Source organism: Schistocerca americana, chromosome 5 (genome assembly GCF_021461395.2).
Source record: "Schistocerca americana isolate TAMUIC-IGC-003095 chromosome 5, iqSchAmer2.1, whole genome shotgun sequence".
NCBI lineage: Eukaryota > Metazoa > Arthropoda > Insecta > Orthoptera > Acrididae > Schistocerca > Schistocerca americana.
The window spans coordinates 282,229,023-282,370,354 of NC_060123.1; the positions used below are offsets into that span (position 1 = coordinate 282,229,023).

The 141,332-nt window shown below is 39.3% G+C and overlaps 1 protein-coding gene across 4 annotated transcripts; it reads left to right on the forward strand.

The window, feature by feature from the left end:
- The first annotated feature begins 10,489 nt into the window (after positions 1–10,489).
- On the forward strand, positions 10,490–113,845 carry LOC124615423 (GPI ethanolamine phosphate transferase 3). 4 transcript variants are annotated; one of them, XR_006979790.1, is made up of 5 exons: positions 10,490–11,388; positions 11,519–11,589; positions 54,020–55,795; positions 92,603–92,954; positions 94,890–95,027. XR_006979790.1 is itself a non-coding variant. In XM_047143296.1 (5 exons), the coding sequence occupies exons 1-5, from the start codon at positions 10,574–10,576 to the stop codon at positions 113,741–113,743; spliced, it is 3,255 nt and encodes a 1,084-aa protein (XP_046999252.1). In that variant the 5' UTR covers positions 10,490–10,573; the 3' UTR covers positions 113,744–113,845. The 4 variants fall into 4 exon arrangements, 2 of the variants coding, with proteins under 2 accessions (XP_046999252.1, XP_046999253.1); XR_006979791.1 differs by having other exon boundaries at positions 92,603–92,841; positions 94,890–94,962; XM_047143296.1 differs by lacking the exon at positions 92,603–92,954 and adding an exon at positions 113,546–113,845 and having other exon boundaries at positions 94,890–95,284.
- Positions 113,846–141,332: the final 27,487 nt, after the last annotated feature.

Below are 141,332 nucleotides of genomic sequence, written 5' to 3' on the forward strand. Positions count from 1 at the left end.
GAGTCAAAAATTCATTCCAGTTGACGATTACCCACATCTCCAGAAGAATAGAAACGTTAGCGTGCCTTACCTTTATTATTGGTCCCTCTCTCTAGGCTATCATCAACATACCTCTTTTGCTACGTGTCTCACCTTGGGTGTACTCTTTCTCTGCACTGAGATGCAATATGCCCCTTCTTCTGACATCCATAGCACCTCACTGAACTCTTCCCTCTCTCTCTCTCTCTCTCTCTCTCTCTTTCTTTTTCCAATACGTGACAGCTTGAAGTACTCTCTGCATCACGTAGGATTGCACTTTAAATTGTCGCCCCTGATCGGTATACCTGAGCTTTCCAGCCCCATAATCATAGGCACTTACCTTTCAGGCAGTCCTGCCAACACTAGTGTCCTATGCATTCGTCAGCGATCGCAAACCCAGTGTTTCTCAGTCGGTTCGACGTGGCTATTATTTTGTTGACGTATTCGTCTATACTCTTGCATTTGTCCAGCTGAGTGGTAATTAGCTCGCGTAGTAATCCTACCTTCCTTGTAAGACCTCCATCCTCAAATGCACTAAGTAATTTGTCCCAGAGTTCTTTCGCTGTCGCAGCTTTTTCAACGTGAACATAATTCACTGGGTCACCTAGTAATATCAATTTTGATTTTGCTTTCCTATCCTTACTTGAATAATTCTGATCTGTGGATTTCATTATCCCATCCACCACATCCAATAGGTCGTCCAAACGTAAATACTCTTTTACTGCAAATTTCCGGGCTGTATAGTTTTCGCGATCCATAACTCTTTCAATCTGCGGAATTTGTGCCGCGCTCATTTTAATGGTAACTTTGATCTTTCTTGACGTATAGAATAATACCGAAGAATCATACAAAAGAGTTGCGTTCGTCTTGTACGGATACTTCGCGCAAGTGCACTACTTGGAACTTTTCCAAAACTTTCTCACTATCATATTATGTATACACTTATTTCAAATGCATCACTAGGCCCATAACCTGTTAGAGTCGACACGCTGAATAAGAGTGAGTAAAAGACGTTTAGTGCCAGTAACTATATTTGCACTTCCAGCTAAAATACATCGAACATAACAACCAAGGAACATCACAAAAAAATGGTTCAAATGGCTCTGAGCACTATGGGACTTAACATCTATGGTCATCAGTCCCCTAGAACTTAGAACTACTTAAACCTAACTAACCTAAGGACAGCACACAACACCCAGCCATCACGAGGCAGAGAAAATCCCTGACCCCGCCGGGAATCGAACCCGGGAACCCGGGCGTGGGAAGCGAGAACGCTACCGCACGACCACGAGGTGCGGGCAAGGAACATCACATTTTACACATAAAACTCAGAGCGCACAATAGCATCAGAGAGGTCTATTATATTCCACATGATGCTTTTTGCCGCCGTCTCACACGAAATATGTTGTTCACATAGGTCCAACAACTACGTCCCATAAATCATCCAAGTGTAAGTATGCTTCCTCAGCAAATTTCCATGTAGCGTAGTTCTCGTGACCTACAAGTGTCTCTATTTGCGGTATTTGTGCCCCATTCATTTTCACAATTAATTTTACTGGTAGTAAAGACAATATTAAACTACGTCGCAATCAGCTCGTTTCACTATACGCTTCCGGGACTATTCCGACTATATTTCCTTCTTTATATGAGAATACTTATTGCAACACATTCGTTGGTGCCTGGGCCCTTAAACTCTTCGGACTATCGCAGCAAAATAAGTAATTCTAAATATGGAAAATCCAGGAGTAAGGCAAGCTATATTTTAACATCCATTACATAGAACAGCATATTTACAATCGGTAAATGAGGCAATGCACAGAGTATACAGGGCAGTCATAGAGGTCTGTTACACTCAGTGTACTACACTTTGCCGTATACACACTCACACACGAAATTACTGTCCATATATTCCCAACAAATTAACACTTACGTTCACATCATGTAATAACATTTCACAGGGTGTTTCAAATGGTAGCATTCACTCAGGCCATCAACATCATGTTACGTCATTTCATGTAACATCATGTCACCGTCAAGGCTTCTCGGGAAAAAAACGTTTTACCGGTGACATTGGTGGGAGAGGAGAACTGTGCCATCGTCTGCTGTTATACTGTAGTTGGCTACTATACATCATGCTCTTTTATCTTCTTAATTTTTATTTTATTATTTTGCCTTGTTTTCAAGACAAACTGCAATTGTTCCTTGGCGGCTCTGATGTTTTCTCCATTGAGCTTTCTTTCATAATTGAGGACAGACATCTGAAAGTGAAAAATGAATTATATTTTACAATAACAGACGTAATGAATGCGCTTTGTATAAAGAAGAATTTGCTATGAAGGAAAAGGAATATAGTGAATAAGGGAAAGAGGCTCTGAGTGTTCCCTTATAAAGATCGGTTGATGTGTTAGTGTGTATATGTTTTCGCTAGGAAATAAATGTCGGTGTTATAAAATGACGTTTCAGTTCCAGAATGACATTTTCACTCTGCAGCAGAGTGTGTGCTGATATGAAACTTCCTGGCAGATTAAAACTGCGTGCCAGACCGAGACTCGAACTCGGGATTTTTGCCTTTAGCAGGCAAGTGCTCTACCTTTTTTTTTTTTTAGGAGAAACAGAAACCTTTATTATTCACAATATAAACATAGTACGTCTTTACACATTATAACTGTTCTGCAAGGAACCTCGTTGCCATCCTACCATGCAGCGTGAAATAACAAAGTCAAAGTGGGGCCACCTCCGGTACCCTAAAGAATAGTATTTATAGATATGAAAACAAAATTTGAAGTACATCCCATTGCCAACTGTGCAAGTATTAGTTTTTCCTAGGTCGCATACTCGCATAGTTGTCCTTAGCTAATCACTTTACTTGGTCAGTTTCACAACGACAGCACTGCCGCTCATCTTTGCGCACCTGGCACACCCCAGGTATATGGCGGGTCTACAAAAACCGTTACTAAGAAATTGGCATATCAATCCTTGTACTTTTGTAGCCATAAGAGTTTTGTGTGTCCATCTTGCAAGTATTGCCAGTAATCCAGAACGCTCATTACGTTCATATGTGTGTCTCTGTAGATGTAATGGACAGTCGTACCTGTGATCGACGCCACTGCATTCGTCTTATGATGCGGAAAATACGTTTCCTCTGGAAAAAATACTATGTCAGGAGAGACTGTTGCATAGATAATGCGTCGCATGAACGCTATTGTCTTCCTTGCGATAGTCCAGTCAGCCAATGCCTCTCCGCAGACCAGCCGATGGTCGTCCGTACCCAGCACGCCGCATTGCTGACATATGAGCGAATCCGCCACATGTATTGCGTACGTTTTATCATTCGTAGGGTATTTTCGGTTCACTGCAATGTACCATGTTGATCTGACTGTTGTAGGTAGGTGGGGGTGGTGTACAGTGCGCCACGCCACGTGCCAAGTAACGGCCGGATGTTTCCATTCCACCTTATTCCGGGAGATCTTTCGAAGAAGCAGATGGTACACGTCCTTCGATGTCGACTGGTGGGACGTCGGTAAACGCTCTCAAACGTAACTGTGTTCCACGGTGAACGTGCGTACATACGTTAACGGGGGCGATATATGGACGACACTGACTGGAGGAAGATGCGATGTTGGTACTAGTTCTTCGATGATCGTCCCCATAAGCGAGTGATTCTTGTTGCGCCACCGTTTGAGCATAGTATTAATACACATGGCACGCGCCTTCTCGTGCACTTTCACTAAACCAACGCCCCCCTCTCGCGCTGGGAGGGTAAGTGTGTTGTACTGTACCTTAAAGAGCTGTCCCAGGCTTACATAGTACCTAAAAGACGCCTGAATCCTCATAGCCGTTGTGCGCGTCAAGGGGACAAGGTGTGTCAGGTGACACATCATGGGCGCGAGATAAAGGTTGACGAGTAGCACTCGCTGCAGCATATCCATCGACCAGGGGCGTTTAGTCGTACTGCCGTGCGGACTCTGAGTAACAGCCTTCGGTAGTTGTCTGCAGCTGTGATGCGGCTGTTGCATGGCGCCAGATCAGCGATGGTGATCAACGGATGGAGAACTGAGTATTTTAAGATCTTAAGATCAGTCAGCCAGGGTTGCCCTCGATCCTCCTATATGCAATCGCCTCAGAACCATGCCTCGCAGGCCTTCACCGCCGCCTTACCGGAAACTCCTTACGGCATCTACATTCAAATGCAGAGCATACGTGGAAGACATTGTGTTCCTCATACGGAATGGGGAGACTTAATCAGCACTGGATTGGCTACAGATGTATGGGATGGCAGCTGGCAGTGAGGTCAGATTCCGAAAATCACAATTCATGCATGTGGGCCTGGACTAGAACCAGGGACAGAAGGACCCTTACCTGTGGTGCAAACCCTCCGCTGTTTGGGTATGCCTGCGAGGCACGGTTCTAAGGCGATTGCATATAGGAGGATCGAGGGCAACCCTGGCTGATTGATCTTAAGATCTTAAAATACTCAGTTACCCCTCTGTTGTTCACCATCGCTGATCTGGCGCCGTGCAACAGCCGCATCACAGCAATGGTCAACAATGGCGAGACACCCATCCTGTTCATCACCGCCGCGAGGTACACACGATTCACGCGATCAAAAGCAAGGGCGACGACGTCAAGATAGTCTCCCAAGGTTGTGTGGATATTACTGATGCCGCCAAGACAAGTCTGATCGGCATGTATTCGATTCTCCAGCGACGTTTTGATACGACTGCCCAGTATGCGCATGAAGATCTTATGGTCACTATTAAGGAGGGTCAAAGGGCGATAACCACAAGGCCGTTTGCCACCACAGGGCTTGGGTATTGGTATCATGAGCCCTTCCATGAATTTAATGTGAACCGATACATCTTCCCATCTGGACCTGGGGACTTGTTGCAGGCACCTCGTGCAATCGCTTCCTCCAGCTCTTCACACGTAATTTCAGATAACCCGTCCGCTTCCCCATTCACACTCGTCGCGTCTGGGATCTCTTCCAGGACGTTCCCCAGCTCCCTCTGACCATCCCCTTTGCTCACATAGAATCTACTAAAATGAGCCGTGAACGCCTGTGCTACGCCCGCCCCTTTGTGTTGTAAAACGATGGCCATCGCCGAGATCGATCTCATATATTAACGTCCTTCATCTTCTTCATCTTTCCTTTATCACATAATCCATCGAGGGAACCTCGTTGGGTAGGCAATCCTGCGATCTCGCGTGTATCATCGTTCCCGCCATCCTCAGCGTCGCAAGTTGTACCAGCTTCGCCTTGACTTGACGGATGGACGTCCGGCGTTCTGGTGTAGGTAGTTGAGCTAACAGTTCCCGAAGAGCCATAAGGTAAAACTCAGTGGTCGTGCGCTGCCATTGAGAAACCTCCTTCCCATAACCTATAAGGCAGCCATGCCACGAGTCCTCCACCATGCGTCGGCATTCTGCAACACGCAGGTGAGAGACGTTCATCTTCCAATTACCTCTCCGTCTCCATACCTGCTGTCTAGCAAGGTTAACCGTACAAATATATGCCTCGTGGTCTGTAAACGCTGTCAGCCATATTTCTGCGTTCAACATCGACAATGCCGACGCCCTTGAAACATAGATCCGATCCAAACGGCTCGTGGAGTGGCTAGTAAAAAATGTATATCCTGGTTGGTTGCGATACTTCAGGTCCCATGTATCGACTAATTCCATCCCGTTGACCAGCTCCCTAAGTTCTTGGCTAGGAGTATAGTTAGGATGTTGGTCCTTTCTGTCGAGTAGACAATTAAAATCTCCTTCGAGTATGCAAGCATCGTATCGTCCCTGGAACAACGGTGTAACCTCATGGGCGTAAAAATCTGCTCTGACCCTTCTCTTATCTGAGCCTGACGGTGCGTATATATTGATCAAATGTATTACACCTATGGTCATGGCTGTACGATGGGCAGAAGGCAAATACTCTACTTCATCTGCACATATCCCTTCCTTTAATGCTATCACTATCCGCCTCCGGTAGCTGAGTGGTCAGCGCAAATGTCAACCCTAAGGACCTCTTGGGACACCAGAAAACAAATAGATGCGGAAAATTAGCATTACATGTCGAAGTTTTTGATGCACATGAACTATTATTACTTTCTGGAACAACAGCTCACAAAATACAGAAAACTCTTTCTACATAACAACTGGTGTATCACTGAGTGGAATAATCATATACGCACAAAGAAGAACTCAAACACTGAAAATTTTAAATGAGTAATTTGTTTCCTGGTCACAACATTCACTCACTGGATTATTTCAAACGTAAAAATTTCAGTAAAATACACAATGTACAGACAGCTGCTGTTACAACAGCTTTCAACAACAAAGGAAAACAAGTGTAACATAAAATAAATTTATTCACCATTTGGATTTGCAGCTCCTTATGTTTACCATGTCTGCAATTAAAATTTTTGAATGTAGTGTCCGCCAGTTATGCAAAACACTGTTTTTTCCAAGCTCCCATATATATTTCAGCACCTTTGTACCATCATCAGTGGGGTTCTGTTTTATTTAATGTGTAATTTGAACATTTTTACCAAATGATTACAAATTACTTGAATATTTAGTTCAAACAACAATTTGTTTCTTTTAGTTAATACCTTTGAACTCGGTTTGCATGGTTTTTCAGGACCACTTGTGTTTTATTTATTGCAGGTAGCTTGTCATCTGAAAGCAAGTGATGTTGATGAGGAATGTGTTTGGGAGTTAACCTATCATTTTATGCTTTAAACATCATTTAGTTTGTCACGATATTTCGTGCCTATATTCGTTTTTATTTACGTTTTTATGTGGTAAGTCCTTTTCTCTCAGCATCATGATGAGATGTTATGAACCACACGTAAATATAACACATGTTTTCACAAATATGGTCATGAAAACACTTTGCGCTTCACCAAAACACTCTGTAATTGTGGTTGTTGTGTGACCCAGCCCAGTCAGTGTTCACTGAAAGGTATTAGCTAAAAGAAAAAAAAATGTTGTTTGAACTAAATCTTCCCGTAATTTTGTAATCATTTACTAAAAATGTTCACATTACAGATTAAATAAAACAGAAACCCACTGATGATGGCACAGAGATGCTGAAACATGTTTTGGAACATGGAAAAAACCGTTTTGCATAACTGGCGGACCTTACATCCAATAAAATAAATTTGTATCGTGAGTCTTATTTCTACTACCTACAGGCACACTTAACTGAAGTAACATTACTGTGAGACATTCTTCTGCAATAAGGATAGAAGCAATGAATTAAAATTTGTGCCATAGACAGGTTTTTAACTCAGGTGTCCTGCTTGCCACATAGATGCGCCATTATACTAATGTAACTACAGCTGAATAGCACATCTGTCTAGTAAGCAGGGGACCTGGGTTCAATTCCTGCCTATGGCAATAATTTAATTCATTCTTTTATCTTTATCCTTATTGAAGAGAAAGTTGAGCATTGTATGTCTGTGGGCTAATACAATTCCATTAAATTCTTCTGCAAATACCAATATTTATGGAAATGATTAGAACTATAAAAATATTTAGCTTCTTGTTTATACTTTACGCCTATTAAATTACTGTTAGCTTGTAAAGTGAGTATATGATTCCAGAACATTGATGCTGCAAAAGTAAATCATTCAAGACCTCTCGATTATCTGTAGTACATATATGTTATATGAAAATTAACTTGGAGTCTATGAATTAAAGTACTGCACCTTTTGTAAATGTTTTTGGTGGGGGAGAAAATCTTATGTCACAGAATCTTCTCTAAGAAAAATTGTTGAAAGCGACGTTCAGTTCATTTTCTTCTCGAAAATGCTGGGTACTTTTAGTGCACAGTTTAGACGCTCACGATTTCTTTCTCCTTGCGGCATACTCCTAAAGAGCCTTCTGGCCTTCACCTTTTGGAAAACTATAATACTTGTGACACCAGGGCCTCTCAGTTTATTTTATGCCTCCATGGTTCCGGTACTGTAATCCTACTTTCGTGTCACTATTGGTATCTCACAAACTCACTTGTACCATTCGGCGCTAGGCTAAGTGAATTGACGTGATGTGACAGCCAGTGTGAATACACCTTGCAGTAGTAATGATGTAATGGTCCATTGATGTTTTAGTGTGAATCAGCCGTTAAATGCTTTAAATGAAGCGAAACATTTGTGGTCTGAATAAATACTTTTATTAGAATCGCAGAAGAGGAAATATATCCCATATTACTTGTGAAACTGCGGTTGTAGAAAAGAGGCCAGAAAAACAAAAAAGACAACGTGTCAGCATTTCATTTCCACTTGAAGGCAAATTCACACTAGCTGTCATGTCACAACATTCCACAATGTACAGGGTGATTCAAAAAGAATACCACAACTTTAAAAATGTGTATTTAATGAAAGAAACATAATATAACCTTCTGTTATACATCATTACAAAGAGTATTTAAAAAGGTTTTTTTTCACTCAAAAACAATTTCAGAGATGTTCAATATGGCCCCCTCCAGACACTCGAGCAATATCAACCCGATACTCCAACTCGTTCCACACTCTCTGTAGCATATCAGGCGTAACAGTTTGGATAGCTGCTGTTATTTCTCATTTCAAATCATCAATGGTGGCTGGGAGAGGTGGCCGAAACACCATATCCTTAACATACCCCCCATAAGAAAAAATCGCAGGGGGTAAGATCAGGGCTTCTTGGAGGCCAGTGATGAAGTGCTCCGTCACGGGCTGCCTGGCGGCCGATCCGTCGCCTCGGGTAGTTGACGTTCTGGTAGTTACGAAGTGCCAATGTGGACTCTCCATACAGTTGATTGTGGAATTTGCAGCTCTCTGTTAGCTCTGCGAGTCGATTTTCCTGGGCTGCGAACAAATGCTTGCTGGCTGCGTGCTACATTTTCATCACTCGTTCTCGGCCGTCCAGAACTTTTCCCTTTGCACAAACACCCATTCTCTGTAAACTGTTTATACCAACGTTTAATACACCACCTATCAAGAGGTTTAATACCATACTTCGTTCGAAATGCACGCTGAACAACTGTCGTCGATTCACTTCTGCCGTACTCAATAACACAAAAAGCTTTCTGTTGAGCGGTCGCCATCTTAGCATCAACTGACGCTGACGCCTAGTCAACAGCGCCTCAAGCGAACAAATGTACAACTAAATGAAACTTAATAGCTCCCTTAATTCGCCGACAGATAGTGCTTAGCTCTGCCTTTTGTCGTTGCAGAGTTTTAAATTCCTAAAGTTGTGGTATTCTTTTTGAATCACCCTGTATATCAAATGGCACTATTCAACAGGCCGTCACGTCACGTCATGTCATGGTTTCTCGGGAAGTAAGTTTTGGCGGTCTCGTTGTCTTCTAACATCAAAAGTTAACTTATGTTCACCACGCCTATTTATTTTATGGTAGTGGATCTTGTACATATGTGTTTTCTTAATATTAATTTTACTATTAAGTTTCTTTTCGTGGCAAGTTGCAAATGTTCCATGACGAGCTGGATATTTTTCCCATCAAATGTTCTTCCACAAGCTAGGTCAGATATCAGAAAGAGAAAAAGTATGTATGTTTGACAATTACAGAACACAGCTGATGCCCCACACTAAATGTAAATAAGAACGTAAGTTGAAGCAGTTCGAATTAAATAAGATTTTAAGTGAAAAAGTCAACTTTAATGAAGGAGAAAATTGCAGGTGTTCATGAAGTTATTAGTTATATGAGAGAAAAACACGATGGACAAGATAAACAGAATCTATTTATCCCTTATAAATATTGTTCGATGTGTTTATTTTCGCTAGCAACTAAATGCTAATGTTCTGAAATGTTGTTTCACATCTGTGTATTTAACCACACAATACCGATTAACGACCATGAATGAAATGCGTCTCCATGTCCGCAAAATACGTTATGAAATTTGCTTTGGCCATTAATAAACTTTATCTTTGTCAGTTTCTGAATTCCCGAATTCAAATTCTACACTCCGACTTTTTGTATCGTGGTTCACTGTTCGGTAGTAGGCTAAACAAATTGCGTGACGTGACGGCGAGTGTGAATTGGCCTAGACAACCTCTCTTCTTTAGTGGAGTAGTTTTCGGCAGATGTTAAATAAAAATATACATTATGTAAGCAAAGTAACGGGTATAAAATTTCTGTGAAACAATTATTATACCAAGTAGCCAACATAAAATAATAAAACTTTACAATTATGGTGTTTAGTCGGACATTGAATTGGAAAACTCATCACTATTCCAAACTTCTCAGATCAACTACGAACATTTACTTAAAAGCTTTTTACATATGTTGGAGTCTGCTGTTCATTTGTTATAACAATATGGTATTATAGTGGTTATACTTCAGAGCATCTGAATTAGGAAGTCCTTGTTTATATTCCCAACTTACCGTTTCATCTCTGAATATAGCTTCTTTCCGGGAAGATGCGCTTACGTTGCCTGCCCTGATGTAAATATAAATATACCCCACCTCCCCGAATGTTTACGCCGTAAGGCAAGGTAGTGAATGGTGTGTGGATGATGGCTTGAAGAGTGATTGTGTGTAAATGGGGTGACCGGCAGCATGGAAAGGGCGTGGAAGTATTTTATTTTGTTAATTTGGTTTTCATATTTACTAGTAACAGGAATTTTGCTTTTCGGTCGCGGTTTTCTTCTTACCAGGGAATCATTATTTCGGAATGATAGCACTAAACCTAGTACAATTTGTGATTTATACGTTACAAAAGACAGAGTCGACAGTTTAAGTCACTCAAGCAATGAGGAGACATTCACGGACCAATGCACTGCACAATACGAATCTATTTCAGCAGTAAATAGCTTTAAAGTTATACTGATTGTAATCGACGCTTTAAAATTTGATTTCGTATCCTACGATGAGAACGCCCAGGAAACACCGTTTAAAAATAAGCTGACTGTAATACGTGATTTATTGAAGGAAAAACCTGAAAGAACCAGATTGTACAAATTTATTGCTGATCCACCGACAACAACAATGCAGCGCCTTAAAGGGATGACAACAGGCAGTTTGCCGACTTTCATTGACATAGGCTCTAATTTTGCTACTCCAGAAATCAATGAGGACAATATCATAGACCAACTGAAAAGGCACAATAGGAGCATCGTTTTCATGGGAGATGACACATGGTCTGGGTTGTATCCTGGCCGCTTCTTAAGAGAATATGCGTATCCGTCATTCAATGTATGGGATCTGGATACGGTTGACAGCGGTATTCAGACACATCTTTTGCCAGAAATTAGAAAACAAGATTGGCATTTGATAATATCGCATTTCCTGGGTGTAGATCATTGTGGCCACAGATATGGACCACACCATCCAGAAATGGCAAGAAAGCTCAAGGAAATGAATCATGTAATAAGGTAAATAGCCCCCATTATTCCATTTGCTTGTATATGATAAGAATAACCAACTTAGTGCAGTGTGGATGCAATTACCAAAGAAATTACGCTTCTTCTTTATAATTGTGGTATGTCTGTATTTTAATTTCAGTGATGTTGTTAACACTATGGATAATAATACAATACTGCTTGTTGTTGGAGACCATGGAATGACAAATACAGGTATGTGCCGGAACATAACCTGGGATTTTCATCTTAATATTGTAATCTACTCTACAAGCTGCATGGGAAAAGATTGGGAGCAAATGAATAAATGGGCAGCAAAAAAGACATAAGAATTGAGCCTTTTGTAATAAAAACATTCGTAGGTTCCTAAATTTTGACACCCCCTGTCCCCGCCAGTTTAAGCTGCTATAAATTAGCAAATGATTGGAAGTATCATTTTCACCTTCCCCCATCTATCTCTGTCTTTATGCTTCTGTGATTTCTCAATGCTTCAGGTTTGTTGTGTCAATCAAGGCAACTTTGCCATTTTTCTTCTCACCGTTTTAATTCTGTACCACCATGTTAGGCCGAAATTATTCTCTTTGTTTGAACTATTTGTTGACCATGTGTATCTTGATATTACCTGTCTGGACTGACTCACCATCCCTGTGTAACGATTGAAATGGTTCACTCAGAAAAAGGATACATCTCATAGCTCTAGGAGTAATCTTTTTTTTTCCAGAGAAAGGAAAGAGAAATGTAAAAATACAGTGTGAAGGGGTTACATGGAATGTTGATTGTTTTATTATTATTATTATTATTTATTTGTGTTACATTTTTTTACCAAACCCATTCTCTGTGAATCTAAGTAATCCTTTAATGTACAGAATATATCACTTAACAACCTCTTTAAACAAGTTTGCTTTAGAATTTTTTTTAATCTCCTGTGGTAATTTATTGTACAGTTCCTGGTCAGAAAATGCTGTTTTGAGTTTTATGTTTCCTATTGATAAATAAATAAAAGTTCAGTCTAGTTCTTTTTTGTGGTTGTGGACAGAGTTGTTTGTACAATAATTATCAGTGTTATTTCTGATGTGTACAACTGGTTGGTAAATATACTCACCGTGTACAGTTAAAATCCTGTGTTTTGAACAATCTTTACAATGAGCTCTACGACTATGTTTGTTTATTATTTTTTATGGAAATTTTCTGCAGTTGGAAAATAGTGTTCATATTTTGTGCATCTCTCCCCCAGAAAAGAATGCGGTAGCTAAGGATTGCATGTACGTATGAGTAGTATGTAGGCTAACTAAAAGACACTGACCGTGTGTTTTACGCTAATGATGGGACTCTAAGTCCAGTAAAATGCCTAAGGCATTTTGCTTTGAAGTATCTGTGTGTTGATAAGACTGTAACTGAGAATTGATATTCATTCCTTTGCATCTCTTACAACCTATAGAGATGTCAACTACATTTAATTTAACAGTGCCATTTCCCCCTATTCAAACTGAAATGCATGGCACTTGTTTTCTTGATGTTCAGTGTTAGTTTATTGCCTGCATGCAGGTGTACTTGCGTATGAGTTTTGTTATGATGTGGTGGTGAGTAAGTAAACTGTTGTATATCCAATAGCATCAGCTGCCTTCACTTGTCTGCCTATTTGGGTAAGTGGTGCATGCTTAGGGGCATGGGCATCTGTGCACTGTACAACATGTACATTAAACAAGAAATGTGTTAGTATTTTAAAATTATTTGTGGTCATTGATGGAAAAAAAAAAAAAAAAAACCACAAAGTTAAATTCCTTACTGCAACCTATTAGGTATAATTTTTTACAGTAGAGTATGTTTTTCCTCAGGGTTCAAGCTGTCTCCATACAAAATTACCTAGAAATTGGTTCAGCAGGTTATTCATTAATAGCAAGTCAATTACTTTGATTTACTGATACTAATGTGGAAGTATGGATTTAACACTTTCAGGATTGTGTAATCATTGTATACATTGCATATGTGTGGCCTCTTGGTGCAAATCCTTATATTTGAAGGCAGTTCAGAAGTTCAGATGATGAAGAAATGGCGACGATGACGACGACAACACCACCACCACACGCGTGTAGTCCTGAGGAGAGAGAATCCGATCCGACCCGGCCCAGAATCCAACACAGGACCCTGTGATTGAGTGTCAGCAATGCTAACCGCTTGTTTTTTCTCTCTCAACCTATATTCTTCAACATTCTTTACTTCCTCTTCTTTTTCATTATTTTATCTTACTTCTGTAAATTAAAACTCTTCACATTGAAAATGGAAAAAATTAAAAAATAAAGAAGTCCCTCCCTTGAGATTCTGATACTCATTCTGGTCCATTAGAAACCATTAGCATTCCCAGGGCATCATATGTCTGCACTGAATTCCAACTTGTGTACTTCAGTGCAAATCAAGAGAGATGTTTAAAAACTTTTAGGCCCACACAACGTATTTTCTGCAGCATCTTTGCTAGTGTATTGTGTCCGGAGTAGCTGTGGTAATTTAGAAGTGAGTGAAATGAGCCATGTACCGACAATATGACCAGTGTTTTGTTCCCAGGATGTGCCAGTCCCGTTGGAAAATGATATTAAACTTGATGGTGGTAGAGCCCGTTCTGGTAATTGAAGCCAATGTTTTCCTTGCCCATGCCCAAATCCCATTTTGAGCTGAACAAATGAATCTGTGTGCCAAAGTATCCCATAACTGACACTTTTTGCAGAAAGGATTTGGTGGTACATTGAAGTTGTGAAAGTTCACTTTAGTTGGAACATCCCCGTAGATTACATCCATTCAAGTGGATATGACATCTGAATATAGGAATTTTTGATGAGCATTTTGCTGATCTCTTCTCCAGTTTGCCAATGGGTAACTCCTGTACAGTGGTTGTACTAGTTGATGTTAAAATGCTTGATGGTATATATTAAAAAAAAAAAAAACTGTGGAGTGATGGAGGGATTCCTCCCTCATGTAACTAGACATAATGAAGTATGACTGCACATGGCACATTGGGGATTCTGCGTTAGGCGTGACTATTAGTAGTGACACATTAACTGGACCACAAGACTGAGCTGTCAGTTTATATCAGTGGTGTTGATGGTGACAGTGCTAAAGTGAAATCTGGAGTTATTAAAGTAATTAAATAGCATTAAACTGATGAAGAAAGAAAATAGATAGTTTGTAATTTTGTGCAGCCCAAATTTTATAATAGATGTACTTGTAATAACATCAACTGCCCTCATAAGTCTGCCTGTTGCCTGCTGCTGTGCTCGCATATCATAATGAAATGTGGCCCCACTAAAGCTTCGCACATTCTACAGGTAAAGGCATGATGTTTCTCTATTTGTTGTACAGCATTTAAATAATGCCGTTGTTATCAGTCTTAAAGCGTCTCAGAAGCTGTAAGACACACTTGACGTTCAGTGGCTAAAATGTATCAGGTTTGAGACTGATATTAGTATGCGAAGTGTGGACTAAACATACTGAGGATTGTGTAAGAATTCTGTTCTTTATGTTGAATCGTGTTATGCAGAACATTGTCACAAATATGGTAAAGTTTGGAAGTGAAAGAGTAAATAGCTATTTCAAAGAGTAATCGCGTCTCAGTAGTTCATGTTATATTCTCCAAATCAGTAAATAACTTGTACTGCACACTTTCTAACATAGCCTATGATAATGCTCAATGTGAAAGTTATCTCCATACCAAATTTCATAGCAATTGTTTCAGTGGTTTAGTTGTGAAAGTGTAACAGAGAGAGTTACTTTTGGATTTATAGTATTAGTGTGGGTTGATAACTTGTAAACTTCCTGAGGGTTTCATTTGCTTTGCTTCAAAGAGTTCTCTCTTTTCTCAGTGACAGTAATAGTGCTGTTACCAGCAAAGAGATATAGCGACTCTTATATTAATGTATTGTGGTTCTGATAAGTGTTTTACTAAAAGTTTGGATTTATACGAGGTATGTGTTACCTCTTCTCTTTGTACCCTACCTGCTACATATGATCGGAACCAGTCATTAGCTATCCCCCATGTTCCTAGTGCTTCCAGCTTATTCAGTAGAATCTTAGCAGACACATAACTTTTGCCTGTTTGAAATATACTGGGAATATTCCTGATGTGAAGCAACTATTCATTATGTTTTGTCAACCTCCAAGCAGGTTTCAGTACACACATTGGTTCTTAATGTAAGTGTACTGACGTTTTTTGACTTTACACTCTGTGGTTGGTAGAAAAATCATTCTACATAGTGCATGAATGTTTACAGAGGTTACATTTGCTTTTGGGAATTATTGGTGCCTGCATTTTTTTTAAAGATGCTCATTCACATAGTTTGTTTGGAGGTGTGGCTCATTTATTACTTTATCTCCCTCCCTTACCAGTAAGTTGTTATGCCTTTCTTTGTCTCTCCTTGTGTCTTTTTTTTTTATGACATCCCAGACTGCGTTGCTTTTGTTCTCTGCACTGTATATTATTTTGTCATTAAATGACTTTTTTGCAACAGCCAGCACCTTCCTATAAATCATTCTGTACCTATGATAGAAATTTAAGAATCCTGGCTCATTATAACTCTTTCCTTATGAAACTGAGGTACTTAGGAGTTTGGGAGGAGCTATTAATAGCTCCTGTTACCCATATGTTTTTGTGAGACATTGATACTGATGTGGGTACTTGTGGAAATCTCTTTTCGAAGTTAAATTTAAATAATGTTGAGAATTTCACTTTTACATTGGTTTCGCTGTACACTTTGTCCCAGCTTTGGTTTGCTAGTCCCTTTGAAAAATCTTGTATTTTGATTTATGATAAGTGTAATTTGTATGCTTTCAGTTTTGGAAATATTTCCATACCTGATTTTACTGTTATTATTTGGCAGAAATGGTCTGATAGGTCAAGATCCTTTATAGCTACATCACACATTTGTGGCCACAAGTTTAGTTACTGACACAATCATTGTAGTAGCCCTTGTTGCACTCTTGACCAGCAGGGACATGATAAAACTCTGAAAGATATTTATGACAGTGAGCTATTAGTTTCATTTATCATATTTGTGTGTGTGTGTGTGTTCCAACACAAAATTATATTGACTTTCATGCTTGTAACTTTATTTGGAACTTCAAATTTTTTGAAAAAAAAAAAAAAACAAAAAAAAAAGTCTACACTACCTCTGGAAGCTGGATAGATACATAAAATGATTAATTTCTTGGTGTTACCAAGCCCCATTAATTCAATAGCTGATATCTTTAAGTGTTGGTCTTTACTTAATGTAGTAAAGTCAACAGACTTGAACAGTGTTCCTTTTCTGATGGGAAATGCATGATCCTCCACCCTTCGAAGTAGCCCTAAAGTAAGTTGGCCCTTTGACATAATGACAATTATATAGTAGAGATGCTGTATGAAGATCCTTGACAGCTCACAATGCAGTTGCCAGCTTTCAGCTGTGAGATGCTAATGTCTGCAGAAGAAACAGTAGCTGACTATAGAACTGTGACAACACTAAAGCATTGTTGTAAAGACATTTACAAACTCTGATTACATTATTGGTTGACATAAGCCTGTGAAGCTGTTGTATCAACTCCTCCGAACTGTCGGGGATCTACTTGTGCCGACTCAATTCTACATGGCAGATTTCTGTACCTGTGCACCAGTGCTCAGCTACACAAACTACTGTGCAATTCAGAGCCTCTAATTGTGGTATTTTATTTTTTTATTTATTGCTTGTTTTGGTGGATTGTTAAGTCTGTAAAATGTCTCCTGTTACTTTTCCCAATGGTTTCATTTTCTTTGACATATAGTATGTGTCACTACATTATATATATTTTATACTACTAGAGATACTCTTAAGGCACTGGAGCCTGTTGACCGGATTTATCCTGAAAAAAGACTTGCTTGTCCTATCGTGACAAGATGTTGATACTGTAGTGACCGTGAACACAAGATTAGACTACTTATGTGACATGCAGAGGGATTTTAGGAGGCATTATTTGTGCACTCCATACATTATTGGAATGGGAAGAAACCTTTGTGTGTGTGTGTGTGTGTGTGTGTGTGTGTGTGTGTGTGTGTGTGTGTGTGTGTTTGTTTTATTTATTGTTGTCTCATGTTCTGTGGATAATGTTGCATGATAAATCATAATGACGTGAAATGAGTCACTTGACATTCACTTTGCAAATTAATTTGTAAATATTACTACATGCTGACATTTATAAGGTTATTTTATTAATATACATGTGTGAATTAACATCTCCTACCCACCACCTTATGCCATAGGAGGAGTTGTCATGGAAAAACTTTTTCATTTTGTTTTCAAATTTTACTTTGCTGTCTGTCAGACTTTTGTATCAGTGGTTAAGTGGTCAAAAATTTTAGCTGCAGCAATGTGCATCCCTTTATATGCCAAAAACAACCTTGACGTAGAATAGAGAATGTGATTTTTCATCCTGGTATTGTAATTGTATACAGCTTTGTTTCTTTTGAAGTTTAGTGAAGTGTAGTAGGGAATAAATATACTGTGAAGCAGTAGTTAGAATGCACAACTCCTTAAACAGAGGTTTAATAGATAACAATAGGTGAACATCACATACCATTCTTTCAGCATGTTTTTGAGCAATAAAGAATTACTTTCTTAAAGATGAGTTACACTAGAACATTATTCCATATGACATTAATGAATGAAAATGTGCACAGTATGTCAACTTATTGATTTACCCCCCCCCCCCCCCCCCCCCCCAGATTTTCAATGATGCATAGTGAAAATGTGACTGAACTAAGTTCTTTTAGGCTTTCCAATATGTGCTCTTTCCAGTTTGAATTCTCATCAATATGGACACTTAAGAGTTTTGAAGTTTCCACCCTATTTATTATTTCCTCACCATGTGTTGACTTACCCTTGGTGTAGTTCCCTACATGTGCAGAGCTGAATATGCTGTGTCTTTTTAAAACTGAGGGTGAGACCATTTTCAAAAAAAACAGTCAGTTATATGTGTAAGAACATTGTTTACCATTTCTTCTGTTTCTGTACCTGTGCTTGGATTGATTACAATACTAGTGGCATCTGCAAAAAGAACTACTTCTGTGTTTTGTAAGACGGAAGATGGTTCACAGATCGTTCACATATGAGGAACACTAGTGGACATAAGATTGAGCCTTGGGGAATGCCATACATGATTTCTCCTCAGTTAGAATTGTGTGTAGTACTTACTGTTTATCTTTTTGAGGACAGAATAAAGGTTTTTGCAGCACTGTTTGTACTACAGTTTGCAGTGACAGTTAGTCACATGAATTGAATAAAAATTCTCTCGTTCTGGCTCATGATACCGTCTTTCCAAATGCTAACAAAATTTTGTTTCCATTTATTTTTCAGTTTACCTTCTGTCTAGATTAAAAGTACTAAAGGGCTGTGGAATCAAAACTAAAGAGGTTAAATATGTGCAGAATAGTATCAAGAAGGAATTCGACATTTTATTTATATTTTCTGCTAATCTCTTCCCATATTTCTCCCAGTAAATTTCCTGTTGTATTATGTCCGAATTCACAGAATCAGTCTCGTCCAGACTGATATCAAAGTTAAACTCCCATAAAGCCTTGTCCAAGAAAGTTACATTCTAAAAAACAATCTGTTGTTGAGGTTTGAAGTGCTTTGTCTTGTTTTGTCTCTGTCTTTAAGAGTAATAAACAATTGATATAGATCTCTGTAAGTGAACTTTGAAAGTTTTATGCTATGTATCCATGGTAGTTACAAGAATTAAGTAAAATTAGTGCACAATACTTTGATGACGACTTTAATTTTAGACTGATTTTAGGTAAGCTTAATGCATTAAGAAAAATTATTTTCCATAGTGTCTTACCATAAACAATTTTCTGCATTGTTATCAGTGCAGCTACAATAACAACGTAGAACAAGTTAAACACTGGTACAATGAAGTGATTGCTATTATTATTAACACAGTAAAAGTGCCACCAGTCTGCCAAGATGGTCTTGTGCTATGGTTCAGTTAGAGATCTTTATTAACTCTGATAATAAAAGTAGAGATGTAAAGTTGCAAAGAATAAATAGCTACCAAAGTTAGACTTTTTATCTATATTGGCAAGCATGAATAAGTGTAATATCACTAAGCATGCTCTCATTAGCAACTTTTCACAGCCTGAATTATGAACAAAACACACACAACACTGGTGTAATATTGTACAATATTTATTATTTGTTACCAGCCAATTATCAACACCCAGTGACCCATAAACATGCTGCCTTTCATTCAGTGATGCATTACCTAATATTCATCCCTATGAGTGAAGATAACTTCCATATGGAATAAAATGCAATCAAACAAACAGCATCAAACAGTGGCTATCCTTCTTCCTTAGTGGACCTCATAATCCACAAAAACTAGAAACAACTGTTGTATTTACCCTGTCCTTAAGCCACACCTCAAGAACATAATAAATGGTGCACAATTCCATACTTAGGAAACGTTTCACTATATGTAGCCAGAAAGCTTGAATCCAGGGGAGTAAAAACATCATTTTATGTGCACAACACTGATGGACTCTTATTTGCCCATGATAAAGACAATACCTCCAGCTTTGGCAAAGAGTGGAATATGTAAAATTATAAGTAATTGTGGCAAATTCAATATAGGTCAGTCTGGCAGGGCAATAAATATCCACTTGAAGGAACACTGCAGAAGTTGGAAACTAAGAAGAGGAGACTATACTTTTGCATACCATAAGCTTGAAGAAGACCATAGTTACAAGTTGAAACATGAAGTATTATCACATCCATACATAAAGGAAGCTGAACTATGTTGAAACATTGGAAACTGATAAACACCCATCCATCAACTCAAGATTAATACTGAATGACCAATACAGTTTCCTTATGGAGCACTTTGAACTGCAAATACTGCTCATAATCCCATCCAGGCCATGTTGTAAATTACCCCTCTTACTCACATATCCCATTTTCCTTTACTTCAGTTACTGTAATTTCTCTCGGCGTGTTAAAAAGTTTCACTTTGTATAATCACAGCTGCTTCACTCGCATGCATAATGTCATTATTGTATCTTGTCTGCTTTTAATTTAGGACCTATTAAACATGAGATTATTTTGTTCAGCCACATCTTTGGAATATATCACCAAAGTTTATTTTAATTTTTTTCTTTTATGTACAGCTGGTGTAATTTTCTATAGTTCATTAGTTAATGTGCCACGTATTTTATCTTAGTTAAACAGCACTACATCACACAATGTAGGCTTTCACGGCCGGTGTTGTCTTCAGTTGAAACTTCTGGGCTGAGAGGCCGTGGTCGATGTATAAAATTTCCACCTAACGTTTCATCTCCATCTGCGGGGAGACATCTTCTGAGGTCGTCCGGCTACTGCCACTGAGGCTCCAGGTACTCTCGCATTTATAGAGCGCCCCACCATTCGTCACGTGATGACGACGGTATGCCTATCTTTGGAAGGCGTCATTATTCTCGATTAAGAGTAATCGATTGTCATTCTGCTGGTGCAACGTCTACATCCATATTTTGTCTAATTTTAAAACTTCCTCTTTTCTATTAAAATTGTTATGGTGTTTGTGAATCTCTATTGCTTCTCTGTACATGCGCGCAAGATAATGGGATGTTTGTGCTAGAATGCGTGTCTCATTAAATTTAATTTAATTTAAATTCGTTCCCATAGCATTGTTAGTTCCATGCAGTTGAATTCATCAGACGCGTCGAGAACTAGTGGAAACTAGCAGTAAGCTGTTATATCTCCATTTATATATCAGTAACATAATGCAGTGTTATGACTGGAATAAGGTGGACTGCCTAACGTTCAGGACCATGGAGCTCAGTGCAGAAATGGCAACTAATAGGCAGAAGAAGAAATTTGATGGCCTACAGAAAGGTAGAAGTGAAACATTAGTCACTGGAAACTCTCGAACTGTGATTAACAAGTCTGCGAGAGAATTAACAAAGAGGAACATTCAGTTCTATCGAAAGGAGGCAGCTTTGCAGTCACGCCACTAAAGGTTCCTATGGAAGACATTATAGCGAATGTGGAGGCAGAAATCCGTTTGTTATCATTGCATTCTGCGGATGAAATCAGGACTGAAACGGCCAGAATATTACGCAAGCGAAACCACGTACCAGCAATTTGTCTCAAGCGGAACGGAGAGCACTGAGGGAGATCAATGCGGATAAGAGCATTATTGTACTTGCAGCTGATAAAGGAAATGCTACGGTTTTTGCTTAACACCAAAGATTAGCGACCTTTCGGACCCCACTACGTATAAAAAGCTTCAGAAGGATCCTACAGCCAAAATTTTGAGAAATACCAATTAACTGTTAAAACAATCTTCTCTTTCTTCGGATGGTATATAACAACTCTGCAAAACGGAAGCTTATCCACTCAGACTATATGGACTCTCCCAAAGGTACATAAACAACAGGTCCCATTAAGACCAATTGTGAGTGCCATAGGATCTCCAACACAAGAGGTGGCCAGATATCTCGCCTGCTTGCTGCAACCATACTTTGGCAGAATGGACCGATACATTAAAAACTCGGCACATTTTATTGAAAAACTGAGGGAGATTAACATCAGCTCAAGTGATATTCTTGTGAGCTTCGATGTAGTCTCTTTGTTTACCATGGTGCCTGTAAACAAAGCTATTTCATATATAGCAAATATTTTTCCGACTGACATGTGACTTTATTTAACACTGCCTGACGACAACTTTTTTCCAGTACCACGACGCCCGACACCCCCTAGCAACACCTGGGGTATACAAAATTCCATGCAGTTGTGGACAAGTATGTATTGGAACAACGAAAAGAAGTGTAAACACCTGCTTAGCCAAACATAAAAGAAATTGTCGCTTAGGACTCATCGAAAAATCGGCTGTAGCTGAGCATATTTTCCGAGATGGGAGCCACAAAATTAAATAAAATGAGACAAGCATTCTAGCACGAACATCCCATTATTATGCACGCATGTACAGAGAAGCAATAGAGATTCACAAACACCATAACAATTTTAATAGAAAAGAGGAAGTTTTCAAGTTAGACAAAATATGGATGTCGACATTGCGCCAGCAGAATGACAATCGATTACTCTTAATTGAGAATGATGATGCCTTCCAAAGATAGGCATACCATCAGCATCACGTGATGAATGGTGGGGCCCTCTATGCGTTCTATAAATGTGAGAGTACCTGGAGTCTCAGTGGCAGTAGCCAGACAACCTCAGAAGATGTCTCCTGCTAATGGAAATGAAACATTAGGTGGAAATTTTATACATCGACCATGGCCTCTCTGCCTGGAAATTTCAACTGAAGAGCACTACATTACATTTACAATTAAATAATCCCCGTTGTTTTATTCCTAATTCTAACATCAACATTTTTCATCTCAGGAAATGGAGATATTCTGTAGATGCACTAGTTTAAAAGCTTTGACCCAACACAATTTCATTGCACCACATTGTACCTGATGATGGTGTAACAGTCGAAAACCGGTTCCTGTAACAAATAATAAATATTGTAGAATATTATACTAGTGTTGTGTGTGTTTCATTCACAATGTATAAAATATTCTATCAAGAACCAGTGGAACAGTCAGTCAATATAAAATACCTTAAATCACGAGAATCATTGTAATCACATACCATGACAGTTGTTACATCACATGGCTGTCATTCTTACCAGTTAATAAAAGAAGTTTTTTACATATTGTGCTTGAGGCCTTGACACTCTTGCTCAATAAGCATGTCACATTACTGCGAAATACTTTTCCGTAAGTGTCATTTCTGTATCTGGTGAAGTCAGTAATGTCATACCAGCCCTTCATTAGCAGATTATTTCAATTGAAAATCAAACAGCTCTGACCTCCAGATATAGCTGCTCACTGACCTTTCACCAAGACAGTGTTCCAAGAGTAAAATCTGATATCGTTAAGCAAGAAACAAATAAAATCCGTGAGTTGAATTACCTACAATAGACTATAATTGTTCTGTCAGAAATGATGACACTGTGAAACCAGTCACCATCAATTTCAGTGCTTACCTACTCACAGTGGCAGAGAACATTGAACCTAGTAAGGAATCTAAAGAAACTGCAATAGATCTACTCTAGAAGGTGCTGATATACCACCAACAGCAGTAGTAGTAGTAGTTGTTGTTGTTGTTGTTGAGTAGTCTTCACACAGAAGCCACATTCATTGTATCTTTCCACAATGGTCTCTCCTGTGCCAGCCTCTTTAGCTCCGCATAACTACTACATCCTACTTCTACTTGAAACTGCTAACTTTAGTCAAACCTTGGCCTTCCACTACAATTTTGCCCATTACCAAATTCTGTCACTCCCTTGATTCCACCGGTCCAACCTATGCACAAAACTGTTTTTGCTTCAGTGTTATGCAGCACCACTTCATTAGTTACTTGATTTACCCTCATAATCTTCGCTCTTCGTGTGGAACACTACATTTCAAAAACTGCTATGCTTATCTTGTTTATGGTGTTTATTGTCAACACTTTACTTCAATGTAAAACTTCACTCTAGACAGTTATTTTCAGAAAAGACTTCTTAACACTTAATTCTATATTGAATGCTAATAAATTTCTCTTTTTCAGAAATACTTTTCTTGCAATTGTCAGTCTGCATTTTATATTCTTTCCAATTTGGCCATCATCAATTATTTTACTCCCAAATGTCAGAACTCATCAACTACTTTTAGTGCCTTGTTTCCTAATGAAATTCCCTTAGCATTACCTGATTTAATTAGCTACATTCCATTACTTTTGTTGATATTCATCTTGTAAGCTGTTTTCAAGATGCTGTCCATTCCTCTCAAATGTTAGTTGTATGCCATCTCTGACAGAATTGCAGCATCATTTGCAAACCTTAGCTTTTATTTCTTATTTCTGGATTTCAATTCCATTTCAGACTTTTTCCCCATGTTCTTTTACTGCTTGTACTGTGTACAAATTGAATAATGTGCGGCACGGGCTACAACCCTGTCTCTTTAACTTCTCATTTACATTTGTTTGCATGACCATGATGCACAGCAGCTGTTATAATCAGTTACCATTTTTTTTTTTTTTTTTCATTTTAAGCTTACACAAGTTAAAGAGGTTTTTTCCCTTTTATTTATAAAACACTTTTTGTAGTCATTCTGGAAATTTAGGTAGATTATGTTTTACCACATTTTGATTCTGTAGATTAAAAACAGTATTTCCTTGTAAGATATTTGCACTATTTACTTACTTGGTCTCTGCCTCATTTTTACATATTCTGTTTGTGTAAGTAAATGTTATGCCAATTTTGTAAGGAAATACTTTTTTAATCTATAAATAACAAAATGCGGGGACATATTAAGTATCCATATTTCCAGAGTGACTGAAGAAAGTGCTTAACAAACAAAAACAAAAAAAGTCTGGCAAGAAATTACAGAAAGGTTAAGACAGAAAAGCCAATAAATAAGCGAGTGTCGAAGATTTACAAATATCTACAGTTGCTGTAAATGTCAGTTTGCCTTTCTTGAATCTGTCTTCTGAGGTAAGTTGTGGGACTAGTGATTGCTTTGCTTGTTACTATATTTCTCCAAACTGGTGTTTCCCAGTGCGGTGTTGGCAACCATGACTTATTAAACTGTGGTTTGGTAATACATCTGTCAGCAACTGCTGTCTTTGATACTGGACTTATTATATTTGACTAGAAGGGTATTACATCTGTGTCATATCTTCCACAGAACAGATGGCACAGTTCTTTCAGGATTGATCTTCTGAAGGATTGTAATATTTCTGAGGGTATGTGATCTGCTTCATGTGCCGTGTTCCGACTTCGGTTTTTCAGTGCTTCTCAAATTCTTCTCACAGTATTCCATCCCCCATCTCATCTTTGTCCAAATCCTGTCCATTTGCATAATGTTACCTTCATGTTTTTACCTTTTATATAGCCCTTCACTACATATATGGCTTTCATATTTCAGCCTCCCCTTCTTTGCTTAGTACAGGCTTGTTGTCTGAACTCTTGATGTTTTTATAACTACTACTCTTTACTCCACAAGTTTCTTGACTTTCCTATAAGCAGCATGTATATTTCATATAATTGTCTGTCCTTCTACAGCTTAACATTTCCTCTTTGGTCATTCATACGTTCCATTTTTGCACTTCTCATTTTACTAGTGATCTGTATTCCCTTTTGGCTGCTCCATTTGCTAATTTTCTATTTCTCCTTTCATCAAGTAAATTAAATATCTTGTGTGATATCTAAGGTGAATAATGGCCACTGATTTTATCTCATAACTTTACAGAGAAAATAAATCTGGGGGTGTGGAATATTAGATCCCAAGATAATTTAACTGTTTGTTGCTCCTCTCTCCATCTCTTCTATATACTTATCTATCTTCTACTGCATTTTTAATCTATTTCAGCCATTGCCTAAATCTCTCTTTGAAACTCTCAGCGACCTCTGGGTATATCAACTTCCCAAGCACCTATCTCCTGAATTTCCTTCCTTACTGCAGCTTCTTCGGCTTTAATGTGCATTTCATAACTAATACATTTTAGTTAGCATCCATGGTTGCTTGTGGATGGTTTTTGCAGTGCATAAGATGGTTTCTGAGTCTCTTGTGTTATCAAACCAGGGAAACACTTGAATGTCTCTAGAACTTTTCTAAGCATACAGCATTCTTTCTTGATTCCTAAACCAGGTTTTAGCAATGATTAAGTTATGTGGAGTGTGAATTTCTGACTACCTGGTTATGATAACCTGTTCACTATGTTGTTCTTAGTAGTTTAACCACACTTTTATTTTCTTTTGTCATTGTTATACCTACTCTTGTGTTATGGTTGCTATACCTACTCTTGTGCTACGGTTGCTTAATTTTGTGCTGACGTCCCTGTACTCAGCTGATTAGAAATCTTGTTCTTTCTACCACCACATTTCATTAATTCCCATAATATATATCTTAAACATACCTAAGCTATCTTGGGATCTAATATTCCACACTCCCAGATTTATTTTCTCTGGAAGTTATGAGATAAAATCGGTGCCCATTATTCAACTTCAAAAGGCAAAATTCTTAGTTCTTTCAATAGAAAGAGCTAAAGTGCAAGAAATTAATCTAGTTTTGGAACCTGTTGTGAGGACAAGGAGCCAAAGATCATGGCTTTCAACAACCCACAGTACCAACATCACAAGGCCATGATCGCTGAGACTACAAGGCCAGAACAGTAAATCATGTAGACTGTTACCCCTCTAACTATTGGAAAAGGTTGCTGCCACTTTTCAGAAATCGTGTGTTAATTCGGTCTCTACACAGATAACCCTCTGATGTGAATGTAGAAAGCATGTCTGTCTGTCTGTCTGTCTGTCTGTCTGTCTGTCTGTATCATTGAAACATGCAAACCACACCTCTGTGGCAAGAGCCATGGTCGACGAGGTCTACAAACGATAGTTTAAAAAAGGTCATAAAGTGAGTCCACAACTCATTAGACCATAAAAAGTTGCCTCTGATAGCAGTTGTGTTTATAGTACAGAATTGGAATTATAATCATATGTAATTGGATAGATAAAATATCTGCTGCCAAGTGCCTGTACGAAAAAAAAAAATGTTTGTGTGTACAGCCTATTGGAGTCAGAAGGGTTGAGGGGGAAGGAAAAGGACTGGAGAGGTTTAACGGAAAAGTTGCCCAGAAACCTGTGTCTGGGGAGAGTTCCTGGCCATGATAAGAAGGAAAGCGTCTCCCTATATAATAATATATATAAATATAATAGAGGGAAACATCCCACGTGGGAAAAATTTATCAAAAAACAAAGATGATGTGACTTACCAAACGAAAGCGCTGGCAGGTCGAAAGACACACACACAAAAAATTCAAGCTTTCGCAACAAACTGTTGCCTCATCAGGAAAGAGGGAAGGAGAGGGAAAGACGAAAGGATGTGGGTTTTAAGGGAGAGGGTAAGGAGTCATTCCAATCCCGGGAGCGGAAAGACTTACCTTAGGGGGAGAAAGGACGGGTATACACTCGCGCACACACACACATATCCATCCACACATATACAGACACCATCATATGTCTGCTGGTGTCTGTGTATGTGTGGATGGATATGTGTGTGTGTGCGAGTGTATATCTGTCCTTTTTCCCCCTAAGGTAAGTCTTTCCGCTCCCGGGATTGGAATGACTCCTTACCCTCTCCCTTAAAACCCACATCCTTTCGTCTTTCCCTCTCCTTCCCTCTTTCCTGATGAGGCAACAGTTTGTTGCAAAAGCTTGAATCTTGTGTGTATGTTTGTGTTTGTTTGTGTGTCTTTCGACCTGCCAGCGCTTTCGTTTGGTAAGTCACATCATCTTTGTTTTTTGATAAATATATATAAATAGTAACACTAGGCATATTTTTAAGCTTAAATAAATATTACAGGAGTATTGGAGAAAATCTAATGTTGACTGATGGCATGAGCGTATTAAAAGGAGACATAAACTTGTCCATACTACTGTACAGGTGTTTATTTTATTTAGCATAAGGCTACATCACAAATACTATTACAATTATCTCAAACTCCAACTAATATCCAACCCACAAACATGGTGTATTGGCCCCTCCCTCATCACTAGGAACTCTGCTGGATCGCAGGGGAAAGCTCTCAGAGGCAAATTCTCGAATTACGTGGCGAGCAGCCTGTTTTCAGTGCTTCAGTCACAACTGGGTGAATTATTTTCTTCCACTTGTGCAAAAGGTCGGTGCGCCTCCCAGTGTTGGTTGTTATTTGGTTAAGAACGACCACTCCACACCACATCTATTTGGAAATGGAACAGCTATGAAGTCAGCAGTATTCTGTTCTGATGTAAAGTATTTTCGCTCATTTAGGCTAAGATACGATGATTAATGTAATTGAAAATCACTGGACATTTTGTTGTTTTTGTAACTATTCCAACAGTACTTGATATATTATGAAATTCAGTTATGTATGGTACTACACATGGAACATGTTAAGCACACATTATTAGTTAATTTTTTGACTATTACTAATCATTGCTTTTAGAACAACAGTTTTTGTTACTAACTGATTTTGTGTAGGTTTCCAAGGCTATTGGACAAAAGAAATACTTAAGTACCAAGCTGTACGTTCACCCATTCATTCACTAATGTTCTGTAAATCCCATCTTGTTGAAGGAACACCTTTAGTAATGGCATGGAACAAGTAAGGTGTACTTCAATAAAAAGAAGCAGCTGGTAGAAACTGTTATTGTTATACTGACATAAAATATTTGTGCTTATACACGCTAAATGTAATATACTAGTAAAATTAGCAGAAAGCACAGCAGATAGAGGACAATACTGCTTCCTCGTCCATGAGAAATACCTGATGTTTATCTCTTGCTACTAGCTTAATATTGCCCATAATCACATTTATGTTTCGTAAAAATCAACAAGAAGTAAGGTGAGGTGGCACAATGATTAAAGCACTGGATTTACATCTACATCAAAACACATTGCACACTGGACAGTATAGTGGATTGCCTATAAGCTTCTGTACAAGCCCTGATATCACTTATTTTCTCTTTAGAATCCTTACACTAGATGAACTGTGCGTGTAGTAGAATTGTCCTGGAGTCTGTCACAAATGCCGTGACTCTAAAACTTCTTCAGTAGTGTTTATGTAAATATCACCTTCTTCCCTCCAAGATTTACATCTAAGCTCATGAAGCAGCTCTTTTTTTCTGTAACACTCTCGTGCTTGTTGAACTGATCAGTAATAAAACTAGCTGCACATGCTGCAATGCCTTCCTTGAATCTTAGCTTTTGGAAATCCCAAATATTCAGCCAGTATTTACAAATGCATCATGCAAGCATTCTGCACGCAGCCTCGTTAGCCCTTTGCCTTACGATTTAAGTTCTGTTAGCGTGAGCCGTAAATGGCTGCAAGGTACGGATGCACCTTATGATTCCCGGCGCTTACACACGCTAAGGCTGCGGTGCACTACGCCTGGTGGCGTCTGAAGCCGTGCAGATGCCCTCAGGATTTGTAATTACATGTGTGAGATACCAGTAACGTGACGTTTCTACAGGTATCATAAACAATGACAATTAGTTGCCCATTGGAAAAGAAACATTCACTGTCTCAAACGCAACGATATATTCACAAACATTTTATTTCCCTTTATAAGCAAACATACATTGATGAAATACGTCTTAATAATAATATTCACTACAATGCAATGATCTAAGACTGTATGATATTTTGTTCAAAACATTCTGGGACCTGTTACGTTAGTACGTTGGCAAACATATTTTCAAACGCAATGTCTTCACAATGACATGCAGACGAATTTAATAGTCTTCGATTGTATGGTATCGTTCAAAACAATCTGGCACATGTAATGCAACCCTGCACTTTTTGCATTCCCACGTTGTTTCTCTGCATCGTTTATGCTTTCTGCACACATCACAAGCTCTTGCAGGATTTACTTTTGGTGATGTTGGATCAATATGTTTGGGAAAATGTGCCCAATGTTGCGCGTGCAGTCTTTGTAGTATTATGCCGGATGCTAATCGTCCCTTCCGATTATACTCCGGTAAAGGTGTAGTTTTCAACAATGATTCTGCAATGTGAATCCTATATTCTGCCTAGCTCTGTCATTTGCCGCAATGTATTTTGTAATACAAAATGTACGTGTTAAATAAAGCAACATCAAATAGCTAAAATAATATCTTGCGGTATCCTTTCATATATTTTCTCATCACAGGGAAGCATGTGAGCACCTGATCTTGGCGATCAATTCCAGTCATGCCTCTATTGTATTCGACGCCACATTTTGGTTTCCATGACGCATTGCGGAGAGGTGTGTCTGTGGCAATCATTTCTGCTGTTGAATGTTTTGTGGAATGCATGTAAACGTCTCGTTTATCTTTCCATTTTAGTGCCAATATTCCATTACAACTCCACACTGTATAGTCTCCCTTCTTTAATTTTGCCTTCAGGAAGTCTGTGGGCATATTTTTTCTGTTTGAGTGCACTGTTCCAATCACTTTAGTTTTATTGGTGAGGAGAGTTTTGAGGTTTCGGTGAAAAAAACCAGTTATCTAAGTATAGACTACACCCTTTGTGTAATACTGACTGTGATAGTTCTAGAACTACACTTTCAGAGGCTCTACCACAAGCATCACGTTTGTCATTACCCGTGTATATCTTAGAATCGTAGCAGTATCCTGAACTTGACCCACACAATTTATAAATTTTAATACCAAACCTTGCCCTTTTTGATGGGTTAAATTGTTTGTAGGATAAGTGCCCCTTAAATTTCATGAATGATTCATCAATGGCAATATTCTCTTGCATTGTGTACACTTACTTAAATTTTTGATTGAACATATCTATGACTGGCCTTAGTTTGTACAGCTTATCTGTGTTGTTGGCTGAACTTTTATTCGCTAGATGCAGAAATCTACTTACGCGCAGAAATCTCCTGAATGGTATCATCTTCCTAAATATTGGCGTTTCTATAATGGTCCTCCTAGACCAATACATCTGAATCGACAGTGTCCTCACTTCAGCCATGATTATACATAGCGCAATGTATATTTTTATTTCATTACAGCCAATAGGAGACCACTTTTGGTCTGTTTTTCGTCTCTTCTGTTCATTGTTGAGTACGTCTTGTGTATATCTATTCATCTCAGTTACGATGTTTTCCCAAAATGTGCTATTAAATATTACTTATAAAATGTCTAATTCTCTTATACTTGTACTCACGTACTGTAAAGCTGCTTCCTGTATTCTGGGAATTTCCGTATATGTCCAGATTGTTGTTTCCATTGTCTTCTTTTTGCCACATACATGACTCTGATTGTTGCTGGAAGGTTTGCTCTTCTTCGTTAGTATCATCATCAATCACCAGCCACTTACACCATTTTCGTACAGTTATTTTCTTGATCTAGAAGTATTCTAAAGTGCAATTTTCATGGTTAAAAAATGAAGTTCGCAACATTTTCTCAGACCTCAACTGGCATCAAGTGGCTACACACTTACTAGGCTATTACAGAGTGCTCCTCTCCCATTGCTCACCCATTGCCAAGTGCTGGCTCACTGAAATGTGGTTGTTGGCCTCGTCGTTATACACTGAAGAGCCAAAGAAACTGGTACACCTGTCTATCATGTAGGCCCCCCGTGAGCACATACAAGTGCTGCAGGATGATGTGGCATGGACTCGACTAATGTCTGAAGTAGTGCTGGAGGGAATTGACACCATGAATCCTGCAGGGCTGTCTGTAGGTCTGTAAGCTCAGTAATGTTCATGTCTGAGGAGTTTGGGGCCAGCAGAAGTGGATAAACTCAGAGTGTTCCTGGAGCCACTCTGTACCCGTTCTGGACATGTGGGGTGTCGGATTGGCCTGCTGAAATTTCCCAAGTCCATCAAAGTGCACAACATACATGAATGGATGCAGGTCATCAGACAGGATGCTTATGTATGTGTCACCTGTAAGAGTCTTGTCTAGGTGTGTCAGGGGTCCCATATCACTCCAACTGCACATGCCTCACACCATTGCAGAGCCTCCACCAGATTGAACAGTCCCCTACTGATGTGCAGGGTCCATGGATTGATGAGGTTGTCTCCATACCTGTACACGTCCATCCACGCGATACAATTTGAAACAAGACTCATTCAACGAGGCATGTTCCCAGTCATCAACAGCCCAATGTCAGTGTTGACGCAGCCAGGCGAGGCGTAAGACTTTGTGTCATGCTGTCATCAAAGGTACAGGAGTGGGCCTTCACATTCTGAAAGCTCGTATCGATGATGTTTAATAGAACAGTTTGCACAGTGTCACTTTTTGATGGCCCAGCATTTAAATCTGCAGCAATTTGTGGAAGGGTTGCACTTTCGTCACACTGAACAAATATCTTTAGTCATTGTTGGTCCCATTCTTGCAGGATCTTTTTCCAGCCACAGTGATGTCAGAGATTCAGTTTTACCGGATTCCTGATATTCACAGTACACTCGTGAAATGGTCATACAGGAAAAGCCCCACTTCATCACAACCATGGAGATGCTGTGCCCTATCACTAGTGCGCCAACTGTAACACCACGTTCAAACTCGCTTAAATCTTGGTAATAGCACTAACCGATCTAACAACTGCACCTGACACTTGTTGTCTTGCATACAGGCATTGCTGATCGCAGTGCTTTATTCTGCCTGTTAACATATATCTGTATTTGAAAATGCACGCCTGTACCAGTTTCTGTGGCACTTCAGTGTATAACTGGTGGTACCAGTCGCTTGTCTTTCAAAACCGAGGCAGTTCTGTCCAGTTAAAGCTGTTGACAAGAGACGCCTTGAGCTCTCTGCTGAAACTGTTAGCGAATTTACGCTTTTGGTTTTAGCCAATAGCATGCGCGGGATACCGATCAAGTGTGTGGGCGCTGGAGTGTTCTGTGGTGCAGAACAGTTGCTTCTCTCTTTTGTAATCCAGACTTCGAGCAGAACAGACGTCTCCTTGGAAAGCAGAGCCTCTGGCTCTGCTTTTCACACCTGGCCACCAATGTAAGTTAACATGAACCACTTCCCCTTCCGTTGTCCATTTCGATTAATTGTTCCACCTTCTAGACTGGCCTAAACCTGGTAACTTCCGACCCCAGGCGCGCCCCTCGTACACCGTACATTGAAATACATCCTCTTTATTGCACCTAATTTCCTGTTTTGTCATTTAACGGCAGCCCTGGATGCCCACTCTCTAATCCTGACCACTCGACCTCCTGCACCCTGTTGTACAAGGCATATGTAACAACTGCCTCCCCCCTTTCCCAAACCCTGTATACATTTGCAATTGGTGTCAGAAGTGCCCGTATACTCTACAGCATACAAGATGCTAGTGTCACCAGTTCTACAGTTTTGTTCCAGCATTTGAAGTCCTTATTGAGGAATCCTAATAATAGACACCAGACAAACTCGTAGACATGTTGCTAGGATCATAACAGGATGGTATACTCATTATGGAAGTGTAACAGAAATGTTCATTGAACTTAAGTGTTAATCTTCAGAACAAAGATGACATAGTTCTCATAAAACACTGTTGGATAAATCTAGAGCAACTATATTTGAAGAAGAGTGTTTGCCCATTCTGCTACCACCTTTGTATATCTTGCACAGAGGTCGTGAGAACAAGATAGGTTACTTACAGAGGCATACAGGCAGCCATTTTTCTTTTGGTCAGTTCACAAATGGAATATGACTGGGTATCATTAATATTAGTAGGAGCTACCCTCTACCATGATTGTACAGTGACTTGTAGAATATGTATGTAGATTTACCGAGGATCATTTGCTACTACCAACAATACTGTATTGCAACTCCATTCATTTCTTCCTGACAGTAATTATCCACCTCTCAACAAACATTTGTCTTGTTTCATGGTTCTATATATAGCCCAATTTTGAGCATGTTTGTACCAAAACTTCGGAAAATTATTTACATTGGTCTGCTTCATACATTTTATGGTAACCCTTTGCATTCCGTAATGCAGACGCAAGACTTCTGTGCATGCTCTTATTTAAATCGCCACCGCCCGAGTGACAAATGTACCACAGAGAATTGTGCGAGTCTCTTTGTGGAACCAATGGGACCGTAGACCAACAGTTAAGGTCTACATTAAAACAAAAATTGTGCTTTCATTCAAATATATTTACATAATCATTACAATCCAGAACTTTCCAGTGGGTGGTATTCTTTGAAACTCTTCAGTGTAGACTGTTTCTATTGTCATTTCACTAGAATTCTTTACAGATGAATGAATGTCATCATCAAAATCATTGTCATCAAAATCACTGTCACTCTCATTTTCGCACAGCCATTCCTTAAAAAGTTGTAAAATTTTCTTTCGGAAAGGGCTGTGCATGAAGAATTAGCCTGTTGTTATTTCCTATCTTGAAAGTAATAATTACAGCATTTCTCTCAACACAAAAGCTACACTTTGACATCTAGTGAACACAAGCTTCACTAGATGGCACGAGTACACAATATTGACACCTAGTACAGTCACATTAAGAGTTATGGAAAATTGTGTCAAATTAGGCTCGACATTGGAATAGAAATCAAAATTCGCAATGTTGAGTGCCACTAGCCGTTGGAATGGAAATGATTAATGTAATTTTAGTTACACACATAATTAATACTTATTTCCTTGTTCCTCAAAGTAATTCATACACAATTTCAAAAATTATACCTTTTTAGTAATATTCATAGATAATATTAGCCCTAAAATCTTTTAAATTAGAATAGCTTAAAAGTTATTGCCTATTAGGTAAAATTGAACACATTTCTTCAATTAGTAATGTTGTTGTTGTTGTTGTGGTCTACAGTCCCTCCACACAGCCTTCCATGATACTCTATCCTGCACAAGCTGCCTCATCTCCAAGTAACTACAGCAACCTACATCCTTCTGAATCTCCTTAGTGTAGTCATCTCTTGGTTTCCCTCTATGATTCCCCCCCCCCCCCCCCCCCCACACACACACACACACTCACACACACACACACACACACACTGCCCTCCAGTACTGAATTGGTGATCCCTTGATGCCTCAGAACATGTTCTACCAACCGATCCCTTCATCTAGTCAAGTTGTGCCACAAATTCCTCTTCTTCCCAATTCGATTCAGTACCTTCTCATTCCTTATGTCATCTACCCATCTAATCTTCAGCATTCTTCTGTAGCACCCCATTTCAAAAGCTTCTATTCTCTTCTTGTCTAAACTATTTATCGTCCCCGTTTCACTTCCATACATGGCTACACTCCATACAAATACTTTTATAAATGACTTCCTGACACTTAAATCTATAGTCGATGTTAACAAATTTCTCTTCTTCAGGAAGGCTTTCCTTGCCATTGCCAGTCTAAATTTTATATCCTCTCTACTTCGACCATCATCAGTTATTTTGCTCCCCAAACAGCAAAACTCATTTACTACTTTAAGTGTCTCATTTCCTAATCTAGTTCCCTCAGCATCACTTGATTTAATTCAACTACATTCCATTAGTCTCATTTTGCTTTTGTTGATGTTCATCTTATATCCTCCTTTCAAGACACTGTCCATTCCTTTCAATTGCTTTTCCAGATCCTTTGCAGTCTCTGACAGAACCGCAATGTCATCGGTGAATCTCAAAGTTTTTATTTCTTCTCCATAGATTTTAATTCCTTCTGAAAATTTTTCTTTTGTTTGCTTTTTCTGTTTGCTCAATATACAGATGTCCGTCCCCAGTAGCTGAGTGGTCAGCTCGACCGATTGTCAATCCTAATGGCCCGGGTTCGATTCCCGGCTGAGTCGGAGATTTTCTCTGCACAGGGACTGGGTGTTGTGTCATAAAATCAAACAACTTGCACCCGGTGAATGGTCTACCCGACGGGAGGCCCTAGTCATGTGACATCACAATATACAGATTGAATAATATTGGGGATAGGCTACAACTTTGTATTACTCCCTTCCCAACCACTGCTTCCTTTCATGCCCCTCAACTCTTATTACTGCCATCTGGTTACTGTACAAATTGTAAATATCCTTTCGCTCCCTGTGTTTGACCTCTTCGATCTTCAGAATTTGAAAGAGTGTATTCCAGTCAACAATCTCAAAAGTGTTCCCCAAGTGTACAGATGCTAGAAACGTAGGTTTGCCTTGTCAGGAAATGTAGGTTTGTCTTTCCTTAATCTAGCTTCTAAGATAAGTCATAGGGTCAGTATTGCCTCACGCATTCCAACATTTCTGCGGAATCCAAACTGATCTTCTTCGAGGTCGACATCTACCAGTTTTTCCATTTGTCTGTAAAGAATTCGTGTTAGTATTTTGCAGCCGCAGCATATTAAACCGAGTTCGGTAATTTTCATACCTGTCAATACCTGCTTTCTTTGGGGTTGGGGTTATTAAATTCTTGAATTCTGAGAGTATTTTGCCTGTCTCATACATCTTGCTCATGAGATGGTAGAGTTTTGTCAGGGCTGGCTCTCCCAAGGCTATCAGTAGTTATAATGGAATGCTGTCTACTCCCGGGGCCTTCTTAAGACTTTCGTCTTTCAGTATTCTGACGAATTCTTCACGCAGTAGTGTCTCCCATTTCATCTTCATCTACGTCCTCGTCCATTTCCATAATATTGCCCTCAAGTACATCGCCCTTGTATAGACCCTCTACATATTCCATCCACCTTTCTATTTTCCCTTCTTTGCTTAGAACTGGTTTTCCATCCTTGTATAGACCCTCTACTTGTTCCAACCACCTTCCTGCTTTCCCTTCTTTGCTTAGAATTAGTTTTCCATCAGAGCTCTTGATATATGCCTCTACATCCTTACATTTGTCGCCTGGCCATTCCTGCTTAGTTATTTTGCACTTCCTGTCAATTTCATTTTTGATATGTTTGTATTCGTTTTTCCCTACTTCATTTACTGCATTTTTATATTTTCTCCTTTCATCAATTAAGTTCAATATCTCCGCTGTCACCCAAGGATTTCTACTATCCCTCATCTTTTTACCTACTTGATCCTCTGCTGCCTTTACTATTTCATCTCTCAAAGCTATCCATTCTTCTTCTACTGTATTTCTTTCCCCCGTTCTTATGAGTCGTTCCATAATGCTCTCTCTGAAACTCTCTACAACACTCTATAACCTCTGGTTCTTTCAGTTTATCCAGATCCCATCTCCTTAAATTCCCACCTTTTCACAGTTTCTTCAGTTTTAATCTACAGTTCATAACATGTAGATTGTGGTCAGAGTCCACATCTGCCGCTGGAAATGTCTTACAATTTAAAACCTGCTTCCTAAATCTCTGTCTTACCATTATGCAGGGTGATTCAAAAAGAATACCACAACTTTAGGAATTTAAAACTCTGCAACGACAAAAGGCAGAACTAAGCACTATCTGTCGGCGAATTAAGGGAGCTATAAAGTTTCATTTAGTTGTACATTTGTTCGCTTGAGGCGCTGTTGACTAGGCATCAGCATCAGTTGATGCTAAGATGGCGACCGCTCAACAGAAAGCTTTTTGTGTTATTGAGTACGGCAGAAGTGAATCGACAACAGTTGTTCAGCGTGCATTTCGAACGAAGTATGGTGTTAAACCTCCTGATAGGTGGTGTATTAAACGTTGGTATAAACAGTTTACAGAGAATGGGTGTTTGTGCAAAGGGAAAAGTTCTGGACGACCGAGAACGAGTGATGAAAATGTAGCACACATCCAGCAAGCATTTGTTCGCAGCCCAGGAAAATCGACTCGCAGAGCTAGCAGAGAGCTGCAAATTCCACAATCAACTGTATGGAGGGTCCTACGAAAAAGGTTAGTTATGAAACCTTATTGTCTGAAATTGGTTCAAGCACTGTATGCAGCTGATAAGATTAAAAAAAATGGAAACACATGAATCTTTCGTTTCAAAGATTGTGTTTAGTGATGAAGCAACTTTCCACACTAACGGGAAAGTCAACCATCACAATGTCTGTATATGGGGCACTGAGAATCCGCGGGAAACAACTCAGTATGAACGTGACTCGCCTAAGGTGAACGTTTTCTGTGCCATTTCAGCCAATAAAGTTTTTGGTCCCTTTTTCTTCGAAGGTGCTACTGTAACTGGACTACAGTATCTGGAGATGTTAGAGAATTGGCTGTTCCCTCAGCTCGAACAAGAAGCACAACAATTCATATTTCAGCAGGATGGAGCGCCACCACATTGGCACTTATCTGTCCGTAACTACCTGAACGTCAACTACCCGAGGTGATATATCGGCTGCCAGGCAGCCCGTGACAGAGCACTTCATCACTGGCCTCCAAGAAGCCCTGATCTTACCCCTGCGATTTTTTCTTATGGGGGTATGTTAAGGATATGGTGTTTCGGCCACCTCTCCCAGCCACCATTGATGATTTGAAACTAGAAATAACAGCAGCTATCCAAACTGTTACGCCTGATATGCTACAGAGAGTGTGGAACGAGTTGGAGTATCGGGTTGATATTGCTCGTGTGTCTGGAGGGAGCCATATTGAACATCTCTGAACTTGTTTTTGAGTGAAAAAAAAAACCTTTTTAAATACTCTTTGTAATGATGTATAACAGAAGGTTATATTATGTTTCTTTCATTAAATACACATTTTTAAAGTTGCGGTATTCTTTTTGAATCACCCTGTATAATCTATCTGATACCTTCCCGTGTCTCCAGGCCTCTTCCACATATACATCCTCCTTTCATGATTTTTAATCTTAAGTGTTAGCTATGATTAAGCTATGCTCTGTGACAAGGGCTAGTAAAAATCCTTGGATAACAGAAGATATATTAAATTTAATTGATGAAAGGAGAAAATATAAAAAATACAGTAAATGAAGCAGGCATAAAGGAATACAATCGTCTCAAAAATGAGATCGACATGAAGTGCAAAATGGCTAAGCAGAGATGGCTAGAGGACAAATGTAAGGATGTAGAGGCATATATCACTAGGGGTAAGATAGATACTGCCTAAAGGAAAATTAAAGATACATTTGGAGAAAAGAGAGCCACTTGTATGAATATCAAGAGCTCAGATTGAAACCCAGTTCTAGGCAAAGAAGGGAAAGCAGAAAGGTGGAAGGAGTATATAGAGCGTCTATACAAGGGCGATGTACTTGAGGACAATATTATGGAAATGGAAGAGGATGTAGATGAAGATGAAATGGGAGACATGATATTGTGCGAAGAGTTTGACAGAGCACTGAAAGACCTAAGTCGAAACAAGGCCCCAGTAGTAGACAACATTCCATTAGAACTGCTGATAGCCTTCGAAGAGCCAGCCCCGACAAGACTGTACCATCTGGTGAGCAAGATGCATGACACAGGTGAAATACCCTCAGACTTCAAGAAGAATATAATAATTCCAGTCCCAAAGAAAGCAGGTGTTGATGTGAAAATAACCAAACGATCAGTTTAATAAGTCACGGGTGCAAAATACTAACACGAATTCTTTACAGATGAATGGAAAAACTGACAGAAGCTGACCTCGGGGAACGTCAGTTTTGATTCGACAGAAATGTTGGAACACGTGAGGCAATACTGACCCTACAGCTTACCTTAGAAGTTAGATTAAGGAAAGGCAAACCTACATTTCTAGCATTTGTAGACATAGATAAAGCTTTTGACAATGTTGACTGGAATACTCTCTTTCAAATTCTGAAGGTGGCAGGGGTAAAATACAGGGGGCAAAAGACTATTTACAATTTGTACAGAAACCAGATGGCAGTTATAAGAGTCGAGGGACATGAAAGGGAAGCAGTGGTTGGGAATGGAGTGAGACAGGGTTGTAGCCTATCCCCGATGTTATTCAATATGTAATTTGAGCAAGCAGTAAAGGAAAGGAAAGAAAAACTCGGAGTTGGAATTTAAATCCATGGAGAAAAAATAAAGACTTGGAGGTTCGCTGATTACATAATTCTGTCAGACACATCAAAGGACCTGGAAGAGCAGTTGAACGGAATGGACAATGTCTTGAAAGAAGGATGTAAGATGAACATCAACAAAAGCAAAATGAAGATAATGGATTGTAGTCTAATTAAGTCGGGTGATGCTGAGGGAATTAGATTAGGAAATGAGACACTTAAAGTAGTAAATGAGTTTTGCTGTTTGGGGAGCAAAATAACTGATTATGGTCGAAGTAGAGAGGATATAAAATGTAGACTGGCAATGACAAGGAAAGCCTTACTGAAGAAGAGAAATTTGTTAACATCGACTATAGATTTAAGTGTCAGGAAGTCATTTATAAAAGTATTTGTATGGAAGTGAAATGAGGACAATAAATAGTTTAGACAAGAAGAGAATAGAAGCTTTTGAAATGGGGTGCTACGGAAGAATGCTGAAGATTAGATGGGTAGATCACATAACTAATGAGGAGGTATTGAGTAGAATTGGGGAGAAGAGAAATTTGTGGCACAACTTGACTAGAAGATGGGATTGGTCGGTAGGACAAGTTCTGAGGTATCAAGGGATCACCAATTTAGTATTGGAGGGCAGCGTGGAGGGTGAAAATCGTAGAGGGAGACTAAGAGATGAATACACTAAGCGGATTCAGAAGGATGTAGGTTGCAGTAGGTAGTGGGAGATGATGAAGCTGGCATAGGATAGAGTAGCATGGAGAGCTGCATCAAACCAGTCTCTGGACTGAAGACTGCAACAGCAACAGTAGCTTGAATATCAATAGTGGAAGGTCATAATTTTTAGAGGCAACAGTACTTTGAAATATCAGGATTTTTTGTAAAATAAAGATGCTTCGGTAATAAAATGACACATGAATCAGAAAAACATAATTTACTCTCTGGATAACAAGAATTTAGAATACATGGTTCGTGATGTAATTTTGTTATTTACTAGTTCTCAGTCAAGATGTAAATTAGCTCAGAATTTTAGTTATAAATTATGTTTTTCTCAATAAGTAACTGAGGTATTTTGTAATCCATAGAAGGCTAGGAGCAGGAAACTTAACTTGTAAGTTGTACATGTGTATTGAAGAATTCAAAGGCGATGACAATTGTTGATCATTGTAACTCATTCTTGTTTGCTGTAGATGTCCTAGGTTTGTTACTTTCTTGATTATGTTTCATTCTTTAACAATTCTAATATTTTTACTTTTTTGAAATGGAAATATGATGCATTATCTTTTACTTTTCTTCATTTATTCATAAAAAATTGGTGCTTGACCACGGTAACTCTATTACAGCTGCGTTACAGCAGTTCAGTAACAATTACTGCCCCACTATGCCAAACACCAGTCATGTACACTTGTGAGCTGCTTGGAATCCTGTAAACAGTGTTGTCAAAGAATCACCCCTATGGTCAAAATCAATCCCTCTCCACAAGATTTTAATGATTATTTTGTTAAATCTGTCTAGGAATAAAGCAATTTCATTAGTAAACCTGATACAGATCCATCAGAACCCTTAGAAAAGAATTATCATGGAATTCCCTACAATAATAATCTCACTTTCTCCAATGCTACACCTAGTATTATATAAAAAATAGTATGGAACATCATCAGATAGTGTTGATATTTATGACATGTCTTGCAACGTGCTGAAGAAAATCACAGACTCTACTGTTTGTACATTAACTCAATGCATAAATAAATGTGAATCAGAGGGATACTTTCCAGAGGAGCTGAAATTATCTGGGGTGATTCCTGTGTATAAAAAGGGTGACAAAGACAACCTTAACACTTTCTGTGACCTTTGTGAAGTATTTGTCTGTGTAGGACATGACACTCCTACAGAAACCCCATTTCTGTGGCATCAGGGATAACAGCCTAAAACTATTAACGTCTTATCTCCAAAACCAAAGACAAGTTATCTGCACTGGCATAGAAAAGTCTGTCAAGAAACAATCCAAAGACGGAGTTCCACAGGGATTTATTTGGCAATGACCGATGACCTACCCTCCTTTATAAGCTCCAATATGCAGATGACACTACCTTCCTAAATTACAACATTGGTGTAAATAAGGTAAAAGATTCTGTTGACAGTGTTCTCGCCCAAGCCTCATGTTAGATTGGTGCAAATGGATTCCTCCTGAATGAGAACAAAACACAAAAAGGGACAAACACTATTTTAATGACCCCAGATGTATAAAGTTATTTGGGTATACTCAAATGAAAAATTGTCCTGGGAGCAAACATAAAATACATTAGTGTTAAATTATGTAGAGGAATTTACTTGTTAAAAAATCTTATTTTGCATTTTTTCAAAGTATTATGTCATGTGGACTTATTCTCTGGGGAAACTCAAGCCATGTTCAAAATTTTATTTCTGCAGAAGAAAGCAATGAGAGCCATTACATGTTCTCAAATAAAGCTCATTGTAAGCCCTTGTTCTCTGAATATAAAATACTGACTGTTATAAATCTATATACATGTACACCAAGTGTTAATCTGCACGAAAGGGAATCCGCATGAATTAAATTGTAGAAGTAATATTCACAGATCACAACACAAGAAAAAGTAAGTCCATACATAAGTCATACCATAGACTATCAAAGGCAATCAATAGCTACTGGCTAACGGGCCGTAAACTGGTTAATAAGCTTCCACAGATGGCACAAGACCTTCAAGGAAAACATTAAATAAATGGCTTGTTGCCACCCCCTTTTATGAATTAAGTTTTTTAACTGTGACATGGAATTTTAAGCTAACAACTAACATGCTCTTCTGTTCTATTTACTAATGTAATGATTGCACTGTATAAAAAATTTATCTATTGTTGTAGTGGTCTAATGACAATAAAATTATCTTATGTTGTATTTTTACCATTATTACAATTTTTATGTTTTTTTGTAAATTACAGTGCAAAAAAATTAATACAAATAATTTCGTGTGTGATATCAAGGTCAGCAGAGAACACAGATATAACTTCAATTAACTGTTTTATGTTTTGTAAAGTTTTTCCATGCTAACTTTTGTAACATTTTACAACTAACATTAAAAAAGTAAACTTTCATTAACAATAAATTGATATTCTAATGGCCCACAATAGTGGTGACTTTAATGATAAAGATGTATTAAAACACCACTGTTCTAATATGAACTGAGTGAGATGGCACTGTTGTTAGCGCTCTGGACTCGCATTCTGGAGGATGAAGGTTCAAACCTGCATCCAGCTATCCTGATTTAGGTTTTCTGTGATTTTCCTAAATTGCTTCAGGCAAATGCTGGGATGGTTCCTGTGAAAGGTCATGACCGAATTCTTTTCCCAACATTCCTTAATCGGATGGGACCAATGACCTCATTGTTTGTCCCCTTCTCTGAAATCAACCAACCATCCCAGTTAAGAAGACTGATTACATTGTAAATAAATGATTGTGTTGTTTAATACAATTGTACCAAGTTACTTTTGTTTGTAGTCTGGTTGTTACAGTTTGTGGCATTATACAATGATTGTTTTAAGTTGAAAATCGGGACATAACCCCACATATATGTTTACATAACCAAATTATCATGTAATGTGATTTTTGTAGTCAAATGTATTATATAGCTCAATAGGTGAATCTGGTCTGTTACTTACACAGGATAACTTTAGTCCAAAAGAAAGTTCCAAAGTTAAAACTAAAATAGGATTAATGTGCTCTAGGAGAGATACCAGAAAAAATGGAGGTGCTCCACTTTGCTACATTTAAAGTCCTTGAGCCAGTCGCATATATGAGAACCTATTTAGATAGGCACAACGAAAAGACTGTCACATTAAGCTTTTTGCCAAAGTCTTCATCAAACAGCAAAACACACTGACTGCTATCTCTGGCTGCTCACGCCAGAGTGAAATTGAAACACATCAAATGGGAGCAACAGGCCACAGTGGAGCAGGGAAGGGGAAGGGATAGTAGGATACAGATGGGAACAGGAAGCAGTGCTGCTTGGCAGAGCGTGTAGGGATAGAGGTGACAGACAAGGCTAGTGGAGGGAGTAGATATGGCAGAGAGGGCTACCTGGCGCAGTGTCAGGAGCCAGCTCCCGATAATGCACAAGGTAAGCCCTGTCTGCCACCTCTAGTCACTGCTCTAGCCTTGTCTGCCACCTCTAGTCCCTGCACGCTCTGTCAGGCAGCACAGTTCACTATTCCCCCACCTGTGCCCTTCCATCCCTCCTCCTTCCCTGCTCCACTATGAATTGTTGTTATCGTTCAAAGCATTTCAGTTTCTCTGGCATGAGCAGTCAGGTGTATGAGGTGTGCTTGCTTTTGTGAATGCATTTGTGTTTTTCTTTTCTGACGAAGGCTTTGGCTGAAAGCTTAATGTGTAATAATCTTTTCGTTGTGCCCATCTGCAACTTGGTGTGTCAATTTTACAGTGCATAGCACTCTATCCATGCTGTAATTGTTGATATTCCAGCCTGGACTTTCTACTGTTTGATTCAGCAGAAATTCAGCTACCTTGAGAAAAGTCACTGAGTATCCTCTCGCACAACTCAACCACTGCTGTTATCTGCATGCGTTTTCAGCTATAGCTAATAAGTTTCCCCTGTATTTGAATTTAAGTAGTCAGGCAATTTGTAGGATTTGCTGATATCATCAGTTTTCAATTTTCTTGTTTGTTACTTTGAAGATCCTTGCAACAGAGTACAAAACCCCATGTGGGATGCTATTCAAGGAAGGGAAATCTACATAGAAATTATTTTTCTTTCTTGTATTCTGTCAGATCATAACATTGAGAAATTATACAAATTGCTATTGACTAACTATAAAATTGAAGTGTGTGAAATAGTTACCTTTACATGGAAAATCCGGGATGGAAGGTAACAATATTAGTTAGCAAAGGAAAGTTGTGACTCACCATATAGTGGAAATGCTGAGTCGCGATAGAGTCATTCCATGTCAAATCAACACACTTTATATAAAAATTTTACCTCGCCCTCTTAGATTTTGCTGAAAGTTGGAATACTTATAGTGGGTGCTGAAACTAAGAAAAATACCAAACTTCAATTTTTTACCTCAAACTATTTCTGAAATATGGTCATGTAAACTTTTCAAAAACTGGCCAAAAATGTGTGAACGGACTTTTTTTAAATTGCCCTAGGAGCTGCCCTAATTGAGCTAGAGAACTGGGAAAGGTGTCATTTTGCATCATTTTTCATGCTCTTTCCAGTGATAGACAAAAACATAGCTTCTAATTAATAACCTTTTTCAAAATGGTAATTAATATTTTGATTTAATTTTTTTACAGGAAGTACATCATTGAAAATTTTCAAAATATTTCCATAACTACTTCATACTGTTGTAAATCACATGGCAAACTATGAATGAGGGATGATGATGGGTTCATTGTTAAAAAAAAAAAATTATTCCGGACTCTTGTTTTTCCCTAATAGCCCTAGTTTGACCAAACTGACCTGTAAGGTAGTATGTCAGTAGAGGACCGTATACATAGGGCTTGATGTCTGTAAAATAATTCAGAGACTGGAGCCATTGTTGAGATGATGTAGTCTGCATTGTTACCTTCTAAGGCTTTGTGAGCCTACAGCATTATTGTGCACTCTGGTTTTAGTGCAAATCAATTGTTACCTCTGTGTTGACCAGTCTGTATCTATTATGTTTAATAGTTCATTTTCAAGTAAATCGAAACATTGAAGGACAGTTTATAAGTGGTTTTTGTATAAATATGGAACCAAGTAAAAAGTGCAGTGCTGTAAGAGTGCAGTGTTGTAATCCATTGAAGAAGTCAAATCTTTTATTAGAAACAGAAAAAAAACTGAGAAATGTCACAACATGGATGCCCAAATTATTTCCTCAAATACCAAGTGGTGCCAAGATTTGTGATAAATGTAGGAAAGATGTAACCAAATTGAAAAATACACCAGAGCCCATCAGTGATGAAAGTGCCGAAGAAGAATCTTCTGGATCAGAGATAATCATCCGAGACCAAGACCCTGACTTCACTCCAACTTCAGTAGCTGTTAAAACATTTAACACAACACTTCAAGAACTAGGTGAGTCCCCAATTGACAAGAGAAAACTAACACTAGGCATTACGCCAAATCAAAAGTGAAGAAAATCTCATCAATGACACGTAAACTTTTTGTTGCTCCTGAAACTTCTTCGTCAGATACTGATACTGATGAATCCGTTCTTGAAAATCTTAAAAGAAACTTTAAAAATTCTATAAGTAGAGCAAAAAACTAATGATTCTTACAAGTTTACCTGAAAAGTGAAGTGTCAGGAAAATAATGAGGGAATTTAATGCTCCTAATTACATTGTTCGGCAGTCCAAAAAAATTTTGAAAGAGAGAGGATTCATGGAAGGTCCAAACCCAAAACCAGAGAAGTGTTTACCAACAGAAACTGTCAAAACTGTACGTTCATTTTATGAAAATGGTGAAGTTAAAAAGGGCAATGCCAGGTATTAAAGATTGTGTGACAATTACAGAAACAAGTGGAAATAAAACAAAAATATCAAAAAGACTTATTTTGTGTAACCTTAAAGAAGCTTACAAACATTTTAAAGACAAGTTTCCTAACATAAAAATAGGTTTCTCTAAATTTGCTGAGTTGAGACCAAAACATTGTGTATTAGCTGGCCGGAGTGGCACACACACTGTCTGCGTGTGCACAACTCGCCAAAACATAAAATTAGTGATAGAAAATGCCAAACTAAATACAGTAACAAACAGCAGCTTAAACAAAGCAGTGCATTGCAAAAATGCTTTGCAACCCACCATCAGTTGATTGCAACATGGGAAACATGGGAAACTGCCCAGGAGAAACTGTCATACATAAAATTTTAAAAGACTCTTTTTCATGAAAACTTGATTGAACAAGTTCAGTTCCGACAGTGGATGTCAGTTGGCCGATGTAATCTGGAAATTGTTCAGAAAACTTCTGAAGAATTCATAGACTTATTTTGTAGTAAGATGTCGACTTTGATTCGGCATGACTTCATTGCCAAGCAACAATGAACATTCCGTAACTCCACAAGAGAAAACCTTATGGAATATGAATTTGTTGTCATATGTGATTTTTCAGAAAATTATAGTATAGTTCTACAGGATGAAGCTCAGAGTTTCCACTGGACAAGACAACAGATTACCATTCATCCTTTTGTTATATATTACAAACAGGAAGACAAAATTGAGCATATGAGCTTTGTCATTGTTTCAGATTGCCTGGAGCACAATACAACTGTGGTTTACACCTTTCAAAAGAAGCTAATTTCATTTCTAACAAATTTCAAAAGATTCCAAAAAAGACATACTATTATTCTGACGGTTCTGCCACTCAGTATAAAAAGAAGAAAAACTTCCTGAACCTTTGCCTTCATGAGGAAGACTTCAACATAAAAGCTGAGTGGCACTTTTCAGCCTCAGCACATGGGAAAGGGCCTTGTGATGGAGTAGGGGGCAAGTTTGCAAAGGCCATACCAAAATCAGATCCAAACCACACGAGATCTATTTGAGTAGGCAGTAGATAATATCACAAATGTTTTTGCATATTCCACTCAAGAAGACTACGCTGCTTCAGAAATATTATTAAAAAGCCGACTTGAAGAGGCATTGACAATCAAAGGAACACAGCAATTTCACGCTTTCATTCCCAACACTGCATCAAAATTAATAGTCAAATACTTTTCAGGTGATATACAGAGTTGGGAGAGGGAAGTAACTGCATCACCAGACAAACTGAAGTCACAAGATGTATCAGGCTATGTCACCACTGCATATGGCAGAAACTGGTGGCTTGGGTACATTTTAGAAAAAAACGAAGAACTTGATGAAATGAAAATAACTTTTCTTCATCCATGTGGAGCAGCTAAGTCATTCTCTTATCCTGCACATGCAGATGTCCTGTGGGTGTCAGTTGTGGATGTTCTCACAAAAGTGAATCCATTTACTCCACTGCACAGGGAGAACATACATTCTTAATGAAAGTGATGTAAACCAAACCCAGTCAGCTTTATTAAAATGTAATATGTGAAGTTCCAAGACAATTTATTGGGAAACTGCTTTCAACTCAAAACTTAATTTTTGTCTCAGGTTAGTGTTAATGTATGTTTTATAGAAAGTTGTTTCAAAATTATTGTTAGTACCTATTGTGTTAAATTTAGCTATGTACAGATACCTGTTACTCAAAAACAAGCATTACGTATTTAATTTGTTTAATAGTTCCATTTCAAACATCATGGACCAGAACTATTATGTAAATACTTGTACTTATTCATACTTTATTTCAGTTTGTGGTTAAATGCTCAATTTCTTGTTTTTGTTATATCGATTAATATACTGTTAGTGAAGTTGTATGAAATTAAAATAAGCAATCAACTTAATTATAGAATATGCTGATTAGTTTTGGTTTAATAAGGTGATGTTTTGATATTTCTAATACTTTTTTTACTTACCTTTCAGTATATTTTAAAGAAATTCCTGTTTGTTAAAGGTCAATTTGGTCAAACTAGGGCCGTTATTGGAAAACAAGAGTCCGAAATAATTTTTTTTAACAATGAACCCATCATCATCCCAGATTTATATTTTGCCATGTGATTTACAATAGTATGAAGTAGTTATGGAAATACCTTGAAAATTTTCAATTATGTACTTTTTGCAAAAAAAATTAAAATTAAATCAAAATATTAATTAGCATTTTGAAAAAGGTTATTAATTAGAAGCTATGTTTTGTTGTATATCCCTGGACACCTTTCCCAGTTCTCTAGCTCAATTAGGGCAGCTCCTAGGACAATTAAAAAAAAGTCTGTTCACACATTTTTGGCTGGTTTTTGAAAAGTTTACATAGCCATATTTCAGGAAGGGATAGTATGGTGGGGGTGGTGGCCAGTGAAGTGATGCAGTTTAGATGGAGGGGAGGGGGGCGGGGGTAAGTAGTGGAAAGGAGAGAAATAGAAAGAAATTAAAAGACCGGGTGTAGTAGTGAAATGATGACTGTGTAGTGTGCTGGAATGGGAATGAGGGGAGGGGGGGGCTGAATGGCTGAGGACAGTGTCTAACAAAGGTTGAGGCCAAGAGGGTTACGGGAACATAGCAGGTATTGCAGAAAAAGTTCCCCGCTGTGCAATTCAGAAAAGCTGGTGTTGGTGGGAAGGATCCATATGGCACAGGCTGTGAAGCAGTCATTGAGATTAGGGATATCATGTTTGGCAGTGTGTTCAGCAACAGGGTGGTACACTGGTTTTTGGGCCACAGTTTGTCGGTGGCCATTCATGCTGACAGGCAGGGCTACCTGTGAAACCAGTCATGTGATTTACAAGCTAAGCTACAACCACTGTGCTGCATTCTATGTAGGCATGACAACCAACAAGCTGTCTGTCCGCATGAATGGTCACCGACAAACTGTGGCCAAAAAACAAGTGGACAACCCTGTTGCTGAACACACTGCCAAACAAGATATCCCTCATCTCAATGACTGCTTCATAGCCTGTTCGGTATGGCTCCTTCCCACCAACACCAGCTTTTCTGAATTGCGCAGGTGGTAACTTTCCCTGCAATACATCCTATGTTCCCGTAACCCTCCTGGCCTCAACCTTCATTAGTCACCGTCCTCACCCATTCAGCCACCTACCTGTACCCATTCCAGCACTACACAGCTGTCATTTCACCGCCACAACCAGTCATTTCATTTGTTTTTATTTCTCTCCTTTCCGCTACTTAGCCCCCACTCCCCACCTGTCCACCGTCTAAACTGCAGCACTTCACTGTCCGCCGCCCCCACCATTCTATCCCTCCCCCTCCCTGCTACAGCCTCCTCCTTACCTCCACCCCGTCGCCACTCCCATCATGCACTGGTGCTGCTGCTCGCAGTGTGGTGTCAGTTGTCTTTGAGACTGCAGACGTGTGTGCAAGTTGTGTGTGTGTGTGTGTGTGTGTGTGTGTGTGTACTGACAAAGGCCTTAATGGCCGAAAGCTACAATTGTGTGAATCTTTTTGTTGTGCCTATCGCGACTCAGCATCTCTGCTGTATGGTGAGTAGCAACTTTATATATTATTTATGAGAAATTTTATTGAAAGGAGGGTGTTATTGTTCACTAGTTTCTTTGTGTGGATGAGATCGAAAAAAATGGCAATCAGAACAGAGGGGGGGGGGGGGGGGGGGGATCATGTGATAGAAAGATTATGTCCAGTGTTTTCATGAAGGAAGAGGGAATTATTCATATTATATAAAATATGGGAAAAGCAACCATTCACTTGTAGCAGATGATGTAGATTGCAAAGATGACACTTGTAACAGAAGACAGCATTCACTTGCTTTAGGGCTCTGGGTCTTTTTCTAACAAGACTACATACGCACTACCTTACAGACAACCGAAACACACATTCCCAGAGCCACAGGGAGACTGATTATAGGAAGCTGCATTGTAGAGTTGAAGATGAGGAGGGGGTGGGAAGGACGCACAGGGCAAGGAGGAGGTAGTGGGGTAGTGCAAGGCAGGTCTTTACTGTACAAAAAGACAAAAGGAGTTCAGAGAGTACAGTATATCTGTGTGTGCGTGTGTGTGTGTGTGTGTGTGTGTGTGTGTGTGTGTGTGTGTGTTTGTTTGTGTTTGTGTTTTTCATTAACTTAAAAGGGGCCTGTATTCGAAAAGTAATGCATTTGGGACATCAGAGATATTGTCAGTGGAAGATGATGAGTGTTCCTAGAGGTCCCTGATGAATACAGTAGGAAATATGTTGATACATGGTTTCAAGCAGATAATTGTACTAACTTCTGATTTTTCAGGTGTGGACCTCTGCAATGATTTGCTGCGGATTCTTTTGTATGTGCTCAAAGTATTAAATAGGTTAAGCTTATTCGCTGCTTTTTATTTCTTGTCAGATGCAGGTGATGTCTTTTAATTGCTACTTTTTCCATCTTAATAAGCAGAAAACATTGCGTACGAAATTTTCTTTCAGGCAGCATTCATCATGTTAATCAACATTGGACACACTGACTCCTGGTTTAGGTATCCATATATACCTTTTCTGAAGAAACTACAACAGTGTGTGGTTATTTTACTTGGTCACAATATGATGCTCCACTGGCTTGTGTCTAGTTAAATAAAAATGTATCTTATGATCATTTGGCTAATCAGTAACTGACTTTCATTAAGATGGTGGGGTGCAGTGCTCAGGATGTCTGAGATATCATCATTATTACTCATTGTACAGTGTGTTAAGAAAGTGTTCAATATTTCGAATGGTGATAGTATCCACAAAGAACAAAAGATCTCTAGTGAAAATGAGTTCTAAAATGCGTATCTTAAGAGCTGTAAGCATTTGTTCAATAGAAGAAATGTGTTTCACATTAGTGAATATAAATAAGTGCTCATAGATCTAAGGTATCTATTTTAGACTAAAGTTTACTAGACATTTTTTCTTGTTTCGAAATGTCTCAAAATATTAGACACTTTTTTTGATACCCTTCATAATAGTTAAATGTTACCATTAAAACATTACTTTAAGGGACGATGTAACAGAAAATGTTAACATGTATTTAAAAAATCATTACAGCCATATTTATTTATATACAAATCTAAAATTTGCATGTGTAAAGTAAAAGAGTTGTGCTTTAATGGAAAAATATAGTAAAGTATCCAGGATTAATATTTTGCCAGAAATTTGAATTTTTAATTTTTTTATTGTCTTTTTTTTTGTGCCATAACTCAATTTCTAATCATGCAATTATTCTGAAAATTTTACTGTAGTGTCCTGACAAGGTTATAAGACCACTGAACTGCAGTTATTAATTTATGGTTCAAATTGTATCATTAAAAGAGTTTTTAATTTTGCACATCCAAAATTAACTTTTTTTTCTACGTACAATCATCTAAAAATCAAAATGTAATTGCAGAGTCTCGTATTTTTTTTTTTAGTTCCAGGGAAACAGCGACACATTGTGAATAGTTCCTGAAAATTTCATAACATTAGAGCATATACTTTTTGAGAAAAGGCATCTAATAACGTAAAAAATGTAAAAGAGAGAAAGTGAGGTTCAAAGATTTTCTTCTCATACTTCATGTAACAAGTTTACCTCAATTTTAATATCTTCCATACTGATACTCGTAATCCTCCAGGTTTCTCTTCTCTCCTCTTCAAATATGCCTACCCTGTATTTGCAGGTAAGACACTGATCTATTAGCTTTCTTGACCCTGCTCTCGTCAATGGTATAAAATGCTTTTGTTGTAAACACATCAGTAGTTATACCATCTTTCTTCAGCACTTCAAATCTGCCACCTTTTTGAGCATCTAATCCAAATTAAATTATTGAGAGGCTTTCACTTACATTTTGTGTCTTTCCATGACGACACTTCCTCACTAAATCAGTGTTTGCAAGAAACCTGAATGTGGGATTAATTTGCATTCGTAACAAGTTCTGGTAATTGGTGTTTATGTGAATATGTCTCATTTCTGTAGTAGAACTTACACCAACGTCTTTTGGACACAGATTGTGCATTGGTGTCTGTTCAGTGGATAGTTTGCAGAAAAAAATTGCCTATACAGCATGCCTCATTGCCTGTAAATTATGTGTGTTTTTACTTATACCTCTCCCATAAAATAACTGAAGAGAATAAATTTCTTTCAGAGTAAGCCTGCCTTTTCCTCCTAGTGATTTTCCACCCTCAAGTACTTCACCTTTCTTCTCTTTCAGCAAGCGACAGGGCCTACCACAAAGCCTCTTTTGGATATGGCCAACACATTCCAACTTATCTATTGTTGTACTGTACAGATTTTTATCTGTTATAGCTCTGAACGAAGAGGAGTCCCTATCACCAAGGATTTAGTATATCTAACACCATATTGGTTCTCAGATCTGGAGAGCATCCTCACAACTGCAGCAGCCTCCATGCCTCCACTTGAGCCACTATAGTTTTTAGAGCATGCTGCTGCATGCTTTTCTTGCCACAGTTTCTCACTGTCTTCATTGTTGGACATTTTCCTTGTTGCACACTGGTGGCAGTATTTAGACATAATTTCTACATCTAAAACTTTACCTGAGGCAATACCAATAACAGATGTAACTTCATACAGAGATGTGTGACCCCTTTTCATCCAGGTCCCATCTACAGACACACACAGGTTAGTAACATTTGTAGGACATTCACTGTCATGAATATCTACTCCAGGATCTTCCTTTTTGTTCCCCCCCCCCACTTCCTCCACTGCTTTCTTCAAACCAGGATCTTCCTTTTTGTCCCCACCCCCCCCCCCCCCCCCCCCCCAATTCCTCCACTGCTCTCTTCATAGAAACTTTTGCAGTATCGCACACAGCATCAGTCACTTTTTATTTATTTTTTTCAAACCTTGCACAAGGTGGAGGCTTGTTGAGAAAACCACATACCTTCATCCCTACCCTGTCCAAGGCATCTCAGAGCATATGATAACCTAAAATTGCTTTCATAGGTACCAGTGTCAGTTTTTTTGGAGGAGGAAATTGAAAATTCGTAGCCACACGAATTACAAATCAATTTAAAACTACAAGCTATTCCCACTCTTCTTTCTTCAACAACAATCATGCATTCCATATTTTTACAGCTAACACGTGAACATGAAATCTTTATAGCCTGCCAGAGAAGCTCTAAATCAAAAAGTCTAAATCCAGTGGAATCCATATCATCATCATTCACGCACCTGTACAATTCTCCTGTCCCAAGTTTTGATACTGAGGCTGAGAGCTTATGTTCTTCATTTCGAGCTCCTTCCTCTTTTTTTGTTGGTAAACTGATTTCTATGAAACCTACGTTTCCTAAACACAGTTTTCCCATCACCCATTATGCATAAATCTTGACTTCCACGTAAAGGTTTGCGAATTCAGCCTTCCTCCTACTAATATGTGTTAGTATTGTTAAAACATAAATAAAACACATGCTAGAAAGTTTTCAGCCAAAGATATAGATGTCAGCCAGAAATATCGAAAGAAAATAGCCTTCACACTGAAACAAGTTCTGCTGAAGCAAGCTGTTTCCCAAATGTCGGAAAAGGTGGGAGTGGCTGCCAGTGCAGAGTTAATCAGTTCATCAATTTAAAGGCATTTCTAAAGCTGCTATCACTGTAAAATTCACACACAACATAGATTCAACTGTGTGGATCAAGAAAATAATACTTTTGAAAAACCGATTTTTTGGACCAAAATCCATTTCATCCCCCCTTAATAATGTGTTTATCTCAGTGCTTTAGCAAAAAATGTAAAATATTAATTCAGTGTTTTAATTTTCAGGTGACCATGGTGGAGACAGTGAAGCAGAAGTTACAGCAGCCTTATTTGTGTACTCGTCAGTTCCACTTGTACCTTCTAGTATGGTGCCTTATTCTAGTGTAGTCAGTCAAGTGGATCTAGTACCAACATTATCTACAATACTGGATGTGGATATCCCATTTCCCAACCTAGGCACTGTGATATTGGATGCACTGCCTTCTCTTTCTACGAACAGCAGGAGTTTTCCTGAATGGAAAACACTTCTGTGGTATTTATGGAAAAATGTGGAGCAAGCTTCACACTACATCCAGCAGTATTCTAATGAAAGCAACCAGTTGCCAAAAGAAAAACTTGATATATTAGATGAAAAGTATATTTACCTTGTACAGAAAGTGAAAAGTGTTGATTGTGAAGAGAGTTTTAAAAACTTTGCCCAACTTGCAAAGGATTATTTAATATTTCTAAAAGAAATGTGTAAAGAAGTTTGGGTTCATTTTGATCCCTTGTCCATGTCTCGAGGCCTAATTGTTACTTTTTTAACGCTGTTCTTTTCGTACCTGCTTGTTGATGGTTTACCTGGTAATTTGTTAATAGATGTAATTAGTGATGCATTTCTTATTGTAATGTGTTTTGCTTTGGGTTTGGCCACTGTTGGAGTTTTATTTTCGGACTCTTTTAATGCAATAGAAAATTTAGAGCAGGACATTTACTTTTTTATGGGATGTATATCACTATTTTTCATGTGTGTCATTATAATTCAGAATTGGGCATCTATAACAAAACACTGGTATAACCAGCAAAAGTTAAATGATATTCCAAGTATATTTGCTAGATTTCTTCTAATATGTGGTTTATTTTCTGTTTTTTCCAACAGTTTTGTTGTGGAGGAAGCCACTGTTGTATCATATTTTGTTACAAGTTTGATTTGGATAATATTGTATGAATTTAAATCCCCGAGGCAGAGTCAGACTTTGACAGTGAAATCATCATTTTCTAAATTGCATTTGTCACCATCTAGATTAAAAATTCTAAGTTTGGCAGCGATATTGACCATCATGATTCGGCTGTCCCATTATTATTGGAGATGTAGGGAAGAACAGGTTAACTGTGGGCCTTTCATTACTCATAAATCTCCTGCATCTGCAACTGTGGGAAATAAATACAGAAATGCTGAGTGCCTTTTCACTGTTGGTTGTCTTGCTGCATTTGTCACAGTAGCAAGACTGTGGCTTCGAAGTTGTGGGAACTTAGCTGCGTATTCGACAACGGTTACACTTTTTAAGTATTGCCCTAATTTAATAGTAGTTTCTACTGGTGGCTTTTGGGTGCTCCAGAGCTTGCCCAGAGACACAAAAAATAATGTTTTTTTCCCCTGGCATCTGCAAGTTTTGCCATGGTTTATCTTTACACTTATCATTGCTGCAGTTTTTAGTTTGTGTGTTGAACCACTGTGTGTATATCTTGTTCCAAAGAAGAAAGAGAAAATTATATCTTTTTATGGACAGGAGAATGTGATTCCTAATTTATTCAAACATGTGAGAAGTATGATCCGTGAAAATAAAATGAATGGCAGTGTAAACAGTGACCAGATAAACAGTACTGAAAACTTCCCAGTTGTTTATGGACTAGCAACTGTATATAGTGCAGCATTTGTTGTACTCACAGTATTTGTTTCTCTTCTTGCTGCACTTTTGCATGGGGATGTGCTGGCACCATCATTAGTATTGATGGTGTCAACAGCAGCTGGAGTTTTGGCTATGCTGTCAGTGGGACAGTTTGAAAAATCTCAAACAGCTGGTAAGTCAGCATCTGCTTTTGAAATTTTTTATGTTGTATTTTAATTGTATTAATAGTATTTTAATTACAACATCATATTTCTTTTGAGACTATTGTGTTGATGATTCTTTCTCATTAATTTTCCCAGTATAAAATATTTTATGGTATAGTTACTACAGCTAATGCTCAGGTACAGAAAAAATGTACTTTTTATCTGTCTGCCAGTTGCTGTTTTTGTTATGTCTAATTGAATGGTTTTAGGTAGTGTTGCCCATCTTCAGACCATTTCTGATAGTTACAGAGAACCAGTTCTAACAGAACTATCAGGTTTTCCACTTTTGTTAAACAGGAAAAAAAAAAAAAAATTCCTCACTTTCGAAGTAACCTCATGCTTGTTGTCCATGTTTTCAGAAAATATGTATTCAGATGAAACATTGTATTACTAATGGGAAATGTTGCTATTTACGAAACATGTAAGTAAATTTATCACTAACTTGAAGATTTGTTTGAACAGCATGGAGTTGAATTAAAGATTGTACTGTAGGCAGAGGTAAGCCCTTCCTTTTTAACTAACAAGGGAACCATCAGAGCTGTTAATAATGGATTTTAATGAGTCTTAGGTATGTTATACAGAGACCTACCCTTAGTACCTGGCTAATGGCTTTCCATGCAAGGCATCTGCTTTCCGAGAAACTCAATGTTAAAGTTTTGTGCAGTCATGTTTTGCCCAAGCAAGTGTAGCACAGTGGCTAACGTTCACAGCTACCATGCAGGCAGTACTTGTTCAGTTCCTATCCACATAATAATTTTTTTTAAAATTTCATCATACATAAAATGATTAAATAGTATATTTGATGCAAAATTATTCAATAATAGTCATTTTTGCCATAGTAATTTCATTTATAAATCAATCAATACAGCACACGTTCTTAAAATGTGTTTTCTGTTTGTTACAGAATAGATTACAAAATTGTCTTACTCTATTGCTTGTGTTGCTTGCCATGCAAGAGCAGAATTCAGTATGGTATTTGTCACAGAAGCAACCAAAACATATCTTTTTTCTACACGGAGATGGTTTTCGCTCCTTGTTCCTCAAGGGATCTTTTGTAAGTCTGTTGGTGCTGGCAGCCAGTTTGATCAGTATCACTTACGCATTTGAGATAAAAATTAGGGATGAGTAACTTTCATCAGCATCAGCAGTCCTTGCGCAGGTGCTAATACTCCATCCTGCGCAGGTGCTAATACTCCATCCGTCGTTGTGAAATCTTTGGAGCTGATAGATTTTGTTGCCTTCCTCTGTCTGATCCTATGTGATTTTTAAATTAAAAAAAAAAATTCTTTCATTTTTCATTTCTGTTATTTTTAAATTCCCCCCCCATGAACCATGGACCTTGCCGTTGGTGGGGAGGCTTGCGTGCCTCAGCGATACAGATAGCCGTACCGTAGGTGCAACCACAACGGAGGGGTATCTGTTGAGAGGCCAGACAAACGTGTGGTTCCTGAAGAGGGGCAGCAGCCTTTTCAGTAGTTGCAAGGGCAACAGTCTGGATGATTGACTGATCTGGCCTTGTAACAATAACCAAAACGGCCTTGCTGTGCTGGTACTGCGAACGGCTGAAGGCAAGGGGAAACTACAGCCGTAATTTTTCCCGAGGGCATGCAGCTTTACTGTATGATTACATGATGATGGCGTCCTCTTGGGTAAAATATTCCGGAGGTAAAATAGTCCCCCATTCGGATCTCCGGGCGGGGACTACTCAAGAGGATGTCGTTATCAGGAGAAAGAAAACTGGCGTTCTACAGATCGGAGCGTGGAATGTCAGATCCCTTAATCGGGCAGGTAGGTTAGAAAATTTAAAAAGGGAAATGGATAGGTTGAAGTTAGATATAGTGGGAATTAGTGAAGTTCGGTGGCAGGAGGAACAAGACTTCTGGTCAGGTGACTACAGGGTTATAAACACAAAATCAAATAGGGGTAATGCAGGAGTAGGTTTAATAATGAATAGGAAAATAGGAATGCGGGTAAGCTACTACAAACAGCATAGTGAACGCATTATTGTGGCCAAGATAGATACGAAGCCCACACCTACTACAGTAGTACAAGTTTATATGCCAACTAGCTCTGCAGATGACGAAGAAATTGAAGAAATGTATGATGAAATAAAAGAAATTATTCAGATTGTGAAGGGAGACGAAAATTTAATAGTCATGGGTGACTGGAATTCGAGTGTAGGAAAAGGGAGAGAAGGAAACATAGTAGGTGAATATGGATTGGGGGACAGAAATGAAAGAGGAAGCCGCCTGGTAGAATTTTGCACAGAGCACAACATAATCATAACTAACACTTGGTTTAAGAATCATGAAAGCAGGTTGTATACATGGAAGAACCCTGGAGATACTAAAAGGTATCAGATAGATTATATAATGGTAAGACAGAGATTTAGGAACCAGGTTTTAAATTGTAAGACATTTCCAGGGGCAGATGTGGACTCTGACCACAATCTATTGGTTATGACCTGTAGATTAAAACTGAAGAAACTGCAAAAAGGTGGGAATTTAAGGAGATGGGACCTGGATAAACTGAAAGAACCAGAGGTTGTACAGAGATTCAGGGAGAGCATAAGGGAGCAATTGACAGGAATGGGGGAAATAAATACAGTAGAAGAAGAATGGGTAGCTTTGAGGGATGAAGTAGTGAAGGCAGCAGAGGATCAAGTAGGTAAAAAGACGAGGGCTAGTAGAAATCCTTGGGTAACAGAAGAAATATTGAATTTAATTGATGAAAGGAGAAAATATAAAAATGCAGTAAGTGAAACAGGCAAAAAGGAATACAAACGTCTCAAAAATGAGATCGACAGGAAGTGCAAAATGGCTAAACAGGGATGGCTAGAGGACAAATGTGAGGATGTAGAGGCCTATCTCACTAGGGGTAAGATAGATACCGCCTACAGGAAAATTAAAGAGACCTTTGGAGATAAGAGAACGACTTGTATGAATATCAAGAGCTCAGATGGAAACCCAGTTCTAAGCAAAGAAGGGAAAGCAGAAAGGTGGAAGGAGTATATAGAGGGTCTATACAAGGGCGATGTACTTGAGGACAATATTGTGGAAATGGAAGAGGATGTAGATGAAGATGAAATGGGAGATACGATACTGCGTGAAGAGTTTGACAGAGCACTGAAAGACCTGAGTCGAAACAAGGCCCCCGGAGTAGACAATATTCCATTGGAACTACTGACAGCCGTGGGAGAGCCAGTCCTGACAAAACTCTACCATCTGGTGAGCAAGATGTATGAAACAGGCGAAATACCCTCAGACTTCAAGAAGAATATAATAATTCCAATCCCGAAGAAAGCAGGTGTTGACAGATGTGAAAATTACCGAACTATCAGCTTAATAAGTCACAGCTGCAAAATACTAACACGAATTCTTTACAGACGAATGGAAAAACTAGTAGAAGCCAACCTCGGGGAAGATCAGTTTGGATTCCGTAGAAACACTGGAACACGTGAGGCAATACTGACCTTACGACTTATCTTAGAAGAAAGATTAAGGAAAGGCAAACCTACGTTTCTAGCATTTGTAGACTTAGAGAAAGCTTTTGACAATGTTGACTGGAATACTCTCTTTCAAATTCTGAAGGTGGCAGGGGTAAAATACAGGGAGCGAAAGGCTATTTACAATTTGTACAGAAACCACATGGCAGTTATAAGAGTCGAGGGACATGAAAGGGAAGCAGTGGTTGGGAAGGGAGTAAGACAGGGTTGTAGCCTCTCCCCGATGTTGTTCAATCTGTATATTGAGCAAGCAGTAAAGGAAACAAAAGAAAAATTCGGGGTAGGTATTAAAATTCATGGAGAAGAAATAAAAACTTTGAGGTTCGCCGATGACATTGTAATTCTGTCAGAGACAGCAAAGGACTTGGAAGAGCAGTTGAATGGAATGGACAGTGTCTTGAAAGGAGGATATAAGATGAACATCAACAAAAGCAAAACAAGGATAATGGAATGTAGTCTAATTAAGTCGGGTGATGCTGAGGGTATTAGATTAGGAAATGACACACTTAAAGTAGTAAAGGAGTTTTGCTATTTGGGGAGCAAAATAACTGATGATGGTCGAAGTAGAGAGGATATAAAATGTAGGCTGGCAATGGCAAGGAAAGCGTTTCTGAAGAAGAGGAATTTGTTAACATCCAGTATTGATTTAAGTGTCAGGAAGTCATTTCTGAAAGTATTCGTATGGAGTGTAGCCATGTATGGAAGTGAAACATGGACGATAAATAGTTTGGACAAGAAGAGAATAGAAGCTTTCGAAATGTGGTGCTACAGAAGAATGCTGAAGATTAGATGGGTAGATCACATAACTAATGAGGAAGTATTGAATAGGATTGGGGAGAAGAGAAGTTTGTGGCACAACTTGACCAGAAGAAGGGATCGGTTGGTAGGACATGTTCTGAGGCATCAAGGGATCACCAATTTAGTATTGGAGGGCAGCGTGGAGGGTAAAAATCGTAGAGGGAGACCAAGAGATGAATACACTAAGCAGATTCAGAAGGATCTAGGTTGCAGTAGGTACTGGGAGATGAAAAAGCTTGCACAGGATAGAGTAGCATGGAGAGCTGCATCAAACCAGGCTCAGGACTGAAGACCACAACAACAACATTTTTAAATTGCTCGATCCAAGCTAAGCTGCTCAGAAAATTGAAATTATCTGATGAAAGTGGAAAAGGAGCGTTCATTGCCCATTTTTGCAGAGTCTGTGTTGTTACCTGATCACAGAAAAAAAGACAATATTTTCACAAATTGTTCTCTTTTACAGCATGTATGAAGTGCGTTTATTGTCAATGTGGTTTACCTGCTCCATGTTCTACCTAGCTTTGGGGAGTCATTCGGATGTTTCACAGTCACTAGTTTTCCACATATCAAAATGGTTTCCTCCTCATTCTACATTTTGTTTTCCATTGATAGAGAGCTGCTTTATGTTTCAGTTGAGAGACTCCATGTGACTGCAAACTCTTCAAACTCCAATTGCAATGGAATTAGTGGAAATTGTGCTCGGAGGTGTATTTGTAAGAATATTCAAATTGTGAAGCAATCTTTTGGTGTATTTAATGGCGTTAGTGATTTCGTCTTTCGATTGCCCATCACAAACTTCTACTTCCAATGGTTCTTCATTTGGCTGTCCTTCTGTAGAATCATTTGCTCCTTCCATTTCACGTTACTCTTATGACAAACACAGCACTGACGAGTGTCGCAAACAACTGATGCTGGCAACAAATGCCACCAGGTGGTTTACAGAGCCTGAGAGTTCCATGATCCATGAGGAGAGGGGACAACAAGAGGTGAGATCATGTACAGGAAATACAGGAAGCAAATGTTATTTAAATATTTACAATTTTAACTATGAAGCACAAACGGAGTAGACAGTTGAGGAGAGTGTGCTGTAATGATTGTTTTATTAATGAAATTCCTTCAGCGAAAATAACTCTTTTTCAATAATTCTGCATGACATGTTCCATTTAATGATATTCTGTATGATGAACTTGAGGGAAGGGGGAGGCATAATAGTTCTGAGGCAGGAATTTAACCTGTAATGCTAGTGTGGTAAGACTGAACCTTAGCCACTGTGCTACACAAGCTTGGGTGAAACATGACTAATGGTTTGAGTATAGGAAATATTCGCAAAACTTCAACATTGATTTCCTCAGGAAGTAGGGACCATGGCATGAAAAACTGCTAGCTAAATATTCAGTGTGTCCCTCTACAGCATTCCTGAGATTAATCAAAATCCATGATTAATCCTAGAGCTTCTTTAAGCAGTCTGAATAAATGGGAATCACACGGTGGTAAGTCTGGGCTGTAAGGAGGATGATCAAGTGTAGTCCAGTGCATTTTCTGTATCTTGTAGCAGTTAGAGCTGCAGTGTGGGGTCGTGCATTGTCGTGGAGAAAGATGACCCGTCGAATCGATTGGTCTCGTCTTTTGCGGTGATATGCAACTCTCACCTTGTTCAACAGTTCGCAGTACTAAGCAGCATTGATTGTGCATCTCTCATACAAAAAGTCAATCAGCAAGACACCTTGCTGATCGAAAAAAACTTTTGAAAGAATCTTGCCAGCTGACAGTTGAGTCTTGGCTTTCACTGGTGCTGCCTCCACTTTCCTCCTCCGCCACTTCTTACTGGCTTGTTTGGATTCTGGATTGTAGTGGTGAACCCATGTTTCGTCGCAGGTGACGATCCGACTCAAAAATGCGTCATCTTCTGCAAACCTTGCTGTAAGCCTCTGACAGTCCTCCAGATGTCTCAACTTCAGATTTTTGGTCAAAAGTTAAGGGACTGATCTGAAACACACTTTACGGAACTGTAGGTCGTTTGCGATGATTCTGACTTTTTGTGTAATTTCTGATATTCTTGCTCGTCGATGGTCGTCAATAATGTCTTTAACCGCACAAATGACGTGTCTGTAATGCTGGTCCGAGGGCGATCTTGTTGATGATTTTCCACATGTTCTTGTCCTTCCTTGAATTTTTTATGCCAGGTAAACATGTGTCCTTGATAATGTTTTATCACCAAACTGTGCAGTCAATCTTTGGCAAATTTCTGCTGCTGTAACTCCTTCACATGCAAGAAATTTGATGATTATGCGTTGCGCAATGGAGGGGTGCACCTGTTGCTAAGATATCATGAGCGTTACTGATGAAACAGTAGGATTTATCTAACAGCACTCTCTCCTCACTTCTAACGGTCCCACCTAAGCATAGCAGAAGTGTAGGGCCAGCCCTACCTACTGTTGATGTTCAGGAACAAAAATACCATTTATATTTGATCCTCCCTCATATAAAGCTATTCCCTGAAGTTTCATCTCTGACCTAGGGAGACATATTTGGAGGTAAAACGACAACTACAACCAGGGCTCAATGCCCCCCCCCCCCCCTACCGCCCATAGATCAGCATAGAGGACACCACCATTCATCAAATGATGCAGATTGTGTGATTAACACTGTCCACCCCCATTATTCTTGATTGAAAGTAGTAGATTGTCATTCTGTTGAAGCAAAGTCAATATCCATACTTTATTTGATTTAATCATTTTAGGGACTTTTCTATTCAAATTAGTATTTTGGTTGCGACTCTCTATAGCCTATATATACATGTGAGCAGAATAATGCGTTATCTTCTACAAAACGCCCATCTCAGGGAATTTTATTTTTTTTGTTAAGTAGTTGTTATCAGTTCTTTTTGTGGTTTCAATGTATACTTGCCCTCAGCTACATGAAATCATGAAATTTTGTATGTGCCAGAAGTTACTAGTTGGTGCCGTACAATTTCTGTCATTCTGAAGCATTCCTTTATCTTCCTGATTGGTCTGGATATCCTTTCCACATACTTCCCCAACACACTCCCAATGCAATCTGTAATTTTATTAATGTGCAGAAAGAAAACTGTCCCAGTTGACAGCCGTTGTTTCTATTAGTCCAGGTTTTCTCCATCTTGGATGGAGTACTTGATCCACCTCATTACTGGATTAACCATTTCTCTTAAAAAATCAACAGTATAAGGAAAAGGATAGATTGCTACTCAAGGTAAAGATGACATGTTGAATTGCAGATAGGCACAACAAAAAGACGGTTACACATTTAGCTTTTGGCCAAAGCCTTCTTCAGAAATGAAATACACACACACACACACACACACACACACACACACACATATTCATTCACACAAGCAAGCACACCTCATACACATGTGCCTGCCAACATCAGCAAGCCAAGGGATAGCAGGGTATGAGTGTGCGGGGGGGGGGGGGGGGGGGGGAGGAGAGTGCTGTCTGGCGTAGTGAGCAGGAGGAAAGCATGACAAGACTGCCAGGTGCAGCTTCGGGAGACTATGAAAGGATGGGGGATGGGGGGGGGGGGTGGCAAGGCAGAAGGGCAGGGAAGGGAATGATGGACAGGTGCATTGGTGGAGGGCAGCACACAATAAGGGTGAGGGGACGTGAATAGGGATTAGGAGGGATTAGGAGATAGGTTTGTTGGGGGAGGGGGGGGGGGATTGGGGTAGAAGCTGTGTTCTGTGGCAGATGTGGTGACGGATTGAGGCTGGGATAACTTCATGATTGGAGAACATGTAGTAAGTATAACTCCCCCCTCCAAAGTTCAGAAAAGCTGGTGGTGGGGGGGGGGGGGGGGGGACCCAGATGGCCGGGGTTGTGTGAAGCAGCCAATGATTTTCAGCTGCATATTATGCAACAGCGTGGTCCACTTTGCTCTTGGACACAGTTTAGTGGCAGAATTTCATCCTGGTGTACAGCTGGTTGGTAGTCATACCAATATAAAAAGCTGAGTAATAATTTCAGCACAGCTGGTACATGACCTGGCTGCTTTCACAGGTGGCCTCAGTCTCTGGCAGTGTAGGATAGGCCTATGACAGACCTGGAATAGGAAGTGCTGGGTGGGTGGTTTGGGCAGCTTTGACCTGGGTCTTGCATAGTGATATGATCCCTGTGGTAAGGGGTTGCGGTTGGCAGACTTAAGATATTGTGGAGGTTGGTTGGGTGACGGAACATTACTTTAAGAGAAGTGGATAGAATCTTTGGTACAATGACCCTCATTTCAGGATATGATGATACATAATCAAAACCCTGACAAAGGATGTGGTTCAGTTGTTCCAGTCTGGAGTGGTACCTGTTTCTTAGGGATGGTGGGAGGATTGGGTGTGTCTGGAGAAATGTCACAGGAGATCTGTTTGCGGACTAAGTCTGGGGGCGAGTGCCTGTCTGTGGAGTCCTTGGTGAGGTTTTCAGCATATTGGGCACACTGCAGATACGCCATCTCCACATGGCCAGGCTGTATGGGAGGGACTTTTTGGTGTGGAAGGGATGGCAGCTGTTGAAATGCAGATACTGTTGGTGATTGGTGGGTTTAATGTGGATAGAGGTGTGGATCGAGCTATCAGAGAGGACTAGCTCAACTCCAGGAAGGTGGCATGCTGGGTATAGGAGGGGACCAGGTGAAGCAAATGGGAGAGAAGGTGTTGAGGTTGTGAAGGAATGAGGATGGGGAGTGTAGGCCCTGAGTCCAGATCATGAACATTAATGAAGTTGAATTGGACCAAGGGTTTGGCATATTGGGGGGATAGAAAGGTTGCTGTAGATGGCCTGTAAACAGGTTGGCATAGGCAAGTGCTATGTGGGTGCCGAAGTATGTGCCGCAGTTTAGTTTATATATCTTCCCTTCAAAGGAGAAGTAGGTGTGTGTTAGGATACATTTAGTGAGGTGTATGAGGAATGAGGTAGTGCATTGGAGTCTGAAGGATGTTGGAAAAAGGTAGTGGTCAGTAGCACCAAGGCCACGGTCGTGAGAGATGATGGTGTGTCGGGAAGTGGCATCAACAGTGGTGATTAGGGATCCCGGAGTTATAGGATTGGGGATGGTGGAGAATTGTATAAGTAAGTGGTTGGTATCTTTGATGTGGAAAGCTAGATTTCGGACAGTTGGTTGGTTTTGGTCAATAAGGGCCAAAATTCTTTCAGTGGGGTCACAGTAACCAGCTACTATGGAGCATCTGGGATTGTTGGATTAGTGGATTTTGGGGAGCCCGTAGAAGGTGGGTGTGGAGGATGTTGTAGGGGTGAAGAAAAAAATGGATTGAGCAGAGAGGTTCTTGGAAGGGGCTATGGTTTTAAGCAGGGATTGGAGGCTATGGTGGACATCTAAGATGGAATGCACAGACCTAATAGACGGATGAGTCAGACAGTTGGTGGAGACCTTCCGCCAGATGGTCACTGCGATTCATGATGGCAGTGGTGGAGCCTCTGTCTGCAGATAGGACCATTAGGACAGGATCTATTTTGAGGCTGTTAATGGCTGTCCTCTCTTCTGCCGAAAGATTGGTGTCTTTAGGAAGGGCTCTAGGGAAGGACGGTGAGCTCAAGTTGGAGGTAAGGAACTCCTGGAAGGTGGCCAGGGGGTGGTTCATCCATCATATTGAGTGGCCACTGTTGAACTGTAGCCAAGAACAAATTGGACCACCCTGTTGCACAACATGCAGCTGAACGTCAGTGGCTGCTTCACAGCCCAGGCCATCTGAATCCTCCCCTCCACCACCAGCTTTTCTGAACTTGACAAATGGGGGTTATCCTTACAAAACATTCTCTGCTCCTGAAATCATCCCAGCCTCAACTTACAGTAACCTATTGCCTACTTACCCCACACCTTGCACACAACTGTTTGCCCCCCCCCCCTCCCCACCCTCCCACCCACCCACTCACCCACTCACCCACCCACCCACCCACCCACCCACCCACCCATTCCCTGCTATCCCTCGCCCTTCCCTGCCCCCTTCAGATTGCTGGCCTCATTCAATGTGACAGTTGCATTCTGGGCTGAGTTGCCAGTGGTGGTAGTCATGTGTGCATGAGGTGTGCTTGCTTGTGTGAAGAATGTGTGTGTGTTTTTTTCCCTGAAAAAGGCATTGGGCTAAAGCTAAATGTGTAAGAGTGTTTTCATTGTGCCTGTCTGCAACTCAGTGTGTCATCTTTACAGTAAGTAGCAATGTGTCCTTATCTTTATATTGTTGATATTCCGACCTGGAGTTTCCGTTGTTTCATTTTTCTTGAAACCTGACCTTAAATGATTCAATTAATGCCGGTCGAAGTGGCCGAGCGGTTAAAGGCGCTACAGTCTGGAACCGCACGACCGCTACGGTCGCAGGTTCGAATCCTGCCTCGGGCATGGATGTGTGTGATGTCCTTAGGTTAGTTAGGTTTAAGTAGTTCTCAGTTCTAGGGGACTTATGACCACAGCAGTTGAGTCCCATAGTGCTCAGAGCCATTTGAACCATTTTGATTCAATTAATCTTAAAAAAAAAACTCAAAAATTTAATTAGCTCTAAGACACAGAGGACTTAGACATTGGCAACAAGTGGATATTGATTTAAATCAATGGGGAAAGTTGAAAATTTGTGCTGTACTGGGATTCGAATCCGGGTCTCCTGCTTATTTGGCAGATGCTCTGACCATTGAGCCCTCCAGATACAGTGGTCATTGCAACTGCATGGACCACTCTAGCACGCCTCCCATCAGACCTAAATTCTCAACTTTCCCACGCACTACTAATGTAGTGTCCCTTTCTGATTATCCTTATTACTCGCTGCATTTTGTGCCGATTCCCAAAAGAGTTTGAGCCTGGTGTGCATCCTCACTGAAGAGATCATTGTGTGGTGTCCGTTCTTTCAAACACGTCAGTGCTTAGAATCCCTTGTGTGGTTCAGATTCATTCATAACATTTTCATGATCTGGACTCATGTGGAGGAGACTGAGGATGTGTATGATGAGATAAAAGAAATTATTCAGATAGTTAAGGGAGATGAAAATTTAATAGTCATAAGGGACTGGAATTCGATAGTAGGAAATGGAAGAGAAGTAAGTGACTAGGGATTGGGGAAAAGGAATGAAAGAGGAAGCCGCCTGGTAGAAATTTGCACAGAGCACAATGTAATCATCGCTAACACTTGGTTTAAGAATCATGACGAAAGATTTTATATGTGGAAAGTATCTGGAGATGCCGGAAGGTTTGAGATGGATTATACAGGGTGGTCCATTGATAGTGACTGGGTCAAATATCTCGCAAAATAAGCATCAAACGAAAAAACTACTAAGAATGAAACTTGTCTAGCTTGAAGGGGGAAACCAAACGGCGCTGTGGTTGGCCCGCTAGATGGTGCTGCCATAGGTAACGGATATCAACTGCGTTTTTAAAAATAGGAACCCTCATTTTTCATTACATATTTTTGTAGTATCTAAAGAAATATGAATGTTTTAGTCGGACCACTTTTTTTGCTTTGTGATAGATGGCGCTGTAATAGTCACAAACGTATAAGTACATGGTATCACGTAACATTCCGCCAGTGCAGACAGTATTTGCTTCGTGTACCTGTGTTAAAATGGACTGTTTACCAATTGCAGAAAAGGTTGATATCTTGTTGATGTATGGCTATTGTGATCAAAATGCCCAATGGGGTGTGCTATGTGTGCTGCTCGGTATCCTGGATGACATCATCCAAGTGTCCGGACCATTCGCCGGATAGTTATGTTATTTAAGGAAACAGGAAGTGTTCAGCCACATTTGAAACGTCGGTCATGACCTGCAACAAATGATGATGCCCAAGTAGGTGTTTTAGCTGCTGTCACAGCTAATCCGCACATCAGTAGCAGACAAATTGCACGGGAATCGGAACTCTCAAAAATGTCGGTGTTGAGAATGCTACATCAACATCGATTGCATTTGTACCATATTTCTATGCACCAGGAATTGCATGGCGACAACTTTGAATGTCATGTACAGTTCGGCCACTAGGTACAAGAGAAATTACGGACAATGACAGATTTTTTGCATGCTTTCTATTTAGCAACAAAGTGTCATTCACCAACAGCAGTAACATAAACTGGCATAATATGCACTATTGGACAATGGAAAATCCACAACGGCTGCGACAAGTGGAGCATCAGCGACCTTGGTCGGTTAATGTATGAAGTGGCATTATGGGAGGAAGGATAATTGGCCCCCATTTTATCGACGACAATCTAAATGGTGCAATGTATGCTGATTTCCTACATAATGTTCTACCAGTGGTACTACAAGATATTTCACTGCATGACAGAATGGCAGTGTACTTCCAACATGATGGATGTCCAGCACAGCCATACCATGGTCTGCACGTTCACCAGATCTGATGTCCACGGATTTCTTTCTGTGGGGAAAGTTGAAGGATATTTGCTATCGTGATCCACCAACAACACCTGACATGTGTCAGCGCATTGTCAATGCATGTGCAAACATTACAGAAGGTGAACTACTCGCTGTTGAGAGGAATGTTGTTACACGTATTGCAAAATGCATTGAGGTTGACAGACATCATTTTGCACATTTATTGCATTAATATAGTATTTACAGGTAATCATGCTGTAACAGCATGCATTCTCAGAAATGATAAGTTCGCAAAGGTACATGTATCACATTGGAACAACCTAAATAAAATGTTCAAACATACCTACGTTCTGTATTTTAATTTAAAAAACCTACCTGTTACCAACTGTTTGTCTAAAATTGTGAGCCATTATGTTTGTGACTATTACAGCGCCATCTATTACAAAGCGAAAAAAGTGGTCCAACTAAAACATTCATATTTCTTTACGTACTACATGAATATGTAATAAAAATGGGGGTTCCCATTTAAAAAACTGCAGTTGATATCCGTTTGACCTATGGCAGCGCCCTCTAGCGGGCCAACCATAGCACCATCTGGTTTCCCCCTTCAAGCTAGACGAGTTTCGTTCTTTGTAGTTTTTTCTTTTGACGCTTTTTCGTGAGACATTTGGCCCGGTCATAAACAATGGACCACACTGTATAACTGTGACAGAGAGATTTTGGAACAAGGTTTTAAAATGTAAGACATTTCCAGGGGCAGATGTTTACTCTGACCACTATTTGTAGGTTATGATCTGCAGATTAAAACCAAAGAAAGTGCAAAAAGACTGGAATTTAAGGACATGGGACCAATGATTGACAAGAACAGTAGAAGAAGACTGGATAGCTTTGAGAGATGAAATAGTGAAGGCAGCAGAGAATCAAGTAGGTAAAAAGACGAGGGCTACTAGGAATCCTTAGGCGACACAAGAGATACTGAATTTAATCGATGTAAGGAGAAAATATAAAAATGTAATAAATGTAGCAGGCAAAAGGGAATACAAACGTCTAAGAAATGGGATCGAAAGGAAGTGCAAAATGGCTAAGTAGGAATGGCTAGAGAACAAATGTAAGGATTTAGAAGTATATACCACTGGGGTAAGATGGATGCTCCCTGCAGGAAAATTAGAGAGACCCTTGGAGATCAGAGAACCACCTTTATGAATATCAAGAGTTCGGACAGAGAACTAGTAAGCAAAGAAGGAAGAGCAGAAAGATGGAAGGAGTATATAGAGGGTCTATACAAGGGTGACGTGCTTGGGGGAAATATTATGGAAATGAAAGAGGAGTATATGATGATGATGATGATGATGATGATGATGATGATGATGATGATGATGATGATAAGAGAGACATGATACTGCGTGAAGACTTTGACAATGCACTTACGTCGAAGCAAGGTCCTGGGTGTAAATAACATTCCCTTAGAGCTACTTGGGAGAGCCAGCCATGACAAAACTCTTCCATCTAGTGATCAAGATGTATGAGACAGGAAAAATGTCCTGACTTCAAGAAGAATATAACTAAACAATGGAAAATCTTGGATGGAATGTAACAGCATTATGAGAAGGAAAGTTGCTACTCACCATATAGCAGAGATGCTGAGTTGCAGATAGGCACAACTAAAAGACTCTCACAATTACAGCTTTCGGCCATTAAGTCGCACACACACACACACACACACACACACACACACACACACGGCTGCAGTCTCAGGTAACTGAAACCACAGCAGCGTGGGCGAGTATGTCTGTCTATTGTTGACAAAGGCCTTAATGGCCGAAAGCTATAATTGCGAGAGTTATTTTGTTGTGCCTATCTGTGTCTCAGCACCTCCATTATATGGTGAGTAACAACTTTCCTTCTCAGAATATAATAATCCCGATTCCAAAGAAAGCAGATGCTGATAGGTGTGATTATTACTGAACTGTCAGTTTACTGAGTCATGGTTGCAAAATACTAACATGAATCCTTTACAGAAGAATGGAAAAACTGGTAGAAGCCGACCTTGGGGAAGACCAGTTTGGATTCTGGAGAAATGTAGGATTGCACGAGGTAATACTGACCCTATGACTTCTCATAGAATATAGGTTAAGGAAAGGCAAATCTATGTTTATAGCGTTTGTAGACTTTGAAAAAGCTTTTGACAACACTGACTGGAATACCTTCTTTCAAATTCTAAAGTTGGCAGGAGTAAAATACAGGGAGCGAGAGGCTATGTATAATTTGTACAGAAACCAGATGGCAGTTATAAGAGTCGAGGGCACGAAAGGAAACAGTGGTCGAAAAGGGAGTGAGACAGGGTATAGCCTATCTTCGATGTTACTCAATTTCTATATTGAATGAGCAGTAAAGGAAACAAAAGAAAAATTTGGAGTAGGAATAAAAGTCCAGGGAGAAGAAATAAAAACTTTGAGGTTTGCCGAGGACTTTGTAATTCCGTCAGAGACGGCAAAGGACCTGGAAGAGCAGTTGAATGGAATGGACAGTGTCTTGCAGGGAGAATACAAGATGAACATCAACAAAAGCAAAATGATGGAATGTAGTCAAATTAAGTTAGGTGATGCTGAGGGAATTAAATTAGGGAAAGGCACTTAAAATAGTAAATGAACTTTGCTATTTGGGCAGCAAAATAACTGATGGTGGTCGAAATAGAGAGGATATAAAATGAAGGCTGGCAATGACAAAAAAAAGCGTTTATGAAGAAGAGAAATTTGTTAACATCGAGTATAGATTTAAGTGTCAGGAATCCCATCTTGAAAGTATCTGTATTGAGTGTTGCCATGTATGGAAGTGAAACATGGACGATAAGCAGTTTAGACAAGAAGAAAATAGAAGCTTTCGAAATGTGGTGCTACAGAAGAATTCTGAAGATTAGATGGGGAGATCACATAACTACTGAGGGGGCACTGGATAGAATTGAGGAGAAGAGAACTTTGTGGTACAACCTGACTAGAGGAAGGGACTGGTTGGTAGGACACATTGTGAGGCGTCAGGGGTACTGGAGGGAAGTGTGGAGTGCAAAAATTGTAGAAACATACCATGAGATGAATACAATAAGCAGATTCAGAAGGATGTAGGTTGCAGTAGTTATTCAGGTATGAAGAGGCTTGCACAGGATAAAGTAGAATGGAGAGCTGCATCAAACCAGTCTTTGGACTGAAGACCACAACAACAACAACAACAAAAATGATAATAACAAGAAGCTCCTTCCTCCACAACCTGAACACTTGTTCCCAAATCCACTTCACATTGTCCTTCTCAATAAGCCATCTTCCTACATCTTGATCTCTACCTCTCAGGTGGCTCCATAAATATGTTTGTTCATATCACATGCACCAACCATCAACAGTACCTCCACCTTGACAGCTGTCCCCTGTTCCATGACAAAAGAATCTTCCCTACAACCGTGCTAACTGTGGATGCCAAATCTGCTGTGGAAAGCAGGAGCTGTCGATATGTATCGATAATCTTACCGGGACCTTTATTGGCAGACAATATCCTATCCAGCTCTTTGATAAACAGATCACTTGTGAAATTTCCTACTCTGACACCAATAACCCTGTTAACCAGCCACCGACCAGCCCTCCTCTAGTCACCCAGTACCACCCTGACCTTGAAGAGCTCCAGCGCATCCTCCACTAGGGCATCACCTATCTTTTGTTATGCACTGAGAAGAAGGATACCATACCCACATCCCCAAAGTAATTTTCTGCTGCCAACACAATCATTGGAATACCCTTTTCCATCTCTACTCAAATGCTGCACGTCATAGGTCATGCAGCCATGTTATATATCAGCTTTGCTGCCGTTACTGTACAGCATTATATGAAGACATGACAAGTAACCAAATGCCCACTTGCTTAAATGGCCACTGCCCAACTGTGGCCAACTGCAAACTTGACCACCCATTTACTGAAAATGTGGCACACCACAACACTGATGACTTTTACAGCTGCTTCACTACACGGGAAATTTCAATACTCCCTAACAACATAAGTTTCTCTGAACTGTGCGAGTGGGAATTGTGTCATCCGTGTATTCTGCCTCTTTTGGTCTCCCTGGCCTAAACCTCCACTAATTTGTTTCCCAGTGCCCTACCTTGCCTTTTCCCTTCTCTCATTCCTTCCCCATCCATACTGTGCACTGTACTCTCCCGCCACTCTTCCTCCCCCCTCCCTCATGTGGACTCCCTCTCTCCCCCTCTCCCCCTTCCCCTCCCCCCCCCCCCCCTCTCTCTCTCTCTCTCTCTCTCTCTCTCTCTCTCTCTCTCTCTCTCTCCTCCCCCCCCCCCCTCCCTCCCTCTCGCTCTCTATCCCTTATATGCTCTACCCTCTGAATTCTTTTCATCCTGTTGTTCAGGTGCTGAGTCATCTGGCAGAAGACGTGTCTCACATCATCATCTTGTGTCCTTCCCTACCCCCTCACCATCTCCATCTAACCAAGCTAATGTTAACTGCTTGCTGTTACAGTAGAGTCTCGATAGTTCGAGGTGAACAGGACTGGAACCACCTCGAACTATCGAAAACTCGGACTATCGAAATATCGAAATTGAAATGGGAAAAAGAAATATTATGATATTGTAAGTAAGTAATACAGGTCAAAATATGAACTTCATTAAAATAAAAGTATTTACACATGCAGTTGCATTGGCAGAATAACAATAATTATTTATTTACACAAGTAATAGTGAAGTGTCTTTTGTTTGGCAAAGCTGCAACGTTTCCTTGCGGCAATGTCACGCCACCGTCTCAGGAGCAGGAGGTCAGTTGGTGTCGCCTCAGGCTGTTGTTCCATGTAGCATATGCCGGCCTCGAGAGCAGCATAGCCATCGGTGTGACTCATCATCCCTGCAGCTTCTGCCTCGTCACTCTCACACTGCGATGGAATGTGAACCGTTTCAATTATAGAAGTCTGTCACTTCCAACTGTTCATCTAAATTTAACCACTTGCCTACTTCCACCTCTTCTGCCTCTTCACAACCTAGCAATCTTCTGATTAAATTACACAATGGTTGATCGTCCTCATCTGTTAAATCTTCAGTTTCTGTGTCTGGCATACTTTCCTGTAGAATTTTCCTCCATGACTTACAAATTGTGTCTGACTTTATTTCGCTCCAAGTTTCGCTAATCCAGTACATGATGTTCTTCAAAGTCACTTTCTCACTTTCTTCAAAGCTCCTACAATGCTTTCGTTGTCTTCGGAATGCAGGATTGACTGTAGCAATTGCCGTCAATACTATTTTTAGACATTCCAGAACGCCCTGATCCATGGGCTGAATGAGACAGGTAACGTTTGGTGGGAAAAACAAGGCACGGATACTGTCGCACTGCAGTTCTCTTGCACTTGGATGTGAGGACGCATTATCCATGAGCAAAATTGCTTTGCATGGCAGTCCCCTTTCTTTTAAAAAATTGTTGCAGTCAGGTACAAATGAGTTAAAAAACCAGTTCTTGAAGATTTCCTGATTCATCCAGGCATTGTTCTGATGTGTATAGACAACCGGAAGAGCTGAGATGGATACATTCTTGAATGCTCTTGGCTTGGCAGACTTCCCAATCACATCTAGTTTTAGTTTGTGGTTTCCAGTTGCATTTGAAGCTGCCATAACTGTGAGCCGCTCTTTGCTTTTTTTGTGCCCAGGAGCACTTTTTTCTTCACAAGAAGCAAGTGTTCTCGCTGGTAACATTTTAAAATTTAGCCCAGTTTCATCACAGTTGTATATTTGTTCATTAGACAAATTTTCATCAGTTATGATTTTTTTAAACTCGATGATAAATTTTGAAACGGCCTGAGTGCCACCAGAGAGTTTTTCTCCACATACGTCTAGTTGACGCACTCCATACCTCTTCTTGCATTTGTCAAACCAGCCCACACTAGCGGCAAAATTGTCATCTCCTTCCTGTAGCTGGTTTCTGAAAAACAAAGCTTTTTCTTGCAAGACTGGGCCAGAAATCGGAGCACCCTTCAGTCTCTGTTGGGTAAACCACATGAACAATGCCTCACTTGTTTTTTCGAAGTCTGACTTCTTTATCTTCTTCGACTGAGAGATTCGTGTGAGCATTTCTGTGAAGAAAACTGTTCCAATTTAAGTCGGTTTCTTTCCCAGTCACCAACAGTAACTTCACTGACACCATATTCGAGAGCAAGTTTTTTTTATTGTTTCTCCTTTGTCAAGTCGTCTTAGTGCTTCTAATTTTAGATGCAAAGGCACAAATTTCCTCTTTTTTGTTACAGCACTCATCTTTGTAAGGTGTACAGGGCTATTACAAATGATTGAAGCGATTTCATAAATTCACTGTAGCTCCATTCATTGACATATGGTCACGACACACTACAGATACGTAGAAAAACTCATAAAGTTTTGTTCGGCTGAAGTCGCACTTCAGGTTTCTGCCGCCAGAGCGCTCGAGAGCGCAGTGAGACAAAATGGCAACAGGAGCCGAGAAAGCGTATGTCATGCTTGAAATGCACTCACATCAGTCATCAGGACGAAGTTCAACAAAGATCCACCAACTGATAACTCCATTTGGCGATGGTATGCGCAGTTTAAAGCTTCTGGATGCCTCTGTAAGGGGAAATCAATGGGTCGGCCTGCAGTGAGCGAAGAAACGGTTGAACGCGTGCGGGCAACTTTCACGCGTAGCCCGCGGAAGTCGACGAACAAAGTAAGCAGGGAGCTAAATGTACCACAGCCGACTGTTTGGAAAATCTTACGGAAAAGGCTAAAGCACAAGCCTTACCGTTTACAATTGCTACAAGCCCTGACACCCGATGACAAAGTCAAACGCTTTCAATTTTCGGCACGGTTGCAACAGCTCATCGAAGAGGATGCGTTCAGTGCGAAACTTGTTTTCAGTGATGAAGCAACATTTTTTCTTAATGGTGAAGTGAACAGACACAATGTGCGAATCTGGGCGGTAGAGAATCCTCACGCATTTGTGCAGCAAATTCGCAATTCACCAAAAGTTAACGTGTTTTGTGCAATCTCACAGTTTAAAGTTTACGGCCCCTTTTTCTTCTGCGAAAAAAACGTTAAGGACATGTGTATCTGGACATGCTGGAAAATTGGCTCATGCCACAACTGGAGACCGACAGCGCCGACTTCATCTTTCAACAGGATGGTGCTCCACCACACTTCCATCATGATGTTCGGCATTTCTTATACAGGAGATTGGAAAACCGATGGATCGGTCGTGGTGGAGATCATGATCAGCAATTCATGTCATGGCCTCCACGCTCTCCCGACTTAACCCCATGCGATTTCTTTCTGTGGGGTTGTGTGAAAGATTCAGTGTTTAAATCTCCTCTACCAAGAAACGTGCCAGAACTGCGAGCTCACATCAACGATGCTTTCGAACTCATTGATGGGGACATGCTGCGCCGAGTGTGGGAGGAACTTGATTATCGGCTTGATGTCTGCCGAACCACTAAAGGAGCACATATCGAACATTTGTGAATGCCTAAAAAATTTTTTTGAGTTTTTGTATGTGTGTTCAAAGCATTGTGAAAATATCTCAAATAATAAAGTTATTGTAGAGCTGTGAAATCGCTTCAATCATTTGTAATAACCCTGTACAACAGAACACACAGTCAACAAACAAAACAACACACAACACTGTGCAGTACAAGTACTGGGAACTACAGCAGCATATGAACTCCCCAGTTTTGATCAGTAGCAGCCGGCAGCAGTCGGGGTATTTCGTGCCATACCGACAACAGATGTTCATGCAACAGGCCAGTGAGCTAATCGTCGGTGTTGATTGCATTGTTGTCTGCTTTGTCACTGAGCTGTACTCACTCTATCTATCTTTTGTAGTGATGTTTTCATTATTTATCATGTCAGTAAAAAAAAGAAAGTAGATCGTTGCAGCTTAAAAAAGAGGCTCGGATTATTGGAGCTTTGAACTATCGAGACTCTACTGTATGTGTTTCTGTCTCCCACACACCAGTCCTCCATAGGTAGAGCAGTTGCCTTTCCCTTATTATGGCAATAGATACTCAGTAATATAGTTGAGTACAGGTAACAGGAGGAAGATGACAAGATGCAGAAGACATCGGGCTAATAATACAGCTGAAGTTTTTTCTGCAGGGATATACTGTTCCTCAAACACAAGGTTAATGCCGGAATTCAACAATAAGACGACAAACATCATCTTCCCTCACCCAGCATCAAAAATTGATCAAAACTGAATAAGCACCGAAATTTTAAGAATAAAGAATGGCAACACATAATTACAACTGGCTCAAACAGGTTCCATCCTCTCACAGCCAGCCATCTCCATTAGAGGAGAGGTGGGGGAGGGGAAGCTGCTGTTTTGTCTCCAAAAATGTCACTTGCAGTAGGAGACAGAATGCCAGGAAGTTGCTTTTATTTATCAACCACAGCCTATCAGTCCAGAAGTTTGAACTGATGTCTTTCCAGAAGGTTTAAGTACAGAGCTCGGTAATCTCGCAGCTGTGTATTTCCAGGTAGTGCTGATGGCAGTGACCTTGGAATATGTCTTATTTAGTGGATATTTCTGTGATTCTTATGGTTGATTGTTCTATCTGCTCTATATGTATAGAGGGAAAATGCAGTCAGCCTACAAAGGATATTATTTACAAAACACTTGTTCAGCCCATCGTAGAATATTAATTAAGTATGTCGGACTCAGTACCAAATTGGGTAAAAGAGGACATTGATTTTATACAAAGGAGGTCAGCATGTATGTTCACAGGTTTGTTTGAACCATAGGAGAGTGTCACAAAAGGCTGAAAAAACTTTATCTGCCAGGTGCTTGACGATAGGCATAAACTATTTCATGGAAGCTTAAGTAAAAGGTTTAAAAAAAACAGCCCTACGTAAGGAATCTAGGAATATATCACTACCCCCTACGTATCATTCCCATATGGAGTGTGGAAACAATATTAGACTAATTACAGCAATAGCAAGGCATGAAATGAGAAACAGCTCATTGGCAAGCATCACCTGCCATGCACTTCACATTGGATTGTAGTATAGATATATAGGTAGGTCTGTGGTTATCGGTATTCCGGAAGTTCCAATGACTAGTTGTTGGTGTGTCTAAAATCATCAAGAGACATATTTAATATTTTTATGTCTGTAGCTGCATGTCATTCACAAAAGGATGATCTTTGCTGACTAGCCATTTATTATATTGCACTGAAGAAAAAAAATTGTTAAATATTACTTACATGTGATGTACTGTATCGCTGAATGGATCTTTTTTCATTTTGTTCAGTATTGTTCGTTGCATTTGGTCTAGGCGGACGTCACGAGACATCCGTTCAAGTTGATCGTTGATTCCTTTACTCAGTTTTTTAGTTACAGAGGGCGAGCAGCTCTCTGACCGAACATGCTGAGCTACCGTGCTGGCAATCTGAAACTTGGACCCTAAGAAAAACTGATTACAAATATCAGCTTTGAGATGTGTTGTTAGAGAAGAACAGGAAAGATAAAATTATAGGAAAAGATAATTGATGAAACACAGTTGATTAAAAGAAATCTGTAACAAAAGTCCTCTGCAGAAAATCTAATTGTATAACCCTTATTTTGAGGGAGAAGTGTTTTCTACATCATTGTTTAAAAGATCAGGTAGAAGGAAAAGCCAGAGTGAACAGAAGAGCACAAGTGATTGATGAATTAGGGATCAATGGAAAATGTTGACAGCTGAAAGAAGAAACTGAAGATAGAAGTAAATGGAAAAGAACTATAATGGAAACTGAAGGATAAAGGACACACCACCCTCCAGATCATCTGTGGATCTGGCTTTGTTCAGAACACTACTGATGTTTGTTTGGTTGATGGTGGTGATGAAACTGAGCAGCTCACATTGTACACTGTCATATACCTCTTTAAAATAAATAAAAGATTTGTGAGTGAACAGTGGGAGCAATTGTGAACTTTTCTGTCCTCTCTCTTGAGTTCTTGCTGTGTTATTTCTATTACTCAGCAAGCATGTGGTTGTATGTAAAGTGGTGACCAGCTGAATAGAGAAGGAAGGCAGATGAGTTATCTGTATCTAAGTAACTGAAGATGTTTGCTGTACGAATAAGAAATGGATCAATATTTCCGTGTGTACTAAGTACTCAGTTATATTTCTGGCACTTAGCTAGATGTGGACAGACATTTCAGATGCACACCACATATGCAGCTTCTGAAAGATTGAGAGATTACCTCTGTAGTGCACATGTTGCATATTTTATCAACAGATGTGATATAGAAGATTTGAGAAAGATCTTAGAACTCACAGATGTTAATAGTGAGATTGGAAGGTGGTGGTAATCTGTTACAAAGGTTGCAGTGTAGTCTTACCAAGTACTTTGTGCATTCAACATAATATGAAAAGTTGTCGTCAGTAAAAACAGTTGAACAGCCATGTAGTAATTTAGAGAGGCTGGGTTCTTGGTTTTGCCAAGGAAAAATCTGTAATCTTTTGTCAGTCACTAAGTTTTTGGGACCCATGGTCTAGGGGTAGTTTCTTAGAGTAGTAATAAAAACATCCTGAGTTCAAACTTAGCCACTGCTTAAATTTTGAATAAAAATCATCAGCAGTGGCAGCATTTCAGCATAAGAAGTCACCCTTGTTCAGCCAACAACCTTGTAAAAGAGGATGGAGGAGCAGACAGAGGTTCAGGGCTCTCTTCTGACCATGGGGTGGGAAACTGCTTGTAAGAGGTGGTTGAATAAGCAGTGATCTATGGCATAAGGATGCAGAAGGCAATGGAAGCCACTGCATTAAAGACGCATAAGGCGTATCTATAGGATATGTGGCCTGTAATTGAAAAAGTGCCAGGGTGATCTCTCCATTGGCAAAAGATTTGCAGAATAGCGCACATTTGGATCTCTAGGAGAGAACTGCCAAGGAGAAGGTGACCATGGGAAATGATGGAATAACCAACAAAAGGGCAAACATTCTGTGATTCAGGGCAGGGAATTTCAGAAGTTTGAATGTGTTAGGGAAGGTAAAAAATTTGAAAACAGAAACACTAAATCTCAAGGTAGATATACGAGGTGTGGCAAGCAAATAACGAGAAGTGTGTAAAAAATGTGATTTATTGGAATCAAAGGTACAATTAACTTTTACTCCTTCAACATACTCCACTCATCTACATGTTCATCTACATCTACATTTACGTACATACTACACAAGGCACCAAGTGGTGCATGATGGAAGATACACTGTACCACTAATAGTCATTAACTTTCCTGTTCCACTTGCAAATAGAGCTAGTGAAAAATGGCTGTCTATTTGCTTCCATATGAGCCCTAATTTCTTGTAACGTATCTTCATGGTTCTTACGCGAAATGTATATTGGCTCTGCAGTCAGCTTCAAATGCCTTAGTCTAAATTTTCTCAATAGTATTCCTCGAAAAGAGTGTCATCTTTCCCCCAGGGATTCCCATTTGAGTTCCCAAAGCATTAATCCAACCTACTACAGATCACAAACACTTGAGCATTACCCAAGAATAGATGGTACTAGCATCCTATATGCAGTCTCCTTTACTGATGTAAGACATTTTCCCAAAATTCTCCCCATAAACCAAAATCGACCTTTCACCTTCCCTACCACAATCTACTCATGCTTGTTCCATTTCATACTACGAGTGGTGTATCCAAACATTATGTGTTTGTTTTTCATAGTCACATTAACTTACAGTTTTCTAAATTTAGCTACCATTCATCACTCTGACTAGAAATTTGATCCAGGTCATCTTGTCTCCTCCTACAGTCACTCAGCTACGATACCTTCCCATACACCAAAGCATCATCAGCAAACAACTGCGGATTAGTGTCCATCCTGTCCGCCAGATCATCTATGTGTATAGTACATGAAAGAAGTCCTATCACATTCCCTGGGACACTCCTGGTGATACCCTTGTCTCTGACGAATACTCGCTGTTGAGGACAACACACTGGGCTCTATTACTTAAGAAGGCCTTAAACCACTCCCATATCTGGGAACCTATTCCATATGCTTGTGCCTTTTATTAACAATCTGCATTGGGCACCTTGTCAGTGCTTTATGGATATCTAGAAACATGGTATCTGCCTGTTGCCCTTCATTCATAGTTTGCAGTATATCAAAGGGCAAGCTGAGTTTCGCATGAGTGATGCTTTCTAAAACCATGCTGATTCATGGACATAAGCTTCTCAGTCTCAAGAAAATTTATTGTATTCAGATGAGAATATGGTCAAGGATTCTGGAGCAGACCAATGATAGGGATGTTGATCTGTAATTTTGCAGGACCTTTCTTTTGCCCTTCATATGTAAATGCGTTACCTGCGCTTTTTTTTCCAGTCGTTTGGTACATCGCGCGGGGCGAGAGATTGATGATAAATTCATGCTGTGTAAGGGGCCGGTGCCATAGATTGCTCTTTGTAAATCTGAATTGGGATCTCATCATGACCTGGTGGCTTATTTGTTTTCAACTTTTTTTCCCTGCACCGGAAATGCTTATTTGTATGTCATCCATATGGGAGTCTGTTTGATGGTCAAATGATCTTATGTCTGTACAGTTCTCCCTCATGGATGATTTCTTAAACGTGAGATTTAAAACTTTGGGTTTGGTTTTGCTATCTTCAACTGCCACACAAGACTGGTCAGTGAGTGACTGGAAGGAAGCCTTAGACCTGCTAGCAATTTTACTTAGAATCAGAATTTTCTGAAGTTCTCTGTTAGAACTGTTGTTAAGGTATGACGGTGTAGTTGTTGTATGCTTTGTGCATAGATCTTTTCACAGATCTCTACTAATCTTCACCTATTATATTTTGCACATTATCTTTTGAACTGAGAGTGCAACAGCTGGTGCTTCCTCAGCATTTTTCAGATTTCATTGTTAGACCATAGTGGGTCTTTTCTGTACTTAATCTGCTTGCTAGGCACATAGTTCTCCAGACCACAATTCACAATCTGACTAAATTTTGCCCATAATTCCTCCATGTCCGTCTTACGGGAACTAAATGATGTCAGTTCATTGCCTAAGTGAGATGCTAGCAACTGCTTATCTGCTCTTTCTTGCGGAAAAACAATCCTTCTTCACTTTTGTAACCATAGTTGCTATAATGACATCATGATCACTAATTCCCGTCTCAATACTGACCCTGTCACTAAGGCCCAGCCTGTTTGTAGCTACAAGGTCTAAGATATTTCCATTATGTGTGGGCTGCCCCCTTACCAATCTATGCACCACTGCTTACATGTCTTCCATTCATTGTCACCCTCTTCAATAACTCTGCCATTTTTGCTTTTACCTCTTCAAGATCCTGAAAATGTGTTCCCTACAATGCACTTTTTACTTTTCGATTATTGACAAAATTATTTAATTGAATAGATAATAAAATCTACTCACCAAGTGGTGGCAGAACACACATGTAAAAGACTGTTGTTATTGGCAAGCTTTCCGAGCCAGGGGCTCCTTCTTCAGGCAGAAGGGTTGAAAGGGGAAGGAAGAAGGATGAATGAAAAGGACTGGAGAGGACTAGGAGAAAGTCACCCAGAAGTGCAGGTCAGGGGAGACCTGCTTCAGGGCACTTTTAGCTGTATACAATGCTGTCAAAATACAGTTTTTCATGCACCCTTTGGTTGTCATCCCCTTCCTCAGCGCCCTGTGTGCAGCACTTATAACTTGGCCGAACTTCTTCACACCCAAGCCCAACTTAACTTTACCACACATAGTTTTTTCACCTGCAAGTTCTGCAATGCGTTGTCCTATGCCAATATCCATCCTCACACATATTGCCTTAGCTTTATCAGTTAAAATTCAATTGGTGGTGTGACGATCTTTATTTGCTGCATAAGTCTCACCTGACCCACGGTTCTGGGTGACTTTTCTGAAATCTGCCTCTTTTCCTAGACCTCTCCAGTCCTTTTCCTTGACCCTTCTTCATTACCATTCAACCCTTCTGCCTAAATGAGGAGCCACGGGCTCAAAAAGCTTGCCCATTACAACAGTCTTTTATGTGTGTGTTCTGCTGCCACTTGGTGAGTAGATTTTTTATCTATGCAATTAAATACTTTTTACTTTTCGAAACTTATCAGTCACCAGGAGCCAGATCTGATGGATATAGAGGATGTTCAAGCACAGGAATGCCCTTGTCTGCTAAAAACTGTTTCGTGGATACAGTATTGTGGGCTGGCACATTGTCCTTATGCAGAATCCATGCGTTGTTCTTCCACAAATCTGATCTTTTCTTCATTACTGTCTATTTGTTCATGTTCACCATGTCTGTGATCATCCGAATGCTCACACATTGGTCATTCTGAACAATTTCATTGATTTTCTGAACTTTTGCTTCAGCTCTTGAACTTGCAGATTGATCAGGACATTCGTCATCTTCAACCTCTTCCTGACATTCTTAAAACGATGTGCCATTCAAAAACTTGCACATGTGATGCTGCATTATCAACAAACACCCCCTCTATGATATAGAAACATTCTGATGGTGACCCTTTTAATTTCACGGGGAATTTGAGGTTAATGTGCTAGTAGAGTTTTGAGTTCACCTCAGGCACTACCACAGAACAACACATTCTACGAGACAAAAGCAAACTAAAGCAGGCAGAAAGATCGAACAGTAAACAAATGGCAGCTGCTCTTGAAGATTCAAGGACAACTGCATTCCAGTACCAACCTCCCCCTTCCCCTCACCCTCCCAATTGTGGCTGCATGATGGGACATTAGGGACATTAGCAGTTAATGTTACTTCATTGTACTGGATGTCACTGAAATGGAAAGAAAACGAGGATTTATAGTCAGATGACTACAGGAGATGGAGAAAGTATAGAGGATATTGAACAAGGTAATTCAGTACCTAAATGGATATGAAAATCTAATAATCATGTGGGACTGGAACAAGGTTTTAGTGGAAGGAGTAGAATAAAGGTTACATGACAATTCAGGATTGGTAGTAGGAATGAGTGAGGAGAAGGACTAATTGAGTTCTGCTATAGATTTCAGCTGGTAATAATGAATACTTCATTCAAGAATGACAGAAGAAGGTATGCTTGGAAAAGGTTGAGAGATGTGGGAAGATTCCAGCTGGATTACATCATGGTCGGACATAAATTTTGAAATCAGATATTGGCTTGTAAGGCATTCCCAGGAGTAGATACAGACTCAGATCACAATTTAGTATTGGTGATGACTGGACTGAAGTTTAAGAGAAACATGCGAAAGAATCAGTGTGGAAGGAAGTGGGATACTGAAATACTGAGGAAGATTGGGATGCATTTGAAGTTCGCTAAAGATGTGGATACTCCAAAACGGAATACCACAGTAGTCAGTTCAGTTGAAGAGGATTGAACATCTCTACAAAGGGCAATCACAGATATTGGAAAGATAAAACATACATACTAGGAAGGTAATTCCAAAGAAATCTTGGGTAACAGGGAAAAAAATGCTTCAATTGAGAAATGAAAGAAAAAAGTACAAAAATGTTAGAAAGACAGGACCACAGCAATGTAAATCACTTAAGAATGAAATAAGTGGGAAATGCAGGGAAGCCAATCCGAAATGGATACAGGAAAAATGTGAAGAATCCAGAAAAAGAATGGAAAAGCTGGTAGAAGCCGACCTCAGGGAAGATCAGTTTGGATTCCGTAGAAATATTTGAACACGTGAGGCAATACTGACCTTATGACTTATCTTAGAAGAAAGATTAAGGAAAGGCAAACCTACGTTTCTAGCATTTGTAGACTTAGAGAAAGCTTTTGACAATGTTGACTGGAATACTGTCTTTCAAATTCTAAAGGTGGCAGGGGTAAAATACAGGGAGCGAAAGGCTATTTACAATTTGTATAGGAACCAGGTGGCAGTTATAAGATTCGAGGGGCATGAAAGGGAAGCAGTGGTTGGGAAGGGAGTGAGACAGGGTTGTAGCCTCTCCCCGATGTTATTCAATCTGTATATTGAGCAAGCAGTAAAGGAAACAAAAGAAAAATTCGGAGTAGCATTAAAATTCATGGAGAAGAAATAAAAACTTTGAGGTTTGCCGATGACATTGTAATTCTGTCAGAGACAGCAAAGGACTTGGAAGAGCAGTTGAATGGAATAGACTGTGTCTTGAAAGGAGGATATAAGATGAACATCAACAAAAGCAAAACGAGGATAATGGAATGTAGTCGAATTAAGTCGGGTGATGCTGAGGGAATTAGATTAGGAAATGAGACACTTAAAGTAGTAAAAGAGTTTTGCTATTTGGGGAGCAAAATAACTGACGATGGTCGAAGTAGAGAAGATATAAAATGTAGACTGGCAATGGCAAGGAAAGCATTTCTGAAGAAGAGAAATTTTTTAACATCGAGTATAGATTTAAGTGTCATGAAGTCGTTTCTGAAAGTATTTGTATGGAGTCTAGCCATGTATGGAAGTGAAACATGGATGATAAATAGTTTGGACGAGAAGAGAATAGAAGCTTCCAAAATGTAGTGCTACAGAAGAATGCTGAAGATTAGATGGATAGATCCATAACTAATGAGGAGGTATTGAATAGAATTGGGGAGAAGAGGAGTTTGTGGCACAACTTGACAAGAAGAAGGGACCGATTGGTAGGACATGTTCTGAGGCATCAAGGGATCACAAATTTAGCATTGGAGGGCAGCGTGGAGGGTAAAAATTGTAGAGGGAGACCAAGAGATGAATACACTAAGCAGATTCAGAAGGATGTAGGTTGCCGTAAGTACTGGAAGATGAAGAAGCTTGCACAGGATAGGGTAGCATGGAGAGTTGCATGAAACCAGTCTCAGGACTGAAGGCCACAACAACAAGCATTATTTATTGGACAGACTATTGTGGGAACACATGTTTTTTGTATAAACAAATCATATTTCATGCAACTAAACAGAACTGCAAGATAATTTTTGTCTGGCATCTTTTTGGGATCCAGCCAATTTTGGAGCATATAATTCTGCCTTACAGAAAAAGGCAGTGAATTTAAACATCATTCAGTCCTTGTATGCCTTGTAGCTGATCATTATGAGAAGTATTCACTACATGTGAAACTACACATACATATGCCAGTTAATACCGTAGATTGTTACTATCCACATGGTTTAGTAAGAAAGTTGAAGTGATTTAAAACTTTATGAAGAAAAATATGATGTAATGGCTGAGTTTAGTATCCAGGCTGTGTAATCAGAATGATCAATGCTTACTAATGAGTCATTTAAACTCATGTGTAAATAAAAATTTTCTCATTAATGATCATAATAAAAATCTAAATGTTTTGTGATATAATTAGTGGACCTTTAAAATTAGGTTGGACAAAAAATAGGTCTTCATAGCTGAGTGGTCAGTGTGGATCACTGTAAAGTGGAGGACTATGGTTTGATTCATGGTACTGCCAGGGATTTTTCCTGGGTGGGAGGTCTTAAACAGGATGTACCTAGCATTGTGATGTCAAATTGAGGAGCTTGAATGAAAAGTGTCACAAATTCGACAAAAACTCAAATCTGTCTGTGAAGTTTTTGATCATATTGTTTGGATGATGCTGATTCAGTGCCAAAGAAGATTTATTCATTCATTAAATTATGCACATATGGTCCCTAGAACCCATCATGGTGGGGTGCCTTCAAAGATATGAAACAGTGTGGTAATACATTAAAAGGCAGTGGCAGCTGTTGCAGGCTTCTTCTGTAAAGTTTGCTAACAACTAGTACATTGAATAGTTGTCTATTTCCCCAAGAAAATAGTTAAATATACTCGTAAGAAACCTTGTAACAAACCATGGCTTACTAAGGGTATAAAAATATCTTGTAACCAGAAAAGGGAAATGTATCTGACAGCAAGAAAGAGTAGTGACCCAGAAACTATCAAAAATTATAAAAACTACTGTGTTATATTAAGAAAAGTTATTAAAAAATCCAGGAGTATGTGTATCATGTCTGAAATCAGCAACTCTGATAATAAAATTAAAACAATTTGGAATATTATTAAAAGAGAAACAGGTCAACCAAGAGCAGAGGAAGACAGTATTACCATGAAATTGAATGAAAGCTTTACGAACAAAAAGTCAGAAGTTGAAAATATTTTTAATAATCATTTTCTAAATGTTGTGGATATAGTAGGATCCAGGTGTTCATTAGAAGATGCTAAACTGTTAATGGAAGAGGCCATACCTATGCAATTTGATACAATTGAAATCTCACCCACTTCTCCCTCTGAAATAAGAAAATAATAAACTTGCTTAAAAGCAAAAACTCACATGGAATTGATGGCATTTCCAGCAAAATACTAAAAGCTTGTTCTCAACAGATAAGTAAGATTCTCAGCCACCTGTGTAATAGCTCTCTGGAACAGGGCATTTTCCCTGATAGACTGAAATATGCTATTGTTATACCTTTGCATAAAAAGGGGGATAGATCTGATGTCAACAATTACCGTCCAATCTCCCTTCTATCAGCTTTATCCAAAATTTTTGAGAAAGTAATGTATTCAAGAGTAGCTTCACATATCTGTAAAAATGAAGTACTAACAAAATGTCAGTTTGGTTTCCAGAAAGGTTTTTCAACAGAAAATGCCATATATGCTTTCACCAATCAAATTTTGAATGATCTGAATAACCGAACACCACCCATTGGGATTTTTTGTGATCTCTCAAAGGCTTTTGATTGTGTAAATCATGAAATTCTGCTAGACAAGCTCAAGTATTGTGGCATGAGTGGGACAGTGCACAAATGGTTTAATTCGTACCTAACTGGAAGAGTGCAGAAAGTTGAAATAAGTAGTTCTCGTAACATGCAAAGATCAGCACATTCCTCAAACTGGGGAACTATCAAGAATGGGGTTCCACAAGGGTAAGTCTTGGGTCCTTTGTTGTTCTTATTATATATTAATGACTTGCCATTCTATATTCATGAAGAGGCAAAGTTAGTTCTCTTTGCTGATGATACAAGTATAGTAATCACACCTGAGAAACAAGAATTAACTGATGAAATTGTCAGTACTGTCTTTCAGAAAATTACTAAGTGGTTCCTTGTAAACGGACTCTCACTGAATTTTGATAAGACACAGTACATACAGTTCCGTACAGTGAATGGTATGACGCCATTAATAAACATAGACCTTAATCAGAAGCATATAGCTAAGGTAGAATATTCCAAATTTTTAGGTATGTCCATTGATGAGAGATTAAATTGGAAGAAACACATTGATGATCTGCTGAAACGTTTGAGTTCAGCTACTTATGCAATAAGGGTCATTGCAGATTTTGGTGATAAACATCTTAGTAAATTAGCTTACTACGCCTATTTTCACTCATTGCTTTCATATGGCATCATATTTTGGGGTAATTCATCACTGAGGAATAAAGTATTTATTGCACAAAAGCGTGTAATCAGAATAATAGCTGGAGTCCACCCAAGATCATCCTGCAGACATTTATTTAAGGATCTAGGGATATTCACAGTAGCTTCTCAGTATATATACTCTCTTATGAAATTTGTTATTAACAACCAAACCCAATTCAAAAGTAATAGCGGTGTGCATAACTACAATACTAGGAGAAAGGACAATCTTCACTATTCAAGATTAAATCTAACTTTGGCACAGAAAGGGGTGAATTATGCTGGCACTAAAGTCTTTGGTCACTTACCAAATAGTATCAAAAGTCTGACAGATAACCAACAAGTATTTAAGAAGAAATTAAAAGAATTTCTGAATGACAACTCCTTCTACTCCATAGAGGAATTTTTAGATATAAATTAAGAAAAAAAAAGAAAAAAAATAAAAATAAAAAATAAAGAAAAACAAAAAAACACAAAAAAATAAAGTTGTTATATTAACTTAAGTATGTTGTTAAATTAACCTAATTATGTCATGTATTGGAAAATTCGACTCGTTCCACATCATTACGAAATATCGTATTCATGATCCATGGAACTAGTATTAATCTAATCTAATCTAATCTAATCTAATTAGTAGAAAAATAGCTAGTTTCAAAAAAGCCAGTACTCTTCCTGTTACACTACTTGGCTGCTGTTTTTATTATGTCATACGAACTAAACTCCTGTTAGGGAGGACAGCATTTCAGTTTCCCATCCAGCCATTCATATGTAGATTTTCTATTATTTCCCTAAATTCTTTAAGATGAATACTGAGGTGGTTCATTTCAAAGGGAATAGTTGATGTCCTTCTCTGTCCTTTGTGATCAGTGGGATGTTAAATGATGATCTTCCTTCATTGAAGCCTTCCTTTACATCCTACTAAGTTTTCATGTGACTTTATTGATTTAAAAAAAAAATCAGATATCTTGTACTGGAAAAGTGAATGTTAATGTGAGTAGTAGTACTAACCAGAATTTACATTTTCAAGACCAAATTTTCTGATGAATTAAAGTGGATAAAGAGACTTTTATTTATTTTTGAATATCTGTGGTTTTCAAATTTCTTGCCTGATGACTGCTGGAAACTTGTTAACAACTTTTGCAGCAAAATGTATGATTCCATTCAGTACCTGAGAGAGGAATGTAGAGTTTATATAAAAATTATTTTTGTTTGTACGATTAAGTTATGAGTCCCATAGTTCATCCAAAATTCAGTTACATAAGTGATCTCAAATGCCATTAGAGAGTAAACATATTGGCATGTGAGTTCCAAGTCCTTTTGTAAGATGCTAGGTTATTGACTTTACTCAGTATCCTTACTGACCAATTCTACAGCTACATACACACTGTAGACCACTGTGAAGTGGTACTTCCACTTCTACCATGTATTAGGATCACATCCTGCTCCATTTGAATATGTAGTGTGAGAAGAATTCTGTAAATGCCTCTGAGCACACTGTAATTAATATAGTCTTGTCATTGCAATTGTGTAGGAACAAATCTTAGGGAGCTGGAGTATATTCATAGATTAGTTAGTTGGTTTTCTAGTATTTCTGTGCTGCTTCTGTAAAATAAATAATTATTTGATCTTAGCTGAAATACTCTTGATGATTATAATACACGAAAGTACCGTATTTACTCGAATCTAAGCCGCACTTTTTTTCTGGTTTTTGTAATCCAAAAAACCGCCTGCAAAGTAAGCGGAAGTTCTGAAATATGTTGGTAGGTGCCGCTACAAGTAACTTCTGCCGTCGAATATATGTAGCGCTACACAGGCATGCTTTGTAGGCACAAAGATAAATACTGGCGCCAAAACCTCTGTGTCAGTAAATAAATTTAAAAAAAGGTGAAAGACGAGCTTTTTTCTCCGCCCTGAATTTCGACCATTGCATTTTCATACAGTATCCAATGAAGTAAATACAAATTCCGTATTGTTCATCTTCGAGTGTAGCAGCTTTTCAATGTACTACAAAAATCCGACTGGCAAGACTGTTTGCGATGTTTGTCAATATGGCCAGCTCTACTTTCTGAATTTTTTCCTACCTGTGAGAAGAGATGGTTGCTAATGGGAACTTTAATGAATTGTGAATTGTATGCAGTATTCTCTTCACCATAAGAATAATACGAATATAAACATTTTGCCATGTATTCTTTCGTGTTTGCTGCTATCTCATTTAAATCCTGTCTGCCTGATAAACTACAAAACTAGAGTGAGACAACAGCAAACGCGGAAGAATATACATATCATGTCATGTTTATATTCGTATTATTCTTATGCCTAATAGTGATACAGTCAGAAATGAAGCACGGCAATTGACTAGATTTTCAAATCTACGATGACTCTAATTTATGTGCAGAAAGTAATGTACTAAAGAAAAATTTTCGCTAAACTCTCGTTCAGAACATCGTCTATCATACGCAGTTTATTATTTGGTTCTTGTTGATCATTATCAAAGAAAGCAGCAGTATAAATAACAACAAATAGCAGTCTCTTGCCATTGTTTCGCTAATGAGACGATTCCTCTCTTTTTTTTAATTTTAAGCAGCGATAGCGCGCACAAAAGCAAGCCATGCCGCGAGCGGCGACAGGTCATTAACACTCATTATCAGAATGCGACAAACAATGCATGACACAGTACAGTAATGCATTTTCAGCCTAGAGTGACGTAAACACCTATAACAAAGAGAACGGCACTTATCAGATCAAAGAAAAATAAGCAATCAATTCAAACCAGACGAAGCACGTGAAAAACGAAGGGTACCCGTATAAATACGGACGGAGCGCCTGACGCATAGCAATTGCTACCTGGTAAAGCTTAACTGTTAAGCTTACGACTCGAACCAAACTACTGTAGCTGTATCGTCATTCATTCGACCTAAATTGTGTCTCCTATTACAATGGACCAACTTTGTTTCGATTTGCAGGTGCGACCTAAGACTTTTCTCTCTCCTTGAATTTCGAGTCTCAAATTTCAGGTGCGGCTTAGATTCGGGAAATTTTTTTTTCCTTGATTTCGAGTCTCATTTTTCAGGTGCGGCTTAGATTTGAGTAAATACGGTATTGGGAAAAGCATACATTTTACCTGCAGGTCATCATGCTCTGAGAGATTTCGAAGTGCGAAACAGGCAGAACCAAGACTGTTGGCTAACTTTTCACCTGATGGTACCACATCAGTTGATACATGTGGTTTTGTAGGAATCCACACAATTTTCTTTCTTTTATCTCTACTTCTGGTACCTGTAAACTTTTGCTGTGACCTAATTGTACATCTGTTCCACTATGCTCCTCTCCCTGTCTGGTATTGATGTATTTGTGCTTGTTATCTTAGTACTTGTATCTTCTTCAAACATCACAGTTTTTGAAGAATCCTCCAATATCTGTGGTAAATTATTTATGAAGGTCTAGAACTGGAATTAGTGATGTACCAGAACTTGTGTGATGCCATATTTATTGCTTTTGCAGTCTGAATCAATTTTATTCTTGTGGTGCAACCTGTTAAGATGTCCCCCTGTTTGATACTGAGATTTGACACCATCCATGCAAGGGGCTTGCTTTGAACACTATAACATCTTAGTTCCCTCCTAAAATCTTGTGATCTACACAGTCAAAGGCTTTGGTAATGTTGCAAAAAATGGCAAGAGTATAAGTGTTCTATTCTTTCAGAACTGAATTTGAGAGATCATATTATGTTTTATCAGTAGAGAAAGTGTCACAGATTTTCTTTGAACCCCATTCATGAGATTGCTGTCAATCTTCAAGTATGTAGAATTGTTCAGTAAGCTCTAAACCTTCTGTTAATGCCATACCTTGATCATAAAACAATGGCATTAACTTTATTAACTGGAAGGAATACTATATGAGGATATTCACGAGGAATAAATAGACTGGCCTATTCATCACTAGAAATGTAGCTCTATTGTTTCTAGGTTTGTATGATGGCATGCTGTGGGCTTCACAACTTGTATTTTCAAACAATTTAAAGGAAAGTTGTCAAACAGTTCTTTGAGTAACTTTTGACCACTCATTGATGGTGCTTTTTATGCAGACACCTCTCTCTCTCTCTCTCTCTCTCTCTCTCTCTCTCTCTCTCTCTCTCTCTCTCTCTCTAAGAAAGCGTCATTTACCCCATAACTATTAATGTAATGTCATATACCCCATAAGTATTAATGTAGTGTTACTGGAGCTCTTATCCATCAACTTGAGAGGGGGAAAAAATTGAAGACTGGAAATGAGAAACACAGAAAGTGCCAAAACTGGATAGTGTCAGATTTTACATGGAAACCATTGTACATGCCAAGGCAAATAACATGGAAAAGTTTGGAAGTATCACAAAGGCTTCCTTTTGTTCACAAGACATCCGACAGATGTAGGAAACTGGATGTTCCACTGGCAGTGGCACGGTGAATGCTCATGTGCTATGTGCCTAAAGGCAGTGATTGTTGTAACCTGTGTCTGATGTGAGCTCCTACCATTGTAGTACTTTGAATATTGTGTATTTGTTTTGATAATGTTTATTGCTATAAAGGAGAGGAAAGGAAAGGTTGCTAACTTAAAAAGAAACTCAGATCTAAGAATTCATGGAAGCCCACACTCAGCATACAAAGGGATAGCTGTTTCTCCCCCACATGATGTTAAGTTCAAACCATATGTACTGTGATGTTATGCATTGCATAATAAAATATCTGTAAGGAATATTACTAATTATGTTTCATTATTACTATTGCAATTTTATATTATATATGTGTGATTTCAGGTGCTGTGTAAATGCAGATATTCCTGCAAGTCATTGTCATACAGAAAACAGAGCGCCCCCCTGTTTGTGCTGTTCTACCACCTCTCTTAAGAGCAACAGGATACATTCTTAATCGGGTGCATTCAAGTAACATCTGTTGCCAGAAGACATCATGGTACAAATAATAAGCCCTATGAGAGCAGAAGGCAAGAGCCAGCATGCATTACATAATACCTAATGGTTCAGGAGTAGGCATGCAAGTATGTAATAAAATGTTCTCAGATATTTTTGGATTTCCTTCCTGATGGCTACAGACTCTTCAAGATAAACTTTAAAGGGGGAAACAACTTACGACGACTGTAGAGAACACATTGTAAGTTCGCATGTTCATAAAACAAAGTTCAGCAATGAAGACGTGAATCAAGTCAAAGCACACATCAATAGCTTTCCCAGAGAAGGAAGTCACTATGGCAGAAGAAAGTCAAGTAAAGAATATTTTATCCTGGCTGTAAACATAAGATGTCTGTATGCTTCCATTAAAGAAAAACCTGTCACTTCTTCAGTGACTTACAAATATTGTTCCACCATCTTCAAGAAATTCTTCAGCAAAGTTTCCTTCTGCAAACAAAGAAATGACACATGAACTATGTGATAAGCTGAGTATGCAGGCAGAAATTCTGCGAAGTCTGCAAAACTTGATCATGAAATACCGAGAAAGCTCAGGACTTTATGAAAACCAACTTTACAAATTCACAGATGTCTTTAAGTGAAACATGCACTGTGTCCATAGATTTGCAACAAGTTCTGTTACACCTACGCTAACACACAGCAGTGCGTTTTACTCATGACTGCTCTCACATTATAACTTGGGAATACATGCTGATTCAAGCAAATCATTCATGTGCATGTGGCATGTAGCTGGTCGAGGATGTAATGAAGTGGCCTCACCTTTATTAAACATTGTGGCTTTGGGATACACAAAAAAAAAAAAAAAAAAAGAAGTGTGATAACTGTGTTAGACAGAACTAAAATTTTATGATGATGATGATGATGATGATGATGATGATGATGGCTTTAATGTTGTTTGTTTCAGAAGGTATCTTTGAGAGTGTTGAAATCAAGTTCTGGCATAGTTACGTGCCTTCCAATTGAGAATTTGGATTATAGAGAAAAGGAAAAAGAATGTTAACTGCGTGGTGCCTGGACAATTGAAAAACATTATAACCACAGCTAGAATAAAGAAACCTTTTAGGGTGATCAACATGGGTCTGATTTCATGGATCTGGGTTCCTTGGCTAATACACACCAGCTAATTAAAAATAACCATAGTTACAGTAATTTATTTCACTTCAGACAAGGAAGGCAAGCTTCTAATCAAAAATCGTTTTGATAAAGCAGACTGGGCTGAGTTCTCTATTTTCAAAAGGGACAAAATGTCAATGATCTGCCATCCTGAGGAAATGTTCCCCAACTTCCACTGTCAGGCAGATTAAGTGAAAAGAAAAAAGACCTTCTTACTATGATTCCATTTCTTGATGTGAAGTATAGAGTGTTTTATGAATCTTTATGTAAGTGGTATAAGAACTTCAGTGGGCATTCAGCATTTCCTTGGCTAAGAAGCAAGGCACATTCTGTCTTACAGAAATGTTAAGTCTTACAGGAGTTTGTGCTCAATACTGTACGTTCCTTTTTAAAATGTGTTTGGGTGAAGTGTTGAAATGGATGCCTAATACCAGAATTTATATTTCATTAAATACAAATGGTTTGCAATATAGCTTCCATAAGGTTTTTTTCTCTCATTTTCCTAAATATTTAGTTTTGGCACATTCATCGTTTTCCACTTCCAGTCTTCAGTTCTGGCTGTCAGAGGAGACATGTGGTTAAACTTGATTTTCTGGATTCTTCATGTATCCAGTCAAATTTGGCCCACATTTGAAGTCAGTGTTATGTAGTCCTTATTCCTGCACTGATCCATTGCTAAACTCTTTCTTTATATGGAGAGCATCTCTCATTACCCATTCAAGGGTTTGTTTACCAACCAGGATTTTCTGTTATTGTATTAATTGGAGAACAATGTTATTGTTGTGTGGAATGTAGCAAACAGACTAAACTTAAAGAATGGATCAAGGGAAAAATGAAAATTTGTCATAGTGTCTTTGATCTCAAGGTTTTATGACTCAACTAAATCATCTTTATATCAAGGATTAAGAATGCAATGTGACATTATTGCTATTCATGTTTCATTATTCTTGTCTTTGTTTCATATATTTCTTGCAAACAAACTTATTTCTTATTTTTTTTGTTTCAGCTCATCTCTTCATTGTGCCTTGGTCATCTGTTATATGCTGGGGATTTCTTTCTGTCACCTTCTTTTATGCAACAGGGCATCAACCAGCATTCAGTACAATACAGTGGAATGCTGCATTTGTAGGCACTACTGGCCAATTATCAAACCATATCATTCCAGGCTTATTGATTGTTATCAACACGTTCACCTCACATTTAATATTTGGCCTTATGCTGCCACTACTGTTGATAGCACCTTTTACTCTTCTCGTAATGTTGCCCAAATTTGCTGCTGCAAAAAATAATTTGAAAGAAGATGCAAACCAAGGAGAACTTATACTTCTAGAGAAGAAGAATATGATGTACCAGGAGCTCTTCAGTCTGAGCGTCAGATACATAATGTTCCATGGCATTAGGGTAGGTTCATTCTTCATTCTGCTGAAACTTCATAGACTTGTTATGTAATTGATTTTTATGTCATTACTTCAATTTGACCATGTAAGGCCACGTGGGCTTTCAGTAATAGATGATGATATGTATTTGTGCAGAGGGCAATGGATGTAGGTTTACAGATTTTCAGCAACGTTAAAAAGTGAGATATGCATATGAATGGACCAGTGAGATGCAAAATGAGAGAGAACCACTAATATTGGTCTAAATAGAATTTTGGGATTCTGCTTTTCCAGACATAAAAGAGTGATAGCTATTATACCCTCCCCCCATGAACCATGGACCTTGCCGTTGGTGAGGAGGCTTGCGTGCCTCAGCGATACAGATGGCTGTACCGTAGGTGCAACCACAACGGAGGGGTATCTTTTGAGAGGCCAGACAAACATGTGGTTCCTGAAGAGGGGCAGCAGCCTTTTCAGTAGTTGCAAGGGCAACAGTCTGGATGATTGACTGATCTGGCCTTGTAACTACAGCCATAATTTTTCCCGAGGACATGCAGCTTTACTGTATGATTAAATGATGATGGCGTCCTATTGGGTAAAATATTCCGGAGGTAAAATAGTCCCCCATTCGGATCTCCGGGTGGGGACTACTCAAGAGGGCGTCGTTATCAGGAGAAAGAAAACTGGCATTCTACAGATCGGAGCGTGGAATGTCAGATCCCTTAATCGGGCAGGTAAGGTAGAAAATTTAAAAAGGGAAATGGATAGGTTAAAGTTAGATATAGTGGGAATTAGTGAAGTTCGGTGGCAGAAGGAACAAGACTTTTGGTCAGGTGATTACAGGGTTATAAATACAAAATCAAATAGGGGTAATGCAGGAGTAGGTTTAATAATGAATAAAAAAATAGGAGTGCGGGTTAGCTACTACAAACAGCTTAGTGAACGCATTATTGTGGCCAAGATAGACACAAAGTCCATGCCTACTACAGTAGTACAAGTTTATGTGCCAACTAGCTCTGCAGGTGATGAAGAAATTGATGAAATGTATGACGAGATAAAAGAAATTATTCAGGGAGTGAAGGGAGACGAAAATTTAATAGTCATGGGTGACTGGAATTCGTCAGTAGGAAAAGGGAGAGAAGGAAACATAGTAGGTGAATATGGATTGGGGGGAAGAAATGAAAGAGGAAGCCGCCTTGTAGAATTTTGCACAGGGCATAACTTAATCATAGCTAACACTTGGTTCAAGAATCATGAAAGAAGGTTGTATACCTGGAAGAATCCTGGAGATACTAAAAGGTATCAGATAGATTATATAATGGTAAGACAGAGATTTAGGAACCAGGTTTTAAATTGTAAGATATTTCCAGGGGCAGATGTGGATTCTGACCACAATCTATTGGTTATGAACTGCAGATTGAAACTGAAGAAACTGCAAAAAGGCGGGAATTTAAGGAGATGGGACCTGGATAAACTGAAAGAACCAGAGGTTGTAGAGAGTTTCAGGGAGAGCATAAGGGAACAATTGACAGGAATGGGAGAAAGAAATACAGTAGAAGAAGAATGGGTAGCTCTGAGGGATGAAGTAGTGAAGGCAGCAGAGGATCAAGTAGGTAAAAAGATGAGGGCTAATAGAAATCCTTGGGTAACAGAAGAAATATTGAATTTAATTGATGAAAGGAGAATATATAAAAATGCAGTAAATGAAGCAGGCAAAAAGGAATACAAACGTCTCAAAAATGAGATCGACAGGAAGTGCAAAATGGCTAAGCAGGGATGGCTAGAGGACAAATTTAAGGATGTAGAGGCTTGTCTCACTAGGGGTAAGATAGATACTGCCTACAGGAAAATTAAAAAGGCCTTTGGAGAGAAGAGAACCACTTGTATGAATATAAAGAGCTCAGATGGCAACCCAGTTCTAAGCAAAGAAGGAAAGGCAGAAAGGTGGAAGGGGTATATAGAGGGTTTATACAAGGGCGATGTACTTGAGAACAATATTATGGAAATGGAAGAGGATGTAGATGAAGATGAAATGGGAGATAAGATACTGCGTGAAGAGTTTGACAGAGCACTGAAAGACCTGAGTCGAAACAAGGCCCCGGGAGTAGACAACATTCCATTAGAACTACTGATGGCCTTGGGTGAGCCAGTCATGACAAGACTCTACCATCTGGCGAGCAAGATGTATGAGACAGGCGAAATACCCACAGACTTCAAGAAGAATATAATAATTCCAATCCCAAAGAAAGCAGGTGTTGACAGATGTGAAAATTACCGAACTATCAGTTTAATAAGTCACAGCTGCAAAATACTAACATGAATTCTTTACAGACGAATGGAAAAACTGGTAGAAGCAGACCTCGGGGAAGATCAGTTTGGATTCTGTAGAAATGTTGGAACACGTGAGGCAATACTAACCTTACGACTTATCTTAGAAGAAAGATTAAGAAAAGGCAAAAGGCAAACCTACGTTTCTAGCATTTGTAGACTTAGAGAAAGCTTTTGACAACGTTAACTGGAATACTCTCTTTCAAATTCTGAAGGTGGCAGGGGTAAAATACAGGGAGCGAAAGGCTATTTACAATTTGTACAGAAACCAGATGGCAGTTATAAGAGTCGAGGGGCATGAAAGGGAAGCAGTGGTTGGGAAAGGTGTGAGACAGGGTTGTAGCCTCTCCCCTATGTTATTCAATCTGTATATTGAGCAAGCAGTAAAGGAAACAAAAGAAAAATTCGGAGTAGGTATTAAAATTCATGGAGAAGAAGTAAAAACTTTGAGGTTCGCTGATGACATTGTAATTCTGTCAGAGACAGCAAAGGACTTGGAAGAGCAGTTGAACGGAATGGACAGTGTCTTGAAAGGAGGATATAAGATGAACATCAACAAAAGCAAAACGAGGATAATGAAATGTAGTCAAATTAAATCGGGTGATGCTGAGGGGATTAGATTAGGAAATGAGACACTTAAAGTAGTAAAGGAGTTTTGCTATTTAGGGAGTAAAATAACTGATGATGGTTGAAGTAGAGAGGATATAAAATATAGACTGGCAATGGCAGGAAATCGTTTCTGAAGAAGAGAAATTTGTTAACATCGAGTATAGATTTAAGTGTCAGGAAGTCGTTTCTGAAAGTATTTGTATGGAGTGTAGCCATGTATGGAAGTGAAACATGGATGATAACCAGTTTGGACAAGAAGAGAATAGAAGGTTTCGAAATGTGGTGCTACAGAAGAATGCTGGAGATAAGGTGGGTAGATCACGTAACTAATGAGGAGGTATTGAATAGGATTGGGGAGAAGAGAAGTTTGTGGCACAACTTGACTAGAAGAAGGGATCGGTTGGTAGGACATGTTTTGAGGCATCAAGGGATCACAAATTTAGCATTGGAGGGCAGCGTGGAGGGTAAAAATTGTAGAGGGAGACCAAGAGATGAATACACTAAGCAGATTCAGAAGGATGTAGGTTGCAGTAGGTACTGGGAGATGAAGAAGCTTGCACAGGATAGAGTGGCATGGAGAGCTGCATCAAACCAGTCTCAGGACTGAAGACCACAACAACAACAGCTATTATACAAATCTCAAAAATATCAGTAACTAAAATAGCTATGAGTGTGTCCTAAACAAATTAGCTTTTGAAACAGAGGATGCATCTCTCCAATGTTTCTGTTAATAAATTGCAAACAAACAAAACAAAAAATAATAATACTGCAGGCAGCCAGAGCTGCAGAAATGCATCCTGATTCCTGTTAAATGAAGAACCACAGCAGCTGTTAAATGATCCTTTATTGAAACAACTTATTTTGCAGCTTATAAGCTGCATCTTCATTTATACATCTGAGTGGAAAAATGGGGCAAAAATAAAACAATGTTGTTTCTACCTCAAGTTAAAAAATAAATAAATAAATAAAAAATAAAAAGCATGCCGTAAATAACAGATAAGAGGACTAACAGTCAGTTCATAGAAAATCCAGACCAGGGTTAAATGGACTCCTGACATTCTCAGCCAAATCAAAATAAAATGCGCATGAAAGGAACGATAGTCGAGTTACAGAATCAGCTAACTATGAAATTGACCACCCCAAATAGCAGGCATAATAACAGACTGAAAAATTAAAAAAGGCACAATTTGTAAAAGAAAGAGGACCACCAATGTTCTAGCATTAGAATACAGAAATACATCTGTTCTAGTTGTGGGCTACAGAAATAACTGATGTTCAGAACAGAAAGGAGGAGAATCAGTCCTTTGTATTACTTATCAGAATTTCTCTGATGAGTGAGGGGTCCCCTGTTTTCATATCATGAAACTTTTCAATTATAAAGTTTAGTGTGAGAAAGGTTTGTAGGCAAGAAAGATCTTGACAGTGTATGCAGAACTTGTGACCCTTCAGTTTGTATGCAGAATTTCCGTCAACATACAATGTTCAGTCCTAGAACTTCATATTTGAAATGTGTAGATTTTTCATAGCAATTTTATTTTTAAGTGAAAGCCTGTACTTTAATCTTCTTTTCGGCACGATTCTCACAAATATTAGCTTGTTTATGTTCATTTTTGCATATTTGAAATATCTCCTCAGATTGAGAATGCTTCTCTTTAGAACCAACTATAGGATCCTAGATGTAGATCTTGTCATTGGTCATATGTATGACAGCACTGGAGGATATTAGTTTTCGGGTCGTGTTGTCACATCGTCTTAACTAAGATGAGCATTAAATTTAGCCACTCCTATTCAAGATTCACGATCATTGAGTGGCCTTTCAGTTTCCCTGAATGAGAAGGGCCCATCATCAAATCTGCACCTCAGGACAGTTGTAGGGCTTCATGTGGAGAACATGGGTGATCTCTCTGCACTTTTAGCTTCTTGATGGGGGGTCACAATTGTTGACTTTGTATGTGACATCCAACAAGCAACAAAGCAGATATAGCCAAAATAGTGCTTTAGTAACTTTTCTGATAGTCCCACATTCCACATAGGTGTAAAAATCCATTATTAAGTTTCCAGGCTGCATCTCAGTGGCCAGCGCTTGGCATTATAGTGCTCTTACTCCATCTGGATATTCAGGGATTGTACATGAGCCAGCTGTCTTGCTTCTTTAGTCCTGGTGATGAGGTGTTTCACATAGTCACCTATTCTACAGCTAAAACAGGGACAGTGCATCCATTGTCATTTTGGCCTATTGGCCATGGAGCAGAAAGAACAGTGTGAAGCCTGTTCTGTCCTGATTCACTGAGCTGTGTGAGAAAGAGCAGTATTGTAACCCACTCTCTCTGTTTGACATCGGCGTACATTGAGTGCTTATTTGCCAGTATCTTGTTGAAGCATTCTGTGAGGCCATTTGTCTGTGGTTAGTAGGTAGGTATCATTCTGTGGGTAACATCACAATGTGAAATTACCTCTGACACTCGTCTCAACTCAAAAACTTTTCCACTATCAGAAGTTATCACTTGGCGTTTTCCATGCTTCAGAGTAATGTCTTCTCCAAGACATCTTGCAATTTCTGGAGCTTTGACAGTTTATACAGTTTCGGTAGCAGCATAGCAGGTGAGGTAATCAGTGCAGCTTATTAGCCATCAATTCCCGTTCGTTGAATCTCCCCAAGAGGTTGATTCAGGTCCAGTGGATGGTGCTGCTTGCAAATGGAGCCAATTTAAGATGCTGCAGAGGTAACCGCAGCATTTGCATCCATCAGTAGCATTCCTTACAGTGTTTCACATCTTGTGTAATAGATCAGTAGAGACCCCTGGTGATACCTGCATACAGTCCTATCTTAAGTCTTCATGAATCCCATATAACCAGATGTTAGAACATCATACAAATACTTCAGGATAGTTGACCACTGATGGGTTTGAATGACAAGCAACCTTTTCCATCCCAGTGGATCATAGTTCCTTTTATAAATGTTCCATTTATTAATTGGAATTCTCTTCAGATCAGTTCCTCCTACTTCGTGGATTCCATGATTTTCAGTAATGCTGGATCTTCATTCTGCTCAATCGCAGTGTCAGCTCAATCACAGTGTCATTTACTGCAGTAATGGCTGAGATTTCATTCACACTGCTGTGCTCAGCCAAAGGATTCTTTAAAATGCAGTCAGCATCCTTGTATTCACATTCAGTGGGTACCCCTGAAGCTTCAGTGCCATCTTATGAATCAACCCAACAGATCCAGCAGCATAGAGAATGGTTCTCCATCCCAAATGTGAATGGTTTGCCAAATAAATGCAGCTGGGAATTGTTGCTGGCTGAAACAACTGTAAGTCACTTTCTCAGTTGTAGGGGTACGTCTTGGACTGTGAGAGTAGTCTGGAAGCATAAAACATCATCATTTCAGCACCTTATTGAATTTGTACAAAAAGTATACTACCGCATAACCAGTAGGGTCAGTGTGAACTTCAATCCTGTCAGCCTCATCATACAGTGCTAGGAATGGAGAAGATATTAGCACCTCCTAAAAGCCAAGGAAAGGTCTTTTTTGCCCCTTGTTCCAGGAAAATTTGGCATCTCCTTGTAGAAGTTCTTGCAAGGGACATGCCCTTTTACAGAAGTCCTTTATGAATTGCCAGTAGTAGGAGCACATTCCAAGACAATTACTCATGTCGTGATTGTGCTGCAGAGTCAGAAACGGTGTAAGTGCTTTTATTTTCTCTGGATCGGCACAGACTTCATCACCATTGACTAGTTGGCCCCAAGATTTTAATTTCTTGGACCAGAAACTGGCACATTTTCGGATTCAGGTGGAGGCCTTTGGTCTGGACAGACTTCAACAAGGTTGTCAGGTAGCTTACATGTTCTTCAGATTTCTCTGAAAAAATAAGAGTCATCCAGATAGCAGATATATGTTGTCCATTTTAGGTCTTGAAGCAGATGCTCCATCATACATTTGAAGGTGGCTCGATCATTACACAGTCTAAACGCCATAACTTTGAACTCGTAGAGTTTATTAGGAGTTATGAAAGCAGGCTTTACCCAGCCAGCCTTGATTTGGTAGTAGCCTTTCTGCATGACTGTTGTTGAGAAGTATTTTGTTACTTTTTTGCAATATAGGATGTCATCAATGCATGTCTATGGGTGACATATTTTTTTGTTATTTTTGTCCAGTTGTTGGTAATCAGTGCAGAAATGCCATACACTGTCCTCCTCCTCCACATGGACAACAGGAGAGGATAAGGGCATTCAGAAAGTTCAGTGATTTCATCTTGTCCCTGTACAAGTATTGTGTAATATGGTGAATCGCTCCCAATGTTGATACAATGCTTTGCCATGGGCTGCTTGGTCTATCTTTTCTCCACTCTTAATTTGAAAGCCTCTGAAAATTGACACAGAATGGATAATATGTGCCAACATTGTTCCTCAGTGAGGCCAGATCTTATTGACAGTTTGATACTAGCTTCCTCCCCGGCCTTATCTGTAGTGGTAGTCGAGCAATATCCTTCATCATTGTGTGCTCGTAGCTTTAGGGATGAACTGTAGCTGCTTATGAACCAAAATTGTCCTTGACCATCTGCTGTGCTAATAATTATCACTGATATGTAGATTTCTTTTGTGAGCCTGAGTAACTTTTTGCAAGCGACAATAGCTTTATAGGTCAAATGAGCATCTTGATTGATAACTGGAACTTGCCTTGTTGAAGCAACAGCAAACAACTACCACAAGCAATCATTCTCATGTGTGATTGTTGGAATAGCTTTTTCAATCCAGAGCTCTGGTCTTCCACAGTCTCTGACTGCTTGTGATGCCTGCAAGAAGTCCCATCCAAGAATAACATTATGACTACACTATGTTAAAATGAGAAATTTGAAGGACTGTGTTGTGTCATTGAGAGTTGTTATTGCAATACATGGTCCCGCCACCAGGATGTATTTTCCATATGCGAACTTCAGCACAATCACTTTCATATCATGGGACGTAGCCTTCTTTAGCTGGTGATGATAACCATTCTATATTACAGAAAAAGAAGCCCCTGAGTCGACTAGTGCTTGGACAGATTGGCCATTGATGATGATGTCAATGAGTTTTCTTTGCATCTTGGTACATATTGTCCAAGGAAAATTTTCATTTGTGGTGACCTCACCTCCATAGACGATAGCCTCGCTTAGTTTTCCTGAATTTTCCTGCTACAGCACCCTCATCCAGGGTATGGTGGTGGACTTTATTCCACAGCTTGGCTACAGTCAGCAGTTGACTAGCATGAGTAGGACTGTTGTCATGGTTGACATCGTATGTCATAATAGTTGTCAAATGCTTGTCTTCTTTCTCTGCAGTACCATACAATGTGTCCAGGGCATCCACAGAGGAAATACACCAGCATGTTGCCATCCGTTCTCCAAATGTCTTTTCTTTTGTGGGGCATTATACTTAGTGAAGGAGTTGGTTGTGCTTGTGTTTTTCATATGCTGGGTTGTTGTTTGAGGGATGTGATAGAAGTCTGAATTGGCCAGATTCGTTCTTCATGGTGCGTTCGATTGGTAGTGGAGATTGGTGCTGAAGATTAATGCAGCTCTTCTTCGAAATTCTGTATTATCTCTTGAAATACATGGTGAACATGCGTGAGTGCTCTCTCTTGTGTACTCAGTCTGACATTTCTGGCAGCCATAACTGCTGTATTTCTTCCTTTACTTTCAGGGATATTGGAGAGTTGAGGTCACCGTGGTCTTCCACAACTACTATAGGGACCACATTTGGGAATTAGTCATACCTCTTTCATCTGACTCTTTTTGTGTAGCATATCCTAGGTGAATTCTTTGATGAATTCATCTGTTGTTATAACATCCTTTACCGGAAAAGCTTGGTATACATTTTTTGCAACTCCTTTCATCAAGTGTGAGATATTTTGTTTCTATCATATTTGGATTCACAATGTGGCATAGAACCAAATTGTTTTGTTTGTAAGGCTGTATCATTTCCACAAGATATGGTACCCTGTTCTTCAATTGTTCTTGTGTTAAATGGACTTAGTGCTGATGATCACCAAATGTTTTCTTGAGTTCAGTCTGGATTTGCTCCAGCTGTTGTCTTCTCTTCATTGTTGTCAAACCACTGCTGGGCTATGCTGTCCAAGTAAAAGTATACATTTGCCAAACACTTATTGTCATCCCACCTGTTGTATGTGGTCAAAATCTTTCAGCCATTCCAATGTCTCCAGAAATCACTGATAGTTGCCTGATGTGTAGCTCGTGTACTGCTGTTTTGGAACCCAATCTTCTAGAAATGAGAAATACTATAAAATAAATGTTTGCTGGTTATTGAATTTGAGTTGCTGACATGCAGCACACTAGCCTATGACGCTAATTGCTACTCCATAGTGTAGTTCGTGGCAATATTTTGTGATTACTTGCAGTTTTTGTCATAGTTCTTGGTGTTATACCCATGCTCCTCTCGTGAATAAATAGTCACAGAAAAACAGTATATTTTTAATGAACTGACCAACGTTCACAAATTAACACACTAAGCTTCGCAAAACAAAGTGTATATTCCTGCCATGTGCTTGGCCCCTGTTGATGTTCTGGCTCCTTACTTTAACTTTGTTTATGTACTTTTGTTTATGTATGGTGAATTTCTTTAATTGTTTGTTTTAATTTTCTTGTAAAATTCATTTAGGGTGCTAATCAGTATGCCATCGTATAGTGTAGTTTCGTAGTTTATAGTTTGTTTCCCTTCTGCTATTGCCTTTTGTAAGTGGACACTTTCTGTTTGGTAGGTTTCTGCTATAAGCTGTGCTATGATTTTAGTATTTTGAAAACAATTTCAGTTTTAGTGTATGACTGTTTCCTTACATAACTTACTAAAATAATCACAGAATTGTGAAATAAGTCATGATAGGTACTGCACAAAGATCAAAGTCCACATCTGCTCAAGAAAACAATATGTGTGTTAAAACAACTAAACTTCTACAGACAAAATATGAAATGGTCTAAAATTAACAGTTATTGGAGAAAGTCACTTGCAGTTGTGATGGCACTAGAGAAAAGAGCAGTTTGATAAGAATAGCAGGTCACTGAAGAAAATCGCTATTTCGTACCAGAGTATCCACCAGCACAACACTGTTCTTACAAGTGCAAGGGGCAGAATTAAGTGTGGAATTAATTGCCTCTTGTGGAAGAAATGGCCAGGGTGAGATCCAAATGAAAGTCACATGGTTATAACACAAGGGTACCAGCAGTGACAACCAGAGCTCTGAACTTAGTACCAGCGTGGGCACTAATGCTAGCTGGTCGGAAGCCTTGCAGTGTGAAACACTGATTTACACAAGGGGCTGTGTAGTAGGTGTAGCGTGTTGCCATCTATTGTGTCTGTTGTGGCATGGTGTCGAAATTAATCTTGACATAGCAAGAAGAAGACCAAGACTGAAAGCAAGGCTAGGTCAGTGGAATCCTCTCTAGTAACTGAGCTGTTATCTTGTACCAACAGCCAGTGACTGTAGTAGGCGGGTATCCAGTTGCATGGCAGTATTGAAAGCTTGGGGTGGAAGTAGGCGATCAAAGAAAGAAACTCAGTGCCTTAGCAGATGGCTGTAGTGATGAACTAGGAACATGTGGAACTAAGACATATGTGTGCCAGAGATCCGCCACACGAGTTACATAATGGTTCTGAGCTATTAAGTAGTTATGATACGTGAACCATTAATTTTCAGTGTTCTGATATCTAGAATATACTACTTTAAAATTTATGTCTGTCTGTTCTGTGTGTACTGACTGGCAAGACTTACATGTAAGTTGGAATACACCTGATCTGTTGAATGTGTCAGTAAGTGTGTTGTATGTCTTGAATTTTCTGTCATGTTGTCAGTCTGCTATCCTATTTGAAGCCCTTGTTTCATTAATATGTTACCTATTTTGTGGATTGTTCTACTGTTATATGTGAATATATAAAATTTTGTTTTGTGTGTGGATTCCTGTTCTGCCGAGTGTTGAATGTGGCATTGTTGTTATGGCACGTTCAGTTCCAGTCTGTTTACATACTTTATGGTTAAATCTCTCTATCATGTGTTTGATTAAATCATTCTCTACAGGTTTTTGTTTTATTGTGTTTAATTATTATATGAAGTTCTGTTTGTTAAATTAAACTTTCATGGCCAGAAATATCATACTTATTAAAATATTATGGGCTGTTATATCATGATTGAGTGATTTGCTTGTTGAAACTCAATGTTTCACCCTCATCTGTGGACGACTTTGTCATTGTAGCTTTTTCAGAGGTCCAATGTACACCCTGGCTCCCTATGGACGGAAATAGAATTCAATTTGTGCATGCTCCTGTGCAGAATCGTGATGATGTACATATTTTGAAAACTGGGATACAATTTAATGACTCTTGCATGATGCAGTGGGCAAGCATATGTTGACAGCATCTAGTAGACAGAAGAAGAAATTAGGATCATTTGCAACCTAATCAGACAATCCAGCATTTAGACATTTCTTGCACTGTTACCAATTTACTGAAACGTTTATTATCTGACAACAAAGTAACTGTGTTTGCCAAGGGTGGAAATTTTGTCATCAGTCCAAGAGTTGTTCCCACGGAGGAAATTATAGCTCTTGTGAAAGCAGGCATTCGTAGTGTGAATGCAGTACCAGCTGTTGAAATCTGTATAGCAGCAGAAAGAGTATTACCCCGCACAAAGCTTTCAAAATGTAGAATAACTGTGGGATAGAACATTATATAATGCCTGAATAAGGATGGTAGTGCATTTTTGTTCTCAGCCAATTTTGGTGGAAGTAATGTGGACTTTGTTGTGAGACATGGTGAAATATTCCCTCTTCACCTTCTATAATTCCACGGAGTTCGGATAGCTGATGGCAGTGTACGTGGCCTTCAAAATTGCATCTGTAACAGAGCTGTGTTCCAAGCAGTCATTGGGTGAGGCTTCTGTCATCATCGGAACAAGGTCATGCAAACATGTCCGATCCCCCTCGTGCTGACTGGCCGTACACAATTGTGGCTCCTGCAGTATTGGAATGTACAGCACTCTCATTCAATGTGGTTGATGAATCACACACCTCACTGCACAACATGACATCTCTTATGGTAGTGCTGACACACTCATTTACCAGTTGGGGTACTCAAAGGTGTGTGCCAGCTGGCTTCCTCACTGCCTAACAGAAGACCATAAAGAGCAACACAGGACTATCTGTGCAGTATTGCTTGCACATTACAAGACTGATCGTGACAGTATTATGCCAAATGTTGTCACAGGTGATGAAACATGGGTTCGTCACTTCAAACCGGAATTGAAACTGGTTTTCTTTTTATTGCTGCCATAGATATTGTGATACTTCATAAATAAGTAAACCACCAAGTATATGTTGAGAAGATTACAGTGAAGAATGTACTCAGTGGCCAGTTTAGTTTGATGGGTTTTAGGTTAAAAATTGCTGTGAATGTAAAGTAGCTAATAAATTGAAATTGATTTAACATTAGATGGAGAGTGATACCTTTTTCCATTCTTGAGAAAATACATGAGATACATTGAACTTTGTCAGTGACAAGGTTGGCAGCTACACACCACACACGACGCTATTGTCGCCTGTCACGAGAAGTCGAGAGCCGCCTCGTGTTTCTCTCTTTCGTATACTGCCGATCCGAGCTGAAGGTCAAAACAGGAGTAAAAGAGACTGAAAGCTAAATTCCCATTGCTTCTGAATGAGCAGCTGGATGAAGGCAAGAAAGACATAGTCAGTAATTTTTATATGATGGGCTTCTTCCATTTCTTCAAATACATTGTCTACCCCTACACAAGAGTTCAGCAGCCGCTGCTACACCATTGACTGTGACTGAACACTCTTCAAATCCAGCAACATTTCTTCTATATACTACTCAAGCTGGATCATACATTACTTCGTGAAACTGAAAGGGTGTAGAACTACTGTCCTAGGTTTATTAGTTTTTGAATATTATTTATATATGTATTACATTTGAATAAAGTACCATATTAGGCGGACTTAAAAAAATTATCTTTTCATAGTGGTATTTTTAATGTTGATCATGCTCTTCCACCAGCTTAACTTATTGTAATGAGTTGTACTTCAGTAAGAGAAATAGCAAGTAAAAAATGTATGTCGTGCTTTGTCAGAATAGCTGATACAAGTTGCTCCAAAAAGTGGGAACTGTCTGGACTCATTCTGTAGAATTCATAAAATTTTTCACATTGAGAGGCATAGCGGGGAAACCACAGCCAAACTACGTCTGATATTATAGCATTGTATGGGTGCATCAAGTTTTTTCATTTCTTTTTTGGTTTTTTGAGCTTTAAATAATGATAAGACACAATAATGTCCTCTTCAGAAGTGCTCATAATTGGAATTGCAATTTAAACTGAAACAAAAATGTGACTTGTGCTGTCTTGTTGCTTGTCGTATGGAGAGTGGCATTGCGTGTCCTATTGCATATCACATCTTCCCAGTGGGAACATTGAGTGTCACACTGCTAAGTGTCGCATCGCATGACCTTTATTGGAGTGTGTTGTATCACGTATTGACTCATTGTGAACCATGCATTAACCATAAGATACATAGGAATAAACGTACCGTGCACACACAACACCCTACGCAACTAAACAACAACAACACAGAGCAGAATAAGAATCCACACACAAAACAAAATGGTATTTACTCACCTGTAATAATAAAATAATCCACAAAACATGCAACAAATTAAGAAAATAAAGACTTCCAATAGGATAACAAACAGATAACATACACAGAAAAAAATTAAGATGCACCCATTGACAAATTAAACACATCAGGTTTGTTCCAAATTATATGCAACTCTTACTATACAGTATGCATAAGACAGACAGGATAAATTTTAAAACAAAATTTTGAGAACCAGATCTGTACAAAGAAATAGCTCATTTAGTACTTTTGACAACTGCAAGAATAATATGTGCTGCTCGCTCTTGATCTTCTTGTCGCCATCTGTTTAAGGAGTTATAATATGTAAAATAAGGAGTCAACCACTCGCCTATTGATGACTAATGTGGCGCTTAGAAACACGTAACAGAAATAGTATTTATATAGCTTTCAAGCTCTTGCTCGCTCTCAAGCAAAAGTATGAGCATTCACACACACACACACACACACACACACACACACACACACACAAACACAAACAACACCCATGGTTGCATTGAGACTGACTGTTGATTATCAGTTATTGAGAGCAGTTGCATTGGTAGGTGGAAGTGCGGAGGGGATAGGGAAGGATGCACAAGACGAGGAAGGGGTAGCAGGATAGTGCGAGGAGGCCCTTTGACAGATGATGGAGCGGTCCACAACAAGATGGAAAGAGCTCAGAAGGTAGAGCACATAATAGATAGAGGGGGTTGGGGAGGGAGAGGGGGGCGAGAGAAGCAGCTAGAACAGGGAGAGAAGAGAGAAGGGCAGAGAGGTGGGAAAGGGGTGGCGGGAGGCTGAGAGAGATTTAGGCCAGGGTGATTGCAGGCTATGCGAGAGAGAATTCAGGCTAAACTGGAGAGAATTCCCACCTGCATTGCTTAGAGAAACAAGTGCAAGATGGAAATATCTAAATGGCTCTTTTAACGAAGCACCCATTGAAGTTATTTGTTTTATAGTGTGCAAAATGTTCCACAACTGGATGATCAAATTTGCAGTTGAGCACCATCTCGTGGTGACCATGATGCAAAGAGACATAAATCTATCTTCCATCTCCCCCCTCAGACAAATGCACTCCTTTCTTTTACGGACTCCCCAAACTGTGTAAACCCATCCCCATTGTGGCTGGGTACATTACAGCCACAGAATGAACCAGTGCAATTGTTGACCAACACGTGTTGTCTGTAACGTCCCATTCCACATTCAAGACACTGCTCATTCCATCACTGCCTTTCCATAGTTCCTTTCCCGTTACCACCAGAGTCCTTGTTGGTTACTCTGAATGTAACATCCTTATACACCAACATCCATCGTGCCTGTGGCCTTGTGGCCATGGAACACTACGTTTGCCAGTGTCTTCATACTGAACCCATCACCTCTTTCCAAATCCTCCTAACTATCCACATCATGACCAATGGGCCATCTGGGGGAATCCTTCCTATGTAGTCAGAACCTAAAACCCCTTGTCTGGTTTAGATTCAGTGATAACATTTTCATGATCTGAACTCCTGGCAGGGACACCCTTGCTGTTTCCTCCTGATCCAAGCTCGACTTCACTTGATCCTTCTTAACTCAACAAGCCACCCTTCTAGATATTGATAACCACTTCTCAGACAACTCCATAAATAGGTAGGAGGTGTCCCATTACTTTCACCGTTGACCAACAGTACCTCCACTTTTATGACTGTCAACCACTCCATGTCGAAAAATCTCTTCCTCATGTCGTCACCGTGATCTGTGGAAAGCAAGTGTTGTTGTAATATACTGACAACCTTGCCAGAGCCTGTATTGACAAACAGTATCCCATGCAGATTATCCATAAACAGATGCTTGTTCCATCTCCTCCTCCTGCACCAGTAAACCTTTTAACCAACCACTGACCAACACTCCTCTGATCACCAAGTATCAGCCTGGTGTTGCTCAACCACATCCTACAGCAGGGCTTCAACTATATATTACCGTGTCTTGAGGTAAGGGATATCCTACTCTAAATCCACCCATATCAAGCAAAGTAGTGATCTGCTATCCATCCAATCTACAGAACATCCTTGTGTGTCCCTGCTCCAGTCTCGCACTCCATGGCTCATTCCCTTGTGGTTGACCCAGGTGCAAGACCTGTCTCGTACATCCTCCTAACACCTCCTACTGCAGTCCAGTCACAAGCGTTTCCTACTCCATAAAAGACAGGGCCTTGTGTGAAATATCAGCTGTGTTGCAATTACTGTGTAGTACTCTGTGGGTATGACCAGTCACCAACTATCTGCTTACATGAATGGCCACCACCAAAATGTTGCAAATCACAGACTTGACCATCCATTTGGAAAACATGCTGCACGCCACAACGCTAATGACTACATTAGGTGCTTCACTAAACAGTTCGTTCTGATACTCCAGTCCAGCACTAGCTTCTCCGAACTGCACAGATGAGAATTTTTCCTCCAGTGTATCCTGCACTATTGCAGTCTTTATGGCCTAAAGCTCTTCTAACCTGTTTCTCACTGCCTCATCTTACCTCTTCACTTCTCTCCACTGTCCACTACACTCCTTCCCCTTACAGATCATGCATTGTCTTTTGCCACCACTCTTTCTCCCCCCCTCCCCCTAGCATGTGGTCTCTCTCTCCCTCCCTCCCTCCCTCCCTCCCTCCCTCCCTCCCTCCCTCCCTCCCTCCCTCCCTCCCTCCCTCCCTCCCTCCCTCCCTCCCTCCCCCCCTCCCCCCTCTCCCCCCTCTCCCCCCTCTTCCCTTTTCCACCCCTCTCCCTTCCCCCTCTTCCCTCCTTCTCTTCCCCTTCTCCTCCATCTTCTTTTCTCCTCCCCCCCCCCCCCCCCACTCCTTTCTCTTACGTGCTCTACCCTCTGCGTTCCTTATTCCTTTATTCTTGTGGTGCAGCTGCTGAGTCTTCTGGCAAAGAGCCATCCTCGCATTATGTATCTTTCTCTACCCCATCCCTACTTCCATGTACCAAGGCAACGGTTCTCAATAATTGGTAATCGACAGTCTCGCTGTGGCTACAATTGGGTGCACTTTGGAGTGTGTGGGCACTTGCATATGTAAATATGTGCACTTTAGCTAGAGAAAGAGCGAGAGCTTGGAAGCTAGTGTAAATATTATTTTCTTTTGTTTGTGTCTATGTGCCACACGTCAGTCAGCTATAGGTGAGTGGTTGCCTTTCCTTATTTTACATATTATTCCATCCAGGATTTTCTGTTGTTGTTTAAGAAATTTGTCACTTTGACTACTGAGTCACAGTATATTTATTCCCTCACCAAGTTTGTCATAAATAACTCACTACAGTTCAAAAGCAACAGCGATGTTCATACTTACTACACCAGAAGAAAATATGACATTCATTATTCCACATTAAGGTTTTCTGTTGGTGCACAATGTTGCCACTAAATGTTTTGATCACTTACCCAATAATATGAAATGTTTGACAGTGAAGTTACATTTGAAATCAAACTAAAAAGGTTTCTGCTTCACACTTTCTCTGTTCTGTAGAAGAATTTCTATTTATGCAATGTGTTAAAGGTGATTGATAGAAATTACTGATTCATGTCTGTAGTAAATAAAATAAAAATGCGATTTTTAAATGATCAGCATGTAGCCATATTTATACATCAGTCTATATTGTGAATGTAAAATGACTCATTCCTCATTACGATTAATCGTACAAGTGATCTATAGAACATGGAACAAACGAACTGACTACCTGCTTAATAGCTCACAACTGCTATGCAACTCAGACTGATACAGATTTCAAAAAACTAAAATCCAGCCACTGCTTATAGCAAAAACTTAACATAGAAAAAATTGTACTCATACAGAAAGCAGTAGCTGAAGGAAAACCGATTATAAAGGAATATATTACACTAAGTGATAGCACACCATGTAGTAGCTGAAAGGAGCCACACAAAAAAGGCAATACAAAGAAATGGAGAAAAGATCAACATACAGAAAGTTCAAATGGGGAACTGGGAGGAAGTAGGAAAACAGAAACCTAACACACAGTTATACCTATCACCTTTTTCCACATATGCATATCTTAATTCTTTCCAAAATGGCTTGCCTCAATAAATATTAACAGTATGAACAGTTAAAATTTATTTACTCAGTCTATAAACTAAATAATAACAGGGCTGCACAGTGAAATAACAAATGATAAAGTAGAAATATAACTATTAGACTAAAGAAGCAAACCAACTTTCCTCATATTGTGAAAATCAGCTTACATTTTGGAATTTATTCTTTACCTACTTCTCCGGAGACTGAATGCAGAGGTTTTCTCTTCTTCTCATTAAAGCAGTATACACCTTCAAGTACATTTCACATTTTCCTTTGGCTCTGGATTTAAATTTTGAAAATACTAATATTATTTTATTATTTTGAATTTTTCTTTCTTACATAATTTCTGAATATGTGTATTCTTTAATTGAAAAGATGAGGATATGTTCACAGTTAGTGGCATAATAGATTTTGTGCTATACCTGTGACTCTTTCTTGTAGCAGATCTAAGTGAACAAAATAAACAGGGAGTATTCCCAAGGCTGTGATGCTCTCTGGAAGCCCTGGGCTAAACAGCTAATTCCTTGTATCTATGTAAATATCAGTTGTCATAGTTATTTAAGTTTCAATAGTTTGGGTATGCAACTCTATAATTAAGCTTTTTCATTATTTCACAGGTTTTTGCATGTATGCTTGCTGCTACAATCCACTGCAGGCATCTGATGGTCTGGAAGATATTTGCCCCAAAGTTGATTTTTGAAGCTCTAAGTTTCTTTGTGACCATTATTGGTGTTTGTTTTGGCTACCTCATTACCTTAAGAATAACAAATAAAACAGAAGTTTTGTTTAAAAAATTTCAAAGGTATTTTCAATAAATATATGCAGTGAATGTTTTTGACTGTTATTTTACTGTTGTGGAGTAAAATATAGTATTAAATTGTTGTGAAGTCTATTATTGTTATGGAATATTATGTTAATGCAGATTTGATTAAAATTTGTTAAAATATTTTCTTGATTTTCATTACTCTTGAAAGTTGACTACTTCTTGTAGCAGATTATCTTAATAATCATTATTACAAAATAGTTTGACATTATTGATGTAAGGAACTCATTCTCTTTTTCTCCCATAGTGAATAAAGGTACCACTAAGTAGTGTGTATGAGATTTAGACAGTTATACAAAATGATTAAAAAAGTCTCACAGTTCAGCCTCCTCAAGAAGCGAAATAAACTGTGTAATGATGTTTTGGTACACAACACTGTTCACCATAGTTTAAAAGAAAACAGTGCTCATTATTCAGAGATGTGATATGACACACTACACTCAAATTTTCTGACATATCAAGGGATTTTCATGAAAGATGTTGGATTTTCAACAGTGATATTCCAGGACGAGCAATATATAAAATAAGGGAGTCAACCTCTCATCTGTAGCAGACTGGTGTGTGGTGCATACACACATTTAACAGAAAACGGTATTAACTAGTTATTGAACTCGGGCTCTTTTTGTAGTAAAAGTGTGCTCATGTACGCACTTCTGTAGTTTTAGCGAAACTGATTATTGAAAGCAGTTGCTTGGACTGATGGGGGTGGCAATGGGTAGGGAAGGGGACATGAGAAGAGGAGGTGGTGATATAGTGTGAAGGCAGGTCTTTTGACAGGTGACTCTGATGCTGCTCAACAAGACAAAAGGAATTCAGAGGATTGAGCATGTAAGAGATATAGAGAGAGGGAGAGGAGGAAGGAGAGGAAGGTGCAGATGGAGGAGACAAGGACAGGAGAGAGAGAGAGAGAGAGGGAGGGGGGGGGGGGGAGGGAGAGAAGGTCCACTTGTAGGAGGAAAGGAAGAATGGTGGGAGAAGGCAAAAGATGATCTGGAGTTTGGCAATGGCCATTCGTGTGATTAGACAGGTTTTTACCTGTCACGCCCACCTAGAATGCTGTACAGTAATTCAGCATAGCTGACATATAACAAGGCTGCTTTCACAAGTGGCCCTGCCTTTAATTGGGTAAGAAATGGTTTGACTGGACTGCAACAGTAGCTGGTTGGTGTGTATGAGGGTCAACCATAAGGGAATGACCCTTACAGGATTGGGAGCAGGATTGAAATAGGGATAGAAATGATATTCTACTGTGAGAGATGTGGGTAGGATTTCGGTTAGGATAGGATATCTCTCTTCTCAGGGCACAGCAAGAGGTAGTTGAAGCCCTGGTGATGCATATGGTTGAGTTTTTCAAGGCTGGAGTGATACCGGGTGACCAGAGGAGTGCTGTTCAGTGGCTGGTTAACAGATTTGCTGGTGCCAGGGGATGAGGTGGCATTGGCGATCTTTTTTGGCTTTGAAAAAAGAAACAAAACGTAAAAACACACGGTATTTTCGTAAAAAGCTAATTTAATTTACAGTAATAATCATGCTTATAGACTATTACAGAGCAGTGAATATACAGGGTGTTACAAAAAGGTACGGCCAAACTTTCAGGAAACATTTCTCACACACAAAGAAAGAAAATATGTTATGTGAACATGTGTCCGGAAACGCTTACTTTCCATGTTAGAGCTCATTTTATTACTTTTCCTCAAGTAACATTAATCATGGAATGGAAACATGCAGCAAAAGAATGTACCAGCGTGACTTCAAACACTTTGTTACAGGAAATGCTCAAAATGCCATCCGTGAGCAAGGATACATGCATCCACCCTCCGTCGCATCGAATCCCTGATGCGCTGATGCAGCCCTGGAGAAAGGCGTATTGTATCACAGCCGTCCACAATACGAGCACGAAGAGTCTCTACATTTGGTACCAGGGTTGCGTAAACAAGAGCTTTCAAATGCCTCCATAAATGAAAGTCAAGAGGATTGAGGTCAGGAGAGCGTGGAGGCCATGGAATTTGTCTGCCTCTACCAATCCATCGGTCACCGAATCTGTTGTTGAGAAGCGTACGAACACTTCGACTGACATGTGCAGGAGCTCCATCGTGCATGAACCACATGTTGTGTCGTACTTGTAAAAGCACATGTTCTAGCAGCACAGGTAGAGTATCCTGTATGAAATCATGATAACGTGCTCCATTGAGCGTAGGTGGAAGAACATGGGGCCCAATCAAGACATCACCAACAATGCCTGCCCAAATGTTCACAGAAAATCTGTGTTGATGACGTGTTTGCACAATTGCGTGCGGATACTTGTCAGCCTACACATGTTCATTGTGAAAATTTACAATTTGATCACCTTGGAATGAAGCCTCATCCATAAAGAGAACATTTGCACTGAAATGAGGATTGACACATTGTTGGATGAACCATTCGCAGAAGTGTACCCGTGGAGGCCAATCAGCTGCTGATAGTGCCTGCACACGCTGTACATGGTACGGAAACAACTGGTTCTCCCGTAACACTCTCCATACAGTGACGTGGTCAACGTTACCTTGTACAGCAGCAACTCCTCTGACGCTGACATTAGGGTTATCGTCAGCTGCACGAAGAATTGCCTCGTCCATTGCAGGTATCCTCGTCGTTCTAGGTCTTCCCCAGTCGCGAGTCATAGGCTGGAATGTTCCGTGCTCCCTAAGACGCTGATCAATTGCTGCGAACGTCTTCCTGTCGGGACACATTCGTTCTGGAAATCTGTCTCGATACAAAGGTTCCGCACCACGGCTATTGCCCCGTGCTAATCCATACATCAAATGGGCATCTGCCAACTCCGCATTTGTAAACATTGCACTGACTGCAAAACCACGTTCGTGATGAACACTAGCCTGTTGATGCTACGTACTGATGTGCTTGATGCTAGTACTGTAGAGCAATGAGTTGCATATCAACACAAGCACTGAAGTCAACATTACCGTCCTTCAATTGGGCCAACTGGCGGTGAATCGAGGAAGTACAGTACATACTGACGAAACCTAAAATGAGCTCTAACATGGAAATTAAGCGTTTCCGGACACATGTCCACATAACATCTTTTCTTTATTTGTGTGTGAGGAATGTTTCCTGAAAGTTTGGCTGCACCTTTTTGTAACAGCCTGTATAGCTCTGCAAAGACTGAAATTATATTTAAATAAATTCTAAACTATCATTAAAAGAATAAAACATAAAATATTGTTGTTGCACAGTAATAGCGCTTTGATTAATAAGTGAAATAGCTAATATAAGCTTACTTTGAATAAGGCTCAGGGTTCATTAAATAAAAACGATGTCTCAAAGTTAATGCTTTAATACAGTTAATAAAGTTAATACAGTATGCCTGACACTTTCAGTCGAAAAGTATGTAAATAGCTTGTTTTAATTGGATCTTACACCCTAAAAATATATAAGTATTTGAAAATAACTACCATAATACAGTACTATATTAATATAGTAATACAGTACTAAACTAGTATTAATATTTCGAAGCTGAATATATAACATTACGTATGTATTTAATTTTCTATTTTATAAAGATTTTTAATATTGCTCTAAATGCCGTTAGTAGGGCTAGAGTGTTTTTAGAAAGGGCAAATGTCGACCGTCTGGCTGGATTACTGAATATGAAGTCGTTGATGACTGGTCGGATATCCAATTCATCCAAAACATCTCAGTGAGCATGAAGAGCAGCCAAGTTGTTCAATCGCTTCTGTCCCATTGTTGATCGGAGATATGACTTCAGACGTCTAAGGTCGCTAAATGACCGTTCTGCTGTTGCTGTCGTGATTGGAACTACTTGGAGAAGCTTAATGCACTTCACTACTTCACATTTCTCCAACTGCAGGCTCGTGTGTAATGTACTTTCTTACATCACACATGTTTTTTTAAGACCAGTTGTTTTTTATTAGTGATGTCGGCTAACATATTCAAGTGCAAGAGCAGTCTCTCAATGTCTAGGTCATTTTTGAAAAACTGAGTTGATTTTTCCAAATTTGTTTCTCCTCTGTTTACTAAATGCAAGCACTCTTGTTCAACTGCGATGACCTATGTAAGTCCAGTTGAAGAAAAACTGTTCAGTAATGCAACGTTGCATCATTTCACAAACTTCAATGTAAGTAGCTTTTTTTTACTATTCCTATGGGGTTTTGAAAGTGTGTGGTGAGCTGGCTTCATTGTTTTCATACTTCTTTGGTGTACTTCGATTCCAAGGAAGCAAAGGACCATCAACGTGTGAAAGTTTTTCTTTTAAACACAATTCCCAAAAGTGTTCAAAACTATCATGCCTTCCATTCAGTATTCAAATCAAGCTTTCATATATTTTTTCCATATCAGCAACACTTAGATGAGGGCATTGAATTTTTTCACTGACATCGTTTACTGGGTTCATTATCTTGCAATAAAGACATAAAAAGAAATAATTCTTGAATTGTAACATTGACTCAAGGTAGCCTGCACATTTGTAATCTGCCTCTGTTTGTCCTCTGCAGCAAATGTTTCAAAAAACTCTAGAAGTTCTTCAAAGTTTTTCAATATTCCCAATATAATACAAGCTCGCATAGTCCATCGTGTTGAGCAAAGGGGTCGTAGACCAGCTTGGTCGTTCGTGCTCTCACAGTGTATGCTTCTCAGAAGTCCCATCCTTTTGTTGGATTCCCTTATGGTGTTTATTAAATCCTTGGCTAAAGCCATTATATCCACATAGGCGTAAGATGGCGGAGACTGTCTACAACTGCCAAGTCTAAACTGTGGGCAGTCAAGTGCACATAACGTGCTTTTGGTTGTATATCCAAAACTAACTCTTTTAGTCCTTTGAACTTGCCTCTCATATTCGAGGCACCATCACAGCACTGTCCTCTTAAGTTATACATTGACAAATCAAGACGAGCAAAACCGTCTTTTAAAATAGTAAACAGAGTTTGTGATTCAGTGTTGGAGGCCTCGTATAAGTCAATAAAGTCTTCGTTGATGATTAAGGAATCATCGGTAGTACGAATACAAAATGACACTTGTTCTTGAACTGAAGAATCACTTGTTTCATCAATCATAATAGAAAAATGTTCAGTCTTCTTGATTGAAGCCAATGCCTTTCTCAACACAGACTTTCCTAGTAGATCAATGATCTCGTTTTGAATATAGTGGGATGTCCACTTATATGCCGAACGCCATAACCAATCTTTAAACTCAGATATGTCATTCTTTCAGAGTTCCAACAATTGAAAAAAAATTGAGTTTACATCTTCGTGTCCTCTAATTGCTAGTCCTTGTTGGCATAGAAATTGCACGGCAGTAAAAATTGTCTCAAGAACTAAACGGCCTTTGTTCATATCACTATGTAACTGTTCATTCAGTCAGGAGGCCACACTTCGATTGTCCACGTTTCGATTGTGAACGGTTCTTGCCTGAAGGTAATGAAACAATTGACAACACAATAATTGTTGGACGTTGACTTGCAGTGTCATCAGCTTCCTTGCGCGCCTTTTTGGTAACAAATTTATCCATTGCAAACTTAATTTACACTACACTAAGAGACTAAGTGAAACAAATAAAATATATTCATATAAAATGGTCCACTAGACACTAAAGTCGAAACCCTAAACACTTCTGCAGCATGCACTGAACGAAACTATCCACACTGAAAGACTGTGACAACAGGGTGGGCTTTATGTAGCCACGTCATTGTAATGTCTCGAAGCGTCAAGGCAAAGCGAAGCGGAGGGTTCCAGGCGCTTCTGCTCCAGTCCTTTTGATGTCGCCGTGGCCGCAGCACTGGCCCGCCGGCTCCAGACTTCACCCGAAGGTCCGCGCACCGGGACAAATTATAAGTGTGCCCGCAGCACCGCAACACTATCATGATTCACACCATTCATTTTCAGTTAACCTGCTTACTACCGTAAAAATTATTTGTTTTAACTCATTACTAAATGAATTTTAAAGGGTCACTATCGTCAAACAAGAAAAATAAAAAATTCTAACATAAATTTTGATTTTACAAAGCATAATATATATAATAATTTTCTTAAATTATTGGGTGCTCCGACTCCCCCTCCCCCCCTAATGAATTTTTGATGGGGCTCGGTCCCCCTCAGGCCCCATGGAGTCAGCGCCTGTGGTTAAAGGTATTGTGTACACTTATTATGCAGCATCTAGCTACACAGACCCTAATGCTTTGCATTTTAACTATTAACTATTAGATTATAAAACAGATTTGATTTTTCCACACTAGTCTGTAAAATTATGCAATAGCAAGTCTAGTTCCCTGTTTGTTTGTCTGTATTTGGTTATCAGTTTGTGCACCAAAATCTCTATTTCATTTTTATTTCTTACACTTTCCTATAGATTCAGGTATTATTACCATACTTTTTTTTTCTATTTGATACACATGTGGTTCATGGGGTGGATTCCTGTAGTCATGTCCTAGTTCATGAACCACGGGCAACATATGAGGGGCCAAGTAAGTAGTCCCGACAGTCGGGATACCAGTTACTTTGGAATAAGGCTGGGCATCTCGGACATATTCTGAGTCGTGGTCACCTTTGTGCTCATACGGCAAAGACTACCAAATCCATCGGTTAGTCCCTCAGCCGTTAGGGGTAAAATCCAATGGGACTCGGGGCAAGTAAGGCTAGCAACCTGCTTCCCTGGTACTTCAAATATGATGCTGGCAACAATCAGAGCATAATGCCTCGGACCTTTGGAGGTGACAGAGTCCGACCTCTAACTGACAAACCAGGGGCTCCTAAGATACGACTTGGCAAACAAATGATAATGATATGGGGAGCTATTAATATCAATGGGGGCTACTCTGGGAAGAAGGTAGAGCTGGCAGAGGCTGCAAGTAAGATGGGGCTGGACGTTTTAGCTGTTAGTGACATTCGGGTAAGGGGTGAGAAAGAAGAGGAAGTGGGAGAATACAAGGTCTGCCTGTCAGGAGTCAAAGCAGGAATAGCACAATGGGGTGTAGGGCTTTACATCAGGAAAGAAATGGAACCCAGCGTAGTTGCAATAAGGTATGTAAACGAACGACTGATGCGGATAGATTTGACAGTGTCTAGCAAGAAAATTAGGATTGTGTCAGTATATTCGCATTGTGAAGGGACAGATCAAGATAAGATGGATAGTTTTTATGAGGCACTCAGTGATGTAGTTGTTATAGTAAAGGACAAGGACAGTGTTCTGCTCATGGGTGATTTTAACGCCAGGATTGGAAATCGAACAGAAGGGTATGAAAAGGTTATGGGTAAATTTGGAGAGGATATGGAGGCCAACAGGAACGGGAAACAACTCTTGGATTTCTGTGCCAGTATGGGCTTAGTAATCACAAAGTCCTTTTTTAAACATAAGAACATTAACCGGTATACTTGGGAAGGCAGGGGAACCAGATCTGTCACTGACTACATAATAACTGATCAGGAATTCAGGAAGGCTGTTAGGGACACATGTGTATTCAGGGGATTCTTTGATGACACTGATCATTATTTAATCTGCAGTGAAATTGGGATTGTGAGGCTGAAAGTGCAGGAGGTCAGGTCCATATGTAGGAGGATAAGAGTGGAGAAACTTCAGGATAAGGAAATCAGCACAACTACATAACAGCAATCTCTTGGAACAGTAGTGTGTAAAAGTAGGATGAAGCAAACAGCTTGGTGGAATGACACAGTCAAGGCAGCCTGTAAAAGGAAAAAGAAGGCGTATCAAAAATGGCTACATACTAGAACTCAGGTAGACAGAGAAAGTTATGTTGAAGAAAGAAACAAAGCCAAACAGATAATTGTAGCATCCAAGAAGAAATCTTGGGAAGACTTTGGAAACAGGTTGGAGACTATGGGTCAAGCTGCTGGAAAACCATTCTGGAGTGTAATTAGCAATCTTCGAAAGGGAGGTAAGAAGGATATAAGTATTTTGGACAGGTCAGGAAAACTGCTGGTGAATCCTGTGGATGCCTTGGGCAGATGGAGGGAATATTTTGAAGGGTTGCTCAATGTGGGTGAAAATAAGATCAGTAATGTTTCAGATTTCTAGGTAGAATGGGATAGGAATGATGATGGAAATAGGATCACTTTTGAGGAAGTGGAGAAAATGGTCCATAGATTGCAGTGCAATAAAGCAGCTGGAGTGGATGAAATTAAGTCGGAACTCATCAAATACAGTGGAATGTCAGGTCTTAAATGGCTACACAGGATAATTGAAATGGCGTGGGAGTCGGGACAGGTTCCATCAGACTGGACAAAAGCAGTAATCACACCAATCTTTAAACATGGAAACAAACAAATGTGATCCTATTTCCATCATCATTTTTATCCCATTCTACCTCGAAATCTGAAACATTACTGATCATATTTTCACCTACATTGAGCAACTCTTCAAAATATTCCCTCCATCTGCCCAAGGCATCCACAGGATTCACCAGCAGATTGTAACAACTACAGAGGTATCTCTTTAATCAGCGTTGTGGGTAAAATCTTCTCAGGTATTGTTGAAAGGAAAGTGCAAGTATTAGTTGAGGACCAATTGGATGAAAATCAGTGTGGGTTTAGGCCTGTTAGAGGTTGTCAGGACCAGATCTTTAGCTTATGGCAAAGAATGGAGAAGTGTTATGAGTGGAACAGGGAATTGTATCTATGCTTTATAGATCTAGAAAAGGCGTATGACCGGGTTCCCAGAAGGAAGTTATTGTCTGTTCTATGAGATTATGGAATAGGAGGAAAACTTTTGCAAGCAATTAAAGGTCTTTACATGGATAGTCAGGCACCAGTTAGAGTTGATGGTAAATTGAGTTCATGGTTCAGAGTAGTTTCAGGGGTAAGACAAGGCTGCAACCTGTCTCCACTGTTGTTCATATTATTTATGGATCATATGTTGAAAACAATAGACTGGCTGGGTGAGATTAAGACATGTGAACACAGAATAGGCAGTCTTGCATATGCGGATGACTTAGTTGTGATGGCAGATTCGATTGAAAGTTTGCAAAGTAATATTTCAGAGCTAGATCAGAAATGTAAGGACTGTGGTATGAAGATTAGCATCTCCAAAACGAAAGTAATGCCAGTGGGAAAGAAATATAAACGGATTGAGTGCCAAATAGGAGGAACAAAGTTAGAACAGGTGAACGGTTTCAAGTACTTAGGATGCACATTCTCACAGGATGGCAACATAGTGAAAGAACTGGAAGCGAGGTGTAGCAAAGCTAATGCAGTGAGCACTCAGCTACGATCTACTCTCTTCTGCAAGAAGGAAGTCAGTACCAAGACTAAGTTATCCGTGCACTGTTCAATCTTTCGACCAATATTGTTGTATGGGAGCGAAAGCTGGGTGGATTCAGGTTACCTTATCAACAAGGTTGAGGTTACGGATATGAAAGTAGCCAGGGTGATTGCAGGTACTAGTAGATGGGAACAATGGCAGGAGGGTGTCCACAATGAGGAAATCAAAGAAAAACTGGGAATGAACTCTATAGATGTAGCAGTCAGGACGAACAGGCTTAGATGGTGGGGTCATGTTACACACATGGGAGAAGCAAGGTTACCCAAGAAACTCATGGGTTCAGCAGTAGAGGGTACGAGGAGTCGGGGCAGACCAAGGAGAAGGTACCTGGATTCGGTTAAGAATGATTTTGAACTAATAGGTTTAACATCAGAAGAGGCACCAATGTTAGCACTGAATAGGGGATCATGGAGGAATTTTATAAGGGGGCTATGCTCCAGACTGAACGCTGAAAGGCATAATCAGTCTTAAATGATGATGATGATGATGACGATGATGATGATTTGATACACATTCAAGTTATTAGATCGTAAAATGACAGTTTAATTTTAATTTTGAACTCATCTCTGTAAAAGTACGTGTTAATTTCTAATGTATGACACATTCGCTTCAATTTTTAGATTGTAACACAACTTTTTTATTTTCATTTTCAACGGTTTCGTGTAAAAGAACATATTAAAAGTGAATGTATAAGAAAAATCCGTTGTCTCGTACACACTCTGCTGAATTTTTAGGCCATAAAGGAAAAATTATTTTCCTTGTGTTCTTTTCTGTTGTCTTTCGACAGAAGGATGTGTTAAAGCAATGCAGTTTAAAGATTTTTTTGTTATCCGCTGCTGTAAACTAAGTACAGTACAGGAACCTTATTATCGTTTGTTTGAGGGCGACTAGACCGCTGACGCGTCCTTCAGAACAACAAATAGCAGAGTAAAGAAAAGAGCTCACAGTGCTCTCACCGAGAACGGCAATTGTGAAGTGATCGAGTAATAGTTATTATTTTAAACTTTTTAGGGGGGTGGGGGGTCGCATATAATATGGTGTGACTAGGGCCAAAAAATTTTTAAATCCGTGACTGCTTCCTTGTATAGATCCTCTATATACTCCTTCCACATTTCAGCTCTCCCTTCTTTGCTTAGGACTGGCTTTCAATCTGAGCCCTTGATATTCATACAGCTGCTTTTCTTTTCTCCAAAAGCCTCTTAATTTTCCTGTTGGTGGTATCTATCTTTACCCTAGTAGTATGTACTTCTAAATTCTTACATTCGTCAACTAGCCATTCCTGCTTAGCCATTTTGTGCTTCCTACAGTCTCATTTTTTAAACTTTTGTATTCTCTTTCACCTACTTCATTTGTTGCATTTTTATATTTTCTCCTTTCATTGATTAAATTCAATCTCTCTTGTCTTATCCAAGGATTTCTGCTGGGCCTTGTCTTTTTACCTGTTTTATCCTCTAATGCCATCACTATTTCATCTCTCAAAGCTAACCATTCATTTTCTACTGATTCCTTTCCCCTGTTCTAGTCACTTGTTGCCTAATTGCTCCCTCTGAAACTCTCAAGAACCTCTGGTTCTTTCAACTTATCCAGGACCCATCTCCTTAATTTTCTACCTTTTAGCAATTTCTTCAGTTTTAATCTACAGTTCATAATGAATAAATTGTAACCAGAGTCTGCATCTGCCCCCCGGAAATGTCTTATAACTTAAAATATCGTTCCAAAACCTCTGTCTTACCATCATATAGTCGATCTGAAACCTTCTGGTGTCCCTACATCTCTTCCATGTTCACAACATTCTTTCATGGTTCTTAAATCAAGTTTTAGCAGTGATTAAATTATCCTCTGTGCAAAATTCTACCAGGTGGCTTCCTCTTTCATCCGTTTTCCCCATTCCATATTCACCTACTAATGTGACCATGTTCCATTACTCTTGTCTTTTGTTGCTGTCGCCGGCCGCAGTGGCTGAGCGGTTCCAGGCGCTTCAGTCCGGAACCGCGTGACTGCTACGGTTGCAGGTTCGAATTCTGCCTCGGGCAGGCAAGACTAACACATGGTCCATGAAAAGGGCGAGCAGCCTTTTCAATAGTCGCAGGGGTAACAGTCTGGATGACTGACTGATCTGGCCTTGTAACATTAGCCAACACAGCCTTGCTATTTTGAAAGTGTGAGCAGCTGAAAGCAAGAGGAAACAACCATCATTATGTTTCCCAAGAACATGCAACTCTACTGTATGGGTAAAATACTTCGGAGGTAAAAAGAGTCTCCTATTTGGATTTTCCAGCAGAAGCTACGAATGAGGATATTTTCAGTGTGAAAAACAAAATGGGCATTATATAGGTTGGAGAATAGAATGGTAGATCTCTTTCTCAGACAGGCAGGTCAGAAAATTTAAAAACAGATAAAAATAGACAAAATGGGGATTAGTGGAGTGCAGTGGCAAGATGAACTGGACTTCGGGTTAGGTCAGAAAAGGTTTATCAACAAAAATCAAATAGGGGTAATGCAAGAGTAGGCCTAGTTGTAGAAAAGAAACTACAAATGTTGGTAAGCTATGAACAACATTGTCAGTGCATTATCATTGCTAAGATAAATACAAAGCCAACACCTACTTAAGCAGCACAAGTGTATTAGTCGACTATCTCCGCAAGATGGCGAAGGACTTGAAAGAATGAATAATGAGATAAAAAAAAATTATTCGGTTAGTTAAGGGAGAAAAATTTAATTGTGATGGGTGTCTTAATTCCATAGTAGGAAAAGAAGAAAAAATAGTAGGAGACTGTGTATTTTGGGAAAGGGATACAGAGGAAACCACCTGCCAGAACTTTGGACAGAGCACAATTTAATCATAGCTGACACCTAGTTTAAGATTCATAAAATGAGGTTATGTATGTGAAAGAGGCTTTTAAATGCTGAAGGTTTCAGAATAATAATGTACTTGTAATACATAGTTCAAAACTACATTTTCAACTGTCACAGATTTCCAGTGGGGAACTTGCACTGACTTAGTGGATTAAAACTGAAGAAATTGCAGGCAGGAAATAAGATAGAAGAAACATGCATAAATGGATAGAATGAAAGGAGAAATAGGAAAATGAAATAAGCAAAAGGGTATACAGATGACAAAAAGGTGAGAGACACAGAATGTACAAAATGTGTAAGCAGGAACGGCTAGAGGAGACATGCAAAGCTGTTGAAGCGTACATGACTATATGAAACGTAGACTGCATCTATAAGAAAATAAGAGAGGTCTTGGAAAAAAGAGAAGCTCTGATATGAATATTAACAACTTATACCAGAAAACCCGCATGCCTACTAAGAAAAGATGGGAAATGTGAAATATGGAAGGACTACTTCTACAGTCAACACAAGGGAAACAAATTTCATGACAATATTATCAAAGGAGAATAGGAAGTAAATGTAGATGAGGTGGGCGATTTGGTACTGTGAGAAGACTCCGACAGAGCACTGAAAGGTCTAAGCTGAATGACGGCCACACGAGTAGATGACATTCCCTCAGAATTATTAATATTGCTTTGAAAAACCAGCCATGATAAAACTATTTTGCCTGGTATGCAAGGTATACAACAGGGAAAATATCATCAGAAATCAAGAAGACAGTAATGCTGGTGCTGACAGGTGTGAATATTACCAAAACATCAGGCTAATAAGTCTTAGTTACAAAATACTGATACTAATTATTTACAGAACAATGGGAAAACTGGCAGAAGCCAATCTTGGAGATCATTTTGGGTTCTTAAGAAATTTGGGGACATGTGAGTCAATTCTGACTTGCGACTTATCTTAGGAAGTAGGCTGAAAGACACCAAACCTACATTTATAACACTCGTAACTTAGGGAAACCTGATGACATTGTTTACTGGAACACACTCTCAGAAATTATTAAAGCAGCAGGAATAAAATACAGGGCACAACTTGTACAGATACCATGCTGCAAGTATGAGTAGTTAAGAAATGAAATGGAGCCAGAAGCTCAGAAGGGAGTGAGACAGACTGTAGTAGATCACACTGATATTCAGTGTGTACTTTGAGTAAGCAATAAAGGAAACCAATGAGAAATTTGGAGAAGGAAGCAAGGTTCAATGAGGGGAAAAAAACAAAAAAACGAAAATTTCAACATTTGATAATGACACTGTAATTCTGTCAGAGATGGTAAAGAACTTGGAAGAGTTGTTATATGGAATAGATAGCATCTCGAAAGAAGGTTATAAGATGAACAGCAACAAAATGGTTCAAATGGCTCGGAGCAGTTATGGGATTTAACATCTGAGGTCATCAGTCCCCTAGAACTTAGAACTACTTAAACCTAACTAACCTAAGGACATCACACACATCCATGCCCGAGGCAGGATTCGAACCTGCAACCGTAGCAGTCACGCGGTTCCGGACTGAAGCGCCTGGAACCGCTCAGCCACCGCGGCCGGTGACAGCAACAAAAGACAAGAGTAATGGAACATGGTCACATTAGTAGGTGAATATGGAATGGGGAAAAGGGATGAAAGAGGAAGCCACCTGGTAGAATTTTGCACAGAGCATAATTTAATCACAGCTAAAACTTGATTTAAGAACCATGAAAGAATGTTGTGAACATGGAAGAGATGTAGGGACACCAGAAGGTTTCAGATCGACTATATGATGGTAAGACAGAGGTTTTGGAACGAGATTTTAAGTTATAAGACATTTCCGGGGGGCAGATGCAGACTCTGGTTACAATTTATTCATTATGAACTGTAGATTAAAATCTGTTTTATAATCTAATAGTTAATAGTTAAATGCAAAGCATTAGGGTCTGTGTAGCTAGATGCTGCACAATAAGTGCACACAAACAGTGTAGCTGAAAAACAAGTGAGTCCAGAAACTATTAAAAAACAGGAGGAGCCACGTTCCGTGAAATCTACTAGTGTTTCAAAACATGACCAACGCAAAAAAGACAAAAAAGTACTAATTTTTGCCGATAGTCACGGTCGTCAACTGGTGGAAAAAGTGACAGACAAATAGTCAAACCTAAGCGTACAAACCTTTATAAAGCCAGGGGCAGGAATGGAAGAAGTTACGAAGTCTCTTGCAAAATCATGTGAAAACCTTGACTTCAATGACTGTGTCGTGATTTCTGCAGGTGCAAACGACGTTGGCAGAGATAAAGGTAAAATACTCATCACAGTTCTCGACAGTGTGCTGCCCAAATTAAACAAAACAAACGTAACTGTGGTAAATCAACCCCATAGGTATGACTTACCGCCCTGGTCATGTGTAAACAAACTGATAGAAAGCGTGAACGTTGAGATAAATGAACTGTGCAAAAAATATCCTTATGTGAATCTAATAGATATCAGTACCTTAAACAGAGACATGCATACCAGTCACGGCCTACATTTGAATTACTATGGTAAACAGTTCTTGGCTGAAGAAATCTGCTGTCTTGTAAACAAGAGTGACAAGAAGCACAAAAAGATTGCAGGTCAGAGTACCTTGGAGAAATGGATCCCTAGGGAAGCCTCATCTCGCCCAACTAGAAGAAACATCAGGCAGCCTCCTCATCTGAATGATTTTTTACTGCCAAAAGCAGTAGCTACAAATTGTGCAAACAAGAAACATTTAAACTGAAGGTAGGTGGTACTGTAGATTTTCCCACAAATTCTGTAATAAAGATCTTTCACCAAAATGTTCAGTCCCTAAGCAATAAAGTAGAAGAACTAAATATTTTTTTAATGCATGAACTAGAGGATATTTCCGCAATGTGTCTTTCAGAACACTGGCTTGACGAGAACTTAATTAAATCTGTCTGCCTACACAATTTCACTCTGGTTGAGTACTATTGTAGACCTAGTGGTCACTATGGAGGTGTAGCCATATATGTAAAAGATAATATAGAGTTTACTAAAATAGATAATGTCACCTCCCTAAGTTGTGAAAAAGACTTTGAGATGACAGTGATAAAAATTCCGAAATTAGGTTTGATAATAGCTACAGCGTACCGCTCTCCAACGGGAAAGTTTGAGGTATTTTTAGAAAAAATGGAAATTTTCTGAAATAAGCTGCATAAAACAAGGTGTGATGATGTAGTATGTGGTGACTTTAACATAGATTTTCTTAGTAAATGTAAACAGAAAACCGCCCTTGGCAATCTCATTGAAACACATAACCTTACAGCCACAGTTAAAGTTGCAACGAGAATAACACCAACGAATCCTGATTGATAAAGAGAAATTGGAGTGGTCAGTAAAAGTGTTTAACACAGGATACAGTGACCACAAAGCTCAAATACTTACCACCACAAAGGGAGGAAGACCAGTTAAGAATAACTTACCAAAGGTCAAGAGAAGGATCTACAGGCAGAAAAGCATTGACCACTTTAACTCACTATTGCATACTGAAGACTGGTCTGATGTCTATGAAAAGCAAAATCTGAATTCGAAATTCAATATTTTTCTAGAAAAAATGGTAAAGCATTTTGATACAGCCTTTCCTCAAAAAATGGTAAATATAAGAGAGAAGACAAGAGGAAAGGGTTGGATTATTAAGGGAATCAGAACTTCTTGCCAGAAAAAAAGGGAGCTCCACATAATGTGCAAAGAAAATAATGCCACTGAGGAAATGCATACTCACTACAAAACATACACTAAAATCTTACAAAAGGTCATTAAACAGGCAAAAAGAATGTACAATGATTACTACATAAATAATTCTACAAATAAAGTGAAAGCTATGTGGGACATAATTAAAAAAGAAACTGGCAAAAATAAGAGAACTGAGGAGAACATTGTCTTGATACACAACAATAAAAAGATTTTACAGCCTACAGAAACAGCAAACATATTCAACAAATACTTCACTGGGATGGCTGAAAATATAATAAAAACTAATTTTAGTTCAACTCAGTATCAAGTGGTAAACAAGTGCAACAGTAATAAATTTTCAATGTTTGTGGACCAATTAAGCAGGAAGGAGACACTGAAGGCTGTCAGAGAACTAAAGACAACATACTCAGCAGGAATTGATGGTATACCGAACAGAATCCTAAAACTCTGTATACAAAATATAATTGACCCCCCTTACTCACTTATGTAACTGTTCCCTAGAGTCAGGCATCTTTCCAGATCAACTAAAAACATCAAAAGTCATCCCTATTTTCAAAGCTGGTGTCAAAGATGAAGTAATAAACTATCGTCCCATTACGTTAACATCCTGTTTCTCAAAAGTAATAGAAAAAATTATGTGTAGTAAGTTGTTAAAGTTTATAAACAAAAATAGTGTGCTATCTAATACTCAACATGGCTTTAGAAGCAAGAAATCAATGGAGACAGCAATCTATGAAAGCATATCTACTGTATTAAAAACAATAGATGAAAAACAACAAACAACAGGTATATTTTTGGACCTAACCAAAGCCTTTGATATAGTAAACCACAAAACCCTATTGAAGAAGCTAGAGCACTATGGAATTAGGGGGTTGGCAAATGATTGGATTCGTTCATTTCTCAGCGACCGTAAACAAAAAGTATCCATCAGACATATAGATGATAAAGCGCGAATAATCACAGAATATGTATCATCAGAAAGCCCAATCACTTACGGGGTACCACAAGGGACAGTAATGGGACCCCTACTTTTCTTGTTATGTATATCAATGATTTGGATATACATATTGATTCCCACAAAGTAATACTGTTTGCTGATGACACAACAATACTGGTAAAAGCAGCAAAAAATGAAGAGAAGTAAACACAGTTACAAAACATCTAAGTAACTGGACAGCAGAAAATCAGTTGATAATAAACTACAACAAAACAGTAGCCTTAAATTTCCATAACCACCAAAACACCACATTGATATATCCAGAAATTAAAATCACTCAACACCCTATTGCAAATGAGGAGGCTACAAAATTTCTCGGCATCTGGATACAAAGAGACTTAAAATGGGACAAACACATAGAACAAATTAATGCCAAGCTGAGCACGGGCTGTTATCTTCTTAGGGTTCTCAAACAATGCATAAATGAACAGGCAATATTGTGTGCCTATTATGCGTACTTCAATGCCCATCTCAAGTATGGACTCATATTCTGGGGAAATTCCCCAGCAGCTCAAGGGACATTCAGAATACAAAAAAGAGCCATTAGGATTATGACAGGGAGTGGTGCTCGACAGTCCTGCAAACCAATATTTAAAGCACTGAATGTACTACCTCTACCGTGTATGTTTATTGTTGACACACTAATGTATGTAAAAAAGTATATGATTGGAAATGATGATAATACTTTAAAAAACAAAGATATACATGATTATAATACTCGAATAAAATATAACTTGCATGTACCCCCAGCCAAAACCAGTTTGTATCGGAAAGGTACATGCTATCTGGGTATTAAACTCTATAATAGACTATCAAATAGTATAAAATGCTTACAAAATATTAGTGCTTTCGAAAGATCTGTCAGAGAATATCTACAGTACCACTGTTTCTACTCAGTAAAGGAATACTTGGACCAGAATAACTGTTAAGAACTAAAGCTACTGTAATTTTTAACATTGTATCATTGTAGGAACTAACACTATTGAAATTGGTAGCATGTTGGAAAATGATTATTTAAATATGTATCATTTTGCACTTAGTAATAAGTCCAATATCATTCTGTACACTGTACTACATATGATCAAAGGACTCAATAAATAAATAAATAAATAAATACCTTTAACCACAGGCGCTGACTCCATGGGGCCTGAGGGGGACCGAGCCCCATCAAAAATTCATTTGGGAGGGAGGGGGAGTCGGAGCCCCCAATAATTTAAGAAAATTATTATATATATATTATGCTTTGTAAAATCAAAATTTATGTTGGAATTTTTTATTTTTCTTGTTTGATGATAGTTACCCTTTAAAATTCATTTAGTAATGAGTTAAAACAAATAATTTTTACAGTAGTAAGCAGGTTAACTGAAAATGAATGGTGTGAATCATGATAGTGTTGCGGTGCTGCGGGCACACTTATAATTTGTCCCGGTGCGCGGACCTTCGGGTGAAGTCTGGAGCCGGCGGGCCAGTGCTGCGGCCACGGCGACATCAAAAGGACTGGAGCAGAAGCACCTGGAACCCTCTGCCTTGCTTCGCCTTGACGCTTCGAGACATTACGACGACGCGGCTACATAAAGCCCACCCTGTTGTCACAATTTTTCAGTGTGGATAGTTTCGTTTAGTGCATGCTGCAGAAGTGTTTAGGGTTTCGACTTTAGTGTCTAGTGGTCTATTTTATATGAACATATTTTATTTGTTTCACTTTAGTCTCTTAGTGTAGTGTAAATTAAGTTTGCAATGGATAAATTTGTTACCAAAAAGGCACGCAAGGAAGCTGATGACACTGCAAGTCAACGTCCAACAATTATTTGTGTTGTCAATTGTTTCGTTACCTTAAGGCGAGAACCGTTCATAATCAAAACCTGGACAATCGAAGTGTGGCCTCCCGATTGAATGAACAGTTACATAGAGATATGAACAAAGGCCGTTTGGTTCTTGAGACAATTTTTACTGCCGTGCAATTTCCATGCCGACAAGGACTAGCAATTAGAGGACACGAAGATGTAACCTCAATTTTTTTTCAATTGTTGGAACTCTGAAAGAATGACATATCTGAGTTTAAAGATTGGTTAGGGCGTTCGGCATATAAGTGGATGTCCCACGATATTCAAAATGAGATCATTGATCTACTAGGAAAGTCTGTGTTGAGAAAGGCATTGGCTTCAATCAAGAAGACTGAACATTTTTCTATTATGGTTGACAAAACAAGTGATTCTTCAGTTCAAGAACAAGTGTCATTTTGTATTCGTACTATCGAATTCCTTAATCATCAACGAAGATTTTATTGGTTTATACGAGGCCTCCGACACTGAATCACAAACTCTGTTTAGTATTTTAAAAGACGTTTTTGCTCGTCTTGGTTTGTCAATGCATAACTTAAGAGGACAGTGCTGCGATGGTACCTCGAATATGAGAGGTAAGTTCAAAGGACTAAAAGAGATAGTTTTGGGTATACAAGCAAAAGCACGTTATGTGCACTTGACTGCTCACAGTTTAGACTTGGCAGTTGTAGACAGTCTCCGCCATCTTACATCTATGTGGATATTATGGCTTTAGCCAAGGACTTAATAAACACCGTAAGGGAATCCAACAAAAGGATGGGACTTCTCAGAAGCATACGCTGTGAAAGCACCAACGACCAAGCTGGTCTACGACCATTGCCCAACTCGTTGGACTATGCGAGCTTCTAGTATCTTGAGAATATTGAAAAACCTTGAAGAACTTCTAGAGTTTTTTTAAACATTTTCTGCTGAGGACAAAACAGTGTTATACTGCAGCTACTGCTCGCGCCGTAGCTCTTTCTATTTATCAACAGAACACGTGATTTATTAACACTTTTTCATCTGAATATACTCTCTGATAACGTATATTTCTGCGATAACTAACATTTCAGCCGACGCCAAGGATATGCATCAGTTGCAGTATACAACAGTATCAGTATGAGTTGACTGTACAGCGCCGAGCGGCCTGTTTCATTTGAATATTGTCGGGCGCCTTCGGTCACGTCTGCACGTAAACGAGGATTAGTACCACGTTCTGCCATTAGCAATTGTAAAATAAACAGGTAATATGTAGTTTGTAAGTCCAGTGAATGTTCTCTAAGTTATAATAAAAATCACATTACAATGTTAAATTTTTAAAACTAATATGAATAAACACACAAACTCACCGTTCAGCAAAGTTTCCATCTGGCTTTGACGGCAGAAAACTCGTTTATCATATCTTCGTAGCTCAGACAGTTATCAGTTAGGAGATCGGCAACGTGGAACGTAGGTACGATTCCACTCTTTTAAGATCCGAAAACGAGCGTTCTGTCGAAAAATTTGTAAGTGCCGTACATAGAAATATTCTAAGAGCAATGTCAACATTCGGATACACGGACTTTTTGTTAAAAATTTACTCATTTCGACTGGTATATCACTAATCTCAGAAGATTTCGAAAGGTCTGTGGAATGTACACATTCACTAGGGAAGGAAGGCACTAAATCTGTGTCATATGATGCTTGGAGTTTTGCTACATGTTCAGCAATATCGTCAGGTGAACTGTTCTTAAGGTTAGCTACTGAAAACAGTGGAGGAGTCCAACAGTGTTCTATAGCTTTCCTTCGTCCTCACTAATTCGGCGTACAAGTTGTCGAGTACTGGGATAAATGTTTCGACTCTAAATTTTCCCCTTCCAGGCAGAAAAACTTCAGAGTCCACTTCTTCGCCATCATGAAGTTCGCGTTTTCGTGATCTTTTATAGGTGCATTCATAATGTGTATCAGTCACAATCTCCAGGGATTTATTTTCATAATAGTAGAACATGCCACAAATAGATGCAATAAATCCTACAACTGATTCATATAATTCATGCAATATTTTAGTATCAATATTTACACTTTGCTATTTCAGATTTACGCTATTAAATCTCTGGAGTATATGCTTCCAAACTGTCATCATGAATTTCTAGTCTGCTGAGTTGATTCGATAAAACTGAAGCCTCACATTGCACAAGTGGGTTTTCAAACTATTATTGCAAATATGTGTAAGGGCATTGATAACGCCCTCCCAGTTTTCATATACACTTACACACACTTCCTCTCTTGCTGCAAAACATGTTTTTGATAAACTTTTTACCATTTTGTTTCCTGGTTTCGTGAAAGAAAGAAGTTTATCCCAGCACTGTGTAGAAGCAGAGATAAAATTATGCACTAAATTGAAAAATGAAAATGCTTCCCGACAACAGCTTGAAGCTCTAGTGCCGACTAAATTGAAAGAATGTGCTGTACAAGGCACATAATGCGCTTTCGGATTTCATTCTTTAATGGGTGCCTGCAAAAACTGATGTAGGTTCCAGACATATTGCTTGTGTTGTCGGCTGGCCTCTACAGTCAGTAATATCAATGGATTTTGTAGACGGGACTTTTAGTATGGCCTCAGCTAAGTTTTCGGACTTGTGTCCCGAGTTTGGTAAAAACAGAAGGAAACGTTCACATATCTTAATACGAAAGATAATTGATCAATATGTGAAATGTCCGCAGTAGAATCTATTATTATAGAGAAATATTTGGCCTGTTTTATTTCACTTATGATAAATCTTTTTATTCATTCAGAAAGAAGCTCTATTATTGCATCACAGATTGTCGAAGAAAGATAACTTGTATTTTCCTGCCCTGGATTTCCATATTGTTCAATGCGCTCTGCGAGAAAAGGACCAAACTCGGCTGTAAGTTCAAGAGACATCATAAACTGACCATTATGTAATGAATGGAATCATTCAACGTGTCCACGAAGGGGAAGTTCACGACTTGTCAGCTTCTTCACTACTGCAAACACCCTTTTTAAACACACTGCGCCAGTACATTTTTTCTGCCTAACGTGACTCGAAATGATTATCTATTGTTCCAAGTGGCTTTTCTCTTGTTAAGAGTGATAACTCAGAATTTATGAGTTCAAGTGAATCCTCAGGATGAGATGAAATATTAGAAATATTTTTCCCATCTGCAGTGCCATTAGTAGCAATCGCGCGCGGCATTACCTCCGAACAATTAACATAGTGCACAAAAATCAGCACCGGTGCTACAGGAGTATACCAGAAAATCACGCAAAGTTGATTAAACATTTGAAAGTTTACGTTAAAATACATTTTTGTTCAAATGTCAGGTTTTATCGCCTATTGATCTTCTTGAATTAGAAAATTCACGTTAGAATTTTGATTAATGCCACATTGTAAGAGAACGTCGATTGTTGATTCATCGACACGCCATTCTGCGAGGTCATCACTAACGAGGTTATTTGTTTTTGTAATGTCTGACTCGACACTTAGTTTTTCGTGAAAGTCGAAATCAGGAACAGTTTGCTTTTCTTCATTTTCAACTTTTGTTGTGCCTGTATTTACGTCTTTTACAACAGCTACAGTGCCAGAAATACACCGGAATTTTAGCTGGGACGCAAATATGTTCTGAATTTTCTTGACATTGTCTTTCTAATTTTAAAAGCAAATAATTTTTGCAATTTCTTGCAGTGAGGTGTACTGGATTGACTCTTCTCCCACTTATCCTTATAAGAATTTAGGGGTTTCTGGTGGCAGAGAAGACAGACTACAAAGTTTAAGTACGGTAGTCTTGTAGGCAGTTGATGTGGTGTGTTGTCATTTGTGTGTACACTGCTGTTATGTCTACACGCAAATGCACCTTTTGTTCCAACATAAATAAAAGTAACCTTTCCTTGAAGAAAAAATGCTTAGTTAAAACGTTTAATACAAAATTTGCAATGCCACGTACTATTTGATTGGCCACCCGGTTGGCCGTGCGGTCTAACGCACGGCTTTCCGGGCGGGAAGGAGCGCCGATCCCCGGCACGAATCCGCCCGGCGGAGTCAGCCAGTCTGTGGATGGTTTTTAGGCGGTCTTCCATCTGCCTTGACAAATGCGGGCTCGTTCCCCTTATTCCGCCTCAGCTACACTATGTCGGCGATTGCTGCGCAAACAAGTTCTCCACCTAAGCGTACACCACCATTACTCTACCACGCAAACATAGGGGTTACACTCGTCTGGTGTGAGACGTTGCCTGGGAGGTCCACCGGGGGCCAAACCGCACAATTACCCTGGGTTCGGTGTGGGGAGGCGGAGGGGTGGAATGGACTGCGGTAGTCGTCGTGGGGTTGCGGACCTCTGCGGCTGCAGTGGGGACGGAGCCTCTCCGTCGTTTCTAGGTCCCCGGTTAACATAACATAACTATTTGATGGCACAGAGGTGGAACTTTGATATCGTGCAGGCTGCAGCACAATAAATGAGCAAATGAAAGTTGGTTTCTTATTCTTTTTTCGCCAAAAAAGTAATTAAGTAAATAAATAAATAAAATATGTAAATTGTTGTGAAGTTTATTTCAAATATTATTAGATATTCTGCTTATGTTCTTTTCGTATAAACATGTGTTAAAAATGTAAAACATTCCCAGTATCAATATGTTTTGTTAAACTAGGGTCATTAAATCGAAGCTCAGGTATTGAAAACCACAGAGCTTTCACATTAATTACAGTAATGGAGGGTTGAATTGATACTCCCCATAATTGCTACAAGAAATTTAAGTAGAATCAGGTTTTGCATCCTGAAGCCCACACATGTTAAAGTATTTAAGAAACTGCTGATTAGTTTATCACAGCTTTTCAGGGGTCCCGACATTTTCACGGGGAAAATATGGCAGGGTTAAGTAGAAGCAGACAACATTCTCAGAATAACAACGTTTCAAACATTGTATTGTAGATTGCCATCCTGACAGCTTACTTCAAAATATTTTGAACCATCATGAAGATGATACCAGACAGAAACCATGTTAAATTTCCAAGCTTGTATTGTCGAATTTAGTTCTTAAGGCTTATTTAAACTAACAAGTTGTTTAACAATTTTTTAAAAAACATTGTCGTTTGTAAGCGCAGTTATTTTAAAACGTAAAAGGTTAAAATGATACAGTGAACCAACCTTGCAAATTTTGGGACAATTCCATGGCCCTGGCACTTCAGTAAGAAACTCAAGGCACTCAATAGTCTTGCTCTCTGGTATCGTAATTTGTCCAAACTATGGACCCATGAAACCATCTCCTTCCTGAATAGGTACTTGATGTGCATTTCCAATTTCTTTTGGTATAATGAGTAGCCCATTAAATTTCGGGCATGCAGCCGTGCAGATAAAACTTCCTCCACTTTGTTAAGTATGCTGCAGTAAATAGAATTTGGCATAGGGTTGGATCTGCTAATGTCAGAGAAAGAATTCGTTTTACTCGTTGGAAGTTGGACCCCTGTATCATCGGCATTTGGAGGTAGCAACTGTTTTATCTCCTGACTCATGGGACTGGATTGATTGCACAACATGGGCTAAGTCTGACTGGGTTTGCAAAGTGGCTACAAAAAAGACAGATTGCCAAGTACAGACGATTGGACCAGCCTTCTCAGGTGGACTCTGTTATTCGACGTCCTGTCATAAATTTAACGGGTAATGATCTGGATGAAGCTACATTATCTGTCTTAAGTAAAGGGCTAAATTTTGCCCTTACTCCGAAGACTATGCCGATATCATCTTTCATCAGTGCCACTGAAGAAGCTGTCTGATCGCTGTCAGAGGATTCTGCTGAAGAAATCAGACGTGAAACCTGCCGAGCAATTATGAAACATCATCGACAAAGAAGTACTGTTTCCAAGAAAGAAAGATGTGCGATATGAGAGCTGCGTGAGGATACTGGCACAGTCGTCCTGCGTGCTGATAAAGGTAATGCTACCATCCTTTTGCCTCAGGAAGTCTACAAGGAAAATATATGTGGTGTACTTAGTTCTGGCGCATACTGGAAGATTAACAGAGATCCTACCAAAAAGGTGACAACAAGGACTGCTGCCTTGCTGAACGCTTCATCACTACCAAAGGAAGTCATAAGAAGTTTAAAAGTGCAAGGTGCAGTACCACCGAGATTTTATGGGCTTCCTAAAGTTCTCAAGATGGATAAGGATGAGCGTCTAGAGGACTTGTCTAAGAGGCCTATAACGAGCACTATTGGTTCACCAACGTATTTTACTGGCAAATATTTAGCTTCCTTATTAAAACCATTGGTAGGAAAATGCAGTCACCACATTTGTAATTCCAAGGATTTTATTCAGAGACTTAGCAATGTCAGGCTGAATAGTACAGACGTGCTTGTTAGTTTTGACGTGGTATCATTATACACCAAGGTACCTTTAAAGCACTCTTTATCTCTTATCTGCCATCATTTTGATAAGAACATAACGGCCTTATTTGAACATGTGGTTTTATCATCTTATTTTCAGTTTAATGGTGAATGTTATGAGCAGATTGATGGCGTTGCTACGGGAAGCCCACTCTCTCCACTGGTAGCTAATTTATTCATGGAAGAATTCGAGGACAAGGCACTTGACTCAGCAACTTTTAAACCAACGGTCTTCTGGAGGTATATGGATGACACATTTGTGGTAAGGCCACACGGGATGGATGAATTACATCAATTTCTTGAGCATTTGAATTCTGTCCATGCTAGTATAAAATTTACTATGGAAATAGAAAAAGACGGTTACCTCCCTTTTTTGGATTTGTCGTCTGCCGTAAAGATGATGGCACATTAGGACACATCGTATATCAAAAACCAACACGCACAAATCTATATCTACATGCCAGTAGCTGCCATCACCCTTCACAGACCATAGGTGTCCTTAAGACCTTAGTGCAGAGTGCGCACTGTATATCCAATAAAGATAATTTGCAAGAAGAGCTCACATATCTCAAGAGCATTTTTAATGTGAATGGATTTTCTCCACAGAAAATTCATAGAGCATTCAATGTAAAACCTATAATGCAGGTGTGTGATGGGGAAGAAGATAGTAATTCCATCAGATCAAATATGTTTCTGCCCTATATGGGTGCTCTTTCCTCTAAGATAGGCCGTGTTCTTGAGAAACACTGTGTTAAGGTGATCTTCTGGCCACCCATGAAGATTGCAGCTTTACTCAGCTCTGTAAAGGGCGATTTACTGCTTCGTAAAATGGGCGTGTATCAGATTCCTTGCAGTAGTCATACATAGGTCAAACAACTAGTACCGTTCATGAGAGATGTGTGGAGCATACACACGCTTATCACAGCCAGACAAGTCAACTGTGGCCGAACATTGTATTGATACAGGACATTCCCTGAATTACAGTGATGTGAAGATTTTAACATCCACCTCTTTCTTTTGGGGGTCTGTCTTCAGGGAAGCTATAGAGATTAGAGTAGCTAATGATTTAATAAATAGAGATAATGGTTTTAATTTGGACAAAGCATAAAATCCGGCTCTTGGGGTAATTAAACTGCAGAGAAGTCGTTATGGTGTCACCACCGCCGAACATACATCGATAAGGGAATCGAATGTCAGTACATCTTCGCCACAGGTGGGGCATGTGTAAGTGTATTTCCTTGTTGATGACCAGCATCTGTGACCCGCAAGCGCAGTAACCGCTACAGTGGAGCATATAAGGCTGTGCTTGGTATCTTATCTTCAGTCTTGTGACTCACTCTGAGGATGGCCAGATGATACGCAGCCAAAATATCAGTGGAGGAAGTTTTATTAGCCTGGCCGCATGCCCCAAATTTAATGGACAGTAGCTATGTTGATAGGATAATTAGTTAGGAGGTGCTGAACTAGACAAGAAATTTATGGCACTGCTTGACTATAAGAAGGGGTCAATTGAAAAGGTCACATCCTGAGGCATCAAGAAAACCGGTTTGGTAATGGATAGAAGTAGTGAGGGATCAGAATTGTAGAGGGAGATCAAGGCTTGAATATGTTGAGCAAGTTAAAATGGCTGTAGGTTTTATTAGTTATGCAGAGCTTAGAAAGTTTGCCCAGAATAAACTGGTGCAGAGAGCTGCACTAAACCAGTCTTTGGATTGAAGACTGCAACAACAACTTGATGTTATCAACTACTTGAAAGTTTTTGTTTTGAAAGAGTTAATTACCTTCTTAATTTTTTGGTAGGATGTAGATTGTGGTGTGCCTGTAATGTATATGACATTGCTTCTTACATGTATGCAGGTATAAAGAGAGCTAGAGAAAAGAAAATCTGAAATGAATGGCAGCTATTAAGGAGGAAGCAAAGACATGATACAATGTGTTAAATTAAACAAAACTATTTAAAGATGTTTGCAGGAAGATGTGAAAAGGTTCAAGGAATATTTGGAAAAAGAAATAAATGCTGAAAATGAGAGTATGAAGACGGATACAGCATAGCGAACCATTCACAAGTGATGAACAGAATTTTACAATTGAGCAAAGAGTATCAATTACCACTTTGTTTGGAATTCATAAATTCTGAGAAAGCCTTTGGCTCAGTTTGAACAAATCAATATTAACAGCCCTTGAGAAACAAGACACTTATTCACTTAATATACAGAAGAATACATATCTGAATGCAACATGTTCTATTGAATTTTATGAATAAAAAAAATTCCATTGCAGCTGCTTAGTATAGTTTTGGTGATACTGAATCTCTTTGTCTGACCTCAGCTGTGAATTTTCCATTATCCCAATGAATGTAAAGGAGGCTTCGGTTCTGAGGTATACACTGAGGTGACAAAAGTCATGGGATGGTGATATGCACATAGATGGCTGTAGTATCATGTGCACGAGGTATGAAAGGACAGTGCATTGATGGAGCTGTCATTTGTACTAGGAGACCATGAGAAAATATT

Coding starts and splice junctions, on each gene's coding strand:
- LOC124615423 (XM_047143296.1), top strand. CDS start 10,574: ATGGAAAGGGCGTGGAAGTATTTTATTTTGTTAATTTGGTTTTCATAT. Junction 11,590..54,019: donor CCATGGAATGACAAATACAG/GTATGTGCCGGA, acceptor TTTAATTTTCAG/GTGACCATGGTGGAGACAGT. Junction 95,285..113,545: donor TAATGTTCCATGGCATTAGG/GTAGGTTCATTC, acceptor ATTATTTCACAG/GTTTTTGCATGTATGCTTGC.